Source organism: Spermophilus citellus, assembly GCF_964194105.1.
Source record: "Spermophilus citellus genome assembly, chromosome: 14".
Classification (NCBI taxonomy): Eukaryota; Metazoa; Chordata; class Mammalia; order Rodentia; family Sciuridae; genus Spermophilus; species Spermophilus citellus.
The window spans coordinates 4637534-4781712 of NC_138194.1; the positions used below are offsets into that span (position 1 = coordinate 4637534).

At 42.3% G+C, this 144179-nt stretch overlaps 2 protein-coding genes across 2 annotated transcripts; one reads left to right on the plus strand and one right to left on the minus strand.

Moving 5' to 3' along the window:
- Positions 1-23300: 23300 nt before the first annotated feature.
- Positions 23301-42493, plus strand: LOC308633416 (transport and Golgi organization protein 1 homolog). The gene is made up of 23 exons (XM_081266225.1): positions 23301-23317; positions 23402-23533; positions 25795-25816; positions 26740-26828; positions 27069-27146; positions 27235-27345; positions 28529-28600; positions 28779-28883; positions 29516-29638; positions 29737-29842; positions 30861-30916; positions 31005-31095; positions 31267-31384; positions 36103-36204; positions 37051-37111; positions 37228-37263; positions 37340-37407; positions 37527-37627; positions 37809-37946; positions 38922-38998; positions 39124-39195; positions 40608-40770; positions 41789-42493. The coding sequence occupies exons 4-23, from the start codon at positions 26778-26780 to the stop codon at positions 42079-42081; spliced, it is 2022 nt and encodes a 673-aa protein (XP_081122351.1). The 5' UTR covers positions 23301-23317; positions 23402-23533; positions 25795-25816; positions 26740-26777; the 3' UTR covers positions 42082-42493.
- A 12314-nt stretch (positions 42494-54807) lies between these two features.
- LOC308633216 (signal peptide, CUB and EGF-like domain-containing protein 1) lies at positions 54808-83936 on the minus strand (the record flags this gene model as incomplete). The annotated part of the gene is made up of 16 exons (XM_081265749.1): positions 54808-55241; positions 57771-57850; positions 58220-58372; positions 59389-59586; positions 61183-61344; positions 62237-62404; positions 63561-63722; positions 66559-66762; positions 68077-68214; positions 68892-69008; positions 69947-70051; positions 70377-70496; positions 77648-77770; positions 79057-79173; positions 81375-81497; positions 83678-83936. 16 exons carry the CDS (start codon positions 83934-83936, stop codon positions 55089-55091), a joined length of 2382 nt encoding a protein of 793 aa, XP_081121875.1. The 3' UTR covers positions 54808-55088.
- Positions 83937-144179: the final 60243 nt, after the last annotated feature.

Consider the following 144179-nt stretch of genomic DNA (forward strand, 5'->3'; position numbering starts at 1 on the left):
CAGGTGTGCCTTGCCAGGAAGCTCCCCAGCTGTGCATGAGGGTGCAAAGCTAAGAATGTGGAGGTCTGGGTTCAAGTTCTGCTTTGCCAGTATGTGGCTCTGAGGCCTGGACCAAATCACTGAACTTCTCTGGTCTTCAAGATTCATATTTGAATAAGGAGTTTGCCTGTTTGATCTCTAAGTCTCTTTACATCTCCAGAGATTAATCTGTGCTTTGGTTTGTTCCTTTTGGCAAAAACATTTGGAGAATCTTGAAGAAAAGAGGTAGGAGAATTCAGTCCATTATAGTTATTAATGTTACTGATAGAGGGGCCATGGCGTGAGTTCCAGTGGATTAAAAAATAATCCTTTAATCCTCCTAGCATAGTCACTCACCACTTGTCAAGGCTCAGTGTAGATTATGGCTTTGAATGTGTGGCGCAGAGACGCAGATCTCAAGTTGGGTCCTTGTTGTGTTTAGACTCCATTCACAGCCGTGCTGTCTGGGATACATGTTGAAATAACTTTTCAATCTCAAAACAAGCCTCCATTTACTTTAAAAATGCACTTTCCAGGAGTTATATCCAAATCCCAAATTCACCACGGTAGCTGGGAAAGAACAGGTGCAACTGAATGTGGATTTTTGAATTTAAACGTCTCTAACTTGGGATTTGCTTGGTGTGATCCCTGAAAGACTCGATATTGCTACTGTACATGGATGAAAAGGGTGGATAATGAAGAGAGATATAATCTCATTTGCTATGGGACTCTATTAGTGACAGCTCACTGGAGCCACTGCACAGAAGACCAATGAAGAGGTTAACCATTTCTTTTTTCTTTCTTTAATACTGATTATTCAGAGCATCAGCAGGAGAATCATAGAACGGCATCACAATACCAGGGAGGTGACACATGCTTTCAGAGGCAATCCTCCTGAGAATCAGCAGCCTAATTCCTGCTGAGGAGGAGCAGCAGAGGAGCATCTGCAGGACTGGCTGGGTTCCCTCGGCGTGGACTGGGCCCACAGAAGTGCCTTGAAGAGACAATGCAACCCTGGGGCAAATGTACGTGCTTGTGCCAGTGTGTGCTCCAGAGGGGCAGGCAGGAGTGGGGGAAGGGCAAGAAGGAAACTGTCAGAGGTCTGGCTTCCAAAAGGTACAGTAAGTCTCAAAAAGTCACTCGTCTCAGAAGTGAATATGGCCCCTCAGTTAAATCCAGCTGTAAAGAAGTTGGTTGTTTTTCATGAGTGGGTTTCAGGCAGCCGTACAATGAGCACAAGCACACAAACAAAAGAACCCCACAGTACACAGTGTTCTTTTCCCTCCTGGCTGGGCTCCTCTGCGTGCAGCAATAGCTGAGCGTGAGTCAATGTGAACATAGTAAAACTGTTGTTTTCCAACCTGTCTCAGGAAAGGCCACCTTCCCCATAACTGCCCTTGCTGAAGTTCCTAACTTGCTGCCCGGAATGTTTCAGATGGTCACCTGCCCACCTTACACTCCTGACCCACTTCTCAGAGAGCTGCCTGCATGGCTGGACTGCTTGCGTCTCACATTCTGGGCCGCCTGCATTGCCTGTGAGGTGCTCTTCCTGTAGGGCCTCTGCAGATTTCTGTATGTTGCATAGCCTCTGGTGCCTAAGTTTCTCCTTCAGGGAGGACTCTCCCTCCATGCCCCCAGCCCATCTGGACACAGCTTTTGTCTCTTCCTTCAGTGTTCAGCTGTCCCCACCCCTTGTCCTCAGTCACGGAGCTCTTCTGTGTACCTGCTCCTCCTCCCCCGAGCCCGGCCTTTTCTTCTCCTTTAAGCTCAGTGGGTCAAGTTGACTTCAACATTATTCAAAACTTTTGCTACAAAAAAATTATACTGATAGATGTGTACTTGGGGGCAGTTGTTAGCAACCTCATTCTGGGAAACCAGCTCCTGTATGCATCTTTCCTATCTTTTTAGGTTGCCTTTGCTTCAGGTTGAGATGTAAAGAGGCAGGGGCTGGAGTTAGCAGCAGAGCAGATGGCCCTGGGGACCCTGTGGGCTCACACGCTGGGGCAGGTAAATAGGAGGGAAGGAATTTTGTGGGGTGCTGACTGGGGAAAGGCTCTGGTCTGGCAGTCAGACTACACAGGCTCGGCCCCGGACAGTCTCTCTGCCTCTGAACCTCAGTGTCCTCTCCTACAGTCACCCTGCCGTTGTTCAGGGAGTAAACTGAGAGCTGCAGTGAATGTCCTGGCCACGGGTGTTTGGAACACTCCTCCATCCATTTGTTCATTGTTTCTCAATCAGACAAGATGAAGCACCGACCCTTGACCAGGCTCCTGGAAGCCTTCCTGCTGGTCTACCTTTGTAGACTCGCTGAACACAAAGTCATTTTCACAAGGATGTGAGAGTGAATGAAACCGCGGCAGTTCCGCCAGGATGGAGCTCTACCCTGGGTCTAAGGCTCCCTGCCTTCCCTAGGAGACACCAGCCTTCTGTCTGAACAAGCTCAGAGAGAGCAGCTTCAGTGTGGTTCCCATGGGCTAAGGGGAGCCCCCACAATGCAAAACTCTGTATCATTGCCAATGCAGTGTGTTAGCTAAAGGGTCAGAAGAACATGGTTCCAACTTGACCTGACTATTGCTACCCGCATGGACTTGGACAGCCAAAATCTATCTATTGAGGTCAACTTTTGCCTGACACTATGTTGGGCACTGAGGATATTGTGATGAACAAAACATCAGGGATTCTGTCCTCCCAGATCTCACGGTTAAAGGACAAACCACTTAACTGCTCTCAGCCTCAGTCTTCTCTTTTGTAAAGTGGGAATGATAATAATGCCAGTCTCATGGGTTTGCTCACAGAAAGGATGAGGCAACAGTTAAGCTGCTGAGAACAGTGGATTTCATGACATGAGAGCTTCGGTGATTGGCCACAGCTCTGAAGACTGGTGTATGTTTGCTTTCCTGGCCCTGGAGATACAAATATCAGTATCCAGTGAACAGAACTGTCTTTTGGACAAACTCCCATTTATCTGAATATAATTAGATATGTTTAAATAAACACAGAGAAAATGGCAAACTCAAAATGGTTAATTGTATGTGTCACCTTGATGAGGCCAAGAGATACCCAGATAGCTGACAAACCATTATTTTGGGGTGTGTCTGTGAGGATATTGCTAGAAGAGAATAGCAGCTCACTCAGTAGATCTGCCTTCACCCATGTGGTTGGGCATCATATGATCCACAGAGGGCCCCTACCCCCACCCTCACAGAGCAGAGGAGGACAAATTCACTCTCACTTCTTGAGCTGGGACATCCATCTGATCTTGTCTCAGACATCCTGGTCCTCAGGCCTTGGGTCTCAGCTCTGACTCACAGGCATTTGGGCTCTGGATCACACCCCTTGCCTCTGGTTCTCTCGAGTGTGGCTGGAGCATGGTGGGACTTTTCAGCCTCTTTGTTTGTGCAGTCAGTTTCCATAGCAGCTTTTCTTTTATGTATGTGTTTTTGTTGTTGTTGAGGTGCTAGGGACTGAACCCAAGGCCTCCAGCATGCCAGGCAAGCACTCTACCCTGGAGCTACATCCCAGCCCTCTTCCATACGTCTCTACATATATCCTAATGGTTCTGTTTCTCTGCAGAACACTGACAATACGGAAGGAAAAAAGGAATGATTGTGATATGCCCCTGCATTATTTGACTTGTTTAAATACTTATTTATTTATGTATTTTTTGTACCAGGGATTGAATCCAGGGGCACTTAACCACTGAGACATAGTCCCTGCCCCCCTTTTATATATTTTGTTAGAGACAGGGTCTTGCTGAGTTGCTTAAGGCCTTGCTAAGTTGCTGAGGCTGGCTTTGAACTTGTGATCCTCCTGCCTCAGCCTCCTGAGTCACTGAGATTACAGGAGTGCACAACCATGTCCTGTTAAACATTTATTTTTTAAGCAAAAAATAAATTTCAATAAAGTTTAAAAAAATGTAAAGTAATCCAGGTGAGGGTGACACACATCTGTAGTCCCAGTGGCTCAGGAGGCTGAGACAGGAAGACTGCAAGTTCAAGGTCAGCCTCAGCAACCTAGCAAGGCCATAAGCAACTTAGTGAGGTCTTGTCTCAAAATAAAAAAGTAAAAAAAAAGGAACCAGGCACAGTGGCGCACACCTGTAATCCCAGCGGCTCAGAAAGCTGAGGCAGGAGGACTGAAAGTTCAAAGCCAGCCTCAGCAACAACGAGGCACTAAATAACTCAGTGAGACCCCATCTGTAAATAAAATACAAAATAGGGCTGAGGATGTGGCTCAGTGGTAGAGTGACCCTGAGTTCAATCCCCAGTAGCACCCACCCCCGCCAAAAAAGGAAAGAAATGTATAAAAAGGGCTGGTATGTAGCTATATAGTAAAGCACCCCTGGGTTAAATTCCCAGTGACTCCCCCTCTACCCATGTAGAGTGATATCACCATGGGGCTTGCTCTTCCAGGAATGTGAGTAGCTCCCCAGCCCTGCTCATAACCCTTCAATAATGATTCCTCACTCACCCTCTCCTCCACCAGCCACTTCCTTCACTGCACCATGGTCCACCTTGGTCATAGGTAGCACTTCCTGAGCCCACGTACGGGGCCAATGTTACGTTCGGCAGTTTCCTTCTGCTGTCTTCTCCCAGGTAGAAGCTTCCAGAGTGAACAATAATCATTATCATCTCTGACAATCTGTGAAGATTATCTCTAAGGGAAAAAATAGAAAAATTGCATGTGCAAGTTATATTATGTGTCTTAATTTTAAAGCCACGATGAGCCCCTCGAGCACCGTAGCACACTGCTGTTTACCAAAGGCCATTATTAGGAATGCCAGTTTGCATGGTGCGTATTTGTGTTTATAAGATCATAGTACATTCTGACCTGTCTGGTCTCTCAACTCAAGAGTGCTCTTTTGCAGCAATATCTTAATTTCTTCTGGTCTCCAGATCAAGTAAGACAATGACAGAGGGCTACTGGCTTCTTCTGCCAGAGCCACAGGGTGTCCCAGAAGAGTTTTGCTTGTGGATGGTCCTCTGTGGAGACTGCCAGGGCTCTGGCTTGCAGGGAGGGCTGAGCACTCAGTTTGGAGGAGGGCTCAGGTAGTGCGCCAGGCTCCCTTGAGGGGCACTCTGGAAGACTTTCTGATCCCTCCAAGGAATCACAGTGGGTAGAGGAGCACTGTGGGGTCAGGAGTCTGATGGCTACACAGGGGGGATTTGGCACTAGATCACTGGATACACAGGGTAGTATCTGCTGATGAAGTGCCCTTTTCATCCCAGATTGGAAAGCACCAGAAGGCACTTTGGATTACAATAAGAATTTCAAGCCCTTTTTGGGTGGTTCCTAGTAATTGTTAAGTTCTGGGGCAGGGGTGGGTGCTATACCTGTTAAAGCTATTCTGTTCTCTTTGCCCACCCAGGAGTGGGGTGCCTCCTCACTCAGAAGTGGGGTTCCCATACACGAGCTCTCCTAGACACCTATATTCTTCCCTCTTTCACCTTAGCCACCGATCAGAAATTTGGCTCCAGTTTATTTCAGGAAAGTGTGCCTGGCCCTTCTCTGGCCTGGCTAGGCTTCTCTTCCAAGTGACATGGTCCCCTCTCACTTCCCGTTTCCTCTCTTTAGATCCAGGCCAACTCCTCTCTTGCCCACTCCTTCGCCTCTAGCTCAGGATGGTGAGGAAGGATCCCTGGGGGGCTCAGGCTCAGCCTCCTGTGTGTTCTGCCTTCCCCAGGCCAACCATCATCCCTCCTCTCAAGGGACTGCTTTGAGGAAGAAGGCAGAGCTTTTGAACTCTAAGGAAGCTCCCAGGTGTTAGGGTCAGGCTTGGTCCCTTACACTTTGAAGCATATTTCATGCAAATGAAAACCAGGAAAGTGCAGGAGGAACACACTTACATCAGATAAAATAGACTTTAACTCAGCAGCTATAAAAAGACACAAAGACGATCATTGTCTAGTCATAAAGGAGCCAGTACAGCCACAGGATATCACAATTTTAAGTACTCATGCACCCAACATCGGAGCACCTAAACATATAAAGCAAACACTCACAGATCTAAAGGGAAAGAGAGGGCAACATGAGAACAGTGGATTCCAAAACCCTACCTTCTGCAATGGACAGGCCATCCAGACGGAAGGTAACAGAGACATGGAATTACACTGCACTCCAGGCACTTATAAGAGGGCCTGCAAGCTAAGCTGTTACCCTTGTAGTCTTATCACTGCTGGGGGGTGGGTGGAGGAAGGCACCATCTCAAAGATGTGTAACCACAGTTCCCTGCTGCCACAGTGTCACCCACTGTGGGCTGTGGCCAGTGTCTACTCTGGTCTCTCCAGTTTAAGACATGAATGGCAGGGACCTTCCAGCATGCCGGTCTCTACTTCATGGGGGTTGTTCCTGGCAGGAGATGAAGAGGCAGTACCAAGACCTTGCTCTCAGATCCCAGTTCAAAGAGTACATCGAGCTTGCCTGCTCTGTGCTCTGAGCCCTAGCAACCTCCCTGCAGTCAGAAGCAGATGGACCTGAATAACAAAAAGTGGCTTCATAACATTAATGATGTATTACATCCTTTTCTTATATCAGATCACTCCCAAATGATTATCATGAAGTGAATCTCACATCCTTTCTTCATTTTTTATCTTATCCATTGGGAAAAGGTAAAAGGTTGGCATCAGACACACACAAGCTCTGGAGCTACATGTGACTCCTAAGCCTGTCAGACTTTATGGTTTGAGGTTTGACATCCACACCTGCATGTTAGCATCAGCCCTTGCTCTCTGACATTCTGACCTCCTGAGGCCAGAAATTCTGCTGGTTGGAGAATCACACCTGACACTCATTGATGTAGATGAACATTCTACCACAGACAGCTAAACTGGCATAAAAATTGTTTGATGTTCTATCTGTGGTTGAACTGGAAAATGCCCTTTAATATATTTAGTCTGAATTGCTGCATCGCTGAGGGTGACTGGCATGATTAGGCGTGAACAGGTTGGCCTGTGCTGTCAAGATCATCTCATACCAAGGACCACAATCAGTCCTTTTGCTAGAAGCCATGCTGAGAGGCACACCTTTTACCTGAGCAAATCTAGAAATCACAGCTTTGTTTTTGTTTTTCAAGTACTGGGGATTGAGCCCAGGGGCACACTACCAATGAACTACATGTACAGCCCTTTAAAAATCTTTTTATTATGAGGCATGACCTTACTAAGTTGTCTGAACTGGCCTCTAACCCATGTTCCTCCAGCCTCAGCCTCCTGAGAAACTGGGACCACACATAGGTGTGCATACTGCACCCAGATAGAAATTATAACTTAAATGACCACTCAGACACTAAGCAGAATTTGACAATAGATCTATGTTAAGAGACTTTGAAGTTATAGTCAAATATATTCTAAAGTGCTTTGATTGGGTGATTTTATTTCTGAAAAAAAATCTAGTCCAAGAGCCAACAATACAAAGAGCCATGTACATAGCAAGATGATCACAGCATCACCCAACAAAACAAAAAAGTAAAAGCAAACCATGGATTAATGTAAGATGTTAGTAATAGGTAATACTGGGTGCAGGATTCATTGAAAATCTGCACTGTCACCCCAACTTTGCTGTAAATCTGAAACTCTTTTAAACTGAAGTTTGTGAAAGGATGGCCCATCGCACATTTGTAGGCTGTTGTGCAATAATCAGGAATGACATTTGTAGAGGTTGTAATAATGTGGAAAAGGATTAAGCCAAGTGAAAAAAGAAGGATGGAAAATTATGCAACTCTGAAAACAATGTGTACCCGAGATAGCCTCCAGGATGTCTGTGGACCCTCTCCCTAGTGAAGCTACCACAACTGTGGCAAATTATTTAAAACAACCACTTGAAGTATCTGGAAATTGTCCTCAGGCATACAATGAATGAAAAAAACCCATTGAATCAAGAAAATCTACAAGAACAATGAGCCTCTAGCCTTCAGCCACAGCCTGCTTCTCCCTTGCCCTCCTTGCTGACCCCTGCTGCATTGTGACAGGGGCTCCATTCTGGGTGGGTGCAGCCCAGACAGAGATCCCATTCCTGGACTCCCAGCTGAGACTGCTGCATTACCTGGGGTGGGGGCAGGCCACTGCACTTCTCCCCACCTGGCCCCCAGCCCAGCCCAGGCAGTAGTGGTGCTGAATTCTGGCCGGGGGAGAGCGGCCAAGAGAACAAGGTCTCTGAAGCTCTGCCCAAGGGAACTGACTTCATCAGGACAGAGTGTGGCAAATGTCAAGTCTGCAGGCTCTGAGAAGGTGTGGAGATTTGGGTGGCCAGCAATTAAGAGGACACTCGTCAATTCACAAGAACAGGCTAGACCACAGTCCAGGAGAGCCAGAGCAAAAGGGTCATCTTAGTGTCACACCTCAAAAACTTGTCTCAAAACCATCCTGCAAAGGCACATGAATTTAATTGCTCCCGGGCATTGCCAAAAACAGATGAGCAGTCATCTGGCCATTAGTAGGAATTAACAGTTGAATGTGAGACCTGCAGAGAGGCTCAGCAAGGAGAGTCAAGAGGAAGCTCAGCCCTGGGGATCGCTTGAGCCAGGGTTTGGAGATCTGCCCTGCTGTCTTCCCTAGGCGAGGTTTGTGTGCTCCAGGCTGTAATTGCTGAGCATCAACATCAGAGGCTGCATGCACACTAAGAGAAACTGTTTCCACTACCATGGTCCAGCTAAGTCATAAAATAAATAAACAGGAAATCAAAGCCCAGGGAAGGATGAATGAGGGGACTCAGCATCTAGAGTTACTGTGATACATAAATGAACATGATCAATTTTTAACAAGAAACTACCATAGAAGAGGGTCAAAGAAGCAGGAGAGTGTCATCCATCCACAGCAGTATTAGAAGCAGGTGACAGAAACTGCTCATGAGAGGGCCCAGATGTCAAATTAGCAAAGACTGAAGCAGTGTTATACATGTGTAACTAAAGCAAACTCCACTTGAGGAAGTAAGAGAAGGTATGAGGAAAATGTCTCATTGAAGAGAAAATACCAACACAGACAGGAAGGGGACAAAATGAATACAATGAAAATTCGGAAGAAGTACAATAACTAAAATAAAAAAAAATACTGTAGGGACACAATGGTAGATTTGAACTGGCACAAGAAAGAATCTGTGAATCTGAACACAAATTGACAGTTTACATAATCCCTCAGAGAGAAGAAATAGTTTCAGAGAATGAGGACACCATTAAGTGCACCACGTGATGAGAGGGCCTGAAAGAAGAATGGGAAAGCTGGAAAAATATTGGAAGAAATAATGGCAGAAAACTTCCCAGATTTCAGGAAAACCATTTATCTCAATGACTCCCAGTAGGACCTGTGCAAAGAGAGCCCCAGCAGACCCATCAGAATTAAACCATTGAAAAACAAAGAAGAGATCAGAAACCAGCAAGAGAAAAGCTGCTCATATTCTCCAGAACTAGAAGCTCTCGCTCCCAGAAGGCAGTGAATGACTTGCTCAAAGAGAAACACGATCAGCTGCGCATCTAAGACACAGCCAAATGAAGGTGGGCCGTCCACAGATATCCTAGACCCAGAGGTTGTGTGGCTGGCAGACCTGCCTGACAAGAGCTGCTAAAGAAATTTCCTCCAGCTGAAAGCAAGTGACCCCACACAGCAATTCAAGTCCACAGAAGAAAAGAAAGAACTCCGACAAAGGCAATTATGTAATTAGAAAAGACACTCTAAAAGTGTATTTTCCTTTCTTCTCTTAATTGATTTAAAAAAGCAATTGCATAGAACAATATATAATTGTATTGTTGAACCTACAACATACCAAAATGTAATTAGCGGGGTGAGGTGGTGCATGCGTGTCATCACAACAATTTGGGAGACTGAGGTGTGATGGCAAATTCCAGGCCAAGCCTGGCAGCATAGTGGAGACCCCGTCTCAAAATAAAAAATAGAAAGGTCTGAGATGTTGCTCAGTGGTAGAGCACCCCTGGGTTCAATCCCCAGGATGCCAAAAAGAAAAAAAAAGAAGGAAAAAATTATTCGACAGCACAAAGGGAGCATGCAGTAGTGAAGCTGTTGTAGGAGTAAGAAACCCCATCAGATCGCATCTCACATCCACAGGAACAGATGAGGAGAACCTCAAATGGTGAATAAGGAGTTCAATATAATGACTCTAAGAATATTTGTTCTTATTTATTCTATCATCCTCATTGACAGACAAAATCGTGTGACAGTTATGGAAATTGTTAACTTTGTAACATTGACAGATATAATATGTGATGTTTACTGTCTTGGCTGGGGGACTTTGTGCAGTGAGCAACTTGAATAACCCTGCCCTCTGGCCTTGTACTCCCAGAACCCACTGGCACCCTGACAGGTGTTGGCTGAGTAGGACCATGGAGCCGTCTCTCTGGGAATAGAATTATGTTTATAATTCTAACAGGAAGTATCATCCTGCAGGGTGGACTTCCTGGAAGGAATTAGGCAAAGAGGGAATGAAGTGAAGTGGGAAGGAGGGACCGCGTTCTGGGTGTACAGGGTGCTTGGATGCTGGATGGACTCATGCAGTGGAAGGCCCAGGGCTGGTCCTCGCTGCCTTTCAGAGGAATCCCACAGCTTGATGTGGGCAGGGAGGGGACTCTCTGTGCTGCAGCCCACCTTGCCCACAGCAGGGTCGCCATGGGACAGTGACAAGAGCTCAGTGCCTTCACCAAGAGCAGAAACAACAAGGGCACAGCAAGCAAACCCTCTGCGCCTGCCCACCAGCCATGGTACGTGCCCTGGTACATGTAGGGAGGCCCACAGGGAGCAGCCCTGGTGCAGCAGAGGCCATAGCAGCAGCAGCAGCAGCAGCAGCAGCAGCAGCAGCAGCAGCACAGAGGCCCTACGTGTGTGGCAGGGGCCTCCTTGAGATGTCACCTCCATCTTCGTGAAACTGCCCCAGAGCCTCTGGTGTCTGTTCGTGAGAGTGATTTTGCAACCTCCCCCGTGGCTTGCCCTCTAGAATACCTGCTGATAAAACAGAGGGAGCTTGAGGTGCAGTCGCAAAGTAGAGCCTGCTGCTTCCTCCTATTTATATGTGTGCATTCACAAACATTGCTTCTAATCATTTTCAATCATCATATGCTCCCCCAGACCTGATTTTCAAGGAACTTCATTATTTTAGGCTGAGATATCTATGACAGTGTATTTGGCAGAAGAACTCTGTCCAGTCAGTCATTGTGCATTACACTACAGAAACCACCTCTGAATGCTGGAACCAAATTCCAGTTGCTACAGAGCTTGGTTGCTTGCCGTATAAGTGCCTGTACCCCCATGGTACATGGAAGAAGGCAGTGCTGATTTTGTCATTCTTTTCAGTGACATTTCTGTTGTTGGGAATATGTAATTTTACTTTCAAACCACAACTAACTAGAAGTTGGAAAGAAGTAGTTAGGTTTTGGATCTCAAATAATTACTAGATCCAATACAGATTGAAAATTGAGTTTTCACAAAAATAACATTATTCCATTTTTCTTCTGGAGGGTTCTGTTATGTTCGAATTTTCCTTGTTATAGACTTAAACTACCATTGACTTTGCTCAAAATTTGTTTTATAGCTATCAACTATAATGTTCGTAATCTTCAGTTTTATTTCTAACCACAACAGTAGTAAATAGTTTTATTTTAGGAAGTTGGTTTTTCCTCAATTATCATTTGAATGTACACTGATATATTTTTAATCATGGTGGAATTCTTCAGATCACTACTGAGCTGCAAGTTCATGATTCACATTAATTATTCAAAAATATATGTATGGATCTCTGTCATATGCTTAATGTGTAATCAAAATGGAGAGCATTCTATCTGTGAATGTCAAAAGCCCAGTATGCATTGTTATCTGTCATAGATATTTTGTGAAATTTGCACAAGACCAGCTTAATGGGACTTCCACTCTTTCTTCATTTACAGAATTTTAATTAGATAAAACATCTGCCCTCCCAAAAAGGAAGGAAGGAAGGAGGCTGGGATGAAGGGAGAAAATAGGAAATAGCAAATAACTAAATGCTGTTTTCAATAAGTTGCTTAAAATGAGATGGACTAGCTCTGAGTTCTGCTTTAGGGTTGTTGTCATAAGATCACATGAAGGAATTACTGTTAGGTTTCTTGGGGATAATTTTTTTAATTAAATGATCTTGAACTGATCTAATTTGGGTCCCTCAATGGTCAGATTTTCTTTTTATTCTTGCAAAATGGAGTAATGTCCCTGATCTGACTTTTTCTGCTCTTACATAGAGCCTGTACCTTTTGTTAAACTTAGAAATACCTATTTTCTCTCATCCGTAGAAAAAAGGATGGAATGGTTTGGACAGCAGAAAAGGAACAGCGAAAAAGTATCTCAGTCAGTAATAATGAAATTCCAGGTGATTTGTTCTTTTCCTTTTCTGACTTATGGGTTCTGTTTTCTACCATTGGATTCAGCAACTGCACTGTCCATCATGGGTAAACAGAGCTCTTCCAGGTTTCAATTCTGTATTCTGTCAAGCTTCCCCTAGAATGTAGGATTACATTTTACAGATATCATGAGCTTCTGCTTAGGCTGGACTACATCTAACACACTTCTGCTTTCACAGGTATTATCTGAAAAACAACATGGAGACAGAAGTGCTTTGTTCAGATGAGGATGCTCAGGAGTTGTTGTGAGAGGGTCAAGTTTCCCTCCTTCAGCTCAGTACTGTGGAAGTTGCCACCCAGCTCTCCATTCGGAGTTTTGAGCTCTTCTGCAACATTGAGCCTACTGAATATATAGATGATTTATTTAAACTTAAGTCACAATCCAGCTGTCACAACCTGAGGAAATTTGAAGAAGTCATTAACCAGGAGACATTTTGGGTGGAATCTGAAATTCTTTGAGAGACAAACCAGCTGAAGAGGATGAAGCTCATTAAGAATTTTATCAAGATAGCATTGCACCTTAGGGAATGCAAGAATTTTAACTCAATGTTTGCAATCATCAGGTAAGAGCACATATCAGTCTTCAGATTCAGTGTATGTTACAGATTAGAAATCATCTCCTTCTAGGGATATCATATGATCTTATAAAATGTGATAGTTTATAAATGACTGAGGTTTTTAATACCATGCTGGTAATCTAACTCGTTGTCATTGACTCTCAGTGAACAGTTATTTTATCTGATTCTTAATCCTTACCTTCAAGAACCTCTCATATGTTGATTTGGAGATTGGACATTTCAAATCCATCATATTTTACTTTTTTATCTTGGACTGTGTGTAAACTATTTGAGCTGCTGGAAACATCAATTAACCTCCTTTAAAAATAATAATAACACAAGGAATTATCAAGATTAATTGATATGATGTATGTGGAATTCCAATGGAGAAGATGGATCTGCATCACAATAAATGTTAATTTTCCTTCCCTTTAAGTGCTTAGATTGAACCTAGTAGAAATTGCAAATGTGTCCAGGGGAACTCCTTTGTGCACCCACGACAGAGGTGCACTCCCCACTCTAACCCTAACCTTAACCCTCCTGGGGGAGGCCTCTGGAAGCTGGGTGTTGGAGTAGGGGGTTGGACTCCCCCTCCACCCCTCACCCAGGGCAGAGGGCACTCCCCCCTCCGCAGGGGAGGCTTCACCAACCTGGGTGTCTTGGTGGGGGGTGGAGTTCCCGCCCCGACTCCGCACCTAGGGGAGAGGGCACTCCACCCTAGGGGGGGAGGCCCCTCCGACCTGGGTGTGAGGGGGGGTGGGAGCTCCACCTCAGCACCCAGGAGAGAGGGCATTCCCTTGTGGGGTGGAGGCCCCTCTAACCTGGGTTTGGGGGGGGGCTCCCCTTCACACCTGGGGAAGAGGGTTCTCCCGACTCAAGGGGGGAGGCCCCTCTAACCTGGGTGTGTGTGGGGGAGCTCCCCTCTCCGCGCCCAGGGGAGAGGGCACTACACCCTGGGGGGGTGAGGCCTCTCCATCCTGGGTGTTGGGGTCAGGGGAGGAGCTCCCACCCCTAACCCCTCACCTAGGGGAGAGGGCACTCCAGAGTCTGGTAGAGGTAGAGGACATTCCCCCTTCTGAGGTGGATGCCCCACTAACCTGGGTGTGGGTTGGGGAGCTCCCCCTCCCCACCCAGGGGAGAGGGCTCTATGGACTCCAGGGGAAGGCCCCTCTAACTTGGGTGTTGGAGGGGAGCTCCCCCCCCTCCACACACCGGGGTGAGGGCACTCCCCCCTCCAGGGGCTAGTCCCCTCTAACCTGGGTGTCAGAGGAGTTCCCCAGTGCACCCAGGGCACAGGGGAACTCCCCTCTCCAGGGGGGAGGAGCCTCTAACCTGGGTGTCCAGGGGAGCTGCCTTGTGCACCCACCACAGAGGGGCACTCCCCACTCTAGTCCTGACCTTAACCCTCCTGGGGGAGGCCTCTGGAAGATGGGTGTTGGAGAGGGGGTTGAGCTCCCCCTCCACCCCTCACCCAGGGCAGAGGGCACTCCCCCCTCCGCAGGGGAGGCTTCACCAACCTGGGTGTCAGGGTGGGGGGTGGAGCTCCCGCCCCCACTCCGCACCTAGGGGAGAGGGCACTACACCCTAGGGGGGGAGGCCCCTCCAACCTGGGTGTGAGGGGGGGTGGGAGCTCCACCTCAGCACCCAGGAGAGAGGGCATTCCCTCCTGGGGTGGAGGCCCCTCTAACCTCAGTTTGGGGGGGGAGCTCCCCTCCACACATGGGGAAAGGGGCTCTCCCGACTCAAGGGGGGAGGCCCCTCTAACCTGGGTGTGTGTGGGGGAGCTCCCGCCTCCGCAACAAGGGGAGAGGGCACTACCCCCTGGGGGGGCGTAGTGGCCTCTCCATCCTGGGTGTTGGGGTGGGGAGAGGAGCTCCCGCCCCTAACCCCTCACCTAGGGGAGAGGGCACTCCCCAGTCTGGTAGAGGTAGAAGACATTCCCCCATCTGGGGTGGATGCCCCACTAACCTGGGTGTGGGTGGGGGAGCTCCCCCTCCGCACCCAGGGGAGAGGGCTCTCTGGACTCCAGGGGAAGGCCCCTCTAACTTGGGTGTTGGAGGGGAGCTCCCCCCCTCCACACCCAGGGGAGAGGGCACTCCCCCCTCCAGGGGCTAGTCCCCTCTAACCTGGGTGTTGGGGGGAGTTCCGCAGTGCACCCAGGGCACAGGGGAACTCCCCTCTCCAGGCGGGAGGAGCCTCTAACCTGGGTGTCCCTGGGACCTCCGTTATGCACCCACCACAGAGGTGCACTCCCCACTCTAACCCTAACCTTAACCCTGCTGGGGGAGGCCTCTGGAAGCTGGGTGTTGGAGTAGGGGGTTGAGCTCCCCCTCCACCCCTCACCCAGGGCAGAGGGCACTTCAACCTCCACAGGGGTGGCTTCACCAACTTGGGTGTCCTGGTGGGGGGTGGATCTCACGCCCTCACTCCACACCTAGGCGAGAGGGCACTCCACCCTAGGGGGGTAGGCCTCTCCGACCTGGGTGTGAGGGGGGGTGGGAACTCCACCTCAGCACCCAGGAGAGAGGGCATTCCCTCTTGGGGTGGAGGCCCCTCTAACCTGCATTTGGGGGGGGAGCTCCCCTCCACAGCTGGGGAAGAGGGTTCTCCCGAATCAAGGGGGGAGGCCCCACTAACCTGGGTGTTTGTGGGGGGGAGCTACCCCCTCCGCACACAAGGGAGAGGGCACTACACCCTGGGGGGGGTGAGGCCTCTCCATCCTGGGTGTTGGGGTCGGGGGAGGAGCTCGCGCCCCTAACCCCTCACCTAGGGGAGAGGGCACTCCCCAGTCTGGTAGAGGTAGAGGACATTCCCCCCTCTGGGGTGGATGCCCCACTAACCTGGGTGTGGGTGGGAGAGCTCCCCCTCCATACCCAGGGGAGAGTGCTCTCTGGACTCCAGGGGAAGGCCCCTCTAACTTGGGTGTTGGAGGGGAGCTCCCCCCCCTCCACACCCAGGGGTGAGGGCACTCCCCCCTCCAGGGGCTAGTCCCCTCTAACCTGGGTGTCAGGGGAGTTCCCCAGGGCACCCGGGGCACAGGGGAACTCCCCTCTCCAGGGGTGAGGAGCCTCTAACCTGGGTGTCCAGGGGAGCTCCCTTGTGCACCCACGACAGAGGTGCACTCCCCACTCTAACCCTAACCTTAACCCTCCTGGGGGAGGCCTCTGGAAGCTGGGTGTTGGAGTAGGGGGTTGAGCTCCCCCTCCACCCCTCACCCAGGGCAGAGGGCACTCCCCCCTCCGCAGGGAAGTCTTCACCAACCTGGGTGTGAGGGGGGGTGGGAGCTCCACCTCAGCACCCAGGAGAGAGGGCATTCCCTCCTGGCGTGGAGGCCCCTCTAACCTGGGTTTGGGGGGGGGAGCTCCCCTCCACACCTGGGGAAGAGGGCTCTCCGGACTCAAGGGGGGAGGCCCCTCTAACCTGGGTGTGTGTGTGGGAGCTCCCCTCTCCGCGCCCAGGGGAGAGGGCACTACACCCTGGGGGGGTGAGGCCTCTCCATCCTGGGTGTTGGGGTGCGGGGAGGAGCTTCTGCCCCTAACCCCTCACCTAGGGGAGAGGGCACTCCCCAGTCTGGTAGAGGTAGAGGACATTCCCCCCTCTGGGGTGGATGCCCCAGTAACCTGGGTGTGGGTTGGGGAGCTCCCCCTCCGCACCCAGGGGAGAGGGCTCTACGGACTCCAGGGGAAGGCCCCTCTAACTTGGGTGTTGGAGGGGAGCTCCCCCCCTCCACACACCGGGGTGAGGGCACTCCCCCCTCCAGGGGCTAGTCCCCTCTAACCTGGGTGTCAGGGGAGTTCCCCAGTGCACCCAGGGCACAGGGGAACTCCCCTCTCCAGGGGGGAGGAGCCTCTAACCTGGGTGTCCAGGGGAGCTGCCTTGTGCACCCACCACAGAGGGGCACTCCCCACTCTAGTCCTGACCTTAACCCTCCTGGGGGAGGCCTCTGGAAGATGGGTGTTGGAGAGGGGGTTGAGCTCCCCCTCCACCCCTCACCCAGGGCAGAGACCACTCCCCCTTCCGCAGGGGAGGCTTCACCAACCTGGGTGTCAGGGTGGGGGGTGGAGCTCCCGCCCCCACTCCGCACCTAGGGGAGAGGGCACTCCACCCTAGGGGGGGAGGCCCCTCCAACGTGGGTGTGAGGGGGGGTGGGAGCTCCACCTCAGCACCCAGGAGAGAGGGCATTCCCTCCTGGGGTGGAGGCCCCTCTAACCTGGGTTTTGGGGGTGGGGAGCTCCCCTCCACACCTGGGGAAGAGGGCTCTCCTGAGTCAAGGGGGAGGCCCCTAACCTGGGTGTGTGGGGGGGGGCTCCCCCCTCCGCACCCAGGGGAGAGGGCAATACCCCCTGGGGGGTGAGGCCTCTCCATCCTGGGTGTTGGGGTGGGGGGAGGAGCTCCCCCCCTAACCCCTCACCTAGGGGAGAGGGCACTCCCCAGTCTGGTAGAGGTAGAGGACATTCCCCCCTCTGGGGTGGATGCCCCACTAACCTGGGTGTGGGTGGGGGAGCTCCCCCTTCGCACCCAGGGGAGAGGGCTCTCCGGACTCCAGGGGAAGGCCCCTCTAACTTGGGTGTTGGAGGGGAGCTCCCCCCTCTCCACACCCAGGGGAGAGGGCACTCCCCCCTCCAGGGGCTATTCCCCTCTAACCTGGGTGTCGGGGGGAGTTCCCCAGTGCACCCAGGGCACAGGGGTACTCCCCTCTCCAGGGGGGAGGAGCCTCTAACCTGGGTGTTCAGGGGAGCTCCCTTGTGCACCAAATATATGAAAAAATGTTCATCATCACTAGCAATTAGAGAAATGCAAATCAAAACTACTCTAAGATTTCATCTCACTCCTGTCAGAATGGCAGCTATTATGAATACAAATGACAACAAGTATTGGTGAGGATGTGGGGAAAAAGGTATACTCATACACTGCTGGTGGGACTGCAAATTTTGCAGCCAATATGGAAAGCAGTATGGAGATTCCCTGGAAAATTGGACATGGAACCACCATTTGATCCAGCTATCCCTCTCCTTGGTCTATACCCAAAGGACTTAAAAACTGCATGCTAGAGGGACACAGCCAGATCAATGTTTATAGCAGCACAATTCACAATAGCTAAACTGTGGAAGCAACCTAGATGCCCTTCAGTAGATGAATGGATAAAAAAAATGTGGCACATATACACAATGGAATTTTTATATATTTTCATGATAGTCATTTTACCTGGGATTGGATGGTATATCATTATAATTTTTTAAATTTTTTTTATTTGTTCTTTTTACTTATACATGACAGTAGAATGTATTTTGACATATCATACATACATGGAGCATAACTTCCCATTCTTATAGTGGTACATGATGTGGAGTTATGCTGGTCATCTATTCATACATGAACATAGGAAAGTTATGTCTAATCATTCTACTGCCTTTCCCATTCCAATCCCCACTCCCTCCTGTTCAATCTGGTGAGCCTCCACTCCTTTGTTCTCCCACCCTATGTGAGTCAGCATCCACATGTCAGAGAGAACACTGGGCCTTTGGTTTTGGGGGGATAGGATTATTTCACTTAGCATAACAGTCTCAAGTTTCAACAATTTACCTGAAAATGCCATAATTTCATTCTTTAAGGATAAGTAATATTTCATTGTATATATGTACCATATTTTCTTCATCTGTTGAAGGGCATCTTGGTTTGTTTCCTAGCTTTGCTATTGTGAATTGAGCTGCTATGAACATTAATGTGACCAAGCTGTTGTAGTATGCTGATTCGAAGCTCTTTGGGTATATTCTGAGAGAAATAACTGGGTCAAATGGTTGTTCCATTCCAAGTTTTCTGAGGAATCTCCATACTGCTTTATAGAGTGTGGCAGTCCCATCATCAATGTATGAGTGTTCCTTTCTCCCCCACATCCTCATTAACATCTATTATTACTTGTATTCTTGATACTTAACCTATGACTGGAGTGAGATGAAATTCAATGTAGTTTTAATTTGCATTTCTCTAATTGTTAGTGATGTTGAACTTTTTTCATTTATTTGTTGACCAATTGTATTTCTTCTGTGAAGTATCTGATAAGTTTCTTTGCACATTTATTGATTTTTTTGGTGTTTTTTTTTTAGTTCTTTTTATATCCTGGAGATTATTGCTGTATCTGAGATGCAGGTGACAGATATATTCTTCCAACTTGTAAGGTCTTTCTTTATGTTCTTGATTGTTTCCTTTGATGTGAAGGTTTTTGGTTTGATATTATCCTACTTATTGATTCTTGATTGTTGAGAGCTACAGCGAGTCAGAATGGCCCCTGGCATTTTGCCAGAAGTAATGGTTAAGAGGCGAGCAATTAACATGATGCTGGATTGATTCAATTCTATATTAGACCTTTACACCAGTAATAGGGAGGATCCTGCTGCCTGGGGTGCCGCTACTTTGGAGTTCCCCTTGCAAGAGTGAAGGCAGGCGCAGCCCAGTAGAGGGAGTTCCCATTGGTGTGTGGTGTGTTCCTGGAGGAGCCACGTGGGCGGCGTTTGGGAGAGTTCCCAGGGAGTGTGTGCGTGGGGTGCTGGTGGAGTTCCGGCAATAAAGTTTCCTGTTTGAAGATACAAGTGCTTTGTGGCGGCTGTGATTTGTGCCCAGCCAGACTGTGGCACTTGATGAACAATGCTATTGAACAGTTTTGCACATATTTATTAACTATTTGTATTTCTTCTTTTGAGCAGTGTCTATTTAAATCAATTTTCTGTTTTTAAAATTAGATTACATATTTTTTGCCATTGTTATTTTTTTTAAATTTTTTATATATTCTGTATATTAACCCCCCTTCAGATGAATGACTGGCAGATACTTTCTGTCACTCTCAGGTTGTCTCTTCCCTTTGTTGATTATTTCCTCTGCTATGCAGAAGCTTTTTAATTTGATTAAAATTAAAAAGATTAAATGCCATTTGTCATTTTTACTTTCCTCTGTTTCTGGAGTCCTACCCATCAAATGATTGCCTGGATCAGTACCTTTTAAAAAAATAGTTTGTTATAATTAGTTGTACATAACTGTATAATGCTTTTTGACACATTGTACACAAATGAAGCACAGCTTCTCATTCCTCTGGCTGTACATGGTGCAGAGTCACACCCGCAGTGTAATTATGCATGTATATAGGATAATGATGTATCTTAAAGTGTTTTCCCTACATTGTCCTTTAATAATTTCTAGGTTCAGATCTTACATTAATGTCTTTATCCATTTTGATTTGGTTTTTGTATGGAGTGAGAGACCATCTCTCAACCTTGAATTCTATTTAATGGTTAGGGGGAAATGCTGCAACTAATTCCCCCCTTAAAGGTGAAGCAAGTGACAAGTTAAATGGCCAGGATCTTCTCATCAAGAATTCAATGAGAAAAAAGGCAAGACTTGTACCAATAGGAAAAAGTAAAAGACACCATGATTATTTTTACTCTATTTATTTGCCTAACAAGCCTAATGTTTTAATATAAATAAAATGTGGTTTTTAATCAAAAAACATTGAGTCTCCTCAAAACCTAAACATGGACATGAATTAAACTTTCACAGTTTAACTATTTCAATGTTTAAATATCATTTTGATTTGTAAAGAAGTTTTATGGCCCTTTGTATCTTTATGCATTAGCCAAATAATATGAGGAAAATATTTAACCCTTACAAAGCTCCTATTTATTGGATATTAATATCTTGTAACAGCATCAAGTTTTAACTTTATATTATCATTACTATGGAAAAAATGTACTCACATTTTTGTGACATTCTTTAATAAACCTTATGTGTCTAAATAGTTACTTATAATCTCTGCATCAAATATTTAATAGTTTTCATTGAAAAGTTTAATTTATTTAAAATACATTTTGAGAACAAGATAAGAGTGTAACCTTCAGTTCATTAAATATCTTCTTCATATTCCTTGAATAGTGTTTTTAAAATCAAATTTTGAAAGCTATCTTAATTATATTCCCAATATCTATTTTCAGATACATTATAGACATTTCTTGTGATCTATTGATTTATTTAGAAAGATGTCATTATGTTCTAATTTTTAAAATATCAGTGTGTGTCTTCTATCTATATAAATCTCTAGCTCTGTTGGTTAAACTAGTTTTTAAAGAATGCTTCATTCTTGAATTACACATATATTAGTATTCTTGAATTACACCTATATTAATTACTGTGTTTCTTATTTATAAAAAGATTTACTTATAAGCCTCTATAATTTCCAGTAATTTATGGTATTTAGATTTAGAATTTTAGATGTAGGTTTACATTTGAAAATTTTCATTTTCTTTTTCTTTTTTTTTTTAACCTTTGACTATTTCATTATGTAACCGTATTTTGATTGGTTTACCTCTGCTTTTTTGCTAAATGTCATTTGTTCAAAATCATTTTCAATTACAGATAAGCCTCAAAGGGATTACTAGATCAATATTTGTATATACTTGAAATTTGAGTTGATATGTCAATGTTTTTTCTATACCATTTTGCCCACATAACCAAAATATTATCAAAATTTTAAATTTTATGAACTATAAAATTTAAATTAAATGTAAATGAAAGTGGTATCACTTCTATTTTTGTGTTTCCTTTCATATATAGAGAAGGAAGATTATATTTTCTTATGTTTAAAATATTTTTTATTCCTTAGCTATCATAGTATGATCTAATCAATTTTTTAGGGTTTGTATTGTTTTCTTATGGAATTTTATCAAAAGTCTGCATACATTAAAGAGATTTGTATATTGTGTGATTTCTTTCTAATAAAAAGTTTTAGTGTTTTTTTTCTTATTTTTATTAATAGCTTACTTATATCTTTTAAGATATGAAGATGTGCTTGTCTCCTATATTTCAACATAGTTTTTAAATTATTTTCTTACTTTCTTCAATTTGAGATATTTCAATTAAAAATATTATACAATATCAATACTTTTATTTTACTGTAAATTCTTGATCCCTATAGAATTTATGCTAGAAAATGATATGATTCCAAGTGCATGGTTTTCCAGATGGCTACAGAATGTTTCTACCACTATTTATTGAGAGTCTTATCTTCTCACAACACAACTGAGATATATTGTCATATATCATTTCCTCATTTTATTTTTTATTATTCAATCTGATCTTTCTACTTGTGTACTGATTTTTGTTGAAATTTCAATTTACATAGATGATGAGTTGGCCCATATCTATCTTCTATTACATACTATTTTACTGTTCTTACATGTAATTTTTCCACTTAAAGTGTTTAATCTGTCCATCCCCAACACTGCCATCAAAGTGGCTATTTTATAATAGTTATCTCCATATTTGTTATGCAAATTTAATTGTATAATTGCCTATCCTCAATTCAAATTGGTTACTGTCTGTATTATATGAATGTCATAATTTATATTCCATGTTATTATTATAATTAAAATTTTACTATGATTTTTCTGGTTATTGGTGGTAATTACGAATGAATACTAATTATTTCTAGTAGCAGTATTATTTTTGTGCCATCATTTGTTTTATTTTAAAAAATAATATCACAAGCATCAGATCATTTATCACAATGGATAGACATTTAAAGTGATGTGGAATGATTCATCTTATAATGCTCCAGGATTTGTGCCTTTCTTGCTGCAATCTTTAGATAAAAATCCCAATATCTTCTATTTTTTGTATGGTTACACTATTTCTTATTTTTAGAATAATATTGATATTGTATTTTTGTAGAAATCCTATTATCTTTTATTCAGATCTGTATCTTGTAAAAATTTAGTATGTGGCAAGAAGGCCCTACAAATCAATGAATCATGTTAAATTCAGAGAAGTTTATCTAAGCCAGTTTTCAAGAGTTGTCTGAAATTACATGTCACTTATCTGTTTATATAAGAGTGGAATGGAAGTAAGATTTAAAATCTTATACATATATCATCATTGTTTTTATTTGTTGCCATAAAATTAATTAGTTCTTTCATATATTTAAGTATTTGTCTTAAATGAATTTTTTAAATTATAAAAAACAGGTTATCTAAGAGAAAAGAATGATCCAGAGGGATTCAAGCCAGGTGTTAGACAATGTGATGATATAGGGCCTGTTACAAACTGGAAATGTATGCTCAATTTAAAGTATTTAGATTCGGGCTGGGGTTGTGGTTCAGTGGTAGAGCGCTTGCCTAGCATGCATGAGGCACTGGGTTCGATCCTCAGCACCATATAAAAAACAAAATAATGTGTCCACGTAAAACTAAAGATACATAAATATTTTTTAAAAAGTATTTAGATTCATTATACTTGAAAACACTGCAAGCAAACAAAAAAAATATGAGACTGCCAGTATCCTCTCTCTTGAAGAAGCTATTGGAAAATATTGAGGAGGTGGATTTCTGATGAGGAGGTTGGTTTAGAATTGCCATGATTCTTTGTGACTGTTTTGTTATAAATTTAAGGTTTCCCATTTCTTCTAATTTGTCTGTTTCAGCTGTTTACTACATTGCCTGATGATACTCAACCTGGAACTGATTTTTATGGACTACCATGGAAGCCTGTAGTTTTCACTGTTTTCTTTGGGATTGTATCCTTTGTCATTTTCTTTTGGAGAACTGCTCTTGTTGTGAGTAAATTAACTTACTTATACCTTAGCACATAAGCACAAGGATTATTTTATATAGTCACTGCCCCCCCTTTTTCTTTTTCAGTTGCTAAAACACAAATTAGTGGTTTAAGTCAAACTAACCTTATAAAATAATTTAGTGTGGGTGCATTTGGTAGAACTGGTAATTCTTACAGCCATCCTTACCAGTAGTTTCATATGTATCAGAAGTCTTAAAAGTGGGATAAAAGGTGGGATAGGTTAGATAAATATCCTTTTATGTAGCATATATGTCTAGTAGTCTATCTTAAAGAAATAACTATGCTTTGAAGATTTTGGTAATGTTTTTCAATGGAACAGTGTATTAGATTGAAGACTTAGCACAACATAATTCATTTAGGGGTTATTGTATGTTCGATTAATGGAATAGTAGGCAGATTTATTTATTTCAAAGCTTTGAGGTACAGAAAGTGCTCACAATTAAATGTGAAGTGGGAAAAAAAAGCAGAAACTAAGATTTAAATGTTGATGAACTGTATGTTAATATAAACACATATAAACAGGGAAATGCTGCAAAGAAATACAGTAAAATGAGAAAAAGGAGATGAGATAATTTTTCCAGTCTTTTATATAAATTTTTCCCAGATTTTATGATTTGATCATATGTTCAGAAAATACCTTTTTATTTGGAAGTATAGATTATGTGTTGTCCAAAAATCCATTAAATATTTTGTTCATTGAGTTTTTTTTTCCTGAGCAGAATTAGTCTATCTCTGTGTATGTGTGTACATATATGTATAAGTGTGTGTGTGTGTGTGTGTGTGTGTGTGTGTGTGTGTATATATATATATATATGCGCTTATACATACTTATGTTTGTACTGTAGGTCATTCTGTTTCATAGTTATTTAACATAATTGGAAGAAAATTATTTTAGGTAAATGGACTTTGCATATGAAAAGCCTAACAGTTAAAGAGGCCAAAAGCATTGGATACAAATCTTTTCAAATCTGAGTGTTCTTTTTCTGATTTCTTAATTATTTCAGACATATCATTGTTAAGATAAGTTTCCTCTCCTTGTACAATTGAGTGTAAAATCTCTTAAAAAGTATTCCCTTCTTAAATAGAAGAATCGTTTGCCTGGATTCCTGTGAGGAATTTTCTAATCTCATTGAACTTTTTCTCAGCTAAAAGGAAAAAGGAAATAGAAGGATAAAGAGAAGGGAAAAACAAGAAAACGTTTTATATTTCTCTCTCTTGTTTCTTTCATTTCAAGAACCCCGGTACCTGTTTCTCTTTTCACTAGGTTATGTGGGATCTGGTTCCTAGCTTGTTGCTCCTCAGTTTCAGCATTTGACTTTGGAACTTTAGTTCCTACCTTAGATGACTGCTTTTATGCTACTTCCCATTTTCCTCTGTTGTCATTTTGAGTAAAAGGTTAGCAAGGCTATGACATTAAAGAAATGTTCATTTGTTTCTGTGTTGGAGTTTTCTGAATGCAGTTTCCTATTACGAAGATCCCATGGATGATCCATGGACACATCTGAGTATCCCATCACCATTTATAACATTTGAAAGTAATATGCTAAGTTACAAAGAAATTTAGTGATGTTTTAAAAAAATTTCTGCTTAGGTTTTATTATCAGGCAGTTTATTGCTGTCTTTTGGAAATGATTGTTTTTGTCCTTTCCAGAATATGTTAATTGTCATTTCTCTTGTTGCTTGTACATTTTCTTCTAGCAGTCTTCCCTTTCAGATTTCTTGCTATATATTTAGTGGTTTGCAGAAATAAGCTGATGTAGCCTCTTAGTTTCTAAATTCAGCCAATAGCCAAATTTAAATTGGAGTTCTAAGATGTTTTCTGGTGAGTGAAAGTGGCATATCTTAGTACAAAGATTATGCCATTAATATTGTTTCCTCAGATTCCTTTTGAATAGTCATTGTTTCTAGACTTTATCCTGGTTATTTAGAATTGTCAAGTAAATGATTTTGAGTACACACACACACACACACACACACACATACACATACACACACATCTTTACTGTGAAATAAGGTACATATCTTAGTGTTTTTATGTCAGAGGCTATTTATGAAATATCACTACCAATTAAATTTAAAAGGCTTGTTAACCTTTACTTATTTTTAATCCTATAAATTATTATCCTGAACCAGAATGTTATTAAATTCTCACTTGGTTATGATTCTGACTGTTGTTTTAGGAATGCTGTTTCTATTGAGCAGATGTTTGACATCAAATTTAATCTTTTTTCTCTCTTCTAGGTAAAAGATAGAGTATATCAAGGTAAATTTTTAGGTTTCTTAAACTTGTAATAACCCTTTGTATTGGTGTTTGATGTGTGTTTTATGTATGTTAGAAGTAGATACAGTGACTTTTAATGTCTATTATCTTTTTTACCTCCTGAAAATTTTACTATTCCTAGGTTGCTAGCATGGATAATAGAGTGGATGATGATGGTTCCAGCTCTGAGATAGGAGATAAAGAGGAGGAACAAATTGTGGATAGGGAGATGATGATAAGTTTTAATTTGGGGCAGATTAACTTTTGAATATTGATGTAATGCAGATGTACTACATTTGAAGAGTATTTCTATGCTAATGATTTAATCATGCATTAAGTAATTGAGTAGATAATTTAAAGAACGGTAATGTGAATCAGTATGTTTTCATTTCTGTTTTTCTTTGCAAAGAATTAAATGATTCCATTTTCTGAAAAGAAAGTATTTTGAGAAGGGAGGAATATCAAGCTACAACACTTTACTGTATTTCCCATCTGTGAAATAAGCTTAAATTGAAATATCATTTTGGATGGGAGGGGTACCTGGGATTGAACTCTGGGGCACTCTACTGAGCCACATCCCCAACCCCCTATATTTAGAGACCAAGTCTCACTTAGTTGCTTAGTGTCTCGCTCTTGCTGAGGCTGGCTTTGAACTTGGGATCCTTCTAGCTCAGCCTCCTGAGCCACTGGGATTACAGGTGTGCACCACTGCGCCCAGCAAAATATCATTGTTCTTATATTTTTCTTAAATTTTAATAATTTTATACTCTTATTGCTAATAAGCATAGATTGCTTTTTAAAAGCATAATAGTTATGCTAAGAAGTATTTCCTCATAGTACCATATAACATGTCTTTGCTTTTAGTAGATTGAGTAATTGAATTTCATTTAGTAATTGTAATAATCTTGTGTATTTCCCACTTTTAGTCAATGAACAGCAAATTTCCAAAAAGGTGAACAATTTCATGAAAGAAAATGAAGAACTAATGCAGAAATTGTCAAATTATGAACAAAAGGTATAATTATTTTTTTGTTTCTTTCTCCCTTGGTTCTAGCTTGAATCATTTCTACCTGTTTTAATTTAAAAATCGTATTTTAAAATTTTTGTTTCATTATTTCCTACAAATCATCCAAATTCTAAGCAGTCATATGTATTAAGTACTGCTTTCTTCTAGAAAGGGTCACTTGTCTGGAAGTAACTTGTATAGTAGCACTATAATTTGTGTATCTTAATTCTGAATGCTTTATTTACATAGATAAAGGAATCAAAGAATCAGGTCCAAGAGATCATGAAACAAAATATGATTCTTTCTGATGAAGCAAATAAATATAAGGTAAAAATCTCTTCTTTGGGGGGAATTACATTCTAAACTCAAAAGTAAATGTAATGAGTGAGTAATCTTGACACCTTTTTTTTTCCAGGATAAAATGAAGCTTCTTGAAAAAGCTAAAGAACTTCTGGATGAGAGAGCTAAAAATCTTCATGTTATGTTAGAATCTGAGAGAGAACAGAAAGCTAAGAATCAGGACTTGGTAAGAGTTTTGCTGCTAAGTGTTACTGCAATTTGGCTTTTGAAATATTTTGTAAAATTGGTTAAGTTGAACTTAGTCCAGCTGTTAACTAAAGTAAGATTAGGAGTCAAGGAAGTTGAACCCACTTCTGCCCATTTTGTGGAACTTTTAAGTATTGATACAACAAATTATTTTTATGGGCCTAGGAAATATTTTTATTCTCAACCTTGGATAATTTTCATATTGCTTTGCTCTGCCCTTGGAAACATGCAGAACAACTAAAAAACTATTGTCCAGTTGAACGGTATTTGTTTACTTTTTACTTGAAAGAGTAATGAATTAATCAATTTTCTGTACTTAAAAAAATTTTACTTACATATTTAATTTTCAATTTCTATAAGTTTCTGTAATTACATAAAAGTTGCAAAAGATAGTAGAAAGTGTGTTCTGAAATATCCTATCCCCAAGTAAGCTTGATCACCTAGCTGAGGTAGTATTTATAAGATTTCTCCACTGTAAAAATTCTTTCCAATCCTTTTCATATTGTATTCTTTGGAAATTACCATGCACAGCCCACAGTTAAAGTATGAAGAGTTACAAGCTCAGGATGCAGCTCATGGTAGAGCACTTGCCTAGCATGCATGAGGCCCAGGATTCAATCTCAGGCATTGCAAACAAAGATTGCAGAGTTATGTCCACTTCCTTAAGGAGCGAGTATCTTTATAAATTTTTTGGAATTCTTCTGTATGTGAGATTAGTCTATTCTTCCTTAAATTTTATCATTTTTTACTTCAGATAAGAAAATTTTTAAAATGATCTTGGGAAATTTTTTTCTCTATCACTAGAAAAAAAAATTACTAATTTGAACTGGTTTACTTGAAACAGTAATTAATTAGTTAATTTTCTATGCTTTAAAACATTTTATTTACTTATTGCATTATGATTTTCTATACTTTGACCTTTTTTTCTGGTTACCTCATAAACAGTAAGGTTGTGGATGCCATGAAATATTTATGACTTCATTTCCCTCATCTCTTTCAGTTCTTGATTTTTTGCTTAGTCCAAAGCTGGATCCCCTGCATTTAACTGAAATGTAATGGGATGGCTTGACAAAAATTTTGTTGTGTTTATCTTTTTTAGTATATATATCAGTATTTCTACTGAAATCATAATGCATATTTTGTGTTCTGTTTTCACCTGGCAGATAATGGAAAATAAGAAATCTATAGAGAAGCTTAAAGATGTCATTTCAGTGAATACTTCTGAACTTACAGAGGTAAAGCTGCCAACTCTTGCTAACGGATATTAATACTACATTTATTTTTGTTGCAGACCAAAAATTTGAGGTGTGCTAAAATGTGCAAAAAATGAGAACTATATGATGTCTGGTTTGGGAAAGTATAACTTTGTTTTTTCTTTGGAATTAATTCACTAACTGTAGTGTTTTGCATTAGCTTCAAATTCTCCTTAATGAAGCTAAGCTTCGTGAAGAGAAGGTGAAGTTGGAATGCTGTCAGCTTCAGAAAGAAAATACCATGCTTAAGAAGAAGAATGAACAGGTAAAGAAAATTTGATGTCATACATAATGTAAACTAGAGAAGTGAATATCATTATCTTGTATCTTTCTTGGATCTGTTTCTGAGGTAAGGAATATTCATGTAGGACCTTTTCTAGATATGCAATGCTCCCCAAATTGAGTGCATATATATGGTCTCCATCTGTTTTGGATTTTTTGATTATTGCTTTTCTTATCAAATGTCAATCAGTTATTGACTTGCATAGCCTCAAAGAAACTTTTTAAACCAGAAAATTAAGTATTTTATGATTCTCTTTTGAGTAGTTACTGATTCACCGGCCAAGGGAAGATTACATGATAAGGAATCTAAATTTAGGAGACAGTCATATGTGCCCAGCCATTCCTGCTGGAGGTAAATTATTTGAATTGGCAGCAATTTTCTGGGTAATGCAATAAACAGGGTCAACTTCCTGATAGCTCTGATGTTCTTACTGCAGCTGTGAGAGTTGGGGCCACTCTGCCCTCTTCCTTAACCAAGGTCTCAACCCCCTCGATTGAGGCAGGCCACTGAAGAGTATGGCTCTCTATTTCTTTGTCTAAGTCTTGTAGTCCTGATATATCCAGTGCAGAAACCCCTCCCTAACCCATAGAAATTCATGTGTTTTGACTTTTCAGTTGCAGCAGGAAGTCAAAGACTGGAGTATATCACACACTGAGCTCAGTGAACAAATGAAATCATTTGAGAAGTCCCAGAAAGATTTACAAGTAGCTCTTAGTCACAAAGATGATACTATTAATGTAAGTTTATACTCCAAATACATGTTTCATCTCATGAATTCTCCTGAAATCTTCTGAATTAAAATCGAGAGTCTTCCAACCTTTTGCTTCTTTTCTAGGCTTTGACTAATTGCATCACACAGTTGAATCGGTTACAATGTGAATCTGAATCTGAGGATCAAAGTAGAGATGAGTCAGATGAATTAACCAATGGAGAGGTAGCAGGTAAGATCAGTCTCAGGGAGGTTGAATCCTTTTTTGCTTTCCTGTCTTTAATTAAGTATACAGATGCTACTTTTCAGCTGGATGAATTTCTTCTTAAGCTTCAGGGTTGTAGACATATATCACTGGATCTATAGATATGTCTGTTGCATTGGCAGAGGTGGGTTGCTGGGGTATAATGTAGCAATAGGCATGTGAAGAACACTGACTTTTTCTATCCCATTGAAAACTAGTAAGTACACTGCAGCTACAATAGTCACATCCTATACCTCTAAGTATTGAACATTGTACAGTAAGAGAAATTTATTTCTTAACTTATGCAGATGATACTTGATTTTGATACTCATCATCTCTATGGCTCTGTGGTTTTAAGGTCCACAGTCAGTCTTAAGAGTCCGGAGGTAGTTGGAACGATAAACTAAGGCTGTGAGAACAGAGGCTAGAGACTATCAGAAAGCTAGAGAGGGAGTGTAACAGTGTTTACTGATGAGGAAAATATTTCCAGATGTTTTCTCCCAAGTTGGATATTGCTTACATAGCAAGTATTTCAAACCACACCTGGTAGTAGATTCAGGGAGAAAATAGAGGATTGAATCTTTCTAAACAAGACACTTACTTGCCCAGGTGAAGATAGATCTGAGAGAGAAGAAAAGCTTTTATCTTACAAGAATAGCATAGATAACATTTTAGTTGTGCATACTAGAAATTCACCTTTTTTTTGAGACAGACACAGTACTTTTATTTATTTTTATGCTGAGGATCAAACTCAGTGCCTCACACATGCTAGGTGAGCACTCTACCACTGAGCCACAACCCCAGTCTGAAATTCACCTCTCTCTTTTTTTCTTTTTTAAATCTAAGCTTGCAATTCTCTTAAAAGTCATTAGTCTAATCAGTTTAATTATTTAATTGATTTTTTTTCTTTTGGTGTTTGAACACAATCATTCTTTAGTTTGGGGAAGTTAGGAGAATATAGAGTTAAAAGTAAGGAAAGAAAAAGCTAAAGTCTTTTGTTTTTTAGGTGATCGGAACGAGAAGATCAAAGATCAAATTAAGCAGATGATGGATGTCTCTCGGGTATAGTTCTTTGTAAGAGTCCCATAGTGCCTGTGAATTCTTCCTGTGCCTCACTTTTAAGAATACCTCTCTTTTCTGCAATTTTTAGACACAAACTACAATATCAGTAGTTGAAGAGGATCTAAAACTTGTACAACTTAAGCTAACAGCCTCGATGCCCACAAAATATAATCTAGAAGGTGGGTTCTTCTTGAGAAGAAATTGCCATGTTGGAAAGACTTAAAATTTTATTGGAAAGATAAAGAATGGCTTCTTGCTTTCATGCTTCTTACTTTTCTTGGCACTACTCCCTCAAACAAGTTCTTAAGTCCTTGTACACATATAGAGATAAGCTGTTTTATCCTTTACAGACCAAAAAAAGAAATTAGAAAGTGACTGCAATTCACTGGAAGATGAATGCAAAACTCTTAGGCAGAAAGTGGAGATTTTAAATGAACTCTACCAGCAAAATGAGATGGCATTACAAAAGTAAGATTTTCATTGTTTGTTATTGTTATCACTGTGTGAACTAACATATAATTTTATCTTTTCTTAAGATTATTTACAATTTCTTCTAGTTGTAATAAGTAGAGATTTGTCTTTTTTCCTTTGTGTTTTGTTTCCTATAAGTTGCATTTTTCTTTCCATCGTCAGTCTTAAGAGTCCTGAGGTAGTTGGAACCATAAACTAAGGCTGTGAGGACATCGTAATCAATTGTCAAATTCATATGAAGGCAGGAAGTGGTAAACTGGTATTAACAGTCACTGATGTGGAGATACCTCTCAAAGATCTAGACCCTTTCTATGATCCCACTGTTTATTTTAATTACCTTTCATTGTGATCAGTTATGTAATTCTAATGTTTTGAACTTGTATCTCTAACTCTGGACCTTTAAAAATACTGAGTGATTTGGAATGACATGTTTTAGTAGAATAAAAACTTCAAAAAGGAATAATATTTACTTATTGATGGTACAAGTTTTGGACTTGAATATCTCAGATGTTCACACTAAAAATTGAACTGTGGCAAGGACCTTAGGAGTTATGATTACAGAAGTACTTGTTTGTAGTATATATTTATATATTAATCTTCTCAGTGTGGAGCTAGTTATTTTTTGAAAGTTCATTTGAAGTTTTTAATCCACAAAAATACTTGAATTCTCTAAAAATAGGTTTTTTGTGTCATATTTTATTTGTTTGCACCTGATTTTACTCTTCGGCATATTATATATAATCTTGTTAAAGCAAAGACAGACCTTCTTACAGACCTAACTATTTTTAGGTATTTTGACTTCTGTTGCCTAATTAATGCATTAAATATTGAAACCTTTCCATTAACTTTTCTAAAATTCTTTGATCTCCAAGCGACCTTTTTAGAATCTCGAATTTTTGTTCAGGCCAGTTCTAAATGCCTGGCCTGTTTCAAAGAAACATTTCTCATTTTATCACTTTTTTTAAAAAAGAACACTTGTTTTCTCTGTCCCTACTAGTAATATGAATGACCTAAATGGCAATTAATTTTCTTTGTAATGCAGTTAAATTGTAGCACTATTTTCCTCAACTCCTCCAAAATTCATTCAGTCATCATCTGTGGTTTGTACTCTTTTTACTCATCCCCAGGTACTATGTTAGTTCATGCCTGTGTCATCTTTTCTGTTTCTAACCTAGGTGATCTGTCTTCATTCTCCGTTATTTATATTTTTATATAATTTATTTCAAATTCTTAGTAATTTTCTCTATAGCTGCTTGAGTGGACTTTCTAAAATATAAGTCTGTCCATGTCAATATGTGCCTGTGGTTTATGAAGAATTTGCTTTCTATTTGATGACCTGTTCTTTTTTTCTTCCTTGTATCTTTTTAATAGTTTAAATATTTTTAATCATTTTCCTCATCCCCTGTATAAGCTTGATGTAATCATAAATTATAATGGAATTATAATTATATAATTATAATTTTATTCATCTTCTCATAATTTAAAGGCCATGGTATATATTCTGGATTTAATAAAAACCTGACATAGATTAATAGGTTTATTATTTTTTTTTATGGGCTCTAAGTAGCTCCTGAATCAGATAACTGTTGTGGCATTGTATGTTAGTACTTCATATACTGTGAACTCCACAAGACATTCATTCAATTTATACACATATTTAAAGTTTCTGTAGTTCTGCATTCTACACTTTTGGTTTCTTATTTGAAATTATTTTCATTCCTTTGAACATTGTCCTTTAATGATAGATTTGATTAGTGTATCAAAGGTAGTACAAGGATAAACAGAGAATAGTATTTTATCCACTAAATATTGCTACCTTTATAATCTGTATTAGGTTGACATGAACTTCATGATTAGAGTTAAAACCAGTTTTCATTTTTGAAGGATCTTTCTTTTGGCTACTGAATTTTGACTGTTACTTAGTTTTAGCAATTTAAAAATATCCAATTAATTACCATCTGTTTTAAATTTTTTCTTTAAGGAGTCCATTATCATTGTTGTTTGGTCTTATCCCTCCCCTAGTTCCTGTAGTCATTTCTCTGTTTTTTTAACAGTTGTATTGGGAAGTGCCTAGGTGTAGTTTTCCCCACCCCACCCACATTTTCCTCTTGCAGTTATGTTGCTTGGGACCATTAAACATTTCTTGAATTTTCGAGTCTTTTTCTAAATGTTGATTTTGCCTCATTCTCTCTTCTGATTATAATAATGCGTATTAGAATTTGATTTCCCCTGCCTCCTACATTCTGGATTTATTTCTTCTGGATATTTTCTTCTGACCTGTCTTAAAAGTGCTAGGATTTATTTTACTTCCCAAATCTGCTGCTAAAATCATTCATTGAGTTTAGGATTTTAAAAAGTTCAGGGTTTAAAATATTATTTTAGTTGTAGATGGACATAATATTTTATTTTATTTTTTATAGGATTTTTTTAAGAGAGAGAGAAAGAGAGAATCTTAATATTTATTTTTTAGTTTTTGGCGGACACAACATCTTTGTATGTGGTGCTGAGGATTGAACCCGGGCTGCACGCATGCCAGGCGAGCGCGCTACCGCTTGAGCCACATCCCCAGCCCGACACAATATTTTATTTATTTTATGTGGTGTTGAGGACTGATCCCAGTGCCCCACACGTGCTTCACCACTGAGCCACAACCCCAGTCCTATTTCAGTACTACAGCTCAAACCCAGGACCTTGAGCCATGTGCTCTACTATTGAGCCACCTCCCCAGACTCCTTGCTCTTTCTCATAAGGGACTAGTGTCTTACTGCTTTCCAAGCCATCTTTAATCTCATCATTCTGCCTCTGCCTCCTGAGTATCTTCGACTGTAGGTAGGTCACCACACCCAACTATTTCTTGGTTTTATAGTTTCTAATCCTTTGACAAAATTCATAATCTTTTTTTTTTCCTCTTTTGTGGTGCTGGGGTTTGAACTCAGAGCCTTGTGCATGCAAGGCAGCACTCTACCAACTAAACTATATTCCCAGCCCTGAAATTCATAATCTTGACTTTACTTTTTTGACTATATAAAGCACAGTGATTTTAAAACATGTGCGGATAACCCCATTAGGTGGTTTCCTTTTCTGTGGGATTTTTTCTCACAGAATTTTGTCTTATGGAGTGCCTGGTCAGTTTTGATTGGCTAACATTGTTGTGATAATTATAGATGAAATTTGAGGACTAAGATGAAGTTATCTTCTTATAGAAAAGTGTTGAGGTTACTTGAGTAAGATTGTCACTTTAAACTTAGCAATTAAGATAATTCAAAAATACTTGTCTTTTCAATGTTTCAGTATTGTTCCTTTTGGATTTTTTGCCTGTTCATCCCTTAAGTGTGCAGTACTTTTTAATCTAAACTCAAAGGCTAGAGCTTTTATTAAGGGTCCCTTTATTTGTAGCCCCAAACACTTCTTTTTTCCTCTAAGCCCAGGAATTTGATGAAGGCTTAGTTCAGACTCATTATATCTTTGTGTTATCTTCAATATGAGGGTAAACCTAGGAGAAAAGTACCTCAAAGTGCCAGCCTTACTTGTAATTCTGAGATTCCTTTTTCTAATGGATCTTGGCCACATACATATATCTTCACTGCCTTTTTAGCTTGGATCCTTTCAAACACAATTTTATATTCTTATAAAGATGTTTTAATTGTTCTTAGTGCTCTCAGACTAACTCTTTGATAATTGGAAACAAAATTCTCTCTGTCCTTCAAGATTCAGTTTTCTCCATATTCCTTCTTAAGCCAGTGGGGAAAATTATTATATTCCTTTAGGCGTCATTTATACCTGAAACAGTGAGCTCTTTTATTCTTTAGCATCTTACAAGGTAACTAGTATATTATAGCCACTCATAAAATACTTGCTGAAGAATTAAATGAGAAGCTATATAAGAATATATAATCCCCTTTTTCTATTTGGTATCAATACTCCGTTTTTACTATAATTCTTCTGATTTATGGAAAATTAAGTTTCAAGTTAATTATCTTTTGAATTGGAACTATGGCTAAAGTAGTACAAGGATAGCAGAAAATAGTATTTTTTAAATCATTAAATGTGGCTACCTTTGTCTCAGTAGATGAACATCTTGAGTTTCATGATCAGAGTTAAAACTTGTCAGTAGATAATACTCTGATCGTGGGTCAGTTTGGCTTCTTTTTCTGGTTGACAGACATTATCAAAACTCAGATTTGTCTTTTTGCTTAATTGCAATTCTTTTGAAATAGATATCTAAAGTGTGAAAAATGTTCTGTGGTTAATTACATAGCTAAAAGACATATTCTAGAAGATTTTTTCTTTGACTGACTATATCTTTATTATGGTACCAGTCTTGGATTGAGAAAAGAGTTCCTCCATGACAAAGATATACTTAGTGTCCTACCCATGGCAGAAACGAGAAAAGAATTATCCCCTGCTTTATCCTAATATGTTTAATGATGTTAGGTTGATCAGTCCTGATCTTCCACATTGAAGTAAAGTGAGTTTTTATTATCTTACACACAGGATACTTGCCCTTGGGGCACATGTTGTTTTCACATTTATTTTATTTACTGGTAAGTAGAGAATTAAGAGGAGAAGTTAGAAAATGTAAGTGATTTGCCAGAGTTTGATTTACAAAATTGCAGGTTTGAATTCCTATTTTATGTGCTTAAGCATTTTATAGAATTGTGGGAAGTGATATTCACAGAGAGAAACTTTTGATTTGATAACTGGCTTTATTTTAGGAAACTAAGCCAGGAAGAATATGAGAGACTAGAAAAAGAGCAGTGGCTGTCAGCTGCAGATGAAAAGGTGGTTTCCGCTGTACAGGAAGTTAAAAATTACAAGTGAGTTCAGTTTCTAAAGGAGGGTGTCAATGTCTAATGAACTAGTGTTAGCTTTCTTTTTTAATCTTTTTTTACATTATGTAGATAGAAGAAAATAGCATGGAAGTATAAATAACGAGAGGATATGAATACATTCAATTCACACAGGAGAAAAAATAAATTTCAACTTTACAAATGAAAAATGTTAACAAAAATTTACTTATACCCAATGGGCAAGACCATAGGGAACTTGGTCAATGCAAACAGTTCTGAGGGTTTTGTATGTTGTAGTAATTCATTAAGAAATCAGTTTGCTGTGTGATGTATCAAGACCCACAAAAGTGTGGCATTTGATAGACCTTGGAAATCTTCTATGGATATAATTTGAAAAAAAGAAAAAAAAGTTTTAAGGAGGAAGATATTTCTAGCAGAATTACTTGAGTACACACTGATAAACAGTTAAGGAAATTATAATTTATCATTCAGAATCTCTAGCAATTAAATGATAAAGAAGTTATTAGTATTAGGTTTTTATTTTATTTATTTATTTATTTTTGGTGCTTTACTACTAAGCTACATCCTTAGACCTTTTTTTTTACTTTGAGACAGGGTCTCAGTTGCATAGGTTCCCACTTAATTGCTGAGACTGACCTCGAACTTGTGATCCTCCTGCCTCAGCTTCCCAATCATTGGGATTACTGGCATGTGGCATTGCACCTGGCCTGTAGTATTAGTTTTGATCACACTGGATTCATATAACTATAGAAATGTTTTTCTTATGTATGATAAAGTCTTTAAAAGTATAGCTGATGGAATAAAGGGAAAATGGTCAGAATGTTTCAAATGTTATTCAATTGTAATTCTTAGGCGGAGAATTGAAGAGATGGTAGAAGAATTACAGAAAACCGAGCGCTCATTTAAAAACCAGGTAGTAATTAATACTGTCCTGTAGTTGCAGAATTCTTTGATATCTAATACAGACAATTATAGGCTATTATAATGAGTCCCTAAAAACATATTTTTTTAATGTGTTGTCCTTTTCAGATTGCTATGAATGAGAAGAAAGCTCATGATAACTGGGTAAGATTTTTTCCCCCTTTTCTTTATTTTGTGCATAGCCTACCGCAACTGAATTTGAATATTTTCTCTTTAATAGCTCAAAGCTCGGTCTGCAGAAAGAGCTTTAGCTGCAGAGAAAAGGGAAGCTGCTAATTTGAGACAGAAGTATGTGATTTTGGTATCTTATTATATGTTTTATAGTGTTTTAAGGTTATGCTAGATATTTTCTATGAAGGAATAGATTGCTGTTTCATAATTCAGCCCATTATTTCTCAATATTCAAGACTATTGGAAATGGCCCAAAAGATGGCACTGCGGCAATATGAACCCGTGATTGTAAAACCTATGCCGGGAAGACCAAATTTACAAAATCCTCCTCGGAGAGGTAGGGGACACTTTGTAAAAGGAGCTATTTTATTTCTTGGTGCAGAATGTATGTAAATTACTTTTTATTTCTGTGTGTAATGGTTATGAAATAATCTGAATGATTTGCTAAAGCGGGAGGTGAGGGTTGGTGTCAGGGAGAAGGCTGCCTTAAAGTAGTAACATGGCATTGTTGTCTTTAGGTCCACTGAGCCATAATGGCTCTTTTGGTCCATCCCCCGTGAGTGGTGGTGAATGTTCCCCTCCACTGACAACAGAACCAGCTGGGAGACCTCCTTCTGCTACTCTTAATCGAAAGGATACGCCTAGAAACGGATTTGGTGAGCATTCACATGTTGCTTTATAGTAAACTGCTTCAAGGTTTTGTTTTTTTTCCCCCCTTTTGAATATTCTAATGAAAACATAGAATTTGGGCCTGAACAATATATAGAAGATAATTTCGTACTTTATCTTAGTGAATGTTTTCTGTAAAATCTGTTCTAGAATAGAAAACATTTTTTTTTTTTTACTGGAGGTCCCTGTATTGTTTTTTTTTCTTTTAAATTTTACACTGTGAAGTGTAAACCTTTATCTTTAAATTAAATCTCTATGGTGTTCCTTTCCCAAATATTATAAAAGTAGTCTTAAACTTTATGTAGCATACATATTTCCAACATGAAATACTGAGTCTTATTTCCAATTCTAAACAGGACTGTAGTCTTGGTAAGATTGGAAGTCAGGTTATACAGACTAAAGAAAAGCCAGCCTATACATACTTCAAGTCTATAGCTTAAAGTTTAGGACCAGTACTTATTAATCTGCTGTTCTATCAACCCAAGGCAGTTTTTTATTTTACTTAAGTCTCTTCATAAATTGTGATTTACGTATTGGGCAACCCATTTTTTTTAAAAAAAATATTTTTAATTGTAGATGGACATGATATCTTTATTTTTTAAATGTGGTGCTGAGAATCAAACCCAGTGCCTCACACATGCTAGGCAAACACTCTATAACTGAGCTACAACCCCAACCCCTGGGCAACCCATTTTTAATGTTGCTTTCTAGTTATTGTTGAACCCTGACCTGTCCACCAGTGGTTTATTTCTTCTGAAAAATACATACAAGGGCTCTGATCTTTCTTTCCCAAGGATCAATGGATGGACCTTTACCTCGTACTGGTCTTCTGAGGCATCTGGGAAACCCGTTGCCTCTGGTAAAGGGACCAAGTAATTTCAAAGAATCTGTAATTGTGGATGGAGGATTTTTATTCTTTTCATGTTAGAATAAGTCTGAATCCATTCTTTGATCTCTAACAGACCCAGGATGTGGTTCAGCTCACATGAACAGCAGTTCCAGAAGTTCTTCTCCAGCTAAGGTGACGAATGAGGGCAAGGTAAGTTCTGTAGTTACTGTGAATCATGTGGTCATGCAGGAACATGTAGCTTTCCTACAGTACTTGCTCTTTGCTTTATCCTTCTTTGTGTTCTATTTGTACTATCCCATTTGTTTTTTAAAAAGCAAACTGTTCCCCAAGAACCTGAGACCCCCTCAGTTTCCACCATTACTTCTTTGACTGAGCATCCAGTTGGAGTAAGTACTTAGAGGTTGAGAACTGAATTGGGTTTTATTCTGTGCATTTCTGGGAAGGATGTTCAGAGCATGACACTGATCTTGTTTGCTTTAAACTGCATGCAATATTGAGCTTACTTTTCTCCTTAACTTGGGAATGTTGCTTAAGTGTGTACAACTATAATGAACTACAGAATGTGAAAAGTTATCACTCTAACTTTATATGGTGTTTCGTGTTGAATGCTCTAAGGCAAAGTAAATTCATTATAAGTTATATAATTCATCATTTTTATTTTTGTTTGGAAGAATGCTATTTAAGAATTCCTCCATTTGTGCAAACCCTATTTTGAGTGATTAAAATTAGATTGGTATCAGATTTTCTGAAAGTGAAATACTGTTTCAGTGAAACAATGATCATCTGAAATGACCTCTTGAGCCAGTCCCAAGCAATGGTCTCATTTGTTCATATAAGTGTATTCTCTTGTAACTGTGTTGCTATTATATCTGGTAGGTCTTCTGCAGCTCTATAATAAAATAAATTTTTAATTGTTTAGTTTGAAACCCATTACTCATAGTAAATGATAAATCAATATCTCAACTGGTGTACAGTAAATGAAAGTAAATATTAAAGCCTTGTCTTCCTAATTTGTGTGTATAGCACTGTGTTGGAAAATACTTATCAAGTTCCAGTGTATATATATTCCAGGAATATACATCTCTGGAGAAATCTAAGGGCAGCTTAGATAAGACCCCAAACCCCTTTGTAGTAGAAGATTTAAAAGAGAGCAAAGACCCGTTGTTAGAGAGGAGTAGAGGTGGGAAAAGCATGGCTTGGAGGCAAACCTGGGATTGAGTTCCTTTAATATGCAGTGTGGCCTTCAACAAATTATGATATTCCATTTGCTTTAGTTCCCTCTTATTTAAAACAAGACAGTCTACTTAAAGATCTCAGAGGTTGAATAATATATGAAAGACTTATTGAAGATACGCTGAATAGTAGCTATTATTACATGGGTAGAGAATGGATTTTTCATTTTATTCTGTTCATTCTTAATATGGAAGGTAATGAGCTATTGTGATGAAAGGGAAGTGATGGGGAGGGGGGGACTCCCTTTGAAATAGATTGTAGTGAATAATACAGCATGACATACTGGTCAGTAATCACCTCTGTTAATAACCTCTGCCAGTCCTCTTGCCTTTCCCTTTCCTGTGCAGATTAAATCAGTAACAAACTGCTCCCTCTTGTGGCATCCTTCTAACATCTGTAAGCTGTCAGTGGGAATACACAGGAGGGGTGGGTAGAGTTTTGTTGCACTGATGGTGTTCTCTGGACAGGTGCCTGTTTTGGGTTTTAGCTTTTATCGGTGTTGGTACTTTGTCTTCATACGTAGGAATTTTAAAACTTTCAACTGCTTTCAAATCTTAAATCGCAGGCTAATATGGCTATGAAAGGGCCCCCTCCTTTCTCAGGGGTACCCTTCATGGGCCTCCCTATGGGACCCCCGATGGGACGACCTCCACCACCTCCCATTCGGTATGGACCGCCACTTCAGCTCGGTGGGCCTTTTGGGCCTCGGCCAATTCCTCCACCATTTGGTATGATGATCTGAACAGTAGTGATTGACTTATAAATCACATTCATCTTTCATTTCTATTGCTTGCTAAAACAGTTGGTTGCTATCTCAGGTCTTAACAATGAAAGGATAAAGCTGAGTACATTTTAACTTTTCCTCCAGTTTTCTGGGATATATGGGACACTACATAATCTTATACTGAGATAGGCAATAGCTATCTCTCATGGACAAGGATAAGGGGCTATATACAGAAAATCCAGAAATATTACTTCTGCAGATGTTTGTTGAAAATCTGTTGATGTGCACTGCAATAGATGGAAAGGTGGATGAGACACATGCCATAACTTAAAATTTTGTCACAAATATGAAAATCCAATAACATAAAGTTTGTAATCACCCATAATGGAAGCATAAGCAGTAGGTTATAGAATATAGAAAAGGAAAAGTCAAACCCTCCTTACCTTGAGAAACGTCAGAGGGAAGTGTTAAAGAGGAGGATTTAACAGTGACCTAATAAATGTTGCTGATTTAATTAGGTGGCTGTGGAAGGCCTTTTCCATCCAGGAGGGCATGCACCTTGATTCTGATGGCATGTGTAAAGTCCATGCTGAAATACTTCATGAATTTTTAATGGATACAGTAATAAATAGTGGGATTTTCTTTTATCAAAATTTCTTTGATGTAGTAAAGTTCTTATTTCATAATCTATCATCTTGTCATGGTAATATAGTACTTCCAAATATAAATGGAGCTCTTGTAAGATAGAAATAATTCTGCAGTTACATAGTAGGGAAAGAAAAAAGACAAGCCTGGAGCTAGGTAGAGCCATGTTTAAATCCTTAATATGTTGCTTCATGGCTGGTTGGCCAAAGGCTATAACCTAAACTTGTTCCATCTCAGTTTGCCTCATCTGGCAAGTCAGGATGTTCACCAGTTGATGTTCTAGGCTTGGGAGAAATTAAAGACTATATTAACATACTTGAAATCACCCTAGTTCAGAAATTTCTGGGTGTTTACATAACTTCCTTTTTATTTTCCAGGTCCTGGTATGCGTCCAATAGGATTCAGAGAATATGCACCAGGTGTTCCACGGGATTTGCCTTTTGACCCACGTGATTTTTTTCCAGGACCCGCACCATTTAGACCTTTAGGCTCATTTGGCCCAAGAGAGTACTTCATTCCTGGTGCCACATTACCACCTCCAACTCATGGTCCCCAAGACTATGGGCCACCACCTGCTGCAAAAGACTTAATGCCTTCAGGCTTTAAAGATGAACCTCCACCTACACCTGACTCTCAGAGTAATGAGGGCTGTTCACAGGCCTTAAAATAGGGCCCAACCTATTCATTGTGGTAAAAGATTATTGGCTTCAAAATAAAAAAGTTTATTTTAAATGGTTTATGTTTCTAGAATGAAGCTGCCTTGGCGCAGTATACATTTTGAGCAAAAATATTTTCCCCCTAAATATCCCCCACTTAAGCTAGAAGAATCCTTCCAACTTTAAAATGTGCAATAAGGAATACCTTTGTTTTAGTTAATGTAGCACATACAATTGCTAAATGATTTAGAATGTCATAATTATGGACATTTCCTGTGGAAATGCTTTAAGAACATGTATTTCCATTATCCTATTTTTAGTGTATTCCAGATGATACAGAGAAATGGTGTTTTATAAGCTTGATTTTTCTCTTCCAATATCTGGTCACAGAGACTGTTAACGCTAAAAATGTTTACTCAAAGATCATAAACTTCATTTTTCTTCTTGCTGAGGTTCTTTGTTGTAATAGTTCATAAAAAATTGTTTATTAATATTTCCCAAGTGTCTGTTGATTCATTGGATCGTCATGAGACTTTGTGCCATTGGGGAAGCATGTCAACTCACTCTCAGAACTGAAGATGGTGACTTGACAGCATATTCCCTGTTGCTCACTGTTAAGGAGGCTGGACCTTGGTCAACTGTGGACTTCTACAGAGGATTTCTTTTACTTGTGAGAAGTCTTGTGGCTCTATTTTTGTAGCACATTCATGTACTTTTTTCTAACCACTGTCCATGTGAGAATGGTTTTCTGAGAATGAGTTTACATTAGTAGCAAGAGTTGTTTGACCTGAAGTTCTACTGCTTTTGCCATTATTGCATTATAACAGTAAAATATAAGGTGGTATGTTGTGTCTATAAAAAATAAGGAAATTTCTTTTTAAAAATGTACATACACACTCTTCTCTTTCCCATACCTTGCCACTGATTTTCAAGGAATATGATAAAAAAATTAGAAAAGTATAATCCTCTGAGAAAGAATGAATGAAACTCTAAGGCTTATAATGTCTTTAATCAGCAACTATGGGCTGGATTAAATTCTTTTTTTGATAGATACTCAAATATATTTTATTTAAAAATCAATTAAAGCCAAGTCCTGAATCTGTAACTACTGTCTTTAAAACAATGTTTCTAAGAACTAGCTCTCCAGAGCTGTAATTTTAATTACCGCAATTTTAACAGTACATTTTAAGAGGTTTAAGACTTAAATAAAATTATAAAAGCCTGGTACTTTTGTTTACTGCTAGACCATATTCTTCCATTCTTTTAAGTTCTAGAAAGTAATAGGATTGTTGAAACCTAGAACATAACATATCATTGTTCTTTCTATGTCCCCTAAGTATTCTGAAAATAGGGGCAAAGTGTGAAACAAAATCTCTGTGAAACAAAATCTCTAAACTACTGAAGATAACTCAGAATCAAAAAGAATTTGAGTCCTTTAGGAAGAATTCAATCTACATAACCTCCATTTAATATCAGAAGCAGCAGCTGTGTGTAAGAGGAAAACCATATAATAGCTTATGCCATTTTTAACCATGTAAAATAAAATTTAAGTCACAAATACCAATTTTGAATGTATCTTTCAACCTCTACAGGACATAAGGCAATGCTGAAGTTACTATAACCTCTAATTTTAAAATAGCATTTAAATAAAGGTGATGTTAGCTAGGAAGATAGATTTTTCAAGGAAAGGAAGATTTATTTTTTTATTCAAAGCAACAGTAGTTTTCCCTCTAAAGCCTTTTTTGTATCTATTCTATTAGTAAGCTATAATGTGTTCTATGTAGTTTATCTGAGCAGTTCTGAACCCACCCATAGTTGCCTCTCCTTACATCCATCTGATTGTACCACTTCTGTAGCAAAGCCCAAGGTAGCTGCCCATATACAGGTTGTGTAGAGAATACTGTCCCTTGATTCAATTATACTTTTGTATCTCAAAAGTTTTAGAAGTCCTCTCCAGCAAATTGTGTTTGAGTTTAGTTACTAAAATCATTTCATTTTTGAAGCAGTAGTGTTTCAACCTGAAAGTATTACTGCTATAGTTGTAATTATTGTCCAGTGATTCATCCCCTCCCACACTAGAAAGTAAATTTAAACAACTAATTTGTGAGATACAGATTGTTTTGTGTTAATTGCTTCAAGATAAAATCACCTTTTTTTGGGGGGGGGTTGGTCATTCAGGTCTGAATTAAAGCTAAGCTGATGACAATGTTCAATTTAAGTTTGTTTAATGCTGATGAAAGACATTCATACAAAGCATCCTCTTTTTTTCATATAACCCCATTATTTGGTGGCAGCTGGGGTTGTGGCTCAGTGGTAGAGTACTTGCCTAGCACAGGCAAGGCCCTGGGTTTAATCCTCAGCACCACATAAATAAATAGAGGTTAAAAAAAGCATTCTTATGTGAAGGATGCTAAATGTTTCTTCATATAAATTATCACTTTGAGGGGCTGGGGTTGCCTGTGAGGCACTGGGTTTGATCCTCAGCACCACATATAAATATAAAGGTACTGTGTCCATCTACAACCAAAAAAAAAAGTTTTTTTTTTTAAATTATCACTTTGATATACATGTTTTATAGTCTATGAGAAAACAGAAAGAACAATGTATCAGTTTTCTACATTTTAATATTAGATTTTAAGGGAGCAACATCAAACATCAGTAACATCAAACAAAAAGGTACTGAGTACTCCACAGGGTACAGAGTGCTGCCAAGCACCTTGGAAAGTTTACATGACATGGAGAAGATGAGGCCCTTCTCTTGAGAAGTTTACAGTCTGGAAATTTTGACTACTCAGAGTTTCAGTTGAGTGAACATTTTATTAAGGCAAATTCTTCATTTCCTAGAACTACTGTAGACTGAACTATTTTTGCACTTGTGAAATTAACCCAATCCAGATGAAATAAAAGACTAAATTTGGTTGAGAATTCTTTCAGGCTCATATAGTTTTATTAACATTCATCTAGTAAAAAAAAATTGACCTAACATACAACTGAAAAATTAAAGACTAGATCTCTTGACATAGGAAAGGAAGTTTAATATCCCCACCAGGAGCTTCTGAGAGTTCTGATTTCTTGCTGGCACTTGTCATTCTAGGGCATTTTGATTATAGTCCTCTTATTGGTTGTGAGGTGTTATCAACATTGTGATTTTGATTGGCATTTCCCTCCTGACTAATAATGCTGAACATCTCTGCAGGTGCTTATTGGCCAGTTACATATCTTCTTTGGAGAAATGTCTATCCATATTCTTTGCCCATTTAAGAATTAGGTCATTGGTCTTATTGTTGAATTGTCAGTTATATATTTAAGATACTAGACCCTTGGTGGATATATGATTTGCAAAGATTTTCTCCCATTTTGTGAATTACCTTTTTACTTGTTTTGTTTCGTTTTTGTCATACTGGGGATTGAATCTGGTGCCAGGGTGTCACGCATGCTTAGGCCAGCACTCCACCACTGAGCCACACCCTCAGCCCTTTTTTAAAAAATCTGATTTTGAGACAGGGCTTCCCTAAGTTGCCGAGTCTGGCCTTGAACTTGCAATCTTCCTGCTCAGTTTCCCAAGTTGCTGGGATCACAGACATGCGCCACCACACCCCACTAAGTTCTTCATCTTTGTTAATTTGTTTTCAACATTGTTCTGATTCTCCTAGGTTCCTCATATTTCCATCTGAACTTTAGGATCTGCATGTCAATTTCTGCATAAATGTCAGCCAGAAATAGGGATTGCTTTGACTGCAGAGGTCACTCTGGGGACTCTTGCCATCCTAATATTTAGTCTTCCAAGCCAGGCACATAAAGCTTCTTTAATTTCTTTCAAAGGTGTTTTGTGGTTTTTGTTTTATATTTGTTCTGTTAAACTTACATAAGTATTTTATTCTTTTTGATACCATTATAAGTAGAATATTTTTCTTTACTTCCTGATTATTCATTGTTGGCATACAATTGATTTTTCTGCATTGATCTTGTAACAGAGCTGATTTCATTATCTCTAATGCCTTTTTGTGGATTCCTTAGTATTTTCTGTATACAAGATCAGGCCACCTACAAATAGAGACAGTTTTATTTTTTTCCACTATACCTTTTGTTTCTTTTTCTCACCCAATCGTCCTGGCTCAGCCTTCCAGGACAGTGGTGAGAGCAGACATCCTGGTCTTGCCTGCTTAAAGATCCATCTCTGTTGTTCATGATCTATAGTTAGTTAATTTTCATTGCTATATAACATTTAGTTGTGTGATTGTTCTGCAGTCCTCCATTGACAGGTTATTGAAGCTTTTTGCTCTTACAAACATGAGGCTATGACTATTCTTGTATGTTTTCTGGTACATTATTTGAAAAATATTTATTCTCAAGTTCTAGGTGGACACAATATCTTTATGTTACAGTTATGTGGTGCTGAGGATCGAACCCAGTGCCCCGATCACACTAGGCACACACTCTACCACTGAGCCACAACTCCAGTACATTTTTAAAAATATATTTTTTTAGTTGTAGTTGGACACAATACCTTTATTTTATTTATGTATTTTTATGTGGTACTGAGGATCAAACCCAGCGCCTTGCAAACCCAGTGCTATGTGAGCGCTCTACCGCTGAGCCACAATTCCAGCCATCTTTTGGTACATTTTTTAAAAAAGGAGGTTCTCTAGTAAATTGAGTCTAGTAAATCCTGTCTGATTCTTGTATCAGACTTTTTTTTTTGGTGCTGGGGACTGAACCCAGGGCCTTGTGTATGCAAGGCAAGCACTCTACCAACTGAGCTATATCCCCAGCCCACCCTCAGACTTAATTTTTGCCAACCTGGTGCCACCACGGTATTTCTTTGTTGTTGTAATGTGTATTTCCATTATATTTTTAAAATATTTTTAGTTGTAGATGGGCACAATATCTTTATTTTATTTATTTATTTTTATGTGGTGCTGAAGATGGATCCCAGTGCCTCACACATGTGAGATAAGCACTCTACCACTGAGCTCCAACCCCAGCCCTCCATTTTTTTTAAACATTTTAAAAATAGTTGTAGTTGAATGCAATACCTTTATTTCATTTATTTATTTTTATGTACTGCTGAGAATAGAACCAGTGCCTTACACATGCTAGGCAAGCGCTGTACCACTAAGCCAAAATGCCAGCCCTTTTTGTACAAGTTTTTAAGCATTTCTTTAATATTTAAATCTTAATGCATTTGATATCTATTGCATGTGTATAAGTATGAGATATAAACCCAATAGTATTTGTTTTGATATGTGGATAAGGAATTTTCCCATATCCATTCAGTGACCTGTGTGTTCAACTTGTACAAACTCTAAACAGTCTTAATCTCTCTAGACTTTAGTAACACAGGACATCTGCTTGGAGTCATTCTCCAAATTCTTCTTTAAAAGGGTCTTGGCCACTCTTAATCATTTGCTTTTCCATTTATAGTTAGGGAAAGATTTTATTTTATTTATTTTATTTTTTTATAAAGAGAGAGTGAGAGAGGAGAGAGAGAGAATTTTTAATATTTATTTTTTAGTTCTCGGGGGACACAACATCTTTGTTGGTATGTGGTGCTGAGGATCGAACCTGGGCCGCACGCATGCCAGGCGAGTGCGCTACCGCTTGAGCCACATCCCCAGCCCCTAGGGAAAGATTTTAAATGACAGATTCAATTGTTAGCTTTAAGATTGATCTCAATTTCTATTTCTTATTATGTTGTTTGGTAAGTTAAGTTTTTCTAGGAATTTTTCTGTTGAGTCTAAATCTTCAGACCTATTAAAAAATTTTTTTTGTAGTTGTAAATGGACAGAATACCTTTATTTTATTATTTTTATGTGGTGCTAAGGATCAAACCCAGTGCTTCACATGTGTTAGGCAAGCACTCTGCCATTGAGCCACCACTCAGCCCTCGTCAGACCTATTGACATAATAGTTCTCCCAATTTCCCAGAAGCTTCTTTAAAATGTGGATTTTATTTGTCTAAATGTGTTCTATATTTAATCTCTTAATCCTAAAATGCATAGAAAGACAATAATTGACATCCACAATTTATTTGCCAAAACACCTCAATTTGATCACTAAGCTCTCAGCATTTAGAGGAGGTTCAAAAATACTATAATATGTAACAGGTTGGTCCCACACTGACCAGAGGTGAAGGCTTGAATCGCCACAGCATATGGAGCAAGGCTGAAATATGAGCCGTCTGCTCATAAGGAATCTGGTTCACTGTATTTTGGGACCTGGGGGATCAGGTCCGTCCACACGAGGCTGAGCTGTCTCAGCCCCATTGTCCAGTCTGCAGAGGCCTGACCTTTTGCCCCTGTCTTTATGGGGTATTTTGTAGAAATGTCTGGTGTGCTGTGTGCTTAGAGAAGGACATCAATGTTCCCTCCTGCAACTTTCTTTTAATGATGGTAAAATAGAAGTGATGTAAAATTTATCATTTTAGCAATTAAAAAAGAATACAGTTCAGTGGCATTATACATTATCGGACTGCTGTTACTTCCATCTGTGTGTAGAACTTTCTCCAACTGAAAATCTGCACCCATTAACACTAACTCCCCATTTTCTCCTCCTCCAGCCTCTGGGGACCACCATTCTATGTGCTACTGTGATTAAACACAGGGGCACTCTACCACTTAACATACCCCCAGACCTTTTTATTTTTTATTTTGAGAAAGGGTCTCACTAAGTTGTCCAGTCTGGTCTCAAACTTGTCATCCTCCTACCTCAGCCTCCTGAGTCACCAGGATTACAGGTGTGCATGTCCATGCCTGGCTGCACTCTGTCTCTATGAATTTGACTACTCTAGGCATCTAAGTGGAATATATAGTAATTGTCCTTTTGCATCAGGCTTATTCTAGTAAACATAATTCCTTAAGGTTCACCCATGTTGTAGTATGTGTCAGAATTTCATTCCTTTTTAAGGCTGAATAATATTCCTTGGTATGGATTGACCACATTATGTTTACCTATTCATCTGTCAATGGACACTTGAGCTGTTCCTACCTTTAGCTATTGTTAATAACGCTGGTGTGAATGAAAACGGGTGTGCAAATGCCTGTTCAGGTCCCTTCTTCCCGTTCTTTTGGGAATAAGGAGAAGAATATGGAGAAGTCTTGAATGTTTTTGGTAGTCCTGTTGGAGGCACCCAGGGTCTTGCACATGCTGAGCATGTGCTCTACCCCCCAGCCAAACCCTCCTCAGACTTTAAACCATTCTGTTAAACCAAGGAATGAACTATCACTTATTTAGAACATCGCTTGGTATATTGTGAAGCTGTTTTTCTCCTGTTGAGTGTGTGACACCTGGAGGGCTATTTTTGAGGAGCATGGTCATTGCCAGCCTTTATGGGATTCTGGATTTCTTCTAAAGTCTAGTGAAAGCCATGGGCCATAGTCTCAGAGAGGTGCACGCACAGCATTGGGCATCTATTCTGGGGGAGCTCAGATTCCCCAAGGTTCATGGTGATTGTGGCTTCTAGATTAAAGCCTCTGTATAAGAGAGCAAAATGTAAGTTAGGAGGGGAAATGGATTTGAGACGGACATTTTACTTCCTGGTAGTTCATTTAGGAGCACGAACACGGCCGTGGGGCGCCCTCTGCTTCCCCACACGCAGGCTCCAGCCCTTGCTTCGCCCGGGGAGGACATTGGAGCCCCTTTACTTCCAGCTGTCAACAGAGCCATGCAATTTCTTAGTATTTTTCTGATTCCAGTTGCTTCCCCCCACCCCCACTATGGTGGCCTCCAGTGGATAAGAGAAAAGAGCAACATTTAGGTTTATTTTTTGTTTATTATTAAAGTGAATTTCACAAACATTTATTACATGCATATGAGAGAATACGGTGGAGAAAACACAGCTTTGAATACTTGAGGCAACTAAAAGGACACGGTGGCTGTGACGGTATCTGTCACCCTCACAGTGGATTGTTGCCAAGGGCCTGTCCTGGAAGGCACCTTCACAGGCTCAAGGAGAAGGAATGGGCAGAGTGCAGCCATCTGTGGCCTGTCTGCAGAGCGCTGTGACCTGGCTGCTCAGTGCCTGGGCCTCCCTGCAGGTGTCCTTGGCCTTCAGACTGAAACGACCTCCTCCTGGCCAGTCGCTCTCTCCTCCTGCTCTGTACAGGGCTCTGCTGAGGCACAGCGGTGCCCTCCTGAGCCACCTGGGGGCCTCCAGGTCTGCCACTGCCTCCCTGAGAGCAGGATGGGCACCTGTGGCAGGTTAGGGCATGGTGCCAACTTGTGTCTGAATGGTGAGTGCCTGTCCCCTCCCCTAGAGGAGACGAAGTCTGGCCTCTCTCTGAGTGAGTGCTCAGTGCTTGGTAAGAAGGGAGGGAACTGAGGTCAAGGCTACCCTGCCTGCTTGTGCTATCCTTTCCACCCTTTGTGTCCCCAACTCGCTGCTGCCTGGCTGACTCAGCTGAGGTTCCAATCTGTAAAATTCAGCTCAGCCAACACACACATTGGGAATCGAACTCAGGGGCATTCGATCACTGAGCCACATCCCCAGCCCTATTTTGTATTTTATTTAGAGACAGGGTCTCACTGAGTTGCTTAATGCCTTGCTTTGAACTCGTGATCCTCCTGTCTCAGCCTCTTGAGCTGCTGGGATTATAGGCGTGCGCCACTGCACCCGGCTCAGCCAACATTTTGCAGAGACATTTCCTGCACTGCTTCCATAGGCTTGGGTTTGACTTCCAGCTGCATAAACCTCTGACTCTTCACCTTGGGTGTGTCACTTGGTCTCCCAGAGTCCTAATGTCCCACACCAAGGAACAGGTTGCGCCCTGCCAACCTTGCAGGGCTGAAGGGATAGTCTCTGTGGAAGGAAGAGCGTTGGGCTCAGCATCATGATGTAGGAGCCCCTGAGTGAAAGTTCACTGTGCCCCCATCATTTCTTCCGGTTGAGGCTGGGTGTACAGATGATTTCAAAGGACCCACGCAGGAGCTGCCACGCTGGTGTGGGGGGCTGTGGGAAAGCAGGGTCCGCTCTACAGGGGCTGCTTGAGCAGGGTGCTGGGAGGTGGCGCAGGCCACACCCAAGTCAGCTAGGCTCTGAGGATGACCTCCACACCTGCCTTTCCAAGAGACCACTTGCTGGTTTCAAAGTGTTCCAGGCATTTTCTAAGTCCTCTGGCCTTTGCTCTGAATGACCTCAGTTGGGTGTTGTCACCTTGGTTGGAAGGGCTGAGCTGCCACCATGAGTGTCTTTGGTGAAGCTAAGGGGTCTTGCTATAAAATGCAGTTTGCCAGGCTGATCAAACTTTCCAGGAGGAGGTGTGGTATCTGGCGCCCCTGGGAGAAAAGAAAGTCCCCTCTCTCTGCAGGTCAGGACTGTGTGGGCGAGGCCAGTGGTGACGTGGGGTAGAGACGTCCAGGCAGGCTGCCGCCCCTGCGTCTGTGGCAGCGCTCTGGATCCCTGTCTTCCTAGGAGCCCAGCACACAGGCAGTGCTTGCCACAGGACCCAGCTTACTCATACCTGGTTTGTGCTGGGCAGGTGGAGACACTGGAGTCTACTTGTCTCCTCGAGTGTCACTGACCACCCACTGGTACTCTGGATCCAACAGTCTGCACTTCCTGGCCGAGTGGCAGAGCTTTTGCTTCCAGAAGCTGTTCATGGGTCCTGTTCCTTGGAAGCACAGGGGACAGTGTGGCTGTTGGGAATTTACTAAATGGCCACTGAAGCAGGATCTGAGGTTGCTCAAGGCCAGAGTCCGGGCATGGGCCGTGCTGGCTTCTCCACGACAGTGGGGAGGATCCGCACCCTGTCCTTGGCTTCCGTCCTTCTTCAGGCCTTAGCGTATACGTCTGCCCTGCTTGGGCCCAGTCCTCTTGCCCACGTCTCCCCTGTACCTCCACCATGAAGCAAGTGCAGCGGTCGCCATGTAGCCGATCTGCCTCTGGCTGTAACGTGTGAACTCAAGGAGATGGGCCTGGCATCCTGGAAGGTCCCCTGGGAGTACCAGGCCCTGAGGACCAGGGTTGGCTTTGGGTTTAACAGCTGGAACCCAGCGTTTCCCAGGGTGAGGCTGGCGTGGAGAGACAGGGCAGACCCTACTTGGACTTCAAGACATCCAGATGATGAAGGGTGGCAGTGAGAAGGAGGCCAGGGTGGTGGCCTGTGAGGGCAGCTAGTAAACTGGGGCTGCCGACTACCTGGTCCTCAAGTCCTCTTTTGTGGGATGAGAGCTAAAAAATGGGCTTGACAATAAGAGAAGAAAGAGGGTTCTGTATTGCCCCTGTCCTGCTCTGCCCTGGGGTCACTGGGCATGATGTGGCCACAGTGGCAGTGAGAGCCATGGAACATGAGAGGATGTGGGGGGCAGCCTAGTGGGCATGTGGGAGGCTTCTTTCTGGAAACCAAGGCTGATCAGGTACGGTGGCCAGCCAGGGGTGGTGCAGTCCCCAGGAGGGCTGGTCAGTTGACCCTGACCTGTCTGCTGCTCTCCACAAACCCAAGCTGGACTTGAGGAGAGATGGCACCGAAAGCAGGGTCAGTACAGCTGGGCACCCAGCTCTGCAGCGTGGGCAAGGGCCACTCACACCTGCATCCCAAGCCCTGTTGTGGCCTGGAGGAGGGGCCATGCCCTGCTGCCTGTCTCTGTGACTCTGCATCTGTAGGAAGAACTCAGGGGATCTGAAGAGCTCTTTCTTGTTCTCTCTGGTTTTTGAGAGAATTAAAGGAGGAAACCTTTTAAGAAGTGCAGTGGTTAATTTTATGTGGCAACTTGACTGTGCTAGGTTGATTCCAGATAACCATAAGTGCTCTTGGTGGTCTGACTGTTGGGTGTAACCAGAAGAGATCAGCCTGTTATCAGAGGGCTGAGCCAGTCAGGCCCTGTCCAGTGTGGGTGGCATTTTCTGATGGTCCCAGGGCTCCAACAGGCCAAAGAGGTGGGGGAAGGGCACATTTACTTTCTTGGAGCTGGGTGTCCTTCTTCTTTGGTCCCCAACATTGGTGCTCCTGGTTCTTGGGCCTCGGACTCCAGGACTGCCCCTGCTCACAACTTCTCAGGCTTTGTGCTCACCCTGAATCCCACTGAGGACTCTCTTGGCTCTCTGGCTTGCAGAGAGCACCTCATGGAACTTTGAGGCCACCTCCATGATCTCTGATCTCCCATAATAACGTCCATGTGCACAGGCTGTTGGTCCCATTTTCCTAGAGAACCCCAATAAAGAGGACAGACCCTTCTCTGTGCCCTTCCTAGGGCATCTGTCTCTCACTTCTGGGGGTGACTGATGTCCTGACAAAGGGAGGGAGGCTTCTTTCTGGAAACCAAGGATGATCTGCAGGGATGGTGGCCAGCCAGGGGTGGTGCAGTCCCCAGCAGTGCTGTTGACCCTGACCTGTCTGCTGCTCTCCAAAAACCTGAGCTGGACTTGAGAGATGGCACTGAAAGCAGGGTCAGTACAGCTGGGCACCCAGCTCTGCAGCGAGGGTAAGGGCCACTCACGCCTGCATCCCAAGCCCTGTTATGGCCTGGAGGAGGGGCCGTGCCCTGCTTCCTGTCACCAGCCATGGATCTTGAGACTTTGCTTGCTGGCCTGTGTGTCCACAGTCATGTTTCACGTGTGTTTCTCAAACTGCTCACCTCTCACCCGCCAGGCTGGGCTGGGGATCAGGAGACCTGAGGCCACTTGGCATTGGTGGTTGGAGTTCATTGTAAGATGCTCCCATGTTCCTGGGAATTTTAAAGTTTGTTAACCTGAATAATATAGAACATTCCCTCTGCTCATCCTCTTGCTGGCAGCAGGCGGTCTGAGGCTTCGCAGACCCTGGGTGTGCGAAGTCTCAGCTGGCTCCGTCCTGGGCTCTGGCTTCCTGGCTGGTGGGACGAAGGCAGCCCTGAGGAGACTCTGAGAGGGAGGCGGCAGGCCCATGGGGAAGCTGCACTGAAGCCAGGCCTTGTAACCCAGGCCACCTCTGCCTCAGGCCGCCTCTGCCTCTGGGCCACGTCCTCTTGGGTAGGCCTCAGGCCTCACAGCCTTATTTCTTGGTGACATGCAGGCACACTTCAGACCCCAAGGTCATAGCCACAGGCCCCTTCCTAAGTTTATGGCTGGATATTTACACCCCTTATTCAGGGGCCCAAAGGGAGGCTGCCTTCCACTGTGTCCTGAGGGCAGTGATGTCACTGTGAAGGGACTGGGACCGGGCCAACCCTCCAACCCAGCATGGGAGCTCAGTTCCCTAAGTTCATATTCACAAGGTGTCCAGGGCCAGCCCATGCTGCACCTGCCTGGCAGCTCCTGTCTCCCACACAGGGGGTGAGTGCTGGGGGGACAGTAGTGGCACCGAGTGTTTATAGCTGCTGAAGAGAGCACCCCTACAGTACCCACAAATAGAAGTGTGTGTGTGTGTATATATATATATATATATATATATATATATATATATATATATATATATTTGTATTTATATTTATACATATGTATATAGCACTTCATCAGCCGTTCTAGCAGGACTGGCGAAGACCTCCACTCCTCCCTCAGCAGCTCTCTTCTATCTGTCACAGAGTCCTTAGAGCCCAGTGACATGGCACCATGTCCTGCGATCCTGGCTGGAGGAGTTGGCAGAGTAGTAGCCCTACAAGTGCTGACACAGGCTTCTCACCTCAGAGATGGTGCCTCCACCTGTCCTTCCTTCTCTGCTGGCTTCCTGTGGGTGACAGGGGCCAAGCTCACAGAGCCTCCGGGAGGGTGCCACTCTCCTCTCTCCCACAGCATCAGGCAGAAGCGCATGCTCTCTAGTGCCCTCGGTGTGTCCTGGCCAGGCAGCGTGCGCCAGAGCCGGCTCAGGGAAAGTACTACTGGTGTCTGGGGATGAGAGGCGAAGGGCAGAAGGCTTTAGAAGCAGTGTCCCATGGGGGCCCAGCTCAGCCTTGGCCCTCCAGGGGCTGGTGGCCTTCCTGAAGTGAACGCATCATGGGCTTCCCCAGGCAACGAGGTGGCCCACAGAGCTGCCTTTCAGCCCCACGACAGAGGGAAGGAGCTCTTCTTCCTTGGCTCCCTGGCCATCCCCGAGCAGGACAGCTCTGAGTGTTATTTGTAGGGCCGCAGGAATCGGGACACTTTGGAACGTAGCAGTTTGATGAAGGACCGGGGGAACATCTCCTTGGACTCCTGGGCTGTGTACTTGAAGTAGTTCTGCGGGTGTGCCAGCACGTCGAAGAGCGCCTTGATCAGCTTCTTGTCCTGCAAGACATGGTGAGATGAGGTGGGTGAGGTGGGGCCAGGGCATTCCACTGGGGGCCTGGAAGGGATGGGGAGCAGGGTTTCAGGATCCCCCAAATCTCTTTACTACAGATAGTCCTTTGGTTTTAACAGTGTAATTGTATTTTTTCCTTTCCTTTTAACATTTGTTTTTATATTTATTTAGTTACAGTTGGACACAATAACCTTGTTTTATTTATTTATATATGGTGCTGAGAATAGAACCCAGGGCCTTGCACGTGCTAAGCAAGTGCTGTCCTGCTGAGCCACAACCTCAGCCCATCCATTTTACATTTTTTAATAGTTTTTTTGTGGTGCTGGAGAGGGAATCTGGGCCCTAGTGCACACTGGGCAAGTGCTCTGTCATTGAGCCACATCCCCAGCCCCATGTAGCTGGTTTTTTTTTTTTTTTTTTTTTTTTTTTTTTTTTTTTTTTTTTTTTTTTTTGCTTTTTAGTTATAGGTGGACACAATATCTTTATTTATTTATTTATTTTTATGTGATGCTGAGGATCAAACCCAGTGCCTAACGCATGCTAGGCGAGTGCTCTACCTCTGAGCCACATCCCCAGCCCCATGTGGCTGGTTTTTTAGTAGCCTACCGGCATGAATGCTTTTATTAAGAGCATCTGTTGGTAATATAACACTCTGAAAACCAGAGCGTGCTGAGGACCGAGCAAGGCTTCGCAGCCACAGCCGCACCTTGAGCTTGCAGCTCCCTGGTCACTAGCTCCTCGACCCTGGAAAGCCCTCGGCAGCTCTACATCTTGAGGAGGCCCCTGGAAAGCAGGGTCAGGACCCCCACTCTGAGGGCTGCAGTGAAGGCGTAGAGTGTGGCCCCCAGCAGAGCCTGGCTACAGAAGGGCTCAGGACAGCTCTCCAGTGTGGGTGCAGGTGGCACCTGGCTCCTCCTCCCTGAGTGGCCTCTGGAGGAGCATGCACAATCTACTACCTGATGCCATCATGGGCCACTCAGAAGGAAGCACTGAGGGGTGGACTGAGACTTGGCTGGGGTATTCTGGAGGGCAGGCCCAGCGGTGGGCTCTTGGCAGAGGCCTGTAGCCTGGTTCCTGCAAGGCCTCCACAAATGGTGACTTCCCGCTTCTGGGCCTGGAAGGTCGTCAGCTTACTGCCTCTGGCCATGCTTGCTGCTGGGTTTGACCTGTTCAGACACACTCTAACCCTTCTCACACAACCACACGTACACACGTGCACACAACTTGCCACACACACAGCACCTTACTCACACACACGCACCACAGGTCCTTCCTACGTGCATTGCTGCCCTTGAGGAACAGCACCCCTGGCGCTGCTCCTCTGCCTCAGGGCTCCATGCTGGGCACCAGCTGTGGGGCATGAAGCCCTGCAGCCCCTCTCACAGGGAGGCCGGGACCACATAGTCATGAAACAGATCCAAGGTGCAGTGCTCTCAGGGGCTGTGAAGGAGTGGCACGCTGGTCTCTGAGGGTCTGTGACACATGTGTGGTCCAATCAGGGAGGTCCAGGAAGGCTGCCCAGAGGACAGGCACAGAGCAGAGGGACAGGTGGACATTCACTGAGGAGAGGCAGGGGAGATCATCTTGGGGAGCCCTGGGCAGAGAGTGCAGCAAGAACAGGCAGGTGGTCCTGAGGGGTGGGCCCCCATGTCCTAAGAGCAGTGCCGGGACACTCTGAGTTCTGGAAGGGTGCTCCCAGCTGCAGGGGTGCTGAGGTGGCAGCTGGGCTACAGCAGGGTGAGGAGGGTGTTATTGGCCAGACAGGCTGTGGAGGGGCCAGGGTGGCTCTCTGGTTTCTGTCTAGACAGAGAGGTGGCCTGAGGAGGACATTAGGAGCCTGAGAAGAGCAGCAGCTAAAAGCAAGCTACATGACTGACAAAGCACTACTATGAGCTCGAGGGTCACCAGGCAAGGGCCTGGAAGTCTCGAGGTGACTACCCAACTATGCAGACCACCCTCTATCTCAGTCAAGTGATACCTGACGAGGGTCAGCCAGGTGGATGTGGCCCCAGCCCCACTCTTGTCCTTGTCACCAGCCCAAGCAGATCCCCAGGTCTGGCCTTACTCCGGAAGAACTGGGTCCCTGGGCCTCTGGCCATTGCCTACTGAGACAGCTGCAGCCTCCCCTCTGTGAGGACGTGGCTCTGCCTCTCGAGGCCACAGAGGACATGGAGGGGTTCGGTCCCAATGATAGGAGTGACAGCAGCAGAGTGGGTTCCAGATTCTACGATACCACCCTGTCCAACTACCCTCGTCTCCCAGACGAGGAAGGCAGAGCTGAGGCTGCCAGGCAAGGAACCTGCCCAAAGCCTCTTCCCCGGGTCCCGGTCCCCATCTCCTCAGGAGCCAGCTTGGTTTAGGCCTCTTGGTCTGAGGGGACAGACATACCAGACCCAGGCCCTCCGCCTCCTCCCCTGCCACACCCTCTGTCTCATGTCTTCAGGGGCCAGGGTGGGGGCAGGGACGGCCCAGGCCACTCTCCCAGAATCATGTGGATTCCCTTCCAATAAACTCACTTTCAGAATTTCCTGGTGATTCTCCGAGGCGTACAGCCACCCGTCGCGCACGATGTCTTCTATCAGCTGCTGGTAGTCCTCTGGGAAGCAGGTCAGCAAGGGAGGGGAAGGCCGGAACTTGAGACCCTCACATCCCCGCCTCTGCCCTCCCTGGCTCCAGCCTCGGGTTGTCGGCGAGTGCTGGATGCTGCCCCTGGCCTTTGCATCGGGTCCCTTCCTGTACTGTCATGGCGGCTTGGCTGCCCTGGTTAGCCTTGTCCTCCCGTGGGCAGTGCCTCCACCTCCGCCTGCAGACAGCAGTGTCCTCATCTGCACCCCCACACCCTGAGGCCTGTCTGCAGCGGGGCCCCTGGGGCATGCTGGTCCTGGGTCTGTGCCCTGCCAGAGGCTGGGGCGTGAGGCTGTCTCCACTCCTGGCACCCAGCGGGCAGTGATGAGCGGTGCCTTACCATCGTAGGTGACGTAGGGCACTTGGAACCCTTTGCCACTGTTGCCTTCGTTGGACTTGAACTGGATCCAGAGCTTCCGGGAGCGGGAGGTGAAGGCGATGGGCCTCTCATAGGTCTGGCAGGTCTCGTAGGTGGTGATGGATGTGGGCGAGGCTGGGGGAGACGCCCTCACTGAGGTGCCCCGAGCCATGCTCCTCACTGACCCTTCCTCCTGCTATAGGTTGCTTACCTCCCCAACCCAGCTGGCTGCCAGGGCCCTAGTGCCCATTGCCCAAATGCACCCTCTAGATTCATCTGGTTCCCTCTGCCCTTCACTGCCCTCTGTCCCTGGAGTTCTGGTGGACCCCTGCGTGCAGCCCCCTGTGCTGGGGCTCTGTCTTCCTCCAGCCAATTGCTCCCCCATGACAGGGCTCACGCCTGTGCCCAGCAGTCAGGGATGGGGGGTGCACTCAGGCAGGCCATGGGAGAGGAGCCCGGGGCTCCTGTGAGTGAACAAGGAGGGGTGGACCTGCTATCCCCTGGGGTGCCCACCTCCTCACTGCTCCCTGGGTATTCTTCCTGAGGTGCCCCTGATACAGGAGAGGCTGCCTCTGGAGCTCAGCCCTGTGGGTGGACAGGGGAAAGAAGGATGTGGGTGGGGGCCCTGGGGCTGGTGATGGGAATGGGTAGGGCAGGTGGTTCCTGGCTGGGCTCTCAGGTCCCTGACCTGCTCAGGGACCCTGGGCAGGCCCCTTGCCCTCTCTGGCACAGCCCCACTTGCATATTAGGGCGGTCAGACTCGTGACAGGAGCAGGCAGTGTGTGCGTGGTGCTAAAGCTCACACAGAATGTGGCACTGAGCAAACTCCTTGGCTCCCTCCCCGTCCTCCTTCGCCTCTTGTGGCCTGCCTCTATGACCAGAGAGAGTCAGGCCTGGACGAGGGCGTGCTCTGTGCCTGTGTGGGTTCCTGGCCTTTCTCCCTGGCCCTACGGCCTTCTCACAGGCTCTGCACAGCCCATCTCTGGCAGCCAGATCCCAGTGGGTCCCCACCTGCCTCCCGGAACCCCAAGTGACCTGTTCTCAGAGCCTGGGCCCTCCTTCCTGTTCCTGGTGAGGCTGTACTAAGGTGGGCGTGAATGTGGACTGAGGCTGTGTGGCCCTGCCATCCCCATCCCGAGGCCAGTACCTACCACTCTTCCTCATGACCAGGACATCACCGCACTCATCCTCGATGGGCAGGAAGATCTCGGGGACCACAATGAGGATCCTGCGCTTGGGGGGCAGTGCGATGTGCCACACACACTCAGCATTGGCCGGGTAGTCTCCAGGGTAGTTGGGGGACTCTATGTAGCCCGTGTAGTCACCAAGCTCACCACCACAGTGCTGGTCTGTGGGTACCATGGCCACAGGGCCTGGTCAGGCTTGGCCTGCTGGGTGTCTTGGCCTCCTGGGCCCTCAGGCAAGTGTTCCTGTCCCCTCCTCTGCCCAGCCTCCACCCAGTCCTCCTGTGTCAGCTGCCAGGCCCTGAGCTGACCTCTAGTGGGAGCCCTGCCTGGGCTATCCCCTCAGCTAGAGGGCAGGTCCCCAGTTACTCTTGTAGGTTCTCTGAGCCCCAGCCCGAGCAGATACCTAGGGGGCTGACCTGCCTGGCCAGGCCCATCCTGTTTCTGTGTCTGGGCCTGATCATGTCACTGGCCACTCAGATGGGCCGTTTTGTGCCCCTGGAGACTGGCAGCCCCCCCCTGGCTGGCCCAGCCAGGTCTAGGTGTGAATGTAAAGGGAGGCCCCCGGGCACCTCTCTCTGGTTATTCACCTGGTGAGCCTCACTGAGCATGCCAGTGCCACACGGTCTCCCTCCTCACAGAGCAGGAGGAGCAAGCGGTCCACACAGGGAGGAAAGGAAACGTGTTCCTTCCGTTTCCTTTTTAATTACACTGTACATCCTTGAAGAAGCTGAACCTGATATTTTTATGAGCCAAATTGTTCCTAGCCTTTAATTAATAAGGAAATGGCCTTAGCTCTGTAAAAAGAACTGAAAATAAATATTAAATGTTTATAAAATTCTTCTGCATTCTCATTTAAAAATTTTTCTCACTTCAAAACTTCTGGGGAACATTTCATTTCCCTACCAGCGTTCTAGAAGCTTCCCTCTCTCCTGGCTTCACTGTGTTCACCTATGAGGATGTTTAAGCCCTGCCTCTGCAAAGCTCCTCCTCTGACTTGCTCTTCAGCCTGGGAAGCCTGGACGGAGACCAGTGCCACCTCTAGCTAACCCCTTCACAGGCTTTCAGGCAGTTCCCAACATGGCCGGAGGGACAATGAACTAAAACTGACCAGGAGAGGGGAAAATACTTAAAATGATATGGTGTCCTTTTCGTTGCCCCCAAAGACCTACTGGGCGAGGGGCTGGCAGGAGCCCCTCTTTTCCCGGACTGTCTAAGATGACCACTTTTCTCTGACTTGAGACTCTTGGGCACCACGAAGCCTGTATGGCCCTCCTCCAGCCCTTTCATGCCTGTCCACAACTAGGTCCCTGCGTCCTGCTGCTCTCAGGCTTCAGCTGGGTGTCCACTTGGCCTAAGAGGCACAAGCCTTTGGGGCTGCAGGGCTGGCACTTGCCTGCTGTCCCAACCGCCTTGCAGCTGCCCCTTAACATGGGTTTCTTTCTCCCCAGGACCCAGAAATCAGAGCAGGGCCTGGCTTGGGCCGAGACTTGGGCTGTGGCTGGTGAGTAGAGGGAACTGGTAAACTTCGGTGCCACCATACTGCTTGCAGAGAGGGCTAAGCCAGGGCCTCCTCTCCTTGCCACTGAGCTCAGGAAGGACGTAGGGTTCACAGAGGCACCCCTGTCTCCCAGTAGAGGTGGTAGACAGGAACCAGCACCCTCAGTCAGGCAGGGGGAGATCAGCTGTCGCCCTGCCTCCATGACCTCCCGGGCCCCGCCCAGCACCCCTGCTCCCTGGAGAGGGAAGAGAGGCACCTACTTTTGCAGTGTGTGACGTTGGTGGAGCCATTGAAGTCCGTGCTGGTGTTGCCTGGACAGGTGACGCAGTGGTTCTGGCCAAACTCAGGCTGGTAGGTGCCCACAGGACAGCGGATACACCGGTGTGTGGTGGTGTTGTAGTGGTGGCCAGGGGAGCAGTGCACTGCAGAGACATGTGGCAGGGGTGCTAGTGGCAAGGCCAGGCCTCCCCTGCTCCTGAGGTGCGGCTCAGACAGAGCTCAAGGCCCTCTCCCACCCAGTGCAGCCTCTTTACCATGAGGGGACAGGTGGGAGGACACGGCCAGGACTGAATGGCTTGGGAGGGGCCCATGTCAGACACAGACTGAGGACACCCGTGGGCTCCAGCAACACAGGGACGTGTAGGCCACTGTGAAGGGAGCAACTTTTGGGGAGACGTGGGGTAACAGTGTGACTGAAGGGGTTCAGGGCAGAAGCCAGAAGAGGAAGGGGAGGGAGCAAGGCTGTACCTTTTCATTACACAGTTGCGGGCACAGGGAGGAAGGGGAGGCCAGAGGGCAGGGCCCAGGGGAGAAGCTGCTCCTCAGAACAGCAGGGCCCCAGAGGGGACCATCTGGATATATGGCAGACTCTGTGGGACTGGGATTGAGCCCCGGGCCACCGGCCTGTGCTGGCAGCACAGATACCTGACAGATATGAGGGGGCTTGAGGAACAGGAAGCAGGCTCCTCTGCTGGGGGGACAGGCAGGCTGGACAAAGGAGGGGAGTGGCGGACACCCAGCAGGGTGGCCCCGAAGGGGCTGGTGAAGGTGTCTGCTCTGGTCCAGCCCCTGCCACCTCCTGGTCCTCCCATCTTCCTTCCAGACATGGCTCACAGGTTCCCAGAAGCCTCCCCGTGCCCGAGGTGCTGGTGCTCAGCAGGCTCGCACCCTGTCTTAATCCTGGCACAGTGCTCGTCACCATGTCCATGCCTGGTGGCTCCAGGCTACTCCTCTGACTGGGCCATGCCAAGGAGATGAGGGCTTCTGGGGAAAGTGTCCCTGAGCAGTGCAGCGGGGGCGGTGGGGCCTGCTCACCTTTGGCCTCGCAGTCCTGGAAGGAGGTGGCGCCCTCCAGCTTGGTGAGTAGCCCCCCTCCACAGGGGAAGCAGCCGGTGCGCCCAGGCTCAGGCTGGTACATGCCCCTGGGGCAGGCCTGGCAGGGCTGGAAGCCGTCTGCTGAGAAGAAGCCTGGAGAGCACTGGCCTGGAAGTCAGAGGTCGAGGCTCAGATGGGAGGGCGCTACTGGGGCTGGGCCATGAGTGGCCCAAGGCCCTGATCTTGATCTCGCTTACCCCAGGAGAAGGCACCTGGGTTGGGGTAGGGGACAGCACGACAGCCCTGGTGGTGGGAGGCTTGGCAGCATTCTTGGTGTGGCCTGCCAGGCCACCTTTGCTTCTCCCACAGCAGGAAGGGCTGGGGGCAAAAGGGCAGTGACCCTGCTGAGCTGGGAAGTGGGAACCCCAGGTGAGGGGGTTTCTTTCACAGGTCTCTCCCCAGGGGGCAGGCCTCATGTCTCATGTGTCCTCCTGGCCCAGGTCCTAACCAAGTGATGTATCTCCCACCTGTGGCCACCTTGTGCTCTGAGTCACTACCCGCCAGGTGGGGGCACCTCCCTTCTGGAGAGGCAGTGGGCCAGAGCAGCTGGCAGCCTGCAGAGCCTTGGGCTAGGACTTGGGCTGTTCTGACCCTGAGAGAAGGCAGAGGTCTCCACTCCCCTGAGTGTCCACTCGCCCACCCTCACGGCACTGCCTTGTCATGTGTATGCTTTTCCTGCATACCCTCCAGCTGAGCCCGGGAGAGACCAACAGGGAGACTGACTTGTTGCATAAACGGGGCCAAGTGGGGGTAGCCAATGGAGACCATCTCCACAAACCAACAGCACTGGCTAAGTAAAAAGTGCCATCTCAATCAGCTTAGGGTAAGGTTTAGCACTCTTTGTGCAAAGTCCCTGCTCACAAAAGTACGTGGTTCACTTGGTGACTTGTTGATGACTGTCCCCAGGAGGCCCAGTGCTGGGTCAACCATAAAGCACTTAGGTTGTCCCTTATGACCACACCTCGTCTGTGAGGACAACATGTCTGCACACTGGCGTGCTCTGTGGGCTACACGGTGCAGTGATGTGGCGTGCAGAGCTCAGGACTCTGGGGGCCTCCAGGAGCGGACCTCGCATAGCCCCACGTCCTTCGTGGGGGTACCTGTGTGGAAACTGAGCCACTTTGGGATGGCCATGAACTGCAGCCAATGCCAGACTCTGTGGCCGCACATGGCAGCCACCTTTGCTTTGGGAGCCTCGGGAGGCGGGAGGACCCTGCCTGTGCCCCTCCCCACCAGCCCCCCTTCCACATGGGCCTGCACTTGCCTCCACATTCAGATACGTTGTGGGCACCAGCCAGACCGAGCCCGTCACTGCTGGGACATGGCGTGCAGCTGAGCTGGCCTTCCATGTCCTGGTAGGTCCCCGACACACACAGTACACACTGGCCCTGCTCGCCGCTGAAGTAGGTGCCAGGCCCACAGGTCACTGCAGAGGCAGAGTGGAGAGGCTGCTGGGGGACAGCGGCAGAGGGCTGGGGCCGCCCTCCCCTAGCAGACTGGCATGGCCCAGTGGGGCCCAGCCTCATCCCAGAGGAGCTGGGGACAGGATCTGGGGGGCAGCCATCTACAAGGACCCTTGAAGCCCTGGTCTCCTCTCCCCGAGGTGGCCCCTCCACAGTGCTCCACAGACCCCTGCAGCCCTGCTCTTTCTCCCCTCCACGTCCTGTCCTCCACCCACTTAACCTGTCACCAGCTGCCTCCTGGGGCTCTTCAGCTGGACACCCCAAGCCACTTCACCCCAAACCAAGCTCCCGGTCTCTCCTTTTCCTGCTGCAGGAGGATCTGGCCCTAAGGATGGGCAGTGTGGAGCCTTGAAACCTGCACACGGGCATGGGCCAGGGGCCTGGGCAGAGGCTGAAGGGACAATTTGGAGAGCACATAGAGAAGGACAGACAGTCTATGTGATGGGCGGTGTTGGGCCAGCAGGAAAGTGTGAGGAAATAAGGAAACTGAGGCGGGTCAGTTAAGGGGAAAGGAAGCCATGTCCCACACAGGCTGTGAGGGGCGGAAAGAGCCCGGGGCTTCAACGGGCGGACTGCACAACGTGAGGTGTTCTCTCAGACACACACCTGTGGAGGTGCCGGTGCGACACGCCTACACTTTCCAGTGCCCTTATGGGAGGGCCTGTGGCCTTGCTGCTCCCTCAGCAATGAGCGCTCTAGGGGCTGGTCTCTGCATGTCCCTCTCCTCTCACAGGAGCAGGGGATTTGGCTGGTTCCAGGCTCAGGCAGGGAGGTACAAATGAAGTCCCACACATCTTGTGACACGATTAAAAGGACGGGAGGCCTCACAGAGTGACGGGGGCCAGTCAGAAGGACATGGGGGCCAGTTTAGGGGTGCTCAGTGCATAATGGGGACAGTCTGAGCATTAGCACTGACCTAAGTGATGCTGGAAGGAATCACAACTCAGTGTGGACTAGGGGACTCTCTGACAGACACACAGACAGGGCAGGGCAGAGCTCTTCCTTCCAGGAGACTCTAACTCTGAAACGCAGACAGGACAGCCCAGCGGCAGCCACCACCAGGTGGGAGATTTGCTGGGAGTCATAGGAAGCTGGGGATGGTGGAGTCAAAGGAGGATCAGGAATCAACTCAGCATCTGTCCTCAGAAAACACTCCTCAGCCACCAGAGAGGAGCTGAGGCCTCTCTGTACCTGCTGAGAGGCAGGACAGCTGGCCTTGGGGCTGTGGTTGTCCTGCAGACACAGGCCTCTAGCTGGTGAGGAACAGCCGGTGGGCCTACTGAGCAAGGGTGTGCCTGGGCCCAGAGAGGCCAGCAGGGGGCTGCCCCAGACCTCAGGGGCCTGAAGAAGCGCAACAGGAGAGTGACACTCATTCCTGGTGGGAGCGAGGACCAGAGAGAGAAGAGGGACGCTGTTGGAAGGATGGCGGAGTTGCCATGCGGTGCATGAGCTGGATGGGGAACCCTACACCCCACCCTTCTGCAAATGCTGAAAAATGTTCCCAGTTGGGGACTTGGGTGAGGGAAAATGGAAGTTTCTGTTGTGCTTTCTGAAAGCTGGCAATGATTTCCAAGTAAGTTGTTCCAAATAAGAGAGTGATGTCACCGAGCCCCTGGTCTGTGTCCCGTGTCACAGCAGTTATGCCCACTGCAGTCTGGGTCAAAGTCCCTGCGACAGCTGCACCCTGGCCCAGCCTGTTCTCTGGGCTTCGGATGTGTGGTCCGATTGTCTACTCACCCTGCCCCAGGTGGGCCTATCAGACCCCTCAACCCTGGGGCAAGTACCCACCTGCAGATGGGGAGACTGAGGATCTGAGAGGCCTGATCTGCCCAAGGCCATGAAGCAGATATGAGTACAGGCCAGGCCTCTGGAAGGCTCAAGGGCACCCTGTAGCGGGAACTCTCTACCTCCCCAACCGCCCTCTGTAAGTATCCCAAATCTACAGTGAGTACCTGAGTGGCCGTGCCCTGGAGTCACCCTGGAAGTCTCTCTGCCCAACCCCACTCGCCAGAGCACTCCTGGAATTGTCTGACTCTTCATTTGCCCCGCCCTGGTTCCAGGACCCCCACCCCTCCTCCCCCCATCCACCCTCCTTCCAATCAGCCTTCCTGTCACAGAGAGTGGACCCGGATGTCCCTCCCTAGGGCATCCCAGCAGAACCCAGAACTGTGTCTATGGCTGCCTCATGTGCCTGTGGGTGGGCTGATTTGCTCACAGCCTACTTCCCCACAAGAACAGGACCACTCCTGCTTGCCACGGCTTGGTCCCCAGTGCCGTCTCTGACTTCACCCCTCGTCACAAGCCATCCCCAAGGTGTGGTCACCTGCCCTGGCTGGCTGGCCTCCAGGCTCCCTGACAAAGCCCACGGGGGCTAGAGGCTGGCCTCCCCATTCCCTGCAGACCACCCCTTAGTGGTGCTGGGCACTGTAGCCATCACACTCCACCCTCCCTGACCCTGACTCAGCTTCCTGGCTTCTTGTCGATCCCGGGGCCTCAGTTCACCCTTCTCTGGGAAGCCTTTAAGACCACCAGACAGGAGGGGCCTTTCTGGTCACTGCAGCATGGCCTTTCGTCATGTTCTGTCCCCGTCCGTGCCCTGTCCCTCAGGACTGTGGTGAGGATGGCAGGCACCAGGGAGTGCACTTTAAATGACAGAGATGATTCGAGGGCCACGGCTCTCCAGGGCAGGCCTCTGCATCCTGTCCCCCCACGAGTCTGTCTCCTGTGTGCTCACTGGGGTTTGCTTGGGCTGCACATATAAGGAAGTTGGTGGCTGAGTGGCCACGGGCAGGGACTCACCACATTTGCTGTCCTGGAGCACCTGGCCAGTGCCACACGTCCCTAGCCCCACCAGGGCCTTGGCTGAGCGCTGAGCCACCTCATACTCAGTGCCTGAGATCTGTACGTAGAACTGCTGTCGGTTGATGGACTTGCGCAGGGTTTTGATGGCGGCCTGCAGGCTTTGCTCGGCTCGCTTCCGCACGCAATCGGCTTCGCAGGTATCTGGTGGGAGAGACCGCGTGAGAGAGTAACGTGGCCAGGTGAGCCTCCACCTTCTTCAGAAGGCCCCCTGTGCCAGGCCCTGCCCCGGGTGGGCCTGTCGGACCCCTCAGCCATCTGCACAGCAGCCCTGGGGCGAGTCCCCACAGGCAGATGGGGAGACTGAGGATCTGCCCAAGGCCATGACGCAGATATGAGTACAGACCAGGCCTGTGTCTGCTGCCACATGTCATCCAGGGCACCACTCACTGGGTGGGAGCTCAGACACTCTTGAGGACTGTGACTGAGCCCAGAGCAGTGTCCAACTCTCTGTCTTGAATCCAGGATGCCCCGAGGTCTGGTTCCGCCCACCTTGCCAGCCTCAGCCCCAACGCCCAACACTGTGAGTGCCGCCTCCAGCTGCCCTGCCTTCCTCTCACACCCTACCCTCCGACCTCTCTGCCTTTGTCCATTCTATTCCCTCTGCCTGAATGCCTTTCCTTGCCACCTCTTCTACCCCATTAACTATTTTTTTTTTTTTGGTACTGGGGATTGAACCCAGCGGTGCTTTACTATTGAGCCACATCCCAGTCCTTTTTATTTTGGATTTTGAGACACAGTCTCATTAAGTTGCTAAGGGTCTTGCTAAGTTGCTGAGGCTGGCCTCAAATTTGTAATCCTCCTACCTCAGCCTCCTGAGTCACTGGGATTACAAGTATGCATGTAAACTTTGATTTCAAACTGATTCAAATTTAAATGTCACCTTTCCTGAAAGCCTTCCTGAGCCCTGCACTTGGGAGTCACCTTAGCTCCACACCCTGCTTGTTCCCATACCCCCACTACTCAGGGTGTCACCTGGCTCTGGGCAGCTAATAGGCCTGTCTGCCTCCCTGCAGCTGGGAGCACTGCCAGGGCAGGGGCCATGGCTGGTCTCTTTTTCCATGGTGTCTACGCCCAGGTCAGGCATACACTGAATACATTTGCTGACCACTCTCACCTCCTTGGCCTCAGTCCAACCAACACCAAGAGGAACATACTGGTGTGAAGCAGCCAGCACCACCAGCCTCTCAGGAAGCTGGGAGTCAGTCCGTGGCGTGACCATTCTGGGAGCTGCACACATTTCCCCTTCCAGCCCCAGCCAGGGCGGGAGGGTGGGAGTGTGGCCGTCTGTCTCCGGGGCTCTCTGAGCCTCCTCTTCCATGCTGGACAGGGCCTTCCCCCTGCCAGCCTCTCACCAGCCTCTACCACCTGTGGTCCTGGCTTGGGGGTGGAGGACCCCCATCCTGCCCTGCAGCTGCTCCTCAGGTTCTTGCAGCCATCAGAGAACTCTTCACCCACCTGAGGCCTCTTCCATCTTTATCTCCACCTCAAACTCTGCAGTGACATGGGACACCTCCTTGGATGGGGACTTGCGGCCGCGGCGTCTCTTCTTGGAGGAGTCGCACTTGAGGGTCAGGAACGTCACGTGGCAGTTTTCTGACAAGGATGGGAACACTATGGCAATCCCAGCCCTGTGCACAGACTGCACTGGATTGCCCCTTGCAGGGCCCTCCATGCCCAATAGCAGGGACAGACGGGGAGCGGAGCTGCAGCAGGCCAGGCTGCCGGGGCCTCATGCAGGAACCAGCCCTCCGAGCCACCACAGCGCCACCAGAGGAGGCGCCCTTCCTGCACTGGCCAAGCTGCTGCACCTGATCAGGCCGCTGAGGGTTTGGCCAGTGCCCCCAGTCAGGCCTGTCAATGCAGAGCATTTAGACCAGTTTCAGAAGGAGTCTCGTGGGACCAGAGCTGGAAGCTCCCGGCTGGGCCCTTCTTGGAAAGCTTGTTCTCTGCTAGCCCTCAACCTGGAAGTCCTTCTTGGTCACACTCTCTCAAGAAAGAACTGCTGAGTAAAACTGCAGCTCCTTCAATTAGGAACAACCAGGCTACGTAGAAAGGCCTTGCTGGGTGCATGTGTCACTTAACCCTGGTGTGGCAGAGACAGTGGCCCCCAGGATGCTGGACACCCATTTCCCACTCAATGTAAGGGGTCAGGGGTGGGGGCGGCAAGGTGGAGGGGCACAGATGGGATGCTTAGAAATCCAGCCTGCTGGACTCTGGGCCCCAGTCCCAGGCTTGGGGGTTCCTCCACCACCCCTGGGTCACCTACTCACCCAGTAGTGGTTGCCGTGGGGTCTCCTTTGCTCGCTCCCGGCTACGGGGCCGGAGGTGGCATTTGGCATCTCTGATCTTGAAGCGGGCCTTCTGCTTGATGGGGGCACTGGGGGCATCTGGAAAAAGCCAAGATCCTCTCCTATGGCAAGGAAGTGGTGGGGACGGGGACTGCCACAGAATGAGTCTACCTGGGGTTGGGATGGGGCTGGGTGTGGGCAACTCTGTCCCATGGCCCTCCCAGGGCAGGGGAACCTCCCCTGCCCCACTCCCTCCTCTCCCTGCAAGGCCCGAAAGGTGAACTCAGGGACAGTGGGTCGAGCTCAAGCCCAGGGGCATCTGGCCAGAGTCTTCTGTAGAGGGGAATGAGTCCCAGCCTCCACCTGTCTCATGGCCAAGGCCCGAGTTGTGGCTGGAGATTTTAGAAAGCAGGCAGAAGGGAAGAGGGGAGCAAGAAAAGGAAATACCATGGAGGCCAGAACTGCAGAGTCCTTCAGAGAGCAGATCCCAGCTCTCTGGACTCCAGTCCTGCGCTCCAACAGGCTCCGAATCACGCCTTTTACACCCTCTGCGCACCTGAGTACGCCCCTGCCACTCTGACAGCAGGGATCAAAAAAGCACTGGGGAGACCCTCTCCCATGCTGAACAGAGGCTGCTGGGCAGGGCTGGTCCCAAGGGAGGGAGCACTCTGTGCCTGGCACCCCTCAGGCAGCGTTTGAGGCAGGGCTGCCCACCGAGTCATTCAGGAGAGGCCACACACTCCCCGAAATCAGAGCCTGAGATCTGTACACACAGAAGCACTTTGAAGTCACTCAGCTACTGCTACTATGACCTCAGATCCAAAAAGGCAGTGCCCCTGGGCTGGAACTCGACCTTCAGGCTGCTGGCATCTAGGTCCAGGCCTGCCTTGTCTCCAGTACCCTGAGCCAGGCCTGGAAGGACCCAGACTGGGACACTCTCCCCTGGGGCTGTGTCCCTCCCTCCCCATGTCTCTCTCCACATACCAGAGAGTCAAGGGGCCACCTAGGTGTGCAAAGTGTGGACAGTCAGGGGCTACCTGAGCAGCCAGGTCGGGTGCCAGAGCTGGTGCCATTGCGTTTGGGTAGTGTCCTGCCCTGGAGACCCGGAACACCACAGGTCAGGACGTAGCTGTTTTCTGAGTCTGTGGAGAGGCCAGTGCGTGAGGTGGGCCTGGCTGCACCTCCCTTCCAGGGCCTCAGATTCCCGAGGCCTCCAAGAGGTTGCTGAACAAGAAGGTCAGGACTGACCGCTAAGTCAGTCTATTTCTGCCACATGCACACAGGTAAGTGGCCAGGCAGGAAGAAGCCTAGACCTAGGGAGGCCCAAACAGTTGCCCAGGGGCACTGCGACCAGGGCCCCCTCATCCCTGGTGGGGCTCTTTCCCAGAGAGTTGCAGAGATCAGGACCTTGACCCAAGGAAGAAGCCCCCCACCAGTACATCCCTTCCCTGGGACCACCTGGGTTACCTGGCACGAAGAGGGTGTGGGCTGGGCAGGAAAGAAGGCAGCTCTCCACACTGCCCACCTTGCTGCAGGACAGATGGGCCTGGGCAGAGGCCTGGGCTCGGGAAAGGCACCTGCCCGTCTCTGAGGAGAAGGAAGACAGAGAGGGCCTGAGAGGCCAGGGTGGAGGCTTCCTAAGGCTGACAGGGCCCCGAGCAGGGGTCTCCCAAAGCCCTTCCTCAAAGGGCCAGACTGTCTTGGTGGGAAGGAGCTCAGAGGTGGCAGTGTCCAGTTACATTTGGCCAGGTTGGACGCTAGCCCCAGAGAGCTGACCTAGTGCATCAGACACTGGTTCCAGCTGTCGGTGAGGTGGCTCACACCCATTCCCAGAGGAAGTTTCCGGGGACAGGGATGGGCTCTCAGGACAGCGCCTGTCTGGGGAGAGGGGCAGCTGCAAATGAACATGGGCTTCCTGGCCTGGAGGCACAGGATGGGGCAGCCCAACACACCCCTGGGGTGTCTAAAGATGTCCACAGCAGCTCTTCACAACTTCCTGAGGGTTTGTTTGAAAAAGTCCCCAGATTCCTAGGAAAAGACTGGTAGTTCCAAGCCACCCTCAACATCAGAACTGATCTGGCAGACATCTCATGGTGAGTGACAAGTGGCCCTGAAAGCCAGATCATAAGAGTGTCCCACAGTGAGTCAGTCACCAGATGGAGCCACATGCTCTCTGCAGCTGGCACAGGCCATACTCATAAGACTCACCGACCTGATCCTGATACTGCCAAATCTGGCTTTCCCCTCGGGACACTCAGCATCTTGCTGGAAATGCAGCCCTGGCTTGCTTAAGCAGTCAATTCTGTCTGCCTGTTTAAGGTACCAATGGTGATCTCCTGCTTTGGCAATTATGGAGGCTCCTCCCAGATGTCCCCTGGGGTCCTGTGGAGCCCTGGGCCTGCAGATGCCACCCTTCAGAGAGGCTTCTAGGGGAGTGCAGCTCAACCAGGGATGGCCTGCTGTGCCTTAAGTGCTCACACTTGTTGATGTTGTCACATAGAGCTCTAAGTTTTTATTTATTTATTTATTTTGCACTGCTGGGGATACCCACTGAGCTACAGCCCCAGCCCTCAAAGAGATCTCTTTGGTTTGGAGTGCATGGCTGCCCCATGTTCCCCTGCTTTATTCCACCTGTCCTGTGCTCCTGGGGGAGGAGAAAGAAACGTGGCCCTGCTCTCTTCCACCCCAGTGCAAGGTGGCCCCCAAGGCCAACGGTCAGAGGCATATTCACCAAAGTCGACAAGGTGGGCCTTCCTGATAAGAGCAGCATCCTTACAAATTTAGACTGTAACCCCAACTCTGCTTGGTCAGTAAATGGAAAACTGCCCTCTGCTGGCTGCCACAAAACCCAGGCACTACCTCCACACCACCTGGGAGCAACGCGGGTCATGATGGCGGCTTCTGCCACCTCAGAATGATAAGCTGATGTGCGTAGCAGAAGCTCCAGAAAGGCAGGAGGCAACACCCTCTTTCCATAGTCAGCTCGGCCCCAGCTTCCTCCCCATCTTCTGAATCCCCCTTCTTCCAGCTCCACTTCTGCTAACCCTCCCTCCCTCCCTCTGCTCCGGACCCTGACCTTTTCTCAACAAGCCCTTCTTTCCTAAGGTTTAGCTCAGGAAAGGAAGAACCACACTGTACAGAATTCCACTAGAACAGTTTACCCATAAACCAGAGTTACCATGTTGAAGTTCAAGCGTGGCCACGAGCCGAGTGCTACAAGGGTCAATTAAATTCTGAACCGCAGGAGATGGGCAAGCGTTTGCTTCAGAATGCAGGATTTTTTTTTTTTTGATAATTATTGGCCTAAGTAATCAGATCTGTGCCCATGACACTAATAATTCATTTAATTATTAGTATCTTGGATTGGAAAAAAAGATGAAAAGCAGCAAACAATAAAGACAAGGGGAAGATTTAAACACCTAGCCTAGGTGAGCATAATCAGAAAAACAGCCTTAAGAGAAGCAGAAAAATAGGGACTACTGCACACAAGGCTGCTTTGGAAGGCTTTCCCTTAAGAAAAAGTTGAATAAAGAAAAAAATTATAAACAAAGTAAATATGACTCAACTGGTGACTTGAAATGCAGACTTTACACTTGCCAATGCAGACTCAAAAGCAAAATAAAGGGAGTTTTGTCCTTTCTTTTGCAGATGGGTGTGCCTGAGATAAGGGGGTGAGTTGGGAAATAAGTTGGAATGGGAAATTGCCAATTTAAATAATCCCCAACATGTGACTGAACATTTTATGTTTGTTTGCTTTGTTTTTTTGGGTACCAGGGATTGAACCCAGAGGTGCTTAACCACTGAGGCACACCTCCAGTCATTTTTAAATTTTTCAGACAGGGTCTTGCTAAGTTGCAAAGGGCCTCACTAACTTTCGGAGGCTGGCCTTGAACTTTGAGCCTCCTGCCTTAGGCTCCTGAGTCGCTGTGATTACAGGCATGCACCACTGTGCCTGGCATGGCTGAATATTTTCAAGGAGTCTGAGAAAGTAAATAATGAAACAAACAAACAAAACCTCTCATGTTCCTCCAAATGAAAACATCTGGTTTCCAAAATGCTCTTTTCCTAAAGAATCCAGAGCCTGGGGATAAGAGCACCTGTGGCTGATGTGAGCACGGGGTCCTGGAATCTTGGCTTGTGGGCACTGTCAGGCTGCACAGTCCACACACAAAGCTGCCCAAGTATCCTGCATGCTCTGATGGGCTTACAATGGCTGCAAATTCCATGCCCTTTCCCTGGGCCATTTCTTAGCCTGGTGTTTGCAGCCTTTGAAGAATGAGGTACCATAGGCCCCCGTGGGATGCAAATCCCCACGTGGCACCACTTTCCTGGACCCCTCCCAGTCGTTCCTGCAGGACTCGGGGCAGGGGAGCAAACGAGCACCACTCCTGTGTGTGGGTAGTGAGGTCCTTGTGCCTTCCCCAGGAGGCTGTGACCTGTGCCGGCACCCACGAAACAGAAGCCAGCCTGCTGACCCAGCAAGGTCCCAGGCCTGAGTCCACCGCCCACAACCACGCTTGGCAGTGCTGCAGAGCACTGAGCCCCTCCAGGACGGTTTGGAGTTGGCTGAAAAGCAAGAGGGAAGTGAAAAGTGCTTCAACCTCAAAGTAAGAAGGCCTGTTGGCCTTACAGACAACAGCCTACCTAGATCTAGCCTTTACTGGGATCACTACTCATCCTGTCAATCAGCCTTCCCAAGCTATTGTAGTGTAGCCAATTTGAAAACTGATATAAAGTATGTTCCATAAGCCTGTTAATAATATTTGTCATGGTTTGGATATGACATGTTCCCCAAAAGCTCCTGTTCATTCAGAAATGTTCAGAGGTGAAATGATTGGATTGTAAGAGCTGTAACCTAATCAGTCCATCCCAAGGTGAATGGAATGACTGCATGGTAGCTGTAGGCAGGTGGGGTGTGGCTCGAGGAGGAAGGGTGTGTGTGGGGGTGCCCTGGAAGTATGCATCTGACCTGTGGCCCCTACCCTGTCTCTCCTGCTTCCTGACACTACTATGAGCTGAGCCCCTTTTCTCTGCCCTACCCTTCCCCTATGATGTGCTGCCTCACCTTGGGTCCAAAGCAAAGGAGTCAGCTGATTATGGACTGAGACCTCTGCAAACATGAACCCCAAGTAAACTTTTCCTCCTCCAAGTTGTACTTGTTGGGTATTTTGGTCACAGGAACACAAAAATTGACGACAACAGAAATTAATACTGGAAATGGGGCCATTGTTGTGACTAACCTGACACATGATTTTTGAAGACTTTGGACTGGTTGGCAGGGGGAATTTTGAAAAGGTTAGAGATGCAAGTTGAAAAGCCTTAGAATGTTGTAAGTGGAGCTTAATGGGTGATTCTGATGGGAGCTCAGTTAACAGGATTGGCCTTAGGAATGCAGACAGTGAGCATGAAGTTTCAGAGGAAAATGAGGACTCTGAAAATGATATGGTTTGGATATGAACTGTCCCCCAAAAGTTCCAGTTAATGCAGGAATGTTCACAGGTGAAATTATTGGATTGTGAGAGCCGTAACCTAATCAGTCAGTCCTAGTTTGAATGGCCTGGGTGGTAACTATATGCAGGTGGGACAAGGCTGGAGAAGGTGAGTCACTGGGGGAGTGCCCTGAAAGGGTGCATCTGCACTTCAGCTCCTCCCCCATTGCTTTCTGACCCTACCACAAGGCAAGCAGCTTTCTTCTGTGGGCCCTTCCCCCAAGATGTGCTGCCTTACCTTGGCCCAGGCTGGCTAAGACCTAAGACCTCTGAGACTGTCAACCCCAAATAAACCTTTCCTCCTCTAGGTTGTTATGGTTGGGTTTTTTGGTCACAGCAATGCAAAAGCTCACTAAAACAAAACTCTCTGTAGACAATACTTAAAAAGAAGGAAAAGCCCTTAGACTGGGGGAGGTGAATTCAGCAATCCCTGACCAGCATCTGAGGGTTTATCACAGCACCACCCCCAGCTCAGTCACATCTCTTATAGGGTACTTTGGCACACTGATGCCACCCCAGAACCAAGGCTGTCTGTCTTTTGGGGCCATAAGACTATTCCAATGTCTGACCCCTTTACTCTGATACCCTGTATAAACTATGCTTTTTTAACAAGAAATCTGAAGGTATAAACTCTTTCCTAGTGCTGTGAAGAACTATGAGAGAGGGCTGGGGATGTGGCTCAAGCGGTAGAGCACTCGCCTGGCATGCGTGCAGCCCGGGTTCGATCCTCAGCACCACATACAGACAAAGATGTTGTGTCTGCCGAAAACTAAAAAATAAATATTAAAAAAAAACTATGAGAGAAACGAACTACTGAAGATATTGGACAACCCAAAGTGGTTATCACAAACTTGATGGAGACTGGGATGTGGCTCAGTGGTAGAGCACTTGCCCAGCACATGTGAAGCCCTGGGTTCCATCCCATCACTGAAAGAAAAAAAAAATGACCCTCCCTTTGACATAGTAAATAATTCAGCCAGGCAGTCGTGGAGAGCAGCACAGCCCTGGATTTCCTGTGGCCGACTGGGGGCCGTCCGCCTTATGGCTAGCATCTACTTCCTTTTGAACCTAGACTTGCAGCAGCGTGAGGCAGGACAATCCCCACAGAGGCCAAAGTGACGGCCACCTGAACACCCAAGGCAGGCTCAGGGCATTGTGGCACTTGTTTCTTGGTGAGGCCTGGGAAACCTGAGATCCTGGTTCTCGAAAGCCTTCTGGTATCTTCCACCTAATGCCTTCATTTACACTAGTTTGTCTTGTCACCTGGTGCTGACTCTCCAGGACATTAATGCAACATGGGACAACAGTGGGATAAAGTCATGCTGACTGACATGACCTGACAAAGAGACTTCTATAGGGGCTGGGGATGTGGCTCAAGCGGTAGCGTGCTCGCCTGGCATGCGTGCGGCCCGGGTTCGATCCTCAGCACCGCATACAAACAAAGATGTTGTGTCTGCCGAGAACTAAAAAATAAATATTAAAAAAATTCTCTCTCTCTCTCTCTCTCTCTCTCTCTCTCTCTCTCTTACTCACTCTCTCTTAAAAAAAAGAGACTTCTATGGGACACTTCATGGAGACCTGGACACACCCTGGTGGTCCCTCCTAGTGCTCTGACTGGGGGAGGGAGGACAAAAAGACAAAAAGGGGGATGGAGAGAAATAAGACCAGAGAACACCTCCTCACAGCCTCGGGGGGGGGGGGACGGTCAGTCTACAGCGATGAGGACAAGTAAATCCTAGAACTAGCACAACTCCAATGCGTCAATGACTCCTCGTAAATACTAAGACTCGCGAGGCCCCAGCAAGTCTGTGACTGAGTGGCAGGACAAGCCTCTGAGGCCAATCAATCTATGACAGTCTTGGCTTTGCAGTCAGTCACCTGGGAAGACTCAAACTAGTCAGCAGCTGCCAAGGCGGCTGTCGACCCCCTCTTCCCTTTGTAACAGCACAAACCATGCTCCTCAGACTGTCATCACCTCTCCCTGCCCTGCAGCCAATGTTCCCTGCCCCCACCAAACAGTTCTTTCCCCAAACTCTACACAAAACCAGCAGTTTGCTCAACTCAGTGAGACACTGTCTGAACAGGGTAAGTGATAAATCCAGCCTTTTGATTTCTGATATCTAGTGATGGTCTCTAGTCTTTAATTTGCTCATTCACTCATTCAACAAATGTTTGCTTGGTGTCTGAGGATGCCAGGCTCTGTTCCAGCTCCTGGGATACAGCAGTGACTAGCACAAGAGAAAAAAACCCATTCAACTGTGCAGAACTTCTGCTCTAGTGAGGACAGACAGGCGGACACAAGCCCACACTAGCCTATACAATATAATCATTGGCTGGTGGTTCCAAGAGTAATGGGACAACAGGAGAGCAGAAGGCCAGGGGACCAGAGTGGGTCAGAGGCGGCTGGGCTGTTTGCTGTGGAGGGTGGTTAGGTTGCCCTGCTGAGCAGACACCACAGCAAGGGCCAGTGAGGGGCTGGGGGAGCCCTCCAGGCCAACAGGAGACCAGCACAGGTTTCCTTCCAAGGTGGGGTGAGAGCAGCATGGGGGTTGGCTGCCACTGGGTGAGGCTGGCATGGAGCAAATGAGCGGGAGGTGACTTGACAAACTGTGGTTTTGAGTGAAGGGAAGAAGGGGTTGCTGGAGGCATCTGAACATAGAGGGACCTCCTGCTTTGGAGTCATGAGGCTTGCTCTGTCTGGGGACATCAGAGTGTGGCGGGGCAGAGGGGCAGAGAGCAAAGCCCAGGGGGGCAGGCCACAGTGCATACAGGCCCTGGCTGGCAGGCAGTGAGAAGGTATTTGTGGAACAAATTAGTTGGGGTCATCTAGAGCTCAGCCTAGAGGCACCCTGGCGCCGGGGCAGCCATGCGGAACACAGGAGCTGCAGTGGAGCTGGGAGCGGGGCAGGAGGAGGCTGGCAAACAGGCAGGCGCCCTCTCCCTGGTCCAGGCTCCAATGCTGCCGCACTTGTGTGACCCATGCCTGCGCCCTCAGCTTCCCAGCAGGATGGTAGGCCAACACTCCCTGTGCCCAAGTTTCCAGCACCTAGGCACCCCCCGGCCCCTGGCTGTCGCTGATCTCTTGCTTGGCCCTTCCCCTGTACCTGGCTCTCACCTCTTGGTAAGCCTCACTCCCATCAGCCACGCTGACCTGGCACAGGACCACTGCCTAACCCAGGGCCCAAAGGAAGAGCCCTCTCCCTTCCTCCCGACCCCTCCCCACCCTCCCCCAGCCCTGCCACCACTCACCCACACAGTCCTTCCTGTTCCAGTGGAGCCGACTCCCAGGGGGGCAGACACACTCATAGCTGCCCTTGGTGTTGACACAGCCCTGGTCACAGCTGCCGTTGTTCATGCTGCACTCGTCCACATCTGGAAGAACAGATGGGAGTAAGGGCAGGAGGGGAGCCTGGATCAGCCAGCTCAGGCCGCATCCTTGGGGCTCGGGGGTCAAGTGGGTCAAGGAGTCAGGGCAAGAGGGCTGAGAAGCTACTGACCACACCCCTGCCTGACACCATCTTTTGACACAGACGCGTAGCTGAACATCACACTCACACACACACACACACACACACACACACACACACATATGGATCCCTCCTGGACATCCAAATGCACCCCTTCTCCAGGGACCTGGCTGAGGAGGTGGCACACAATTAAAGGTTCAATCCAGCCTGGTGGGGCCGGGAGCCAGCACTGGCCCAGTGATCATGAGGCCTGATCCCACCAGGGGACTGTACAAGCCCCTTCCCGGCCTCAGTTTCCCACTTGCACAGTAGGCACCTGGGCAAAAGTAGCACTGCCAAGGCCCTTCCTCCTCTGTCCAAATCTCCCACTGGTGCTGGGCAGCAGGGGTAGACCTGCTGTGTTACACTCGCTGCACACCAGCGAGCGGAAGCCCCAGGAAGCCCTCGGTTCACCTCTGGCCCCTAAATATATCTAGAACCTTCTCTGCAGCCCTGTGCCCTGCCTTACTCCTCAAGCTCCCAACCTGGGGCCTCTCCCCAAGGCACTCTGGAGTCCACGCTCCTTTCCACATGGTAGCCAGAGCATCTGGTTACATAACCTGGTCCTGTTATTGCCCTGCATAAGCCCTCTGAAGGTGTCTCATCACAGGGGGAACAGGACCTCAAGTCCCCTCTGGGCTCACAGAGCCCTATGCTGTCCAGGCCAGTACCTCCCTGCCTGCTCCCCACCTCGCACCCTCAGCCCCAGGGCTCCAGCCGCATTGCTGCCTCTGCCCCTCAGCCTTGGGACTTCAGAAAACACTGATCCCTCTGGGGATCAGTGACACCTCTTCTCAGCCCACACATTTCTCCTTTGGGGTCCCCATGGTCTTGACACTGCTCTTCTCTGTCATTGCCTCTCTCCCACTAGAACACACTGTGGGAGTTTCTGTGTGGTCCACCCCCTGCTGGACTGGGGTTCTCCAGTAGGTGCAGTTTCTAGGCTTTTGCCTTTAAGCTGGCACCAGTGTGGCACCCAGCAGGTACCCACTGGCCTTCCTGCCTCTCTGTTCCTCTGGCTTCCCCTGATCTGCCCGTGGTTAAGCCCTTTCCCAGCAGTGTCAAGGTCATGGTGTGGGGTACAGTGCAGGTAGCTGTGCAGTCAGGTGCATGCCTCAAAGGGCAGGTGGCCCTGGCAGGTGGGCTGCAGACCTCCACAGTGGGTCGTCCCATAGAGTGTGTAGCCGTGGTGGCACAGGCACTGGAAGCTGCCCGGGGAGTTGATGCAGATGTGGTCGCAGGTCCGCTCAAAGGAGCACTCGTCGATGTCTGTGTGGCCACAAGGAGACAATATGGGAGAGTGTTTCAGCACATGGTGGGTGGGCATGGCCCGTCACAAATAGCCACATGACACGCATCTGTGTGAGGACAGTCCCTGGGTGCTGAGGCTCAGTGCAGAGCCAGCCCTCAGCAAATATCAGACTCTCATTGCTGCTTGACATTCCACTGAGCCGCCATTAACCCTGCTTATGGGTTAGAAGCCATCTTGCGTCTTTCCCAGAGATGAGCAGCAGGGCTATTTGAATAGAAGAGATTCTGACTCTGCCATTTTAACATCTCAGTTTCAACTGTGATTAGGAGAAGTGTTTAATCTCACCTGCAGGAAGGAAAATGATTGGGCCTTGCCTAAGATCCCCAAGGAAGAAGCTGAATGGGACATGAACCCAGGCCTCTTGGTTGCTGACCAAAGTGACCCAAGAAGTTTCTTGAGAAAATAAGGAAAATAGCACAAATAAGTAGGGGAATGCGCTACCCACAAGACTAAAAAAAAGACTCTGATCATATGTAACATTTGATCATGAGCTTCCTGGTGGCTGAGGAAAAGGGAGCATCACCAACGGCTTGCTACTGGAAGGGATGAAATGAGCCAGATGCTCCCAGGAGGTGAGTCTACCCTAGACATAAATTCTGAGGAAAATGGCTCCTATGGGGCAGCTGATGGGCCTTGGCGGGCACAGCAATATCAGCCTGAGCCTCTGGGAGCACAGTGATTGAGTTTGTTCTCTGAGTCCCTCTGCTCACGTGATGTATGCACATCATATTCATGATGTGTGCACATTCATGAGAGCACTAACGCAAGGAGGAACTGAGCTGTGGACCCTCAAAGGGGGATGTGATCCCTCCCAGGGAATCTGGGAAGAGCTCCTGGTATTTGTGGCCCCTGACCTTGAAGGATGGGGCCAACTTGGAATGGAGGAAGGGTGCTCCAGGCAGAGGCTGAGGTGGCAGTACAGGGTGCCTGCTGGTTGTGTAAGGTCAAGGGAGGACTGGGGAGATGCCCGGGGTTCCTGTCCTGAGAGCCCTGACCACCACAGGGGACTGGACCCCTCTCTGCTGTAACTGGGGGGTCCAGGGCCCCAGACCTCAGGTGACCTGGAAGAGGGTGGAGACACAGGCAGAGTGGGGAGCAAGTGAGCACAGGAACTTAGCCCAGAGCCCAGAAGAAGATGTGCCATCTCCCCTCCTCTCTCAGGGGCAGCTGGGCATGCAAGGTCAAGGGCCCCCAGCCCTCTACTGAACTTGGCAAAGCTGACCCAGAAACAAAGAAAGCACAGAGGAGGACCAATGGGGCCTGGATGAAAGCCATGCTCCTGACTGGCCCTCATGCCCTGAGAGGAAGATGTGCCCCTGGTGCCCATTCAGGGACAGTGAGGCAGAGCCTAGGAGAAGAAGTGACTGCACCGGCCACATGGGGAGCTTGAGGTCAGGCTGGCCCTCAAGCTGCACCCATAAGGCAGAAGCTGCAGACCCCAAAACCAAACCTGGCGACAGAGTCCTCACGTGCACTACAAGGCCAAAACAACCAGTGCACAACCCAAGAGCAGGCCTCCCTCTGTGCTTTCTCCCAAAGCTGGTCCCACAGGACACCCCACCAAGCTCCTGTGGTCCAACAGTGCCATCTCCTGGGTAGGTGATAATGCCACTCCTCCTAGCACTTTACCAAAGGCCCCTCCCCAGGAAGCCTTCCCTGAACCACCCCTGTCCACTGCCCACCCTCTGGGCTCCCACTTCATCCTGGACGGCGGCTGGACTTGTCATAAACTGGGGTCCTGGGCTTCTGCCCAGCCCTCTCCTGCCGTCCATCATTCTCCCTAGCAGGTGACTGTGGGAGAGTGCCTGTGCAATGCTTTCCAGCAGGTGGCAGCACCCACCTCTAAAGTCAAAGCCGTCCCCATACTAAGGGAGGGCAGGGGAGGGCAGCTGGATCTTTCCCCAGCCCTCAGTTTCTCATCTACAAAGGGGACTGGTTGGTCTGGATGCCCCAAGAAACAAAGAACAGGAAGTCAGGGTGGACAGAAGCACATGCCAAGGGCTGGAGACCTACGCCCATTCTCTCAGGTCCAGCTGGCAGAGTGGACATCCTCGCCCTCACCTTCTTGCCTAGGAGCCTGCATGAGCCCAGGAGGGAAGGGACATTGATCTGCTGGGACCCGATGGGGAGGGGTTGCCCAGGCTTGGCATGGGCTCACCTTGGCATGTCCGCTCGTCCGTCAGCAGCTTGTAGCCCTTGTGGCAGCCACACTCAAAGCTGCCCACAGTGTCACGGCAAAAGTGGTCACAGCCTCCATGGTTGACCAGGCACTCATTGATATCTGCAGGGATGAGGGGGAGGAACAAGGCGAGGGGAATGGGCTCTTGCTCTTAAGGGAGGGGCAGCACCCTCCTTCCCTAGCTGCCTGGCTGGCCTGAGGCCCCTGCCCAGAGGGCTTGCATTCCAGCTGACCACAGGATGGGGCCTGGCCCACAAGTGTGGGACAGGGCGTGGAGTACACTGTGAGGGCCCAGCCTTTGAGGCTTCACCCCTTACGACCTGGTGAGCCTGGCATCATGCCCTGTGCAGAGGAGCTGATATCTGCTGTGCCAGGTGAGACAGGGCGGCCATGTCCACTTGTCCTTCAACCCACAATTCCAGGGAGGTGGCTGGAGGGCAGTGAGGCTGGAACAGGGGCTACCTCAGGTGACCAGAGCAGGCTCCTGGATTCCTGGTGGGAGACAGGTAAGAAGCGCCCCGACACCTGCCCTCGTGCAAGATGTTGTGGGAGGCCAACCTTACAGGTGACTGAGTTACACTTCTGTGACTGAGTGCCGAGGTGCTCAGTCACAGAAATGGGTGTGTCTTGCTACAGCCCCATGGGTGAAGCTATGCTCACCTGTTCCTTTGTAATCTAACCCCTTGCCCTGTTTAGGATAGAATCTTCCATGGAAGTGCCTTGTGTGTGTCCCCTCTTCTTACTGTGCCCTGGGGTGTGGCCTACCCAGGTGTCAGTCAACCTGCTGACAGTGGACATCATGAAGATAGACTCAGCCCCCTGAAACCTGACCCCTGGCCTCATTTGAATAGCTTCTCCTCAATAAAAGGGGTCAGCGCGTGCTCTCGCTCTCTCTCTTTCTGCAGACCCTTAAGGTCAGAGGAGCCGTCACAGCAACCCCAAAGAAAAAGGTGTTTGTGTCTCTTGTGTGGTTATTTCATGCAGCCCAGTTAGCCCAGTTTAACTAGAGTGACCCCTGAGTCTTTTAGTCGCGAGAACAGAAACCCGGCAAGATGTAGTGAGGGGGACCTGGAGTCCTGCTGCCAAGCGCTGGAGCCCAGTCAGCTGTGAGGACACTTTAAAAAGTAGGTTTTATGGCCTGTTTGAGTAAGGAGGCTGAGGCTCAGAGGGTCAAGTATTGGTGTGAGAGCCTTTTGGTAAAGGGGGGGCAGGGTGTGAGCTGCGCCTGACGGACCCCCACTCCCTGCCTGTTTGTTTCTCTGTCAATAGTTAATGAGTGGCAGGCAACACTGCTAAGTAGGTGGCCTCAGTTCATGCACCTCAATGACAGAGTTCTCTCTCACAGTGTGGGCTGCTGCTGACACCTCAGGGATGCCTGTCCCCAGCAGAGGACGGAGCCATCTGAACCACAGGAGTCCGAGTCAGGAGGAAGATGCGCTGCCTGAATCAGAGCCAGCTGCGCAGAGCAGGTGAAACTGAGCTGGGCACTGGAGTAAAAGCTTTTCAAGAAGAGAGGGGATGGGAAATGGCATTCAAGTCCACAGCCAGCATGCCCAGGTTCACCATGGGCAAGGGTATGTGTGCGTGAAGGGAGGGTGGCAGGCAGGAGGAGTGGCTGGCAGTCCTCAGAAGGCAGCAAAGGTGGGGTGCAGCAGGGTGGGGCAGACCTGAGCTGGGCTCTGGAGACAGCACCTCATTATGGTGTGTGGGGGAGGGGACAGGCAGAGGCAGGGAGGCCAGCTGGTACTCATGGGTGCTTAAAGAAAAAAGGTGGAGTGAGGGGGTGAGAAGGTGCTGGGCTTGAGAGGCAATGTGTGGTCATGAAGGGAGGGCAGCAGGAAAGGGCAGGGGCCAAGGGTAGGTCCAATGTTGGGACCCCTCCTCACTGAGGCTAGGGGATGGGAAGATAATGCTTTAGGTTTGAGTCAGTGGGACAGCAGACCCTGTCCAGGCTGCTCCCAGGTCAGGGTGGGAGCCAGGGGAGAATAAAGAAGCCAGGGAGGGGCAGGAGGGGGAGGAGGCCCAGGAGGGGCTGGGCAGGGACTGAAAAGGAACAGGAGAAAACAGGGTGGGACATACATATAGAAGGAGCCTTGGGAGAGGATCAAGTGGCCACCAACTGGAGATAGGAGTCTGCCGAGCTGGCCCTGGCTGGGGAGGAGGCCCTGGGGGTGGTTCAGGGGCAGGGAGGGGGTGCTGGGCAGATGTCCTTTCAGATCAGCCTGAGACTTCATGGCTGGAAAAAAGGCCCACAGAGGCTGGAGAGGGATCAGACCCCAAACGATCCCGGATGACCGTGCTGGCTCCCCACAGCCAAGCAGGCCTCTGCCCAGAGGTTTTGACATCCAAAGCCCTGGATCTGCACAACTCCTCACACCCTGGGCCATGACCACAAACTCCAGGGGGATGCTGGGCCTGGGCTGCAACGTGTGAGGATGGGCTCCAGCTTGGAGCCAAGAGGCCCAGGGCAAGTCCCAGCTCTGCCACCAGCGTGCTGGTGATGGCGGATAGGCTACTGTTACCTTCTCCTAGAACAGGCATGTGGGCCAACTTTTGGCCCAGGAAAGGCCCTTTGGGTTCTGATGTCAGCTCTATGACACCCTTTCTTCGCCTCTCCTGACTGCCCACTCCCTACCAGGATCCATGCTGGACAGCAGGGTGTAGGGGTCATTATGTGAGGAAGAAAGGCCTGGTGCAGAGCCAGAGTGGGCAGTACAGGGAGGCTGAGGTGGGGTCAGAAAGGGGTGACAAGGCAGGGACCCACTGGCTCTGCCTGGGGAAGCAGGAGGCATGCAGAGAGAAGGGGTGCAACAGCCAGGTGGGCAGGATGTTCCAGACAGAGGCAGCAGTGGGAGCGAAGACAGGTGGCAGAGCAGCAAGGGCTCTGTTGGAAACACAAGAGGGCTCTAGAGGTCTGAGCCAGGGCCCTGTGGGGAGTCATGGGAGGTCCAGCGGGGCATAATGTGGTCAGGGGCTGGGTGGAGCACTGGCCCCAGCTGCCCTCAGAGGGTTCGACAGGGCAGGGAGACCTGGTGTTGGCTGCTGTGCCCATTTGGCCAGAGGCTGGCAGTCCAGGCCCTCAGAGGAGGGTGGTGTGGGGAGGTGGGGTCTCCCTGTGTCCCTGGGGTCCAGGCTACAGAGCAACCTCTGCTCCTGTCTTCCAGCCACTGTGCAGACACTGAGCAGATAGAGTGGAGTCAAATTCTGCCTCTTCTGCTCCTTACTCTTTGTGGGCAAAATTCTTCACAACTCAGCCTCTGTCTTCTCACCTACAGACTGTACTCAGGTACAATGACTTGTACCAAGGTCTAGGCAAAGTGCTGGGCCCATGGTTGTGCTCGGTTGCGGTGCCTAGGATGATGTGTGATGCCCATAACAGCTGGCCCCGGTTCTGCCCACCTGGGGTGGCCGCCACCCTGGGGGATATGGTGCTGGATATGTCTCATTCTAACCCGCACAACCATTCTGTAATGGAAGATACTCAGGTCAGTCCCATTTTACAGATAAGAAACCAAGGCCCTAGGACTTGCTGCTGAGACGACATCCAGGGCCAGGCCAGCTCTTACCCTGTGCCCTCAGCTATGGCTCGCCTTCACACCACACCATCCACTCCTCCAGACCTAAGGTTCTACAGCTTGGGGGAAATTTCTGCCTCTTATGTTGAGAAGTCAGCACTGAGGGTGCCCCTGGCGCCAGCTCGAGGCCAGGCTAGAAGTGCGTGAAGCTGCCTTACCAGCCAAGGGAGTTGTTTATGGGGTGGGAGGCTCGTAAAAAATAATGGGCTGGATTTATTGTCCCCGCCTTGAGGGCCATTCCGGACCACACAGGGCCAGGACAGGCCCCCTCCAGTAGCTCCATAAATCTCCCAGCTAAGCGTGAGAGCTGTTTGTTCTCCCGCCCACCTGGTCTGCAGCAGCAGCAGGCTACAGCCCCATGTGGCCTGCCCCAGCCCCCACAAGTGATGATGGAAAGCCCTGGAAATGATGTTCTGACCCTGCAGGGGACACACAGGGGCCCCTGGAACCCAGGCCTGGTCTAGCTCCATGATGTGGGAATCACATTCTGGGAGCCAACAGGAGCCCGAATGGCCCACTGACGGAATGCTAAGCCACCGTGTGGCTGGGCAGCTCAAGAGGGACTTGGGAGAGCAGGAGAAAATGAGCTGGCTTTGGCTTTAGAAATCCAGCTCCTGATCCTAAAGTGCTCCCTCGAAGAGCAGCAGGGGAAGCTGCTTCCCTCCTCAAGGGCATGGCAGTGCTCATGTGACACACTTCACAGGGTGGCTTCAAGCATCATCGTATTCCTAGGTGGGAAACCACAGCGAAGGGAGGTGAAGCTGGGCCTGGCAAGGGTGCCTGTGGCTGAGGAAGGGCTGGGCAAGGGTGGTGTCCAGTCAGACTGGAGGCCCAGGACTAGGGAAAGGAGGAAGGGCAGAGCTGAACACAAAGTCAAGAAGAGGATCAAGGACCAGCCCAGAGGAGGTGGGGTGGGAGGGCTGAGAATGAGCTGACCAGAGACTGCTCTTGTGGTGAGAGCCACCAGCCTTCTGCCCCGATCCAGACCCACAAAGTCTGCACCCAGAACCTCTCAAGTGACCTTTGCCAAGGAGCCCCAGTTGGTCCTGACACCGCTGTGGGCTTGGAGCTGTGGGCTCAGGACTCAGCAGGGCGTGGCTGGCTGTCAGTGCAGCTCTGACCACAGCAACTGGAGCGCCTGTGCCACATGAGGCCTTGCCTCCAAGTCCTCAGGAGCTGGAGTGCCCGCCAGGAAACACTTCACTTTGAAGCCCACCATGCAGTAAGTATGTGCTCTAGTTTGAATGTTTGTGTCCCCTCCAAAATTCACATGGAAACAGACTCTCCAATCAACAGGATTAAGAGGTGGGGCCTTCGGAGGTGATTAAGCTGAGGACTCCGCCCTCATAGATAGCATTGGTGCCCTGTACAAGGGCTGAAGGGGACTAGCTAGGCCTCTTTGTACCACATTGAGGACACAGCAAGAGGTGGCACATCTGTGAAGCAGAGTCCTCACCAGGCATGGAATCTGCTGGTGCGTAGTTCTTGGACTTCTAGGCTCCCACAACAGTGAGAAACAAACGCCCACTCTCAGGTGTTCTGCTGTCACAGCGGGGTCTAAGCAGCCTGCAGTCTTCTTTGCTGAATGATGGGCTGAGGGAGCTGGGGACAGGCCTGGCTAGCTCTTGCCTGGCCTCCGGTGGCTCTGGAGATGCGCCTCCAGAGCCCTCCCTGCACCATTTGGTGGGCATCTGCTTCAGGTTTGTCTCTCTTGTGGGTCCTGGGAGGTGTCCCCTGGCATGAAGGTGGGGCTTCCAAGTGCAATGTGTAGAGGTGGGATGGAGCAAGCTGGACCCAGGGTGCCTACCTATGCCAGGCAGAGTCCTGCTTCCCCTAGCCCTGAGAACACGTGCAGGGAGATCTGAAACTCCACAGTGCCCAAGCTCCTGACTCGGTGAAGCCCTAACTCCTGAGCTTTTCCTGTCTCACATGACAGGTCCCTGTGATCATTTCAGACTCAGCTGGGGCCAGGTGGGAGGAAGCCATTCAGGAGAGGCAGAGTGGCATCGACACTTGGCACAAGTCTTTCCTGAACACCGTCCATCACATGCTGAGTGAGACAGTGGGGGAGATGAAGCCGTTCAGCTTCTTAAGAAGCAGAGACCTGCCCAGCACGCACAAGCCCCTGTGGTCACCCCCAGCCCAGTAAGAAGAAAAACAGAAAGGAGAGACTGGCTGATCACTCGGCTCCGCTGACCTCTGCTCCCCATGTTACAGAGAGAACAAGGCTCAGCCTTGTCCAGAGACTCCACCACTGAAGTGTTCTGCACCTACGTGACAGGGACAGGACAGTCTCAAGAGCCGCCGCCAGGCAGACAGGGCTCTGCTGAAGTTCTGCCAGCCTGCCTCTCGCCTCCCCCAGCCATTCTCCCGTTTCATCTCGTCATCTTCCCCTCATCCTGTCACCCTCCCCTCAGACATCCTGTCACTTCCCTCTCAGCCATCCTCCTGTCACCTCTCCTTCAGACATTCAGACATCTTCCTGTCATCTTTTCCTTAGAGATACTGTCACCTCCCCCTCAGTCATTCTCCTTCCACCTCCCCTTCAGCCACCCTCCTGTCACCTTCTCCTCAGCTATCCTATTGTCACCTTCCCCTTAACCATTCTTCTGTCACCTTCCCTTCAATCATCTTCCTGTCACCTCCACCAGCCATCTTCCTGTTACCTTCCTTCCAGTCATCCTTCTGTCACTTACCCTTCAGCCACCATCTTGTCCCCTCCTTCTCAGTCACCTTCCTGTCACCTTCTCTTCAGTCACCCTCATCACCTTCCCCTCTCCAACACCCTCTTGTCACCTCCCTCAACCATTTTTCTGTCACCTTCTCTTCAGTCACTTCCTTGTCACCTCTCCTTCAGCCACCTTCCTGTCACCTTCCCCTCAGCCACCTTCCTGTCACCTTCCCATCAGTCACCTTCCTGTCACATTACCCTCAACCACCTTCATGTCATCTCTCCCTCAGCCACCTTCCTGTCACCTTCTCCTCAGTCACCCTCTTGTCACCTCTCCCTCAGCCACCTTCCTGTCACCTTCTCCTCAGTCACCCTCTTGTCACCTCTCCCTCAGCCACCTTCCTGTCACCTTCCCCTCAGTCACCTTCCTGTCACCTTCCCCTCAGCCACTGTCCTGTCACCTCTCCCTCAGCCACCTTCCTGTCACCTTCCCCTCAGCCACCTTCCTGTCACCTTCCCCTCAGTCACCTTCCTGTCACCTTCCCCTCAGCCACTGTCCTGTCACCTCTCCCTCAGCCACCTTCCTGTCACCTTCCCCTCAGTCACCTTCCTGTCACCTCCTCAGTCACCCTCTTGTCACCTCTCCCTCAGCCACCTTCCTGTCATCTCTTCCTCAGCCACTGTCCTGTCACCTCTCCCTCAGCCACCTTCCTGTCACCTTCCCCTCAGCCACCTTCCTGTCACCTTCCCCTCAGTCACCTTCCTGTCACATTACCCTCAACCACCTTCATGTCATCTCTCCCTCAGCCACCTTCCTGTCACCTTCTCCTCAGTCACCCTCTTGTCACCTCTCCCTCAGCCACCTTCCTGTCACCTTCCCCTCAGTCACCTTCCTGTCAACTTCCCCTCAGCCACTGTCCTGTCACCTCTCCCTCAGCCACCTTCCTGTCACCTTCTCCTCAGCCACCGTCCTGTCACCTCTCCCTCAGCCACCTTCCTGTCACCTTCTCCTCAGCCACCGTCCTGTCACCTCTCCCTCAGCCACCTTCCTGTCACTTTCCCCTCAGTCACCTTCCTGTCACCTCCTCAGTCACCCTCTTGTCACCTCTCCCTCAGCCACCTTCCTGTCATCTCTTCCTCAGCCACTGTCCTGTCACCTCTCCCTCAGCCACCTTCCTGTCACCTTCTCCTCAGTCACCCTCTTGTCACCTCTCCCTCAGCCACCTTCCTGTCACCTTCCCCGATGCCCCTGCCTCCCCATGGCCACCCTGTTCTCAAGCGCTCGTCTCTGTCCAAGCCAAGTCAAGTGGCGTCTTAAAACGGGGTCACACTCCTCTCCTCACGACTGACAGGTGCCCGTTTCGCAGCAAGGTCCCAGTCCTCCTGAACGTGGGTTCTGGTGCTCTCGGTTCTGCCAGCCGTGGGAGTGGCTCTGGCTCCGGGGCCGCCCTCTACAATGGACAAGAAGCCTCTGGAATGCCAGGACCCAGGTGAAATCTTAGCCATGGTGAGAGGCCGGGCTGGCCTGGACAGAAGAGCCCCTGGCCCGTCAACAGGGTGAGGGGAGGAGGGCCCCGGGCAGGAGAGGCCGGCAGGGCAGCCCCTCTGGAGACAGTCAAACGCACCATGCCAGGAAAGCCCTGGCCCCAGGCAGGGGTCTGAGCAGAGCCTCCAGTGAGAAGAGTCTGTGCAGACAGGAACTGGGGCGGGGAGCACTGCGCCCTCCTGCCAGCCTCCCCGGCCCTGGGGCAGCCACCGAGGGATGGTGTCTGAGGGCTCTCCCTGCTCTGGCTCCCATCCTCTCTGCCTTAACCAGCCCACTGACTGAAGCCTGAGGCCCTGCCCCTCAGGGGCCATGCTGACCACCCAGCATACCATGTCTAGGCCTGTGCAGGGCTGGACTCCACCTCCTCAATCCAAGGAAATTCTTCTCTTTAGAACTCAATGTGCACACCCAAAGAGGGAGGGGGAAGGAAGAAGATAGCTATAGTTCCTTTAAACACTGGGGTGCAGCCATGGGAGGTGATCATGACTTGAACCCAGACCACCTGGGTCCTAGTTCTACCACCACCCCTAGGAGTCATGTGACTCTGGGCACACAGTACTTACCTGTCACTGACCCACAGATTCTGCATGGGTGTCGCTGGTGCCCCATTTCTAGGGCTCAAGGGGTCAAATGCAGAGATATTAGGGGATCATCCCTGGGCCTGCCTGGACCCACTTCACACCTGCTACCTGGCAGGGCTACTCACTGTGCCTCCTTTCACTCTTGACAGTGCACTGGCTTGGACATTAAATGACACAGCCCTCCTAGTCCCAGCCCAGTGCTCATAACAATGCCTGGCAAAGAGTATCTGGTCATTCCTAAAACACGAATTCTTAATGATGGTGGCTGTGTGAACCCATGTGTAATAAAACAGCACAGAGTACTGCCAGGTGTGATGGCACAGGCCTGTAATCCCAGAGGCTCAGGAGGCTGAGACAGGAGGATCATGAGTTCAAAGCCAGCCTCAGCAACAGTGAGGTGCTAAGCAACTCAGTGAGGCCCTGTCTCTAAATAAAATACAAAATAGAGCCGGGATGTGGCTCAGTGGTTGAGTGCCCCTGAGTTCAATTCCAAGTACCCCACCCCCACAAAGCCAAACAAACAGCACAGAGACAGGTACACACACTAAAGTCAGTTTCCAGTGCTCAAGTGACGTAAGCAAGACACTGCTCTCAGAGGAATGTGTGGGAAGTCTACGGGGAATCCAGCTTTAATATTTTTGCAGCTTCTTATGAATCCACAATTGTTTACAAATAAAAAGTTTTAAAGATTCCTATTATTTTCCCCAATTAAACTTGGGGTATTCACCCTTATAAACTTTCAAATAAAATGAAGAGATCTCCAAAATACTTCTTCCATGGCTTAATAAGCACCATAACTTAGTCTGATTTAACCAGAGGCCATCGTCACAGAATCCAGCCATCCACAGCATACCTAGATACTCGGAAATCCGTGAGGCTGGCTCCACCGCTCACAGCACTTTGGCCAAGCTGGCAGCTCCTTAGTCTTTGATCTGGATGTTTATGGAAAAGGTGGCTGCCAATCTTCAGAGGGAGATCCACCACAGGACAGTGGCAAGAGATAGCCAGCAATGGCAATATCCAAAGAAAAGTGTTCACTTGATTCCCAAAGGTCTGAGGACATTCAGCATGGGGACAAACATTAACAAATATTCTCTGTCTCTAAGAGGGGTGGCTGTCTCTAAGTTCATAATAAAAATTGCAAATTATAGGAAAAAAGAGGCCAAGCCAACTCAGGCTGCCCAAAGAGAGAAAGGAAGCATATGAGACATTCCAGAAAATTTCTACCACAAAATGGTTTTGGAACGTTTGGTGCTTAAAGAGGCACAGGGGTGTCTCCACTGTACCTCAGGGCTTTGCTGGAGTCTCAATATACCTGGGCCAGGCACCAAGAGGGGTTCCTGGAGCCTTTGCAGTGTCTGCTCTCTGCACAGCAGGTGCTCAGAAGCCTGGACCTTGGGGCCAGACTGGCAGAGCACTGTCCCTCAATGCCTCTGGTAACCTTGTGTAAGCTGCTCAACATCTCAGAGTCTCAGTTACTTACTCTGGAAAGTGGGGCACCATGAAGACGTGGCAAGGGAACACGGGGACTGTGCTCAGGGCTGCTCTTGCTGGGCAGCTTTCTCCCCACCACCAGCCCATCCAGGGGAAGTGTTCTGGAAGCCAGGTTCTCCTACTCCTGGACCCCCCTGAATCTGGCCAGAGCCAGTGTCACTCATGATGCCAAGCCTTGACCTTTGTGGACACATGGCCCTGAGTCCCACAGGAGTGCTGTGGAGAAAGGGCAACAGAGTTTCCTACCGGAGTTTATACAAGTGTTTAAACAAACTCAGCAGAACTTTAATCGGACCATTAAACATACTCAGATCAATGTGCAGTGTCCTGGCCGGAGGAACAGGAGCCTGCATGTGTGCGGTATAGGCACCCTGTTCCGGGGCAGATGCCCAGGAGAGCAGTGGCACTGTGGTGAGCGGAATGCTGTTCTGATGCGCCATACTACCTGTCACCTCGTACTCTTCTTCCCTCCCTCCCCACTCACAATGAGGGCTCTGAGAAAACTGAAGCCACAAAACCACAGAAGCTCTGGGGCTTGCCTTCCTGGCTCTGATTCCTAGATCCTAACTCCCAGACCCTTACTCGGCACTCCGTCCCCTACTAGACTGAGCTTCGCCAGAGCCAAGCCTGAGGTCGGAGGTCGCTGAGTATCTGGCAGATGGCGAGTGAGTGCACCAAGGGCGGAGAAGGAAGTCTGAGCCTGCTGTCACTAGGCCTCCAGAGAACTCTCCAGCCCCACTGATGCTGGCAGATCCTGAGAAGAAATTCTTCACTGGGAACCTTCATCCCCAAAGCAAAGTCTTCTTGGAGCACAAATACGACATATTTTAAAGATAAGAGAGCTAGTGTGAGAGAGGGAGAGAGGTGGAGGGACCGGCTTCTGGGCAACCAGGCACCGCCAGGGGCAGCAGAGGCCAGGGCTGGCCCTCATGGTCTTGGCTGTGGGCCAAACCAAGGGTAGCCTGCCCTTGCTGGGCTAGAGGCTGGGCAGAGGGATCGGCCAGGACTCAACAACTCAGGGTCTTTCAACCACATTCCATCACCAAAACTATATATAAAAAAGGGGAAACAACTGCACTTCCACGGATTCCACCTCTTGGGTCCCCTTTTTCCTCTGGGAGAAGTCTTTTCTGCTGTCCTTTAATAAACTTCTAATTTCTACTCTGACTTTGCCTCGGGAGCTTCTTTGGTGTTATTCTTCAACATCGGGGAAGCAAGGACTCTTCACCAGTCAACAGCGGTAACAATGGGAAAAAGGACTTTGTTGAAGGTGTTTCCAAAGGTGGGCATTAAGGTTTTTTTACATTTGAAATAGGCCTTAATGGTGCTCATTAACATATCTTCCAGTTAGCCTCCAGCTGTGTTAGAATGAGGTTCATTATCCTGATTACACTGTAATTTTACTATCCCTTCTATTTTATACTAATTCACTATGAAAAAAAAGAACCCTAGATTTGAATATGTGAACAGAGAGCTAGAAAACTAGAGGTTTATTCTCAGACCTAGGAAGAGCTAAGCTGAAGTTCTGGAATTTATATTGTTGTTCTGAATTTGTGATACTGCTTCCCCTACATTAAAAAAGCTCAGGAGTAATGAGGAGCATTGAGTTAAAATCCAGCATCAGCAACTTAATAAGGCCCTAAGAAACTCAAAGGGACCCTGTCTCCATATAAAAATATTTAAAAAGGGCTGGGGATGTGATTCAGTGGCTGAACACCCCTGGGTTGAATTCCTGGTACCAAAAAGAAAACAAAACACACACACACACACACACACACAAACACCTCCATAACAAGCTCTAAAAGTACAATCTCTCTTGTGCATGGAAACAACAAATGAAGTTGGGGTTCTCTTCAGATAATTATTCTAGTCTTCACCACACCATGCAATTATGGAACAAAATACCCAGGTTTTTAACTGCTGATCTAAGCTTCACTAGACTAGTAAGGGTGGGGGATGGAGGTTTATCTGCCACAGAGATCATCTGAGGAGTCCTGTGAAGATGGCTTAGGCCTGAGCCTACACAACTCTATTTTAAAAATTCTAGTTTCAAACCTGCAGTCTCACCAGGCACACACACACAGAGCACTCCAGTATGGCCTCAAACAAGTTATTTCCCCTCAACCTGATAAATAGAGTGAAGCCCCTGGCAGGATCTCCTAGCCTGATAAGAGAGAAAGGCAAAAATATCAGGGTGGAGACCACCAGACAAGATGTTTCTGACCCCAGGGTAAATGATAATGAGAAACATGGTAGTAGCTGAAGAAGATTGCAAGGGGGGTCAAAAAGCCCAAAATTTTATGTAAATAATACAGCTAATGAACAGGGATACAGCCAGCCAAAACAAAGATGCACTTGAGATGGATAGCCTGATGAGGACCTGACATCCCATTAGCTGTGTTCATTTCCTGATCCTCTGCATAATACTCACCACTCTCCAAATCTATGCCCTTTTGTGGACCCTGGTGAGAGCTGCAACTTCTCCCTATCATCCTCTCCTCAACCAGTCATCTGCTCCACACCAGGAAAGCCCTGCCTTGGTTTTTGTCCTGATCACCCTGGTCTGAGTGAGTTTGCATATGCTGGACATAAAGCCTAAGGCTTGAGACTTTTGAACTTAGCATGCAGAGGGAATGTCTGTAATTAGCCTGTCATTATTACGTGTGCTTTGCAGTGCTTAAAATTAATTTATAATTGTTAGCTCTGAATGGATTATGTCTATTGCAGTACCTAGCATTAAGAATTATTGTTCTCCTGATTAAGAACCTATAGAGTGAAATTATGTTGAGTAATTGAATGAATAAAGCATTGAAAGGGGCAGAAGTGCATGGAAATTCTTTATTTACTCACCTTCGGCTTAATGTTGGAATTATCTTGTAATCTTTATAAAACACAGATGTCTGGGCACCCTTATTAAATGATTCTACTGAGTCCCAGAAACTGTGAGCCACTGAGCTACATATGAGGAAGCACTGACAGGAGTTTGTGATTGATTACACATGAGAGGGGCAGAAGTAAAAGATGATTCCAAGATATTAAGGTTATTATCAAGTTTTCCCTGTGCTTCAACTACAGTCCACCCTTCATTTGTCATAACTTGGTTATCTTGGGGAGAATCTCTCTCTCTCTTTCTCCGTTCTCTCTTCATTGGCTAGCACTTCCACTATGATGTTGAGTAAGAATGGTGAGAGAGGACATGTCTTGCTCCCAATGCCTTTGGAAGAAGCAGGTAGCTTCTCATCATTAAGTATATCCTTAGCCGTAGAGTTTGGTGTGTGTGTGTGTGTGTGTGTGTGTGTGTGTGTGTGTGTGTGTGTGAATTTTCAATCAATTTCAGGAAGTTATTCTCTACTTCTAGTTTTTAAAGACTTTTAAAATTATGAATAGTTGTTAAAATTTTTTCAAAATTTTTTCTGCATGTATTGATATGATCATGATGTTTGTGCTGTATGGTTCTTTTTATACATGATTGTATTTTACTTGCTAATGTTTGAGGATTTTTGTACCTATTTTCATGAGAGTAATGGTCTATAATTTTCATTTTTGGCAGTCTTTGTCTGGTTTGGTATTCGGATGAAGCAGGCCTCATAGGATAAATTTAGAAGCTTCCTCTTATATTTACTGGAACAAGAGATTTGATATAATTCCTTCCTAAAGTGTTTGGTAGAATTCACCATTGAAATCATCTAGGTTCAGTGCTTTCACTTTTGGAAGGTAATTAATTATTCATTTTATTTCCATAATAAATATAGGCCTATTCGGTTTATCTAATTTTCCTTGTATTGAATTTTGATAGATTCTGTCTTTCAAGGAGTTGGACTTTTTCATCTAAGTTATAAAATTTATGGGCTAATAGTTGCTTATAATATTTCTCTATTACCTTTCCTTGTCCATGGGATTAGTGGTGATGGCCTATCTTTCATTTCTAATAGAAATTTCCCTCTCTTTTTTCATGGTTAGACTGGCTAAAGGCTTATCAAAGCTATTTATCTTTTTCAAAAAAAAATCAGTCTTATTTTATTAGTGTTCTTTACTAATTAATTTTCTGTTTTTAATTTCATTTATTTATGCTCTATTATTCATTATTTTCCTCTACTTGCTTTGGATTTAATTTGCTCTTCTTTTACCTGTTTCTTTTTTAGAAACTTACATTTTTTGCATTTAAATCTTTCTTCTTCCTAATGCAAGCTTCAATGCTATATATCTCCCTCTAAGTACTGCTTTTGTTACATCCGTGAATTTTTGATAAGGTAAGATTTTTTTTCATTCTTAGCTAAATTTTATTGTACTGATATATGCTGAGAGAATGTAATATTTATTGAAATTCTATTTCTAGAGAAAATCTAATTTTTCTAAGTGGTCCTATTTTGAGGGGGTATTGAATTAAAAAGAAAACTTTTTTTTTAACTCAAACCTATAAGCCTAATCTACTTCAATAATTAGTTTCTATAAGTATATGCTTAGTGTCTAGTTAGTTGAGTCAGTTAAATGCTTCCTTTCTTTTATCATGTTTTTAAAGATCTTGGGGACAAATCTTCTTTCCTACAATGGAGTCTAGAATTGTTTGGACAGTTGAAGCCAGGCCTTTTAGATTTGGAGTTCTCCAGATCTTTTCTGGACTTGGCTAAGAATGGCCAGTCTAACTTTTTCTTGGAACTGGGTAGTGCCATTCTTGGGGATTCATTCAACCCAGTCTACTGAATCTGGCTACTGCTACAACCCATTATTATCTGGTCTCTTGCTTTGCTCAACATCTAGTATTTATCTGCAGCTGAACCAAATTCCACCTCACCTGTGGACTTTTCCAGCACTATGTCACATCTTCCACTCTGCTTTTAGTCTATGGAGCCACATTGGAGCCTGTATTGTGGAGTTATTTTGTCTCTCACCACATGGGCCCACACGTATCTAAATATCAATTCAGTTAAAATTCTTGTCTCAATGCAAAAGTTTGGGGTAATCTTGAGTGATGTCCAGGTTATGAAGCAGCTGAGAATGACTCTGAAGCATTAGTTCAGGTATTCTCTTGATTTCTATTCAGCGCTACCATGCTGCCTTTGTTCTGAACACCTTCATATTGGAATAATTCTGTTTCTTTCCAAATAGGATGTTGGGTAGGAACTTTAAATAGTTCAGGTGACTATTAATATCCATAGAACTTGTATCTCAGTGGTTTGTATAATGACAACACAGTGTAATATTTAAGAATATTTTAATAAACTTTTCTTAGTTCATGTGATAACTTGAATTCTTGCTGAAAAAAAAAAGGATGACAGGGAGCACATGTCTGAATACATGCTTCATCTTGCGTTTTCTTCTTTTTCCCACAATTAACTTGTGTCAGAAGGAGATTTATTCACAGTCCTATTCTGGGGATTATATTATATTAAATTCTAAGGCCAAGTTGATAGGCCTGTTTCTCAAAAAGAAAAAAAAAAGTAAAAAAGAAAAAAATTAAGCAAATCTTTCATTTCAAACCTACTTTAAAACTTGAAAAAAAATTCAAACATATTTTGGAATTAAAAAAATTATTTCAGGGGCTGGGGATGTAGCTCAAGCAGTAGCATGCTCGCCTAACATGCGTGAGGCACTGGGTTCAATTCTCACCACCACATAAAAATAAAATAAAGATATTGTGTTCACCTAAAAAACTAAAAAATAAATAAAAATTTATTTTAGATATAAGTTGAAATTCTCTATGCATTTCTGTTACTAAAGTTCTTATTTCTTATTCATCCTTTTCTATTCATCCCCTTTACATCCTTCCTACAAACATCTCCTTTGGTTCTGTTGAAAGAGATCTTTTGCAGTGAAGTACAAAGAGAAGAAAATACTAAAATATCTTAAAAAATTTAATCCTGCTTAAATAAGTGGATAAAAATACTAAAATGTATGTCTAATGGAATTTTTTAACTCCCTTACAGTCTAAATAGCAGAAGTACAAAAAAAGAAGCTTTGGCCATGTCCTTGCATATTTTTATGTGGTTGGTGAATGAACAATTTTATTCCCTAGCTTAGGCTTAAGTCACTTCACTATGATACACCACACTTCCATCTTAAACAAAACAAACAAACACACAAACAAAAACAACAAAAATATACTCAGAAATCAAACACTTTCTCCAATTTGTTTTAAAAAGAAAAAACTCTGAAAGTGGGAAAAAGTCATTTAACAATCAATTTATATTGGGGTAGAGATAGTGAACATGAGTATATTATAGAGACAGAAGATCTGAAGCTGAGTCCTAACTTTGCCACTCACAAGATGGATGGACTTAAAACAAATAATTCAATGTTTCCACACCAGTTTTCTTACCTGAAAAAAATGGGGATAATTTATAAGTATTAAGTGAGTTTGAGTTTATCTCTGTGACGCACTGAGGACATATTCTGGCACACAATAAGTTATTTATATCCAGATGTATATATCCATGTTTGCAATGACTATTAGTATTATATTGGAGATTTGAGAAAGGGTTACTAACTGTGAAATTATGCTAAAACAAGTTAAAGAGACTTTTTAAAATGATATTATTAAAGACTATGAGATATGAGACCTGAGACATGTCTCTAATTTTTTTGATATATGTTTGGTTTTAGAAAAATTTAGATCCAAGTCATTTGAGTAAACAGCTTATCATTTGTTTACTTCATCTACTTAAGAAATCCTGTTAAATCATAGCACTATGCACTAAATAATAAAGTTCTCTAAAGAGTAGAGTAAAATAATTGAGTACAGGCTTTGTAGTTTGAAGGCCTAAATGTGAATTCCTCTTTAACATCACAGAGGCCTAAGTTTCTAATCTATAAAGCAGAAACAAATTTAATCTACTTTCTTAATTATTTTAAGGATTCATTGGCATAACATACATAAAACACCCAGCAAGTACCTGTTCATATTAATTACTACATTAATACTGCCAATATAGAAATTGTAATAAATTTTATCAGAGAAAACCAGTCAAATGTAATTTTACAAAAAAAATTTTGTCCAAACTCAGAACTGAGAAAAATCTATGAAAAATTGAGTAAAAAATGATTAGACCTACATTTACAAACTCAATAAAATCTACCATACAGCAACATGGTTTTTCATGTAAGGTACTCTTCATACGGCCAGTTTTACCTGTAGGTTAAGGAAATGCCCTTAAAGACCAGATTAAAATTTGGAATTTAGCTTTTTAAAGCAGGAGCCTAGCCCAGCTGGCATTCTTGGACTCCTTCCATCTTTGGTCTGACTGGATGATTCGGTGAAGTACATGCTGTTCTTGCATCAGAAGTAGCAATGTTAATTCCTTTATGCCAAATACTTTCGCAGGAGATCAGGCTGAGTTCCCTGGATGATTGCTTATTGCAAAGTCACTGAAGCAGCTGGTGGAAAAGTCCATGTTGATCCCTTTGAGACCTGTGCCTTTGGAAAACATTCTGAGTTGTTCTGCATTTAAGATGAACAAGTTTACATGGTACAAAACAACCAGGGAATTTCCATTCATTTTCAATGGCTTGAAGTAACTGCACAGATCACTCCTTAGCATCTTAGACTAAAGTTGACCATACACTGTTTCATCCAAGGAACCCTTCTGAGGATGAAATGGTGCCTGAATAATAATTAGCTTGATATAATAGATGTAAACTGACCCATCCTAAGTAATTAAATTTGTGTAGTCACTCTATTAGGCTCCAGTCTTTGACCCTGTTTTCTTGTTTAGCTCAATTCCAAATATGAATAGCCCAGCTTTCCTGCCTTCTGTTCACTGTGCAAGAATATCTCAGAAGAGTCTATAACACATCTTAGACGTGCTGGTCTCTGAAGGCCTGAAAGATAAGAAGCCAGATGTATGGAAGCCATTACGGGGGGTGGGGGGGCGAGTGTTTCAGGAACGGAAAACAGTAAGTGTAAAAGTACTCAGACATCAGGAGTGATCTCAGTGCATCACAAAAACAGAAATCATGTCTATGTGTAGAGAATGAGTGGAAGAGTGCTGAGGGGTGAGGTGGTGCATGGCTGTGCAGGCCATGGTACGGAATCTGAATGTTTTAATTTTAATTGCAGAAGAAAGCTATTCAACAATTTTAAGCAGGTGAATGGCAGATTCTGACATGTTCTCTAAAACTTCACTCTGGTTGTCAGGGGAGACTATGTCAGGGAAGACTATGTGGTGAGAGATAATAAATAGTTCAGGGCAATCAGATAAGACACTATTGTAGTATATCCCAGCAGGAGGTGTTGAAGACTTGAATTAGGATAGAGAGCATACCAAATGACCATATTCAAGAACTACATTGGGATAAATGCTTGCATGAATTGCTGCTGATTGGGTGTGAGTGGTGAGAAAAGGAAGAGAAGGTAACTTCTATATTTCCAGTTTGGGGGAATGGAATTCCAGCTAAGATGAGAAAGGCAGTGGGTGTGTGCAGGCACATGTAATGAGCACATGCTAGAAGGATGTCCAGGCCCCATTGCACAGTGCCTCCTCTACTGCATTTATCTCTGTAGTCTTAGGGATGCTCCCATACAAGTTCATGTTATAAAACTTACCAAACATGAAAGCAACCAAACTACCACCCATGTGTCTTTTCTCTCGCAAGCTTCTTTACCTTTTTCTTAATTCAAGGATTTATGGTGTCTCCATTTCTACACTTGTACCACAGTCTTCGTGGTTCAAACTGTTAACTAAATGTGAATCTAGATAATCTCTGTTTCTGTTTGTCTCTCTCTCTGTGTCTGTCATGGACAGGTGTACTCACATGCATACACCTATCTTTAACATTGTTTTTATTCACAAGCAATGAGAATTATTTCTTCAGGTAATAGGTTTTCCATTTCCAGAGTCTATATACAACCATTCCAATTGAAGACATCTCAGTTGTTTAATTAAAGGTTCTAAACTCAATTTCATGTTCAATCATTTTTTTAAAAAATTGATCTTATTGATTGTATTAATATACGATCTCTGTCAGTTGTTACTTTCACATTGCCTCATTAGCTCTTTCTTGCTCACTTTTGGTGCATTCTAAATAAGAATTTCTTAATCCTATTCTGGTGAAGATTATTCCATTTTCATCCTCACCTCCCTCACTACAGAACTCTGACTTGTGGGGGTTGGCAACATAATCAGTGAAAAACTACAAGAGCGGCCTCCTTTGAAGTTAGCAGCACAGTATGGTTCAAAGACTGTACCTGGAAATCATAGGATGAAATTTTCAGGAAAGCTTCTCAAAAAGGAGAGAGAAGATGGCACAGTCTTTCCTGTTTTTGTGACCTGGAGTATAGTTCCAATGCTATCTTGTGGCTGAAGATACATTGAGATTTTGAGTTCTAGAGCATCACATTTAAATCATGGAACTGGAAAAAGGAGGACCTGGATATTGATAATAGTTTGGAGTTCCCAATTTGTAGCTTTTAGGACTGAAATTCTTTCTAGTTTAGGTGTGTTCTGTAAAGATCATTTGCCAACTGATGATCTACTCTAGCTCTTCTCAAAACCAAATTAATTTCTATTCTTCTAATGAAATCTTTAATGTATGAAAATAAAAGTCCATTATCTGCAAATTATATGTGTGTTTTTGCTGTGAGCCTTGCTGTATGCCATTTTGTTTGCCTGTATGTCTCCATCCCTAGACAGAGAACCCAGAAGGGCAGGTGCTACGCTTTATTTAGTCTTTTGAGTGTCAACCAAACTCTGAAGTGCCTTGTACATAGAAGGCATTCACTGTTTGAATGATATTTAATTCCCTCTGGTAAGTTCATTTAGTCCCTCTACTTTCCATTAAATAGTGCTTGATTACTTCAAAACTTGTCCTAACACTAATTTTCTCTGGAAAGTTTTCCATGTTAAATCTTACCTGATTTGGCTTATGTCTCCACTTGACATTTTCTTGTATTAACTCTAGTTAATAAAAATTGTTCATCGAAGTCATCTTGGTATACATCCTGGTTCTCCAATACAGGCTCAAATGCTGTGTGAGCAGGAATCCTGCACATCCTCTCTCATTATTGGACTACTTCCATATAATATCTGATGTAGCATTCTATTATGAAGTAGAAGCTAATACTGTTGACAAAATCAAACTTAGAAAGTAACTAGGGTTAATTTTCTCTCTGATATTATATTTTTTCCCCCAAAGGAATAGCTTCTCATAAGAAGAATCATTTAGTTTAATAACTATAGTTTTAATTTCCAAATATTTCAACAAAAGTACCATCTATGAATGTGAATAAAGATACAGTTTCATTCTAAGTATAATATCTATGGTACTATTATTGGTTATAATGAGATAAATATATATGTATACCCTATGTAAATATTAATCATGCTCTTGTGGTTATAAAATTTTGGGCTAGGGATGTGGCTCAAGTGGTAGTGCGCTTGTCTAGCATGATTCTCAGCACCACATAAAAAAATAAAATGAAGATATTGTGTCCACCTAACACTAAAAAATAAATATTTAAAGAAAAAAATTTCCCAGCTTACGTCATCTGTGCTATGACACTTATATTAATTGGAATGCTTAGTTTTTGCATGAAGACTAAAAAAAATTGAATAGAGTCTTGCGTTTGATATTCAGAAATAAAGCAACTTTAAAAAGAAAGCAGTGGAAGAATGAGAAAAGCTGAAAATGCAAAAATCATTCATTTTGTTCAGTGTGCTCACAAAAACACTATGATCTGCAGTACCCTTTATTCACAGACAATTGATCATTAACTTATTTTAACTTTCTGAAGTTACTTGAACTAAGGGCAGCCACAGCTTTCAGTACATTACAGTATGTATCTAATTCACTGGTTTGAATGTTTTTGAGTGAAAAGGTGTATCGCACAGGCAGAATAAAGGAAATTGAGGGAACAAGACATCATTTCCACTTAAGAAAAATCTAAAGGTTAAATAGATGAGAACTAAAGACTCGAATTCATTTCCCAGAACAGTGCTTTATTACCAAAATAAACTCGAGACCACCACTTAGCTGCAAAGAGAAGTCAGCAAAGATGTTAGTCATTAATCATTCTAAATAAACAGCACTTTTAAGTATCTGATTGACACTGACTGTTAGCATAAATTCTGTCCTCTTAGAAATAGGCCTCAGATTTGTATCATACACCTACATAACTTGAATCAATGCCTTCTGCTTGAGAATTTAATATGTGAGAGCAGAAATTAGTAGGAAAAAAATTCTAACCCTAGAGCAAGTACAGCATAACCACGGGAATGTTTTGTGGATGTTCTTCTACCTTGAATGTGAAAAAATTTGTCCATTGAGAGGTTCTTAGCAATTTGAAACTTTCGGCTATTTTTAACTGACTAAAACTACATATAGTTAGCTTCAAAGTTTGTTTTAACAAATCATGTCTCCCTTTTTGATTTCCATGGTAAATATAAAACCATACTATTTACTTAAGTGGTACAGCTGCAAAAATGAAACATTATACTTTACGTACAATTTCTAATGAAGGATTTGGATTGATTAATACTCTCGTAAACTTATAGCAATCATGCCTATATACAATTATTCATAGAATTATGTTATGTATATTAATATTTCATGTGATTCTGTACATTATAGACTTATCAAAAAATATGGAAATGCTTGGGCATACCCTTTTCCTCCTAAAATATCTAAACTTCTATTATTTGTAAGAGTAATACAACATTCAAAGATATAATACCAGACAATGTTTATGATCTTATCTTTTTTCCATTATAAGGCACAATAAATATCTGCAACAATTTGTAATTACAATGTGGTATTGACCTGAATATTTTATCAAAACCTTTGCCATAAATCTCAAAATCTGTTAGGATTCCATAGATTGGCAATTTATGTCTTGAATATCTCAGTTATTTTACTGAATATTTAATATGTGTTTAAAAGTTGCCAGGTGGCATACCCTGTATGCCAGGTGGCATACCATGTAATCCCAGCAACTCAGGAGGCTGAGGCAGTATGATCTCAAGTTCAAAGCCAGCCTCAGCGACTTAGTGAGGCCCTAAGCAATTTATTGAGGCCCTAAAAAACTTAGTGAGTTCCTGTCTCAAAATAAAAAAAAAATAAAAAGAGATGTGGCTCAGTGGTTAAACAACCCTGAGTTTGATCCCTGGTACCAAAAAAAAAAAAAAGAAAAAAAGTTATACAAGACACTTATCCTGATTTCAAGATCCTACAGTCCTGTCAATAAAGCAGACATAACCATATGTTTACCATTCTTGGAAATCGTAAGACTTTGGCATGAAATATTAATACTAAAGAGTATTGAATTATAATTTAGGCTTAGCCATTAATTATTTGTCCATAGAGTTATCCACAGTTTTCTTCTACATGATGAACATATTTGTTCTCAACAACCTTAAAATATTAATCAAGATGTATGGGTTCTGGTACTCAAAATATTAAATTTAAGGATAAGGTTCAACATCCAATAGCATGTTTTGAGCTCATTGAAAAAAGATGCTGGGCTGGGGATGTGGCTCAAGTGGTAGCGCGCTCGCCTGGCATGCGTGCGGCCCAGGTTTGATCCTCAGCACCACATACAAAGATGTTGTGTCAGTCGAAAACTAAAAAATAAATATTAAAAAAAATCTCTCTCTCTCTCTCTCTCTCTCTCTCTCTCTCTCTCTCTCTCTCTCTCTCTCTCTCTCTCACTCTCTCTTAAAAAAAAGAAAAAAGATGCTATTCTTACATAAATTATCCATATTGGTGCATAAGAAAGTCATTACTCTATGGCTTCCAATTCTATAAATCAAGTAATATATATATATATATATATAAAATGCCATTTACAAGGATAAAACATTAACATTTGGAAGAAACTGTTGTTATTAAATCAAAGTAATGGGAAAGACTCACTAAAACATTGACAAATGTTTTAAGGTTTTTATAAAAAAAATAGGAGGAGAAATAATTGGGTTTTCATTACTTACATAAGAGAGATGTTATGGTTTGGATATGAAGTGCCCCTCAAAACCTCATGTGCTGAAAAATGATAATCAATGTAACAATGTTCAGAGGTGAAATATTTAGATAATGAAAGTCATATCCTCATCAGTGAATTAATCCTTTTGATGGATTAATAACTTGAATGGATTACTAATAACTTGAATGGGTGGTAACTATAGGCAGGTGGGGCAGGCTGGAGGAAGTAGTTCAATGGGGGTGTGCTTTTGATATTATATCTTGTCCGGGGCTCCTCTATACTCTTTGTCTCTGCTTCCTGGCTGCCTTGAACTGAATAGATCTCCTCCAATACACCCCTCTGCCATGATATCTTGCCTCACCTCGAACCCAGAGCAATAGAGCCAGCTGACCATGGGCAGAAACTCTGACATCACAAGACAAAATAAATTGTTCCTCCTCTAAGTTTTTCTTGTCAGGTATTTTGTTCACAGTAATGAATAGCTGACTAACACAGAAGATACAGGAATTCTCAGGGGATGAATAAACAGCAGAAAAAGCAAATATATTGCCAAAATATCTATGGGAAGTTCTTTGTCATGACTAACATGGGCTTTTATTATATGAAAAAGACGGAGTGTGGACTTTGTAGCTATTCATAAAAACAAGAGGCTGCCATTGCAACCCAGGCACCGCATTGCTCATGTTCCTTCACCCAGCGGTGCTGTGAAACACTTAACCTTAATAAGGGGCCAGATTAGAAGGTACCGATCATTTTAATAATTATTTTGTTATTGTCTTGTCATATAAATGCCTTTCTTAAGTTTATTTGTAAGAGTAGAATTTTTTGATGGAAAACATGGAGCAGAAGTTTGTAGAAATTGAAAGGAGTGTACATGTGGGGCAGAGTGTGTTTTGCTTGGCAGTTTTTTCCTGCCATTTTTGATTCTGTTTTTAGTACTCAAGGGCAACAAATTGGCAGGTAAAACTAAGGAGAAGGATTTAGCTAGTTTCATATTGTATTTACAATCAATTATAATAGGCTAAAATGTCTGTGACTCGTAGAGTATTAGGCATACAACTTCTGTTAAGAATAATGGAAGCTTAATATTTAATCTCCATCATGGTATCAGTATATTTTTCCAGTTTGATCTTGTCACAGTTTCTATTATAATTTATAAAGTGTACACAAATGAATCATCAGGTGATCCTTCTCTGTGTGTCTCATTTTGTACTTGCATGAAATTTGGAACTATTTTGAATATATATATCTTTTGTATTTAAAATTAGAAAGTACCATTATTTCCCCAAATAATAAAAACTGGTAGGTAAGAAATAACTTTTCATCTACAACCAATTAGAGAAGGAGGAAGAGGAGGAAGAGGAGGAGGAGGAGGAGGAGGAGGAGGAGGAGGAGGAGGAGGAGGAGGAAAGGGAGAAAGAGGTGAAACAGGAAGGGGGAAAGAGGGACTCCGAAATTCAAAGATTATTTTATGGTATCTATATCAGCATATTGGCACAACTTTGAATATTTGAAGATAGCAAACAGCTACTTGACTTTCTATTTGATGTCAAACAGAATTATTTTATGATATATTTTACACTTTATTAGGATTTGCATATACAACATGGCAAATCATATCCCAGAAACATAGCAACCACTAGTAAATAAACCCTAATGCCACACGATTAGGCAAAACAAAAGGTTATGATGTTGTTCAAATATTGCTTTCTAATAAGGAGTTTACATTTTAATGAAAGGAAAATAGGAAGGGTTTTATAAAAATAATAAAAATCTAAATAAAGAAATTCTAGAGTGGACAACATTTCCACAATACACTGATGCATAGCAACTTTTTTTGAAAGCTCCTGGAACATTAATCTCCCTTGTATCTTTGCTTTGTGCATTCAGACAAAGGGCCAAGATAGTCTTGACTTTGAGGGGGGATGGTAGAAAAAGACTACAGAAGAGAAGTATGAAATAAATAATAAATAAATAAGTGACTGTTGAATAAAACAATTAGCTTTGCCCCAGGCTTCTGCAATAGCTTATGAATTCTTACCAGCATTAGTTTACAGCTGTAACTTTAGGATATAATAGGAGACTGAATCTTATACAGGCAATGAAACAGATGATCAAATTCACAAGGGATTGTGTCAGGCTTTTTCCAGTACTAAAGAAACATATTAATCCTTGTCACTGTTTTCAGAAACGCTGTGACAGAAATAAACCTGTACTGTAACTTGGCCCTTTTAATGAGCTTCTGGAGTGTGGGCTTTCCACTCAGCACCTGAAAAACACAACAAAACACCTTTTATATTAAAGATGTGAGGTTTGCTGCTGGCTAAATTTGTACACAGAAGTCTATAAACCAGTGTTCAGCCAGCTGGGAAGCAAGAAAGCAAATTCAGATTCTGCCATGAACTTCACAGACCAATTATCTACTTGGAATCATGGGAGTTTAACAAACAAATACCAGCCCCTGCTGAGCCTTTTCAGGCCAGCAGCTTATGGGTGATTCAGTTGCATCCGAGGCTTTTAGACTGATCAATTCTTAATCACAAAGCGCAAAAATTATTCTCAGACTCATGTCAGTTTCTTTGGACACCTTTGTTAACAATCTGCTTCAAATCATTTTTTAAAAAGAAACTGCAGACACTGTTTTTATTGACTCCCCATTTGTAAAATGTTTATAGCTTGTTAATTTATATTTACCCCTTTACTTTTGCCTGCAAATCAACATCACTTAGCACAGTTTGGTTACACTTTGTCCAAAGGAAATTACAGAAGCCTGCTATGGGGCTAAAATGAAGGAAAGCTGCGGAAAATCAATACACTGCTGATTAAACAGATCGTAGCAAATTCACGGCTGTATGCTACAGCATGGGGACATCAGTGTGATGCCTATCTAGCAGTTAATGTGCTTTCAGTCAGGTGAAGAAAATTTCAGAAAAAGGCAAAATCACCCAGAAAAACAAGAACTACCTTACACAAGAATGCACGTGCTTACAAGAAACCTGCCTTTTTCTGTAAGGTAGTGTTTCACTTGAGTAATTAATGGGATGCATTTAAGAAATGAAACAGTGTTGTATCTTTAGAGTGACGTTTGCCCTGAGCATTATGAAAGGAACTAATAGCATTGCAAGCTGTTCCCTATTTGCATAGATCAAATTATTATTATTATTTTCTTTTTATGAAATCTTAGGTTTATTGACATTTTCTGGTATAATTTCAATTTAGCAATTTGGCAACAATCAAAATGATGAAAGGTAGATTACTTATAGAAGATGTCCAAAAGTAATCATGCTATCCAATGAAAATGTTCTAAGCAATTCAAGAAGAACCATTGTTATTTCCCATTTAGAGAAGAAGAATGAACCTAAAACAAATCAGGTATAAAAAGAAAGTGTAGTTCGTACATTTTTTAAAACAAGGTATTAGAATGCATAATGTCAACACAGCATGGCTGTAAAGACCCCTAATTTTTTTTCAAATCATGGTGAAGGCAGCATTTGCATTACAGGGGGAATTTGAGTTATTCTGAACACCAATATACTCTGAGTTATAGCATAAACTCTTGTTTCTATGCTAACAACTTCTAATGCTGTGCAAACCTAATACTTAAAGAACTCTAGGAAAATACGCAGGTCCTAAGATTGGTTAAGGGGTTGTACTTGCTTCAATCCAACTTGATGGACCACATTGCAGTGTACTTAGTGTGAATTTAGGAAATGAGAAGCAACAACAGAAACCAAGCTTAAATACAATCTTTATGGAAAAATGTAATTAGGAGAAATTTTATTTCAACCTTTTGTTTATCTCATTATCTGATTTATCTGTTCATCTATTATCTAATACTTTACAAGTAATTTTGTGTTTTGTTTTGTTTTTTAACTTGCCACAACAGGGTGAAATTTGTAGCACTACTTACCATTGTTCATTCAGGACAGTTATAGTTTTGATGGCAGATACATTCACTAGTAAATCCTTATATTAAAAACATACTTGGGAAAATTATGCTCTATAGACAAGAGCCAACGTAAGTCCTTATCTGTTGTTTTTAATTTTCTCTTTTTCAAAATATCAAAGTCTTTCAAATGGTAACATGGTTAAGTTCGTTGCCAAATTCTATGTGTTAAAATGAAGGTGTTTTTGAGTCATCAGAGCTTATAAAAAGACCTTTAACAAGTAAACAGCTTTTCTCCTCTCTCTCTCTCTCTCTCTCTCTCTCTCTCTCTCTCTCTCTCTCTCTCTCTCTTTAATCTGGAAGATGTGGTATAAGAAAACACATTCATGGACACCATATGTGAACCAAGTTTCATCCCAAGATTTTGAGATTTTTGAGAATTCCTAGAAAAATGAGGGATTTAAATTTCTAGTTTAAAGAGATCCACCCAGGGACATCATTTTCGCATGTGGGTGTATGTATATATAACATCCAAGGTGTTATGCTTTGATTATTCTGTAAAATATTTGACAATTTTGTACAGGAGCAAGAAACTACATGACGTATCTTAATAGCTTAAGAATAGGAACAATAATCATTACTTCAGTATTTCAATTTTCCTCCAAACAGCATCACTCGTATTGTGGAAAACTATGTATCAACTTTTTTTCATGTGCAAGGTTGGAAAGAATGAGATCACTCATACTAAGTGGAATATGCTTTTGTGACATTGTAGAGCAAAGCAATGGGGTTTGATGGAAAGAATACCTATTTTAGAAAATATAGAAAAAGACCCATATTTGAAATCCTTATTGATTTACTAGGCTAATCGTGCCCTCAAGTATGCATTTTCAGATTTTTCTTTCTTTGTGACATTAAAGAAAATCTAAATTGAAGACACAGAATAGGAGATAATGAAAGAAGAAAAAACTGAATGAATAATGTAAGTATAAACTTCTGAGCGAAAACTATTTTCTAAGTCTCACAATTTAAGTAGATATTTTCACATTTTTATAGTTCCAATAAGTTAACAATGGTTGTTTGTAAACATGCTTTACTTTATTTTAAATCATACACTGCATAAATCCTGCAGAGTTGGCAGGGGTTTGAATACCCTCTGGTAGAAACCCACTTTTTCTTATTAATACATGGTAATTTATCACCATTAAGTATATGATCCCTCTGGTAAAAAAAAATTGATGCACATTGCTCTCTAGACTATAATTTCAGTGTTCATGATATTAATCTTTAATTAAATTATAGTTATTTTAGAAATGTATGTCCTTAATTAAATTATACCATGCATATAAAGAAGAAATTACTATGGCATGATTAAAACATGTTTAAAAATATACTACTGAATTTTGAATGCTGTCTGTCATCTCCAAAGTATGACTAACTGGGCTTCAGAAATGACTACAAAGTCAACTGAAAAATTGCCAAGTAAAACTATTTGTCTCTTTTAAGGACTGTGCATTAAAATTTTGGACAGTTTCTCTATTAAATCTAAATATACTTCTTATACTATATACAGTATTACATTTCTAAATTAATTGCCATACTCTCATTTGTTAAAGAATTTCACTCCATGTGAAAAGCAAAGTCTCAGTAGATGTGAATTTTACACTGCGCTAGATCAATCCCAATACCAGTAAATGGATATTATTAAACAGCATGGGGTAGTGCAAACTGGGAAAGAAAACTTGTAGTGTGCTGCCTTTGAGCAGACCTGGCTTGCATGCTGTGACAGGGCAATTGTCGACATGCTTTTTCATGCCAATCTGCAGCTTTTTCAACTCTAGATGCTATGGCAACCAGGGTTTAACAGACTAAGCAGCTAACAAGCTTCCCTGATTGAATTGTCTGGTTGTGTGATTGCCTTGTCTTAGGGAAAATATAAAATAGAATGAAGACGCTTGTGGACATTTGTCAAACTGATTATAATTTGGACAGTTGAATCATAATTGTCTGTTGTGTACTGTACAGTAGTGACATATGCTATTTTCCACGTTCCTTGCAGAGCACACCATTGCATTCCCGCATAGGCTACATTTCCCTTGGGAACAATGGGTCCTGGTTGCTGTGGGTTCGGTGCAACATGGCAGTCCACAGCTCACACCAGATCATCTGAGAAAGAAAGGAACAGTGAATGGCTTAATTTTTTTTTCTGTTTGAAAAGGCTTGTGTTTGATGTGAGCTATATTTGTATGAAATATAATGAACACAAGTTGATGTGAAAAGATATTTCTTTTTTATAAAATCTTCATGTTCATAGGGTAAGTTGTAGATCAAAATATGCAGGTGAATTAATTTTTGTTATTTATGATTGGGCATAATTTTAGTTCTTTGGGAATATTGATTTTTTAAATTTGCAACCACTTAAACATGTATTTGTGTCACCAATCATATGCATAATTTAAAACATGAGAAAATAATCAAGCTTCTCTGATGGAATGGTCTTGTTTTAATACTGCCTTGTCCTATTGAAAATGAATAAGATACTCTCCTTATTGTTTTAAATGATTAAAAGCCTACTAATAAAATTTAAGTTTCCTTAAATAGTCAAAGGCATTGTATTTTCAAGATCATTTCAAGTCAAACTTTTATTTTTTTTTTCCTTAGAAGGGTATATCTTTTAAAAAACTAAAATGATTAGAATAAACATTTAAAATGAAATGTGAATTATCAAAGAGCAAAATCTAGGTTTCCATTTTACAGATAGAGATCTTAAATAAACAAACTATATTGTAAGACCTTACCAAGCTTATTTTGTGCTTTAAAAAATACCAGCTTTATGTCTTGAAGATAAAAAATTGATGATGTTCTTTTTCTTGGTACTGCGGTTTGGACCCACTAAGTATTCTACCACTGAGCCACATCCTCAGTTTTTTTATTTTTAGGTAGGATCTTGCTATGTTGCCCAGGATAGCCTTGAACTTTGGTCCTCTGGCTTCAGCCTCCCAAATTGCTGGGATTATAGGTTTGTGCCACCATACTTGGATGATGATATTTTTAATAAGGTTCTAAACTGGTTGAGGTTTATTAAGTAAAGGTTGATGGTGGGAAGATTTTAGCCTGTGCTTGGACCTCACAGAAAGGGTAACATACTCTTCTTGGCTACATCTCACTAATTAGTTATGCTGGGTTTCTATTTTCTTTTCTTTTCTTTTTTTTTAATATCTAGAAACCCAAGTTTAATCTTCATACAAACACTTTCAATGGAGACAAAGGATAGGACAGATCAGGGTCAGTACACCAGGACTCAATGGTCAAGTCTACTAGTGCCTGGTTATGTAAGTCCTTATTTAAGTTTTGCAATTCTTTAAATCAATGCTCTTGATTTGAGACAGGACTTCAGGAAAAGTATCCCCTTTCCCCAGCTTAGGTTCAGTAGGATTGACCACAGTCCCAAGTTGCCTTTGAAAAATATTTTCAAAGTCATGTTCAATGACTTTTATCTAGATGATGCAATTCCTGGAACAAGCCCTTTCTTATTTGAGAGACCTATTCATTTTCCTTAACAGAAAGGTCTCCAAGTTAGAACATCTACTCCCCTGATGAGTGGCACACATAAGAAGGGTGAAAAATGAAATTGGGAACATTTTGCTTACTACACAGAGAACTTTCTCTGGGCTAAATTGTAAAAAGTCTTATTGCTGGGTTATAGTGCACCGAAATTAACAAGCTAAGAACTACTGGTCCAAAAGTTTTATACCAACATGAATACTTTTTCACAAAATAGCTCTGAATTACTGGGGTACCAGTTCTTCTCTTTGAATTCTAACTTAGTTTAGAAATTAGCCTCTTTGTCAGTTTTACACCTGACACTTTTCCTGAGAATAGTGTTGTGCTAGAGAGAACTCTATTCCTTCTATTTCCCTGAAGATTATAGCTTCTTCCTTACCCAACAGAGAGCTTAATTGAGTCATTTAAAGTTAAGAAAAATTATATATTTTCGATGGCAATGAGAATACATATTCTGATGTTTTTTAAAAAATATTAGGACTATGGATTAGGAGAGCAGATATGATAGATTTTTTTTTACATTTGAATCCATTAAAACTTTTGCTTTTTGTTTTATTCAGTAGGCTCATACTTACAGCAAGAATACGGTACTAGCTTTGGAATTTAAAGTCAAGAAATGCTTTCAGTCACTACAGAGAAAAAGGGAGAGCCTGGTTGCTGTATATTAGTTCAAAGACAATTTTGCAGAGTAAAAGAAAATCCAAAAATGCAAGTAGTTTCCTTTTTGTTTAGCAGCTAAAAGCAAGTAAAGAAATAATATTTACTCTATTGCAAACATCAAACTCAGCAAAGTTGGGAAGTCACTGTGTTTTTGTGAAACAATTTTAATGCAAAATATTGGAAGAAGCCTAATATCCACACTCAGGAAAGTATCTGATATACACAGTGGAGCAGTAAGTATCTGTAAGTGGGAAAGTGAAAGATATTTTCAGAAACTTTAGAAAGCAGAGTTTTTGTTGCTGTTGTTTATTTGTTCTGGCACTGGAAATCCAACCTAGGACCCTGCACCTGCTAGGTGAGTGCTCTATCACTGAGAAACACCCCAGCCCCAGAAAAGAATATTTTGACTAAGTACTTCAAGGTTAAGGACCAAGAATACAAACAATCTTTTCCAAAGTGCTTTATTCTGTAAATTTGTTTGCAACATGAATATAAGTTAGCAATTCCAAAACTATTTTGTGTTTACACTGTTTGAACAATGGAAGGGATTTCATTCTTCACATTATTGAGTAAATAAGTAAATATATGGTGACAAGAGCCACATTCTCAAGGTTAGAAAAAAATTTATAAATAAAAAAAATGAAAAGACTAAAATAAATCCCGTGATGATAAATTATAATAAATGTATCAGTATGAGTTTGTACTTCTTAATGTGTGTGTGTGTGTGTGTGTGTGTGTGTGTATGTACACACACAGATGGATAGGTACAGAAGTAACTTTTTGTGTGTACGTGCCTGTGTTATTATGTATACATATTTTCCTAGCTTGTTCTCTTAAAGAGTCTAGAGACAATGACACTACAATAGTGGTAAACACACTTAGCATTTAGATTTTGAAGTTTAAATATTTTTCTATAAAAATAATCAGAGATCCTTGGATAAATGGCAAATACCAGAATTATGGCATAGAAAGGAAAAGATGAGCCTGGAACTTACTAAAGTGACAGAAGGTATAGGAGTATTCACATGCAGAAGTGGGTGAGAAAGAGTGGCAATAAGGGGCAATGAGAACATGGTATGGTGTTGAGGGAAAAGCAGTAACATTTGTGACTCTAGTTTTTTTTTTAATACTTTTAGAACCATAACATTGTTTCACATAGCCCTGTGGATTAGTATCCAATTTAACATTAGTTCTAGATTCATTTTAGTGTTTCCCCCATCCTCCTCTGACCCCTCTTTCTCTGACAAGGAGAAGCATGACTCTTATTAGTCACAATACATTGACTTATTTGATCAAATAATAGAGGCATATCTTGCAAGTACATAAAAACAAAGTTTTAAAAATTCCAGTGGCCAAATTTGAAATAACTCAAATAAAGCTGAATTTGGATTATAAGCCATATAATAAAATAAATATAATGAATCCAAATAGATATAAATATATAAGTAGAAAGTAAATACATGAGAATGTAGATACAACTCTTCTAAATGTTACAATATGAATTAATACATCTAGAAAGAATAAGAGAAATTGAAAATTTCAATTAAGCAAACACCATGTGTTGAATCTACCGGTCTGTACATATATTGTTCAAACCATCAGTGGATGCAAAAATCAATAAGTGATGGGAAACAGGATATTTACACAATTTCAAAGTATTTCCTCACAAGATCCTCATTAATTACAAAGGGGAAAATATAAACATTATAGTGGAGAAACTTGGCAGACATCACATAGCCACGTGATCAAAGTTAACATTATAAGTAGTAAGATATGCTAGCTAGGATACAATGCACTGAAAAGTACATGACATCACTTCAACTTGATTTTTCTCAAAAGCATTAACTTAATCTAATTATGAGAAAACCCTAAACAGATGCAAATTGAGGGGATTTTCTAAAAAAAAAAAAACCACTGGCACAGACTCTTTAAAAGTGTTAAAATAAGAAAAACAATGATATACTAAAAGTTATCACTGATTGTAGGACTCTGAGGCACAGTGACTAAATGCAACATAGAATCTTGAATTGGCTATTAGACCAGGTAAAAAAGGGTGTCCAGTAGAAAACTGACTACATTCTAATATAGTCTGTATGTTATCTAATAACACAGTATGGTTAGGGCCTGGAAAGTGGTTCACCCCTACAACCACAGCAACTCAGAAGATTCACAAGTTCAGTCCTACCTTGTTTCAGGATAAAAAATAAACAAAAAACAAAACAAACTAACAAACAAAAACCAATAAGGACTGGGGATGCAGCTCATTAGTAGAGCATCCTTGAGTTCAATCCCCAGAACCAAATAAATAGATAATAATATAACATTATTTTATTTCCTAGTTTTAGTAATTGCACTATGGCTGAAAATAATGTAAAAATTTATAAAATCATGAGAAGGGTATACAAGAATTCTTTGTAGTATTTTGAAACTCTTCTGTAAGTCTAAATTTATGCTTTAAAAGCAATTTAAAAGATTTGACAAAAGTCAAACCGTAATGAATTTGCTGCATCTAAAAAAAAAATCCAAGGGTTTTGAGAAAATTCTTTCAACATGTATCAAGGTTTGTTGGTTTCAATGACCTGAATAACAACATTAGGTCAATTAAAGTCATTTATGATTTCAAACAAAGTAGTGTTCTGACAAAATTGAAATCAATTTTCATTGTGACTCAACATACTCACCTCCACCTCCCCCCCCCACAGTTTTACACCATTTCTGGCCCCTCCCCTCACTTTTGGGGAATGGGAGAATGTTAAAAAAACACTCATGACCTTTTCTTTCCTCCTGCCTTTTCTTCTTGGCTTCTTTTCCTAGGAATGGGAGGGATTTCATTCTCCACATTAAAGGAACTGGTGCTGTTCATTCCCTCCTCATTCCTTGAGTGATTATCACTTTCACCTTTACTGGGATAATGCATCAGAAGTTCTGCAGGGAAAGAAACTCATCTGTAAGTACCTCTTTAGATGCATAGAGAAGTACTTCCTGTCATTCCTGGTACACTTATAAACTGCTCCTGATATTTTAATATCTGATTATTCTCTTTGTTTCTAGTGGGTTATATTCCAGGTTACACTAAAGGTGTGGTCAATACCTTAAGCATTATTCGTATCCCATAGCATGGGAACAATAGTTGATCCATATTATGTGATTGTTCAAAGTATGCATATTACTTTGACTATAATATTAGTTGATTATAATATTAAATAAACATGGGTTGAGTAATCTTTGAAGAGCAAGATCCATGATTCTCTTTCCTCCTTGATTTTTTTCTTTTTTTAAATTTTGTGCTGGGGATTGAACCCAGGGATGCTTACACTGAACCACATACCCAGCCCTCTATTATATTTTATTTAGAGACAGGTTCTTGCTGACGTTTTAAGTGCCTTGCTAAATTGCTGAGGCTGGCTTTGAACTTGTGATCTTCCTGCCTCAGCCTCCCAAGTTGCTGGGATTTCAGGATTGTGCCACTGAGCCTGGCTCCTGCTTGATTTTGAACTGTTTGTCAGTCCTATGAAAAACTCTCTCCATTGGAAACCTTAAGTTTGCTTTTCAATACCATACATTTTCCCAGATACACAAAACCATCATACATACCCTCTATCTTAAACATCATACATATTCCAAATAAACCCAAGATCTTTTATGAAAGATGACAAAAAATATGTTGTAATTTGAGGGCATCTGACTGAAAGCTCTATTCATGATCTGGACCTTCACACTTCAAAAAATTCTTGGAGAAAACACAATTTCTATCATGAGAATCTTATCTCCATCATTTGATATGTGAGCAATTTAAAGTCATTTTTGTTTCAAATTAAGATGGGATCAAAAGGTGAGTATGGGTGAATGCAGTAATATATGTGAAGATTTAATAATGGACTATAACTCAGGCAAGATTAGTTGTTGAGAAATCAAAGCCTTACTGTAAAAGGCATAGATGGTAGATGTAGGTGTAAATATAAGTAGAGGAAAGTGAATTCTGGAAATGCTGTTTATCTTAAATATATTATGATTTAATTTCTTGTGCATTTAATCATACATTTTAAACTATTTTTTTTATCTTGATATGTGCTTGTACTTTTGGGGGGGCCATGTTTTTCAGTTTTCTTGGAAATTTTATATTCATACTCAACAAAAATGGTAAACTGACTTATTTCATTAGAAAAAAAGAGGGCATCCCATCTTGAAGGTGTTAGCTGCATTTCCAGATAGTTTTGAGTAGATAGATATTTTATAAATATATATTTTTTATTCACTATTCATCATGGACATCCAGTAGTAATTTTTTCCTCAATTTTCTTTATTTTGTAGTTGCATATTACTATACAAGTACAAGTTTTGTGTTATTTTTATTTGGGGTAAATAGTTGCATTTGGGAAAAATAACATTCATTTCTTGTGAAATTCTTTTTTCCAAAGATGGTCATACTAGGGGGAAAAACAACACATTTTTTAAGCATTAATAGACATTTTTTTCTTGTTTGAGAATAGCAATATCAATATTAGGGGGATCCCTCTATCTTATATCTGGTAGCCAACTGAATGTCCATTTTTTTAGTAAATGCTACAATAGAGATTTTGCTATTACTATGTTTATATACTTAAGCTTACAAAGAGATAGATTGTAAACGTTTTTAAGTAATAATATAGAGTTTTTTTAAGCTAAAATGAGGTATGTTTGGTGGGAGCAAAGACTGAAAAGCTATTGTTCAGTATATTTCTAAGCATGTGCAACAAGTGTGCCCTTATGACTCTTGATCAAGGAGTTCATAACTATAGATGAAAACAAATATAGAGAACACAATGTGAAGTATATATCATAATGATCACAAGAATTAGTGATTGCTAACATGTATGAATAGCTCACCATGGGCCAGACACACCATGTTAAGCCCTTCCGTACATCATCTTATGTATTCACCGTATACCAATATAGCAGCTTTCGAAGTGTTCTCTGAAACAAACTCATTTGCTCTATAACTCTTTTTATTACTAATGTAAGTAACCATAAGTATATTTTTTCAATGTAGTTCTTTCATGACTTTAAGTTATCCATTACTTTCTTGAGAATTATGTTCTGATGCTTAATGAATCTACTCAAGATTGAACTCATCCCCGTTGTCTAAAAACACTTTTAGAAATAATAGAGTAACTTTTTTAATATCTAAGAAATAAATGAAAAGCAAGTGTTTGTTTACTATTAGATCAGAATTTGGAGAAAAAAGGACATGAAATTATGTGCTTAAGGTTAATAAATACCCCACATAAAATTTACCTAGCATATAAAAAAATCATATGAGACTTTAATGCATGAACCAGAAAAAAAATCTACAAAAATATCTTTATCTTGGGCTGGGGATGTGGCTCAAGCAGTAGCGCGCTCGCTTGGCATGCTTGCGGCCCAGGTTCGATCCTCAGCACCACATACAGACAAAGATGTTGTGTCCACCAATAACTAGAAAATAAATATTAAAAATTCTCTCTCTCTATCTATCTATCTTAAAAAATATCTTTATCTACCAAAAAAGCAAGAGTAGTTGAAATTTTTTAATACTTCTGAAACCTTTTAATTTTACAAGGTTTACTCACCCTGTTTTTTACCTTAAGGATTTGTATGCTGTTTTCAATTGTGACTTTTCTGTTTTTACCTGATTATTACTTTATTATAGAGCATATAAGTGTAATACTTTTATATATTTAAAATTTTTCTCTTGAGGAAACATATGACCCTATGTAGCTAATAGTTTAATAATACTTTGTGGTATTACAAATATTAAAATATGATTTTCAAACAGGATTTTTTTCCTCCACTATGTACTCAAGTCAGTGTACTTCCTAGCTTGTGAGTACTCACAAACATGTATTGAGCTATATTTCTGAGTTACTTTGATAAAGAACAGATCTAATAGGCAGGATCTGATAAACTGAAACATGCTAAATATGATAACCAGTTTGCACTGAATGATTAATATGTGCCTGGCACTGCTCATACTACTGCACCCTGCTGACAGAATAGTTTTTTAATAGAAAGTTTCATGTTTCTCAATTAATAATTTTTGACAGGAAGTAAGTCAGAGTCAATAACTTCTTCTTGAGAACTATACACTGTATGTATACTTAGAGAAAAGATTGAAATTTAAAGTGTCAATTAAAAACTATCTCATGTAGAATTGAAAATAGTTCACTTTTTATTGAATCAGAGCAATTTAAACAGTCAACAAACATCTGTGGTTCATATACTATATTTCAGCCTGTGTGTGTGATGATAAAAATAATCTGTGAGACACATGATACTACATGAACCTAACACTATAAAATATCTGGCTATTTTGTTTAGTTTACTCCCTGTACTCCTTGGAGTAGGATTAAAGTAAGAATATTTTTGCCTGCTTTTATATAACTGTTTAATAAATGGTGTGTCCTGCATACCATATAAGTATTTGAGACTTTTTAAATTATACTTTTCTTTGTATATATTGGTTCCATGAAAAGGATTGAAATTATGTAAACTTCTCACAAAACATTTTATATATTTGAGACAATTGCAGTAGTATTAAAATAGTTCAGTAACAGTCTATGGAGCATTAAGCATATGAACAAAATTTCCATCATGTGAAAATTTAACTTTCAGTTGATTTTTGAAGTAGCATGTATACAAAGAGTCCATGCAACATCAATGGGATCATTGATGGAAAAGAGGATGGAAATGGTGTATGAAGGGAATTTGGGGTATATTTTGATAATGTGGTCAATTACTTGGCCTTTCTGAACATTCATGCAATAATTGGTTTCACTTAATAGGTCCATTTATGAAAATAACCACCGTTACACATGGTTCTTCTCAAAATAATTTTCACTGAAGAGATTATACATGGAAAGTATCTACCTACCAATTAATGTAATTTGTTTAAATCTATTTTTCTTTGTATACTATCAAAGCGTTAGCTATCAAAGGTGAATGGCAAAATATCCAGCCAAAATTGACTTGTATGGCTATCCTTACAACTTAAACAAAGGGAGTAAGGGAGAACACATGTGTTACATTTACTCAGATTTTCCCTTTAACTGAAGCTTTTAAACTAAGATTGATAGAAAATAGTGTTTAGGAAGAAATAATGCATACTGATTTATATAAAATGCTATTCATTGTATTTTTCTTTTTGTATTAGCTTTAATGAATAGATATGCCTTTTTATTTTGTGGTACCCTACCATTAAATGATACCATCATTTTTTTTCTCTGCCTAAATAAATTCAAATTCTTGTCACCTACTATCTGTACAGGAAGATTTGAGACATTATTCCTAATTGAGATTTTTACTGAATATCTTTAAAGATAAATTTGTTTTACTCTTTCACCCACTATTTAAAAGGATTTTCACATTTTTATCTTCTAAAGGAATTGTCAATGAGAAACTAAAACTACATAGACTATACATTAAAATCACTTTAGTTTTTAAGCTGTCATGAACTGTTTCAAAAAATGCTAAGTTGCTATTGTTTAATGTCTGTCATTTTATAATGCTTTAGAAGTTATCTATCCTGTAAAATTATTAACTGATGCTAAAATTGCCTTGTAAGTATTAGGGCAATAGCAATTTTGTAACAGCTGGGACAGTGCTAATGTAAGATAAGTACATTTTGCTCTGTAGATTCATAAAGTGCTTTGAAATGGTTTGTAACTGATGGATGGATGCATTTTCTAAGTGTAGAAAGCAATATTTTGTAGAAGGAAATGGCTTGAAAGCTGACACACATGCATGCAAATGCCATTCTCTTCAGTAAGTAATTTGCTTTTTCTTTCAAAAGCATAAATGGCATAGTTAGACACATTATTTTGTATATTGCACATAACAATACAAGATGCACAAAAACAGCAAGTACAAAACATTTCATATTGATAGAAGAACCCATGACTGTGGTATATGATTAGCATAAATGTATACACACTGAAGTAATGCCTTCAGGATTAAAAAGTGAAACTGAAAAAAAATAGACAAGGGAAAGTTCTACTCAACTTCAGGAAATGACATTTATTATGCCTTCCTTTTAAAAATTTATTTCTGATACTTGATTAGAGTGCTGTGAATCTCATTTTCAATGGACATATTTTCCTTAAATTACTAAATATTAAGATTACCAAACCATCACGTAGTTGTATATTCTTGCTTAGTGTGTCTGTTTTGGGATTTTTTTAAAAAATAAAAGTCAATAATATATTTTCCCTCGTGAAAAGTGTTCATAAAGGATTAATCTGCTTTGTGACCTGAATCAAATGTTTACTTTTTTAAAAAAATAGGGTTACTGCTGTATTCCTAGAAAAGTCTGACAGAGAGAGCGTATAACCAGTAAATATTTGTATTTTGAATTTCTGAAATAGTTACAAGAGAGACCAAGTCTGAATTGAATCACCTCTCAGAGACGCCTGATTTATAATCATCTTAGCAGTTTTGTACTTGTTATAATGGGCCTTTAGACCAGAGGGGTTGGTTCAAGTCTTCTTTGCATCATTTTTAGCTGTATGAATCTAGATTGTCCTTTTGCTTTGCCAAGCTTCAGTTTCCTAGTATACAAAATGAAGAAAATAAAATCTACTTCTCAAGAGTTGTTATGAAGGGTAAATCTGTATAAAGCATTTTCTCATGGTGTCTGTACTTAGCCCTCAGTAAACCACCACTTTTGCTTGTGAGTGGTTACACTTTTATCATCATCCACATAATTATTTTGTTTGCTTATAATAGAATAGAGACATCTTGGTTATTTAAAATATCTTCAGGTTCTTTCTTGATTTAGACAATTTCTAGGAGACTCAAACAAATGTCACTCATTAATGAGAACTGAGTACAGTCAGAGAGGAAATCACATTTTCAAATAGTATTTATTTTTCTTTTTATTTTGCTGAAGTAATTATTTCACTCTTTGACACTTAGCTCATTTAACATGTTCAAGGAAAATAGAAGTAGAAAAAAAAAGCCTCCACTGGTTTGGGTAGTATTTTGGATAACAGTAAGGCAAAACTTCCAATTTATATTTTAGAATGAACCAAGGATTAGGGCTGGGGATGTGGCTCAAGCGGTAGGGCGCTTGCCTGGCATGCGTGCAGCCCGGGGTTTGATCTTCAGCACCACAAACAAAGATGTTGTGTCCACCAAAAATCTAAAAAAATAAATATTAAAAATTCTCTCTCTCTCAAAAAATATATATAAAAGAATGAACCAAGGATTGGATATTTTTATCATAGATTAGAAAAAATACAACATGAACTGATTTATCAATTAGTGAATTTCTCTCCCTTCTCAAAAGGTGCAATTTACTACTTATCTGGAAGCTTTTTTGTCACAAAGATATACCAAAGGAATGTTTGTAGATCACAAATATTTGAATCTGACTTATTATATACAAGGAGACCTCTCGATGGGCCCATTAATTGGAAAGTCTACTGTGATAACAATATAAACAAATGCCCCTCATTTAATGGAAAATCTTGGAGCAAATTATGAAGAATTCTAATTTTATGGATTTTGTGAAACATGTACATAATAACTATATCATTTTGTGCTTAAAAAACTTTATCTTTTATTACTACACATTTTTTTTTGCTCTGCCTTTAATTTTTGGTGGGAAAATCCATCCTTATAGTCATAGTTACAGCTGTTCCTGTTGATATTTCATATGTTATGATATTATGTTAATTGTAACCATTCTCCCCCAAAACCTGCATGAGAAAGAATGACATAAAGGTATTTTTCGGACCAATTTCACATCAGATGGGTCATATAAAGTTCATACCCTACGGCTAAAATTCTTCAGCAGATATCAAGGGCATTAGTGATGTCTCTGATTATGGTCCCAGACATGGGCCCTGGTCTTATTTTTTATCCCTTTGGTATGAATTCACTGAGGAATAATGTGCTTTTCTGCTGGCTATTTTGCTGGCTCTTGAGCAAATTTACCCAATTGAGAAATATTACATTCCTCTCACAGTAGCGTTTTGGACTTTCATCTCAACTGCAGTCACTTAAAGGCCAGACTTCTTAGATATTTGTATATTATAACCAGCTATAGGCTTTTGGCAGCTCCTCTATTATTGATACTTTTTACGCTCTGTCTATCATCTTGTGGACAAATCTACGGTAACAACATACATTTGCCCATACCTTGTCTTTACCTTTGAATCCATGGAGTGGAAGTGCCTGTGGAAGAAAATGTAGGAACATGATGTGATACTTAGTCTATTGAGGCTCAGAGCAAGCTTCCATAAGAATAATGGCAGATGTAGGAGTGGGTTAAACCAGTTTGTATCCCACTGTCCTTTCTTATATGAGTTGGATACATGACTCTCCTATGAACAACAGGAAGATAAATATTTTTCTATCTGCTGCCTGTAATATCTTAATCCTGATACAATTTTAGAGCTGTGACTTAACAAACTGATCCCATTTTGTATTTACTCGGAGGGAAAAAAAGAACGTATTTATGAAATACAGTGCAACAAATAAGAAATGATAAGTGACTTTGGACACTATTTATGACCAAACCTAATATTTTCACTCCAAAATATATGTTGAAAATCTTTTCTCCTCAGTGCACATAGTTCTCCTTTGTTTCTTCCAATGGCTGCAGCATATAACAGGATGACAGTGATGATTTGTTAGCTGCATCTCTGCTGATGGACTTCCACGTGATCTGCAGTTTTGTGCTCAGAGCTTCAGTGAGCTTCCTCACGTGCATCCCTCTTGCCAACGGTGATTTTCCTTCAGGGTAGACCAAAATATTTGCTAGGTCATGTAGATTTTAATAGTTGAATTTTCAATTTGTGCTCTCACACTTAGTATAACAATACTCATTTTCTCATCTTTGGGTTCAACTAAACGTTATCAATATTTTAATTCTTGCCCACCTAATCATGGGGTAAGACAAGTTCTCCTAATGGTTTTGATACATATTTATCTGATAACTATGGATTTGATCATTTTTCATGTTTATCAAACATGCTTACTCTTGTGAATTTCCTGTTTACATTATTTACGTTTTTGTATTGATTATCTGTGTCCTTTAGGTTCATAGGGTGGCTTATTATTCAGTTGTATATATTTATTATTTGATTGTATGTCTTTTATATTTTGAAGAAAATTGGTGCCCTGTTACATCATATATTAGCTTTAATTTGCAAGAAACAATTAAATTCTCTGCATCTCAAAACTTACAAAAAGTTTGGTTTTCTGATAAAATATGTTTGGAAAGTTATGTGCTATATATTTGGCCCTCGAATCATTCATGAATACTTTAAATATTATTTTCAGGTTATGCCAGTCTTTCAGAGAGATCTCTATGTGAGTTACAAACTTTGGCTACTGAAATATGAATTGTGGGCAATTATTTTGATGAAGTATTCTACCACGAACTTTTAAGTTTATGGTCACCATCACAAGAATCATTTCTCAAATATTGTTGTCAGAAATAAGTATTGTTTTCTACCAATTGCTTTAAAATAATTTCTAGTATATATTTTCTTTCTTCTCTTCTTAAAACTTTAAATGAAATTAATTTTGATGGATACATAGAAACATAACAATTGTACATATTTATGGGTACCATGTGATGTGTTGATATGTGTATAGATTGTATAATGCTTAAGTCTGGTTAAACATATATCCCCAAACATTTATCATATTTTTATGGTAAAAATCTTTACTATCTTCTAACTTTTTGAATCAGACATTTTATTGTTGTATCTATAGTTATCCCTCTGTGTACTAGTACACCAGAACTTCTCACTCATATCTCACTTTCTCCACATTTCCCTCCTCTATATTCTCGCCAACCTCTGGTAAACACAGCTCTACTTTCTATTTTTATGTGATCAACTTTTTAAAATTCCATGTGTGAGTGAGATCATGTCATACTTGTTTTTCTGTGCCTGGCCAATTTCATTGAACAAAGTGCCCTCCAGATTTATCTGTGCTCATGCAAATGACAGGATTTTATTTTTTACGACTTAATAGTATTTCATTATGTGTCTAGACCAGATTTTCTTTATCAGTAGATGAATACAGATTGTTTTTCCTGACTACTGTGCATGGTGTTGCGCTGAACATGGGTTTATAGATGTCTCTTCCACTTACTAATTTCATTTACTTTGTGTATATTCTGAGTATCAGATGGTTGAATCACATGGTAATTCTCTATAATTTTGGGTGGAAATTCTATACCTTTCTCCATAGTGGCAGTTCCCTTTCCTCTCCATATTTCCTAGAACTTGTTAATCTTTTGATAATAGTCTTACTGGCATGAGGTAAGGACTCACTGTAGTTTGATTTTAATTTTCTGAGGATTAGTGATGTTGAGTATTTTAGGTCTGTTGTTCATTTTATTATTATTATTATTATTATTATTATTATTATTATTATTATTATTTGCTATTGAGTGTTTTAAGTTCCTTGTACATGCTAACTATCAATTTGTCAGGTATACAGTTTGATTATTTTTTTTCATTCTGAGGGTTGACTATTCTATCTGTTGTTTTCTTGGTGCAGAACTTTTTTAGTTTGATGTAGTTCTATATGTGTATTTTTCTCTTTTTTTGTGCTTTTATAGTCTTGTTCAAAAGTTCCTTGACTTTCCAATGTCCTGAAGCACTTCCATTATGGTTTTTTCTAGTAGATTCATAGTTTCAGGTCATATATTTAATCAAGTATTTAATCCATTTTGAATTGATCTTTGTATCTGGGGAGACATAAGGGTCTAATCTAATTCTCCTACATGTAAATTTTTCTATTTTCTCAACATAATTGGTTGAAAAGACTGCCCATTTATCATGTGTGTTCTTAACACATTTGTAGAAAATTAGTTGGCTGTAGATGCTTGGGTTTACTTCTAGGTTGTCTCTTTTGCTCTATTTGTATCTATGTAGTTAAAGCTCTGAAGTATGTTTAAATCAGTTTTGCTCTTTTTGCTCAAGATAGTTTTGGCTATTTGGGGTTTTATTTTTGTAGTTTGATATAAATTTTAAGATTGTTTTTCCAGTTCTGTGAAGAATGCCATTGAATTGTTTCTTTCTTTGCTTTGGTTAACACAAAGCTCAGAGCAAAGTTTACAGCCCATCAGAAAATAGTTTTAAAGCAATGATTAAAATCCCAAATATATTTCAAAAAGTCTTGTACACTTTATTACTTTTGAATATTTCTTTCCCATGCCTAATTTCCTTCTTTACTTTTAAACACATATGTGTAATATCCAATTGTACATGATGATAAATTATGTAAGAATTTTTGCAAATTAATTTTACATAGATAGATACCATCTGCTTTTAAACAGATATTTTAGTGAAGTTCAGATTATATTTTGCCAAAGATTTAAAGCTTTTAGCTTATATTTAAATTTTATATGATATAAGGAAATAGAGAAAATATTCAAATCATTATATAGCTCAAATTACAAAATGAATGATAGTTTCATACATACCTAGTATATTCACCTTCTAGTGACATATTAGTAAGGGATTTAAAAAGTGCCCCAGGGTTGTGTTCATTACAGTCTCAAAGTATTAACTAAAAATCATGTTGTTATGGAGTTATTATCTTCCATAAAACATATTTTTCCATTTACCATTACAAAGAAAAATGAGCATTCTATGAATAAAAGTGTGACAGTCCACTTGATAATAAATAACGTTTAAAGTAATGATGATTTGTAGTGATAGAAAATAATCTTAAGATTAATTCCTATAGATGTTGGTTGCAGACTGAATTATGTCCTCATAAAGACATGTCCAAGTCCTGAACTCCAGTATCTGTGAATGAGACCTTATTTGGAAATAGGGTCTTTGCAGATATTGTTAAGTTAGGCTGAGGTCAGACTGGATTGAAAAGTTCCTAATTTAATGACTGGTGTGGCAGTAAGAAAAAATTTGGACACATCACAGGGAGACTACAGAGGTAGAGACAGGAGCAATACTTCCACAAGCCTAGGAATGCAGAGGATTGCAACCATGAGAAAATAGGGAAAGACAAGGAAGGACCTCCCCATAGTTCTCAGAGAGGGTGTGGCCTCTAGCAATGCCTCGACTTTTTACTTCTAGACTCCAGAATTATCAGATAGTATTTTTTGTTGCTTCAAACAATCAAAGTTTGTTATAATTTGTTATGACAATTCTAGGAAACTAATATAATGGTTATTTTTGGACATAATTGAATTACAGTCTAATGCCTAGAGGGGAAAGAACCAGGGACCAATAATATTTTGCCTTCTCCTGTTTTGTTTCTACATAAGTACATCATAAAAAATGAACATTTGTGAATGATGAGACTAAATTTTAAAAATTTGGTGTATACAAATATTGATTAGGCAGGAAATTTGGAGGTAAGGAAGTAAGTTTGAAGAAGAATATTTAATCCATAAATAAAGGTAAAAAGTGCTTCAATGTTTAAACTCTAAAGAGAACATTAGGGGGAGAAAAGCCTATGAATTTGGTCAGGAAAATCTCTCATCTCTAGAAATGAGTGCCAATTTTTATATTTTATAAAGTTAGCAATGTGTCAGTGCTAATAAGGATTTTGTGTACAATGTGACAAAAGTAATTTACTCCTTTTCCTGTTATTTATAGCTATATATTGACATTTTAAAAATGGCTATAGTTGCTCTTTGCTTCAATTGACTGTTCTGAAAAGATTTTTTATTTTTCACTAAATCATTAAGAGTTCAGAAAACTGCCATAGATCATTCTCTAATTAAATGTTATAGATGCAATTCTCCTGTTGGTTAAGTGAGGAACTGCATTGTCTTAGGACTGACAATGTCAATATTTGAATAACCCTAATTCCTCATGAAAGATTGATGCTGTTGAGCTTATAAAGAAACTAATTTAAAGAAGCATGGGCCTCTTACTGGCTACTTGAGTATTAGTAGCTATCAACAAGAAAGCAAACAGTGGGTGATTTTTTTTTCATAGTATATATTGCAATAGTTTATTATCATATATAGCTACCTTGAGTGGATGATCTTGTCATTTTTAACTACAGGATTTTAATTTTCAAGATGGTTTCTATTTCCCTAAAATCTTATTAGAGGTGTATCGCAATTATACTTTGCCTCAGGTACTTTAAACTTTCTCTTCACAGTACATCTCACCCATGCAACTCATTAATCACATTAGATGAGAGAAGACAAGGTTCCCATGGTTTGATCTTAACTTGTATTTATGATGATTAATCATTGTACAAGAGGGTTGAGGTCATTGGAAGCATGTCATTCTCCATAGTCCACCATCTAAGTTCAAAGAGAAGGCTAACAGCAGAGTAGTGGTCTATCAAGAAGACTTTTAAAAATGGTTTAATAGTAGGAGGACACTAATTTTTTTAAGTAATGCATCAAAAAATAAAAATGATCTTTCTTCTCACAAAATGGCTTAAGAAGGAAGTTTTGCTATTTTTTCTACTGACATTTTCATTTTTAGATGTCTTTATAAAAGTTTTACATACACATATCTAGTTTATTAATGGAGTTTTTGCATAATTCCTTAAGAGGAAGTTTTATTATGAAAGAAACAAAGTACATAAAGTACATTTTTAAAAATTTGTGCAGTACTTACAGATTTCAAAATGCTAACCATTCTTTTCTCTGATTTGTTTTCTTTTTGTGGGAAGTTTTGAGAGAAAGATTTGTAGGTGAGAAAGAATTTTGAATAGACCTTAGATTGATTACAGTCTGAATTACATAACATCTCTGACACAGTAAAATAAGTAAACCAAACCTACAAATGATGCAGTCACACTTAAGATCTGTAAATTTCATTAATGTAAATTTAGCCAAAATTTTTTAAAAATCAGTTTGTAAAAATTTGTGATTCCCTGTTTTTCCAAAAATTTTATATGCAAAAATGAGGAATTAAAATTTACAAATATTGTTTGTACATATTGTTATCATGTACTTTAGAAAGATGATCTGATTTCCTTGCAGTTCATGTCATTCTGAAATAATAAGTTGAGACATTTGCTCACAAAACAGCAATTACTGCAATTATTTTCATGGAGAGATCTAGGAATATAAGGACCATTAGTGATGTGGTACTTAATACCTTCCCAACTTCTTTTTTTAATGTTCTCCTTTTCTCTTTGTTTTAGGCATTAACACAATAGATCCTTACTTTTTTATTCTTTTATTTGTACTACATGTATCACATGTCTTAACATTACAAAGTAACTATCTCTACACTAGCCTTTTCTTCAAAAATTTTAAGCAAAGTTTAATAAAAAAAAACCCTTTCGGTACCCTGTTCTCTCAATTCCACTATAATTGCACTGTGATGTGTTTCTTGTTGCCAGATTGAGGGGGGACCCTTCTTTCTGTTTGTTATTTCACCTCTCAGTGGAATCCAATGTGGATGACCTTCCACTCTTTGAAAAAAGAAATTATCTTCCCTAACTTCACGTTGTCTTGATTTCCCTTTAGACCAGTCCTTCTCATTGTTTTTTTGTTAGCTCCTCTACATTTTTAGAAAATTGGGCTGAGTTCTAATTCTTACTTGTTTGGTAGCATCATTTTGTGACTCTTATTTATTCATGCATTTTGGAGATAGAGAACTCTATGTTCAAATCCCAGTCTTTCCACATAGTAGTTGTGCAACATTGGGCAAATCATTCATCTTCTATGTTTCAGTTTTTATTATGTGCAAGACAGGAAAAACAGGAAGAACTACATGATAGAGTTATTGTACTAAGCAAAAAACACAATCAAATGCTTAGAATATTATCTGGCATCTAAAAAGGACTCTTCAAGTTAGGTATACTTATTGTCAATTTTTTCCCCAAATAATACCATATTGACACAATTTTAATACTGTTCCTATGCTGATAATGACCAAATTTGTCTTTTGTCTAAACGTTGCACATAAATTGCAAATATTTTAACCACCAATTTGATATTGATGTTTTTATGTCTTAAAAGGCATATTAAAGTTTACATATACAATAGGGAATCTTGATATCTTTCCTTCAAATTAATTTCACTCCCTGTTTTGATACTGCTATTAATTTGGTTATTCCTGGGAATACATCTTAGAATAATGCATCTTCCTTCTTTATTTTCTCTTGCATTCAGTCTATCTGCAATTCGTACTTGTTCTATTTCCAGTAAGTAGATTGATTAAACCCAAACATCTCTCTTTATCTTCATTGCTATCAGTGTAGTGAAATTGATATTCACTTCTTATCTGCTGTTGTGTGCTACCAACTTTTTCTGCTTTCACTTCTGCCTTTTGCAATTCTCTCTATATATCAGCTCTAATAATCCTTCTAAAACCTAGATGATATCATTTAACTTCAATCTGAACAGAGTAACCATTCAATAAGTATATGGTGAATGAATTAATGTTATTGTCAAGAAATTTAGTAGTTTCAACAAAGCTGATATTCCTTTAAGTTTAAGAGCTTACTCTGAGTCAAAAGGATAGAAAAATATTAGATGAAATAAATACCAGATACTTTAAGCAAGATAGCTAAAGAAGTCTACTCAGAATATTTGTATTTTATTTTAAAATGACAGATAAAATTATATGTATTTATCATGTACATGATGTTTTGAAATATATCTAACCATGGAAAAATAAAATATAGTTAATTAACATATGCATTACCTCACACAGTTCTCACTTTGGTGGTGAGAACACTTAATATACACTCTCCTAGTATTTTCCAAGGATGCCATAACATGTCATTAACTGTAGTCACCATGTTGTAATAATATATATCTTGAACTTATTCCTCTTATGTTACTGATTTTTTTGGTGTGTTTTTTTTTTTGTGTGTGTGTGATTAAAGATTGAACTCAGGGGCACTCTATCTCTGATATATAAACCCATATCTTTTTTAAAAAATTTTTGAGATAGAATATAATAATTGCTCAGCTAACTTTGAACATATGGTCCTCCTGTCTCATCCTCCCAAGTAGCTGTGATTACATGCATGCAGCCCTGCCCCCAGCTATGACTGAAATTTTGAATCCTTTGGCTACAATTTACCTCACCAACTCCCCAGTCCCTGCTAACCACCATTCTATTGTCTATTTCTATGAGATCAACTTGCTCAAATTTTTCATATGAGTAGAACCATGTAGTGCTTTTCTTTCTATGTCTGATTTATTTAACACAATGCCTCTAGATTCTTCCATGTCAGCTCAAAAAATAAAATTTCCCTTTTATCTATGTCTAAGTAACATTCCATTGTGTGAATGTACTGGATTTTCTTTATTAATTTACTTGCTGATGAACATTTAGGTTGATTTCGTATCTTGACTATCTTGACTTTTGTGAATAATTTTGAGTAAACATGGGAGTAAGATGTCTCTTTGACATGCTCATTTTGTTTCCTTTGGATATAGAGCCAGTTTGGGGGTTGCTGGCTCACATGGTAGCTCAATTTTTATTTTTTGAGTATCCCATACTGTTCTGCAATGTCTGTACTAATTTACTTACACCAACAGTGCACAAGTTTTCCATTTCTCCACATCCTTGCCAGCACATGCTATCATTTGTCTTTTCAATAAGTTATTCTAATAGGTGTGAGATGATATCTCTTTGTGATATGCTTATTTATTTCTTTTTATTGGTTCTTTTTAGTTATCAGGATAATAGAATACATTTTGACATAATTATTTTCATTTCCCTGATGCTTAATGAGGTTGAACATTTTTAATATGCCTGCTGTAAGTCTTTGTTTTGAGATTTATCTGTATGTATCTTTGTCCATTTTTAATGGGGTTATTTGTTTTCTGAGCATTCATTGCGTTCTTTATATAGCTTGGATAATAATCCCTTGAAAGATATATGGTTTGGTAATACTCTTTCACATTCTGTTAATTTTTTTTCTTTTCCTGTGCAGGAAATTTTATTTTAATGTAATCCCATTATCTACATTTCTTCTGTTGCCTATGATTTGGAGCTCCTATAAACAATACAATTGCACAAACCAATGCAATGAAGGTTCTCCTGAAGTTTTCCCTACACCATCTATTGAAGAGATCATCCTTCCCTTATCATGCATTCTGGGCACATTTTTTTTTTTAAACCGCTTGTTTTGTTAATGCATAGATTTATTTCTGGGCTTTCTTGAGTAGGTATATTTTAAGCAAAGCCTTGTAGATTGAGAAGAGAGACTCTGGTAAAGACTATGCAAAACATTCCACATTGAGATTATCTGGGCTGGGAAAGTTGTCCTTTCTTTTCAGAGGGAGAAAATAAAGTTTGCAAATTTAGGTAAGAGACAGATTTTTCTGGACCTTATTCTGGTAGATGGTGCTGATTTTTTTTTAACCAAATACTATAAAACTACTAGAGGGTTTAAAGCAGCAATATGGTACAATCTAATTTATATCTGTAAAAGAGGAGCTGGTTTCTTTGTGGACAGACTAGAAGGAAACACTGAAGCCACTGGAGTAGAGAATGAGAGAGGAGAGAGAGTATGAGTGAGATACATTTTGGAAAAAAATTAAGGAAGCACAATGAATGGAGTAAGGAAAATTGACAAGTAGCTGGTTTGAGCTCATGGATGGATACTGATGCCACTCAGTGGAATTAGTGACTGGAAGTTATACATTTGACCAGAATACAAAACAGAGGCTTCAGTAAGAGATACAAATTTGACATGAATCAGCATTTAGGTGGCATTCTTGACCAAGAGAAAAATTCAATTGCCCTACAAAGATTATAGAGAAAGAATAGGATAGGATGCAGGATTTGATCTGAGGCTCAAGTTTTCAAAGCCTGATAGAAAAAAAAAGAACTGGCAAAGCAGTCACCAGCTAGATATATTATTTTTTCACATGTGTGTCTTGTAGAGTAACACTTCTATAATCTGTTTGGCAAACTTGTATTCATCTTTTGTAGCATAATTCCCGTATCATTTACTTTGTGATGCCTTTTTTGTTTTTTGCCTGTTAGAGAGTTAATGTTTTTCTAATATGTGTAAATATTAGCTCCACAATAAATAATGATAACTATTTAATTTATATTTACCAATTTATTATTAAATACCAAATATACTCTAATAAGTAGTTGTATTCATTACCTCATTCAGCCCTCATTATAGCTATTATTATGTTGTTTTACAGATGAGAATCATAGAGTAACCTACAGCTGTTTACCTATGGGGTTGGGAGTTGGCCCAGGCTGTTAACAGTTGAAGTCTTTCTATGTAATTTTTGCACTGTGTTGTTTCATATATATCTAGTATTTTGTTTTTGTGGTATCATATAATATATTTTGCATATACAAATAAGTATAAACATGGCAAATAAAAGAAAACAAGAAACTGGAAACAAATTATTTTGGGTTTTTTTTTGTTTGTATCCCTTATTAAACTTTAAGCAATTAATGTCTTACTAAGTTTTGTGACTTCCAGGTCAACATGCTGTCTGATGCACTACAAACACTAATCAAATAGTTGTTGTATGATTCAATGCATATAGAGTCTCAATTTTGAGATTAATACTTATGAAATTTTAAGTTCTTCTGCTTAATCTTTTATTTGTATATCCATCTATTAACTTGCTCAATGTTAAAGGTGGTTTTATATCTCATAAATTAAAATTTGAGTGTAAACTTTTAATAAGCATATTAGACCTAAGCTTTATTTTGTGCATCTTCTCCTTATCAAAATTACTTTTTTTTCAATATTATATCACCAAAATATCATGCTGGTTGTTTATTGAATTATTTTATGTAATTTGTACTGAGATGTTATTTTATGCAATTTGCTCAAGCCTATCTTTTTTTTCTGGATTCCCCACCATTTTGAAGTAGTCTTCTATTACTAAGAATTTAATTTCATGCTGGTCTCAAGTATCTTGAATGGAGACCAAAATGTGTGTGAATTCTGGAACAGTAAAATACTAATTTTGTATAATTCACCAAAGATAACAGTGTTAAATGTTCTCTGCTATAAAAATGCATTAAAAAGATAAAGAATTATTCCTATTAAGTAATATTAATTCAGCACACTAGCATTTATTGTTAGAATTTTGAAAGAATACAGCTTAAAATGGACGAGAATTCTTACTGAATTAAAAGATAAATTGTCTCTACCAATGACTGAGCTCTACTTCAGAAAGGTTGATATCATTAAGATGTTTCCCCTTGTCAGGCAATTTCCACTGAAACCATTCCTGTTATTAAGAAGCTTTCATTATTTGACACACTTTCTAAACTGCACACCAACAGTTTTCCCATATAATTGAGATCAAAACACTCCAAAACAAAATATTTTCTTGTAATACAATATAATAAACAAGGAATGTATCTATTATTTCACACCTACAAAGAAGCAGCTTTTTCTATTTTATTTGCAGAACAGTTTTTCTATCCATTACCCTCACATCCCAATCCCCAGGTTTACTGAGATCTAAGCTAGCATTTACAGTTTGAGTACAGGAAAAAGTCATTGAAGGCAAGGTTTTGCTCCTTCAAATGGGTGTTAACTTGGAATAAATTTGAAATTGAACAGTATCTTTGCTTATATTGGTGTCCCAGTTGATAGCAGAGAGCAGCTAATCGGTAATCAAACTTCCATATAATCATTTATCCAGAGATATTTGACCATTCTCCATGGACCCTTTGTACCTGGCAGGAGTACCCTCCAAATTTTATGTATGCTCTATTTAGTTATTTAAGTACACTCTTACCAGTTCTGTTACCTGGAATGTCATGCCATTTAGTGATCTGATATTTTGTGCTTTAAAGTGATTAATTTTTACCCACAGTTCATCTTTAGACTTGCTCTCTGACAGAGTACAAAAAAGGACCAATATATTTACATTTTAAAATCTTTTACTTGCTACCCTGCTCCTTCCTTTTCACTTTTATTGAAACCAGCTATCCCATATTTACTATGCACTTCAGTCTTCCCATTAGTTCAATGCAGCAGTCTATGTTTACCTAAAATCTTTATCATAGTCATGGATTCAATGACACGTTAGCACTATAAAACTATCTCGATGATCTAATCAACATCTCTGTTATAACCTATCATTATTGTTAAGATTTGGATGGGAGATATCCCCCAAAATCTCATGTGTGAGACTATGCAAGAAAGCTTTGAGGTGAAATGATTGGGTTATGAGAGCCTTATCCCAATCAGTGAATTAATCCCCTGATAGGGATTAACTGGGTTGTAACTGTAGGCTGGTAGAGTTTGGCTGGAAGAGGTGGGTCATTGGGGACATGCCTTGGGAGTATATATTTTGTATCTGGTGAATGTAGTCTCTTTCTGCTTTCTGATCATGTCCTGAGCTGCTTTCCTCCACCACACTTCTGCCATGTTGTTCTGCCTCATCTTGAGCAAACAGGAATAGAACCATCCTTCTATGGACTGAGACTTCTGAAAGTCCAAATAAACTTTTCCTCCTCTTGTCAGGAGTTTTGGTCACCACAGTTAAAACAGTTACTAACATTACCTAAAATGTTCCTCATTCTCTGTGTACTATATACTTCATGCTCAACCTGGAGAGCAGTGTCGAAAAATATCATTAACCATGCATATGAAGTCCACTACAAATGCACATTGAGTAGTTTTATCATGATCCATATCAGAAAAAAATAGATATATTTTCAAGAAACTTTTCATTCCCCACTAAATTTCTCTCCACTGTGAGTTCAGAAATTTACCAAACCTTAAAAACCCAAACTTTGTTTTCATCATAATTAGATAACAACATATCTTCTATTTTAAAAGCCAAAGGCACTTAAAGTATATTCTCATCTATTCTATCCTCCACTTGATAAAGTATATATGTTTATTTAAATATGATTTCTGTTAAATATTCATTCTCAGAGGCAGAGGTATTGCTTCTCCTTTGTGGGTTTGACCATCTCCCGGTGCTCCTGTCTAGCCTCTCCTGCCTGCCTCATGCATTACCTGCCCTTTGTCATCAATTTCTCATCATTGTGTCACTCCCATCTGTCTACAAAGAAACCAAGGAATCTAGCCTAAACATACTTCTATTTCTTCTATATTCCCTCTCTCTTTCTTTTCCTACCTCTGATCTTCATTTGAAGCTTTCCCTTTTAAACACATAGTTGACCCTCTTTTCCCGTCATTTTCAGAATCTCCTTGTTAGAAGTAACCAGTAGGCTCTTTGGAGTACTTGATCCTTTGCCAAGCTCTCCTCTATGTTGTCTTTCCTTGACTCTCCAATACCACCTTCTTCAACCTCTCAATACTTATTTTTCTGTCTTCCTTTTGTATCGTTTTTTGTATTCTTGTCCTTTAAAGTAGGTAAACAATGTGAACAAGATAGTAAAACACATTAAATAGCTACACTTTAAAATAGTACCAAAAATAGATAAATCACAACTCAGTGATTTTAACTATCTACCACAATTTTATTTGTAAAATTCCAGTATACATGTATAGAAATATTCAGAATTGTTAACTCATACCCTCATGGGACTTACATTTGAACTTATACTTACATTTACATTTGGACTTACACTGTTCTAATGTCACTTTGGTAAGTACTTTTGCCACTCACCCTGTCAGTAAGGTTTCCTCTCTTTTTAAGCCTGTACTTTCTTCTTTCTTTATGGATGATCTGTATGTGTATTTATCCTTTCTATGCTTTAAATGTCTAAATCACTATTGCTAATTCTTAATGTCAGGTGTACTCTCCAGATACTTGATGAATGTATTACCCATTTGCTTAAACTTTTTTAATTCTTTAGAGCATGATGTAAGGTCTCCTATCATCTTCCTACAACTTGAATGCTATTCACATTTCATGGTAAGTAAAACCTTTAAGCACTTCCCCTCTTTTACTGAGCCACATCCCAAGCCTGTTACTTATTTTTTTTATTTTGAGACAAGTTGCTTAGAGCCTGGGCTAAATCGCTGAGGCTGGTCTTGAAATTGGAATCTTCCTGTTGTCTCCACCTCCTGGATTGCCAGGATTACAGGCATGAGTCACCATGCCTGGCTCTTGCTGTCTCTTCTTAAGCGAGCATCTTTCATATGCCATATACCGTGCATTCTTCCTAAGCAGAGAGGCATTCTCCTTTACTCTGAACTCTCCAGTATGTTCTTAACTTTTTCATGCTTTGGACCTATACATAGTGGTCAGATCTTAAGGTTTAAATGAAGAACCGTTATCTGTCTGCTCTCTGAATTTTCCAAACATTTTAGCTACTTGTGTTGAGGACTCAGCCTCTGGACCTATGATACCTACAGTCTAGAAAATGAATTTTCTAACCCAAGTTTGTATACCTACAAACCAACTAGCATAGTGTTCCCCTTTCCAACAGAGACACTAAATATAAATATTCAAGATACATAAATATTCAGTCTACTCTACATGAAACTTTTTAGCATTTAGATTAGAAAAAAACTGAAATGATTTTTCTCTTCTTTTTGCTACTCAATGCTTATTTTTTCTGCATATTCCTCCAAATTTATCATTGTGACTGTTCATTCTTTTCCCTAGTACCAATAGGAATGCTCTTAAAATATATCAACATCTATTACCCATTTCCATTAAAATAAATCCTGTATAACAGTTAAGGAAATAATCAACAGAGTAAAAGATGGCCTACAGAACAGGAAAAAATTTGCAGAAGGGATCAATGAGGAGAAAGGAAAACTTTGCAAACCATTGTTGGGAATGTGTATTAGTAGTCATATGGACAACAGTTTGGAAGTTCCTTAGAGAGTTAAAAAACAGAATTACCACATGATACAACAATCCTTCTACTCAGTATATATTCAAAGTAAATGAAATTTACTTGTGGGACAGAAACCTGTATTACCATGTACATTGCAGCACTATTCACAATAGTCAAGAAATGAAAACCCAAGTGTTCATCAAGCGATAAACAAGTAAGGAAAGTGTAGTACATATAAATACCAATACTATTCAGCCATTAAAAGAATGGAATTCTGTCATATGTGACAACAGGGGTGGAACTAGAGATTTTTATGTTAGGTGAAAAAGGCAGGGCACAGAAAGATGAGTACCACATGATCTCACTAATCGGTGGACTTTTAAAAAGTTGATTGCATAGAAGTATAGAGTAGAATGGTGGTTACTAGAGGCTGGGGAGTGTGTGTATGTTGGGGAAAATTCAATCAGTGGAAATTAATATGCACTTAGATAAAAAATAAGAAGTACTGATGTGCTATTGTAGTAGGATGATAACAGACAACAATGTACAGTGCATTTTAAAGAGATAGAAGAAAGGATTTTGAAAGTTTTTACCATAAAGACATGATGAGGAGATAATATGTTTAACCTGATTTTGAACATTACATAATCTATACATGTCTTTAAACCTACATAGTATCTCATGAATATGTGTAATTTTAACATTTTTGTCCAACACTTAAAAATAAAATTAAAAAATATATTTACGCTAAGTTTTAAGTCTTGGGTAGATTATTGTGCTATATAATTTCTCAAAGGGCAAAGAAACCCAAATACATTTTTACCTAATTGGTTATCACTGACTGAACTCTGGAAAGGTACAGGCTGTACCCACACTTTGTCCAGCAGAATACCACGTTAATCAAAAAAATAATTTTTTAGGTTTAATTTAAAGAAATTTGGTGAAACATATTTTCAAATCAATAAATGCTTGAGAAATGTTCAACTGCCAGTGTAGGCTACACTGTAAGAGAGCTATAATCATAAAGTTTATGATATGCCTGAAAGAAAGTGATGGAATGGGGGAATAAAACCTAAAGAGATTTAGAGATGCTACATTTCTAACTAAAACAGGCAGTAATGAATCTAGGACATGAATATTACAGTCTCAGACTGATAGGTATGTATAGGGACTTTCATAATTATGACTTGTTTCATAGATGGCACCTTACATTTATAGTATGTTACCTATGGGAATATACCAAATAGCATGGTGGGCATTAAGGACAAATATTGAAAAAATTTTTTAATTTTAAAAAGGTGTTATAAACAGGAACTGATTTCCATGATGTTTTTCTTGCATTGCAATTGTTCCGAAATTTATGTGAGATAATTCCTTAAGTCACTCAGACCTCATTTACTGAAAAATTAAAAAAAATTGTACCTATGATGTAACAAAATATATTCTTTATTTTTTCAATTAGATTATTTCTAAGCACTTGAATATTTTTACAGTGACATTGTGACAAAAATATTTTATTTTCATGAAAATATTTAAAGGAAGTTATATATATAATGTTATGAAAACTAACAATTTTCTTAGGGGTACTGTGTAAAATAACACATTGGTATGATAAATTAATGATGACACACTGATGTTATTTTTAGGGGTTTTGATTTCAGAAATTTTATTTCTTAATTACAAAACATCCTGAACTGAGGGCACATTTCTTTGTGAAATCAATTAAATCCATGCTATTGCTATTTTGAACACATTGGGTACAGGCTGTACCCATATTTTGCCCAGCAGAATACCACGTTATTCAAGACAAATAATTTAGAGCTCCGGTCATACAAATAAATTATATGTCAATGGACTTTAAACTTTCTTTAAGCTCAGTGTGAAAAACTTTAAATGAGGTTATTCAGGTAGCTATGGTTACACTGTCTTGCCTTATCCATGCAGATGGGCTAGTGTGAAATGCTATATTAAAATATTAGCACAGGACAGTAATTAAAGGGCATTCTTGGGAAGTCTATGTGACTTCAGTTCTTGCCTCTGCCAATTACTAGCTGTTTGGTCCTGAGCACATCTTTAACTTCTCCATGTTTCACTTTCTCTATGTGTACATTTGGGTCATGAGACCTTTCTCACAGCATTGCTGTGAGGAATGAACAAGTTATTGAATGTGTTGGACACATTCTAGCCCCTTGATATATGTTGACCATGTTTATTATAATCAAGAAAAGTTAAGATATCTGTTTATTTACTTATTCAAGATACAGTTGTGTTCTTCTTAACATAGATGCTACTAGAACTGTCTCTGTCCTCAGCAAGTTCATAATTCACAAGAAAAAATGGCCAAGATAAACAATTAGGACAAGTAGCAATTAAGTGTCAAACAAAAGTTGCTTTCAGGCTGTTACAGCAGCAGAACAAAGCAAATTTGACCAAAAAAAAATGCAAAAAGATGTACACAATAGTTATAATAACATGAATATAAGATCAAAATTTGACACAACTGACATAAATAAACTGGAATAGAAAAAAAAAACCAAAACACACTTCTTAGAAAAAGTGTGGCTTTCACAATTTATGTATATTTTCTTTTGGGAAAATAGAATAAGAGACCAAAAGTCTACAGCTTAAGTAATAATGGCTCTGATTATTATTAATTTATGTAATCCCTACGTTTTCTCTAATAGGAAAAAAGCTTTAAATTTTTCATAAATAATAGGCAAATGTTTTAGATTCAAATCATATACACTATAGTCATCTCCTGCACATATAGTCTTACATACTGTGGCAGGTGGATAAAGATTATTCTGCTGAGTTCCTACCTACGGATATATGGCATTATAATGCAGATTTGCTTTCATTTCTTTCAAACACTCTCAAATCCCACAGGGCAGAACAAAATTTTCGGTGGTCATTATTATTCTTGCTTATAACTGCCACTACTCATACTCCTTATTTAAATAAGTGCCAATAAAAGGACAATGCATAAATATCAGAGTGATTAAATGTTTTATATTTCTAATAATTTACAATCATTTCTCCCTTCTTGCAAAAATAATGTGCCTGTTTTTTTCCTTGGGAACCTGGGGGACTATTGTTCAATGGAATATACACATATGGAAATGGTTCAAAACTTTGAAATGTGTGCATGAATATTTACAATGTCTTTATTATACCCAGGTCAAAAGGAGTTTATCTAGCTGAAAGAAAAATTACTCTTGATACCTATTTTATTTCCTTTAAATATGACATTTGATTAGCAATCCAAACTAATCATACTTTAGTCCAAGTTAGGATTCATAATTTTTGTTTTTTGTTTAATGAGTATGAAAAGATTCCAAAATTTGCAAAGAAAACAGAATCCAGTGTTTTTCAACATCTCATTGGTTTAGACTATATGGTTTACCTTTTTAAATTTTAATTTTGACTTCAAAATTATTCCAACATGTACACAATTTAAAAAAATATAATTAGATTTTCTGAGAAGAATCTTCTCAAGGCTCAGGAGGTAGATGTCAAGACATTCTCCAAAAATTAAATCCCAGAATAGCTAAGAAACTTAATTCTAAGTGTTTATTAGTAGTACTTTTCTGGACAAAAACAGAACGAAGAATATGTCTAAGTCCAAATACTCACCAACTTAAATGTTCTGGAATTCCAACCATGACATATTTATTTTTTTCTGTTTTTTCCCTAAACATTGCTCTTTTGTTATTTATAATGAAAACATAATTTTCATTGTTCATGTATAACCAAAAATATATAGTTGATCTGACCTAGCAAAATCTTGTTGGGATCAGAGCAGTGATTATACATTGTTAAGATGGATGACAATCTTAAGAGAAAAAAAAAAAAATCAATCCTGTTTTGGAAGTTAAGGTCCCAGGATTGTAGGTGAAATTTGACTCTTGTTGTGCTAGGTTCTACTGGCAAAAAAAAAAAATGCTGCACAAGTATCAGCTTCTTGACTTGCATTCCCACCTATTCTCTTTTCTCTGGAGATGGCTTTAGAAGAAACAGCATGTAATGAGATAATATGGAAATGATTTTTTATGAAATACAGAAAATTTTAAAATAAAAAAGAGTAAGATGAATATCTAACCAACAATTAACAACAATATGATAAAGAAAAATCAGTTGGTGGCGAGAATTTTCTCAATCAGAACTTGAAAACAGACGTCATTAAAATTATTGAGGTGGCTAAAAAGAATAATTAATAACAAGAACCTGAGATAACCAAAATTGAAAAAAATGAATTTTACATTAATTTTAATAATTAGGACAAAGATGTTTGATTTATTTTTTCCATTTTATAGTATATTTTGAGAGTTGGTAACACTAGTTTTCCAGTTACAATTTATTATTTGAAAGCACTAAGTAAATGCAATTTATTTTATTTATTTTTAAAATTGGAGTGAAGTCCAATTGAAAATTTACACAGTAAAAATTGCAGTGAATAATTATTATTCTCCTTAGCTCCGACTGGAGGGTTAAGTTAAATATGTATGGGGTGAGCAGAGGGGAGGGAGGGAAGTGAGGGAGGTGTGGGGGGTATGGTGGAATGAGATGGACATTATTATTACCCTTATGAATGGATATGATTGCACACATGGTGTGACTCTACATCATGTACAACTGGAGAAATGAAAAGTTGTGCTCTACTTGTGTAAAAAGATGAATTAATAAAAAATATATATGAGGATTTAGAAATGTAACATCAATATCATTATCTTTGCTTGCTAAGTCAATGTAAAGGTAACATACTACTTTACACATTCTAAAACCTGAAAGCAAGGAATAAATTTCCAGAAACACTCTAAGGAGTGTTAGCAATGCAGGCTTCTAACTCCTAACTCTGCCTCTTCCCAATATGACAAGTACTTAAGATGCCTACAGCAGAGTATGACCCAGCCCCAGAAATCTAATCTTAACAATCAAAAAACCTGAAAGGTAAGTCTCAATTTCAATTACAAAAGTTACTTCACACTTAGGGGATGATTGCAGTATTCTGCAGAAGTCACTTCCAGAGGCAACTTCTGCAACATCATCTGAAAAGAGGAAAATGATTGCCCCCAAATAAAAGTGACATTCTGAAGAACTATGTTAACCTTGCATACTCCATACCTGGTTTAAAAAAAATGAAAGTCTACAACAAAACTAATTATGTCCAGTGAAAAATTAGTGTTATTGTAATTTCCTTATCCAAAGGACCCTAAATTATAATAAAATCATCTGATAGCAATATTAGAGGATATGATAAGCTAGAAAAAGAATAAAATCTTTCTTAAGAAAAAAAGTAAAGGGTACTAATTTGAAAATAAAGGAAACAAAATTATTTTTAAAAAGAAAGACGCAGATGAGGGGACAGCAACTTTTCATATGAAAGGCCATATTGTACATATATTAGGCTTCGGAAGTAATTCAGTTTCTGTTGTAATTCCTTGAATGACAGCATGGAAGCTGCCACATGCCACATGACACAGTGAGCCTAGCAGTGTGAAGCTTTATTATAAAGACAGGTACAGGTAAATTTGATTTTGGTTTATAGTTGTTGGACTCTGCTTTGGACAATGATTTGCCAAGATTTTAGGTTTTAACACCATGGTAGTAATCTCAATAAGTTGCCAAAAAATAAAAGGAAAATAATTTTCCAGTTAGATAAATCAAAGTATGTCTTCAAAATGTACTCATTAATTTTAGATAAAAGAATATTTTAAGAGAAAGTCTTGAGTAGAGAATTGGAACTATCAAATACAATGTAGGACACAGAAATACCAATTTTTCTTATTGAATCTAAAATGGAAATTTATTTGACAATTCAACATCAAAGTAAAGATTACTTGAAGAGACAATGGAATCCAAAAAGTAAATGAAAGACATCTTCTAGCAATAAGGAAATTGAAACACCAAGAAAAGGCAAGGTTAATACAATAAAACATAGATTTTTAATTTAAACTAAGCATTAGGTGTTTATGAATATGAGAAACTAAAGTGTTTTTCAGGTGAATATAATAAATTCAAGAAACTGGATTTCTTATGTCTCTGGGGATAGAGTTTAAAATGTTTTAAGTTACTAGAAATGAACAGTAAAATATTTGGAACTCTTGTTGTAAATTACATTAATGGTATAAATATTTGAAAAATGATTGATGATTATAAATGAACAAAGAAGGTGATTCCATTACAGAAATCACAGAAATTGTATAAGGCAAAAACAGAAAAAAAGAATAATAATACACAACAGTAGCTGGAAGGGTGGTATAAATATATCAATTGTCCCACTAAATATAGAAACAATTCTCCTGAAAGAGAAACTTGACTGAATTGCAAATAAACTCAAGCAATCTTTTGTTTTTATTTGATACTATTAAGACCAAATGCACAAAGTATTTTAGAATCAGCTAAGATATTTGATCTTTGAAACTAGAAGTTACCATATTTGGTATGGTATATTTCATTGTTATGAACAGTAAAAGGAATCAATAATTTGACCATATAATAACACATCAAATAATGAAAGCTGTATATTATTGAACTATATGTTCCACATAATAACAACAAAAGGAATAAAAGTAAAAAGAAAAAAATTCAAGAAAGAAATGCAAATATAATTTTTGAGATTTTTAATCCAAATTCAGAATACAAGTTTATGTTAATATCAATAAAAATGTTTTAGATGGCAACAGAAAAGAAAGGAAAAAAAAAAGAAGTAAATGAAGGAAAATAAACCAAACTATTTTGGGAAGAAATCAAAGCATTTTAAGGAGCATCTAAATTGCAAAAGGACTAGTTGGTGACAAAAATGCTAACTTTCTGTTTCAAGAATTTAGACTTGAACACTAAGGAGAAAATAGAAATAAAAATAATAAAATAAGATATAAAATAGTGGTCAGTAGGAGAAAGGAAGAAACATGAATCAGTTTTACCTGGATGACAGAATAAATGAATAGCTTTGTTTAGTGACAAGAAAGGTGAAATTCTGTGTAATGGTTGAGAATTGGTTATGATTATGCAATTTACTTTTCCTTTCCAAGCTTAAGTTTTCTGATTCTTCCAAAAATAATAATATTACATCTGTCAACATCCAAGCATTGTTTTTTCCCAGAAATAGATTCATCCAAAATTCAAGTGGAATCTCAAGGGATTCTGAGTAGCCCAATTCTGAAAAGGAAAATTCACATTACATGATCTCAAAACTTACTAAATGCTAGAGTAATCAAGACAGTGTGGTACTGGTACATAGATAGGTAGACCAATGG

Bases quoted from the DNA above. Each gene is read 5' to 3' on its own strand.
- LOC308633416 (XM_081266225.1), top strand. From the start codon at position 26,778: ATGAAAGAAAATGAAGAACTAATGCAGAAATTGTCAAATTATGAACAA. The intron at 28,884-29,515 runs GTAAAGAAAATT...TTGACTTTTCAG, and splicing joins TTAAGAAGAAGAATGAACAG to TTGCAGCAGGAAGTCAAAGA. The intron at 30,917-31,004 runs GTATAGTTCTTT...TGCAATTTTTAG, and splicing joins AGATGATGGATGTCTCTCGG to ACACAAACTACAATATCAGT.